The sequence below is a fragment of the Astyanax mexicanus genome, chromosome 4 (genome assembly GCF_023375975.1).
Source record: "Astyanax mexicanus isolate ESR-SI-001 chromosome 4, AstMex3_surface, whole genome shotgun sequence".
NCBI lineage: Eukaryota > Metazoa > Chordata > Actinopteri > Characiformes > Acestrorhamphidae > Astyanax > Astyanax mexicanus.
Genome location: NC_064411.1, coordinates 48,290,625 through 48,417,246, shown reverse-complemented (window position 1 = coordinate 48,417,246; position 126,622 = coordinate 48,290,625). Strand labels below are relative to the sequence as shown.

General features: G+C 36.2%; 4 protein-coding genes across 7 annotated transcripts; all 4 read left to right on the top strand.

Moving 5' to 3' along the window:
- Window positions 1–4,294: 4,294 nt before the first annotated feature.
- cplx4c (complexin 4c) lies at window positions 4,295–14,584 on the top strand. Its single transcript, XM_007239949.4, has 3 exons — window positions 4,295–4,657; window positions 10,105–10,192; window positions 13,836–14,584. The coding sequence occupies exons 1-3, from the start codon at window positions 4,491–4,493 to the stop codon at window positions 14,058–14,060; spliced, it is 480 nt and encodes a 159-aa protein (XP_007240011.2). The 5' UTR covers window positions 4,295–4,490; the 3' UTR covers window positions 14,061–14,584.
- An 11,435-nt stretch (window positions 14,585–26,019) lies between these two features.
- Window positions 26,020–45,377, top strand: rx2 (retinal homeobox gene 2). The gene is made up of 4 exons (XM_022678823.2): window positions 26,020–26,447; window positions 32,717–33,228; window positions 39,141–39,397; window positions 42,599–45,377. Exons 2-4 carry the CDS (start codon window positions 32,937–32,939, stop codon window positions 43,040–43,042), a joined length of 993 nt encoding a protein of 330 aa, XP_022534544.1. The 5' UTR covers window positions 26,020–26,447; window positions 32,717–32,936; the 3' UTR covers window positions 43,043–45,377.
- Window positions 45,378–56,151: 10,774 nt separating this feature from the next.
- Window positions 56,152–63,689, top strand: calr3b (calreticulin 3b). Its single transcript, XM_022678822.2, has 9 exons — window positions 56,152–56,332; window positions 58,000–58,101; window positions 59,003–59,206; window positions 59,305–59,399; window positions 60,308–60,517; window positions 60,885–60,998; window positions 61,200–61,343; window positions 61,811–61,903; window positions 62,124–63,689. Exons 1-9 carry the CDS (start codon window positions 56,236–56,238, stop codon window positions 62,334–62,336), a joined length of 1,272 nt encoding a protein of 423 aa, XP_022534543.2. The 5' UTR covers window positions 56,152–56,235; the 3' UTR covers window positions 62,337–63,689.
- Window positions 63,690–67,662: 3,973 nt separating this feature from the next.
- Window positions 67,663–121,691, top strand: eps15l1b (epidermal growth factor receptor pathway substrate 15-like 1b). 4 transcript variants are annotated; one of them, XR_007438893.1, is made up of 25 exons: window positions 67,663–67,720; window positions 69,719–69,760; window positions 69,882–69,971; window positions 70,503–70,550; window positions 70,705–70,806; window positions 71,191–71,253; window positions 72,333–72,458; window positions 72,963–73,022; window positions 73,184–73,459; window positions 76,992–77,155; window positions 78,079–78,244; window positions 78,455–78,520; window positions 80,099–80,170; window positions 80,403–80,488; window positions 82,313–82,385; window positions 82,516–82,677; window positions 83,621–83,818; window positions 84,883–85,035; window positions 85,957–86,068; window positions 87,426–87,505; window positions 91,897–91,960; window positions 96,995–97,077; window positions 98,247–98,343; window positions 107,202–111,533; window positions 113,926–114,002. XR_007438893.1 is itself a non-coding variant. In XM_022678820.2 (25 exons), the coding sequence occupies exons 1-25, from the start codon at window positions 67,694–67,696 to the stop codon at window positions 114,070–114,072; spliced, it is 2,574 nt and encodes an 857-aa protein (XP_022534541.2). In that variant the 5' UTR covers window positions 67,663–67,693; the 3' UTR covers window positions 114,073–121,691. The 4 variants fall into 4 exon arrangements, 3 of the variants coding, with proteins under 3 accessions (XP_022534541.2, XP_022534538.2, XP_022534542.2); XM_022678820.2 differs by having other exon boundaries at window positions 111,517–111,533; window positions 113,926–121,691; XM_022678817.2 differs by having other exon boundaries at window positions 107,202–107,356; window positions 113,926–121,691.
- The last annotated feature ends 4,931 nt before the right edge of the window (window positions 121,692–126,622 follow it).

Sequence of the window (126,622 nt, the reverse complement as noted above, 5' to 3'; positions counted from 1 at the left end):
TGCAAGAAAAAAAGTATGTGAACCCTTTGGGATTCCTTGGATTTCTGCATGAATCAGTCATTAAATGTGTTCTGATCTTCATCCAAGTCACAACAATAGACAAACACAGTCTGTGTTTGTCTAAGACTAATAAGACACAAAAAAATGTATATGTTTGCATGGTTTCATTGAACACAACATGTTAACATTCACAGTAAGGGGGGAAAACGTATGTGAACCCCTAGGCCGATGACTTTTCTAAGAGATATTTGGAGCCAGGAGTCAGCCAATCTTGAGTCCAATCAATGTGATGAGATTGGATGTGTTGGTTAAAGCTGCCCTGCTCTATAAAAAACACACACCAGCTTTGAGTTTGCTGTTCTTACGAAGCATTGCTTGATGTGAACCATGCCTCGCACAAAAGATCAAGCTCTCAGAAGACCTACGTTCAAGAATTGTTCACTTGCATGAAGCTGGAAAGTGTAACAAAAGTATCTCTAAAAGCTTTGATGTTCATGTGACCATGGGAAGACAGTTCCACTCTCATATCCCATGGTTGTGCTGCCTGCAGAAAGCTCTTCTTGGTCTTCATAGAGGATGATGGATTTTTCTCATGTCTAATAAACTGTATGAAAGGTCTGGTCTCACGTGGGTCTTATGCAATAGAATGAATTATTAATACAGTACATGAACATTACGTATTTATCATAAAATGCATTCTACAATGCTTTAACCATGACCTGTACACTACATAACCAAAGGTACCACTCACCCATCCAAACCACTGAACTGTATTCCTGAGTGGTACCATTGGTAATGTCGTGTACAGCCCATGGTTAAAGCATTGTAGAATGCACTTTATGATAAAGTACATTTTTTGCTTGCATTTCAGTTTAAAAAGTGCAGGATTGTGCAGCTGATACAGGCCCAGATAACATGAATATGTGGGGCTGATACTGGTAGCCCAACTGGGAAGCAGAATGTTATGTCCATGGCTTTCATGTCAGGGTCAGTGATAAAACTATTGGTGGTTAAACACCGGCCCTATCTGGGTTGTACACTGGACAATCCTGCACTTAAACTGAAATGCAAGCGAAGAACATACTATCAGATGACCAGAGTGCGGTCAGACATGTAGCTCTCTACAGTGTGTTTATATGGAGGACAGCCCTGAGGGTACACTCTGGATGAAGTTGGCTGACCGGTGCATAAGTGCTCTCAGTATGGACTCCATTAGTGGGCAGATTGGGCAGTCGAGCAGAACCTAATGTCATCAGTCAGAGCTTCTAAAAATACATTTCACCAGTCACTTCCTTTTTTCCTGCCCTGGAATTCTTTTAGGTCACGCTCTTTAATAGTCTCCTTTAATTTAATGTGTAGAGACATGGGATTATGCATCAAATTCCTTATAATACTATCAATACTATAGATTTTTGTCTTAGTCCTGTATCTATAGATCAGTCAGGGTGTCAGGCAGCTCCCTAAATAGTCTTAAATTAATTGAGCTAAACACACATTTGGGATTCATTTATGCATATTGCATTTACAGTTTCCAAACTAAAAAAAAACAGTTTTGCACTGAACCCTATCTCCTGTGTACAAACAGTAGCATTTTTTGTGTAGTTTGCGCAAAACTGTAAATTTATGTTTGTATACAAAAATATAGATATATAAATATATAAAAGGAAGAAATATAAATATAGGAAATATTTTTCAGAAAATACAGGATCACAATCTTGTTGTAAAATCTGTACTGGTGCTGTGTGCTTTTTTCATCTGCTATTGTAAAAATGGTTTTCACAATAACATAATGTCTTTATTAAAATATACCCTGGAAAAATACCCTGTCAGTCCTTTTAACATCTCTCTACTTTGCCTACAGTAAAAAAGGTCCTAGAACTTTCTGTGAACACTTGTATGATTAGGTATTTAATTCTGAGGTGTCAAGTAACTAGGTATAAATACATTACATTATTACTTAATTACATTATTATTTAAGTAGATATGTTTGTTATCTATGCTTTACTCAAGTAATTATTTTTTATCCTTACATTTTCAGACATTACATTTTAAAAATAGCCTCGTTACTCCTATTTCATTTCAGCTTGTTTTTATTCTGACTTCTCACTGTAAAAAAACAAAAACACTAAACACAAATCTAGATATCTCTCTCCATCCAGATAGAGTGAATCAGATTGTGGTTGAATGGGAAGTATAAACATCGTTAATAGCATTTTTCCCCTTTCATTTCCATTTCTTTTATACTTTAAGTGGTTTTGAAAGCAGTTTTTTTAACACGTTTACTTGAACAAAGGCTTGAGTTGATTCTTCAACTCCTACAGAAGACACTCTCCTCAATTCCTGAATATGATAAACTATTTTAATACAAAAATGTGGAACTGAAAACAGCTGTAGTTAACAGTCCCACTCTCTACAGAGTGTGAGTTCTGTGTGGTGCTTAGCTTCAGTCACCACTAGATGACAGTAGAGATCAGCCTGTTTCTTTTCTAGCAGCTGTACAAGAAGACGTAATAAGGTCACATGAGGGATGGATCCCATATGCTACCCAGCCAACATGCTCATGTAGGGATGAGACAGGTGGACTGTGGGCTGGGTGGGTTTCAGGTGGGCACAGGCTCTGAGTCTGAGTGGGTTTGTACGTGTGGGGCTTTTTAAATGGGCTCCATCGTTACAGCCACCATTAACCTCACATGGGTCACATCAGATACAACCCAGATGGAGCCCATGTTAAACCCCTGACCCACATTTATATACGGGGCCAATATGAAACCCATGGACAAAAACTACCTATTTTATATTCACATTAGAACAAAGTGAGACAGTTTACCATGTAATAAAACACACAGCACATTTCTGGAGTTAAAATTCTGGAGTTAAATTGTATGAGTTTATTCTCCAACTCAAACTACAAGTTGAGTTGAGGGGAACTCTTTGGAGGTGTCGTATTTCAGAGTTTATTTCAAGGTGTTGAGGACCGTGACTGAACTCTCTATTGGGCGTGTCCCCCAATCCCAGCTTACCATCAGTGTGAAGTCTTGCCCACCAGGGTTCCTTCCATGAGGTATTTCATGAAATTTTATATTATGGTAGTTTGCCTAGCTGATGTGTTGTTGGCTATAAGAGCAAGTTACCTTCTTCTGCACTGTAAAAAAAGTTGCCATGTGATGAAAAAACACACTGACATAAACTTGTTGAGTACGAAATTGTTATTGTAATCAGTAATGATGCTTCTTGTTGTTATTTTTACTCCTAAATGTTCCAGGGTTTTAAAATATTACAATGTTTTTTAATATTATTTGTGTAATAACACAATTAATTTGCATTATTTGTTAACACTGTAAAGACGTTTATGGTAAAATTAATTCCAGCTGTATTTTACTCTAGATGAGATAAAATTATTTAAACTCCCACAACAGTTCAGATTTAACTCCTGAACAGAGTTAAAAGGCCAAAAACTCCCAGATAAAGTGTATTCCATGGTCACACATATCGTCGCTGTCCAATGAAAAACATATATCTCCGAAACAGCAACTTTACAGGAGAGAGAAAAAAAACCTTGTAAACTTTTATTGGTAGTCAATGTAAAAAGAGTTTATTTCTGGTCATTTTAAAGAGTTTTTATTGGTCCATTTAACAAGAAATGTTGGCACAGTGTAAGGGATCAGTCTGTTCAGATTATGTAGTAAAATAAAAATCGACAAAAATGGAGATAAGATATACGGTACCACTTTAAAATAAGACTACCTTTATAAAGGGTTCATAAATGGTTTACAATTAGTTTATTAATGGTTAGTTCATGGGTCGCAAATGCCTTATAAATCATATGTAGTAAATAGTATACCCATAGCCAACCAAATAGTAAACCCATAGCCATCTATATATGTTGCCCTATCTATGTATGTGTTATAACTGATTATTAATGTTAAATTATTTTTTAAGGCATTTACAACCTAATTAATAACCATTAATTAGCTAATTGTAAACCATTTATGAACCCTTTATTAAGGTAGTCTTATTTTAAAGTGGTACCAGATATAAACTTAAAATGTGCTGATATTAACACTCAGGGAGTTCTAAAAAACAGAATTTGTTGTGCACTTGCTTATTAGAACTTTATGAAAGCAGCTGTATTCTGGATACTGTAGCATTTCTTGTTGTTGTATTCGTTGTTTGTATTGTAGTATTACAGAAGCTGGGATAATATCTGTAGGGACCTTGTCTCAAGGTGAGATGTCCCAGCTGTCAGTTTGTAATAAGCTAAGCCCCTTAGCCAATACTGACACCCGGCTTCTCTCACACCTTAACGTCCACACTTCCAGTGGTGCAAATGCTTAACCAGAAGAAAGTGCTCGCCATTTTCTCCATCTGTTTCCAAGAACTAGGCTAGATACATTTCTTTCAGAGCTCTAAAGTTACTTTTACGCCGTTTTCAGGCCGTAATCGAACATCTCATAACTTCTAGTTGTACTCGAATCTCGAAGCTCTGAATCATGGCGTTCTTAATGCAGCAGGTGATGGGGGATAAGTTGAAGAACATGATGGGTGGAGGAGGGGAGGACTCGGAGGCGTCCGGAGGGGACGGAAAGGAGACCGCTGAGTCTAAAGGAATGAGCCGAGAGGAGTTCGAGGAGTACCAGAGACAGCTTGTGGAGGAGAAGTGAGTAGAGCTGGATGCAGATCCAAATCAAGCTGGGCCAAATCATGCTTTAATATGAATAGTGAAATTGTGAATATGAAATTTCTGACCTCCCTCCATTATTTGATTTGATTACTATTCTTTGGAAAATTGTAAAATTATAACATCACATCATATTATGATGATCACATGATTTTATTCAATTCAGTAGTTGAATATAAACATAAGTATAGTAAAGGTATATTAGCTTTCCAACAATTTTAGTTATAACAATAGTTATAATAGACATTTCTAAAAAAAAAAAACACAGATGAATCCCTCTACCTTTCATATGTATTAAATTTTACACCCTTAGTGAACACCCTTAGTATGAGTGGCTTCATATTTGCATTGACCGCAAAGAGATGTGATTATACAATCTGGGCTGCAAATAAACCTACTACAAATAAGATTCCAAAAAGCTAAAGTACTCAATAAATGTATGGACAAAATAATTGAAACAGAAATAATTGGGCCTCAGATGGTGTTAAAAACCTCTTTCACCATTCTTGAGCAATTTCTAGATGGAAATTATTTAATTTTTTTTAAAGAAAAAGAATGTGAATATGTGAAATTGTCTTTATCATTGAAAATAAAACAAAACAAGCCTTTAAATAACACGTTTTATAAATTAAACAGGTATTCTTAACATTTCGGTTGGTAAAATGTCCCTGGAAGTTGGATGTCGGTGCTGGGATTGAAATCACACCAGAGAGTTTAGATTACTGTACACTAGTTCAAAACATTACCAAACCAGTTCACTAAAGACTGTGAGGTTTACATCAAATGCTTCCATCATTTATCAATTTATCATAGTGAATCCAAACAAAATATGCTGCACTTTTTAGGTACCAGGTTAGCATTTTTAGATTTGTTAGCATTGTTGGCATTGTCCCAGGTTAGCATTGTTAGATTTGTTAAGATTGTCCCAGGTAAGCATTGTTTGATGTGTTTGCACTGTTAGATTTGTTAGGATTGTCGCAGGTTAACAATGCTTGATTTGTTAGCATTGTTTGTTTGTTAGCATTATCCCAGATTAGCGTTGTCCCAGGTTTGCATTGTTTGATTTGTTAGCATTGTCCCAGGTTAGCATTGTTTGATTTGTTAGCATTGTTTAATTTGCTAGCATTGTCCCAGGTTAGCATTGTTTAAATTGTTAAGATTGTCCCAGGTTAACAATGTTTGATTTGTTAGCATTGTCCCAGGATGGCATTGTTTGATTTGTTAGCATTGCCGCATTAGAAGTTAATAGCATACAGTAATGTTTAGTTCACTGTAATGTTTATGGGCCAAGGATAGGCCTGATAGGCTGTGTGTTCTGTGTGAAGTTGTCAATCATAAATATCTGCAGGTGTGGCTTGTTTGATTGATTTGTTACCATTGTTTAATTTGCTAGCATTGTCCCAAGTTAGCATTGTTTAGATTGTTAAGATTGTCCCAAGTTAACAATGTTTGATTTGTTAGCATTGTTTGATTTGTTAGCATTATCCCAGATTAGCATTGTCCTAAGTTAGCATTGTTTGGTTTGTAAGCATTGTCCCAAGTTAACAATGTTTGATTTGTTAGCATTATCCCAGATTAGCATTGTCCCAGGTTTGCATTGTATGGTTTGTTAGCATTGTCCCAGGTAAGCATTGTTTGATTTGTTAGCATTGTTAGATTTGTTAGCATTGTTAGATTTGTTAGCATTGTCCCAGGTTAGCATTGTTTGATTTGTTAGCATTGCCACATTAGAAGCTAATAGCATACAGCCATGTTTGGCTCACTGTAATGTTGATAGACCAAAGATAGGTCTGCAGGCTGTGTGTTCTGTGTGAAGTTATTAGTCATAAATGTCTGCAGGTGTGGCTAACTCAATTTTAGTATTATAAATTTGAAGCCAGAGAAAATAAAACTAATTAAATCTGAGACAAAAGCCAAAAGGGATCGACTTCACTGGATTTGCTATATCTTCAAATTTCATTTCAGATTGTTTAATGGGTTAATGGATTAGTTAAATAAAGTGTTTTAAATCAGATTAATTTGGATTATTTTAAACATAGATAGATATTTATCTTTTTAAACTGCAAGAGGTTAGTTAAAACCAGTCTAATGTCCATCAGCATCCCCTTGTGAAGTAATGCATACCGAAGACTTCCAATTTAAATGATATTTCCATATTTTGTAATTAAATAAGTAAAATTAATTAAATAGATGGTCAAATTAAGCAAAAAAAAAAAAATACTAAATTACTTAAACATTACACATCACCACAGGCACACACTTTGGCTTTACATATTACATATGAGGCCTAAAATATTAAACATGCAGTGATTGCACAGCTACGGAACAGTAATGTTCTTAAAAAAACATATGACCACGTATCCATCGAACAACTACAATTTATTGCTATTGTATTTTTATTTATGTCTATATTCCATCTGTCTCTAACATTTGGAAAGATACTATAACAATATGTGCAAAAGGATTGACCGTATTAATCTAATTAACTGTAAGGTCAATCAGATTACTCCACATAATTTGCAATCAACCGTCTTCTCACACAATCCGATTAATTAATAAGTCGAGCAAAAGTTCATGTTTTGTCCACACTCCCCGTTATACCGCTGCCTTCCTCTAGAGACGCCCACAGGAGAAGAGTAATGACATCAAAGCAACAAGTGACAAACCAATTAGCATCAGCAGTTTAAGGCCGAGTGTGAGGTCAGCGCTGTGGAAAGTCCTGCCGCAGAGACGGCGCATATAGAATTCACCATGACGTCTCGGAAAACGGGGATTCCACACGCCGGCCTGCCATTTCTTTACAGTATCTGCTCCTCTTATCTGTTTATATAACACCTGAGAGCATTAGGCCATGAACTGGGTCAGCGAGGAGGTAAGAGCCCTAATCGGGTCAAATGCCAAGCTATCCAGACTGGTCCTTCTCCAGTAAAACCCACACTGACGTTGGCCCACTTTGATCCATAAGCTTGCAATTAATGCAATTATAGAATTTCTGTTAGAAATGTTTAAGAACCTCCTTTTTTCAATCTATAGATGGCAGACATATTGGTTTCTTTAAGGCTCTGGAGGTTTAGACTGGGTTTATCTGGCCGAGGTCTTGTCTTGTTCGAGACAGCTGCCGTTGCGGAGTGTCATTAAAATAGCCTGGCAGTGACCGAAGCTGGTGAGAATTAACGCCCTGTCCTCCTCTGACTCCTGATCCGCCTGCCCGTTATTCTAACCCTAAACCCCTCTATCCTTCTTACACACCGACCTGCTGTCATCAGGAGTGACCTGAGGAGAATCTGTGACGCCAGGTAGTGAGGAGTGACGCGAGCCGAGTTAAAAATACAGACAGGTTTATTAGCAGGATGGCTAACAGACACTGCTAACAGAATAGCCAGGCAAACAGTGATCTCACAGATGACAGAAAACGTAGTCAAAAATACAGTCCGAGTTCGTAACCGAGAAGCAGTTACAGAAACCGACAGAAACCGATAATCCGAAAACAGGGTCGTAACGAGAAGGCTAAAACAATATACAGGAAAACGCTTAGTATGTAACATAAGTTAGCAATACCTCGCGGTGTTTGTTTACAAACTGCTGCCTTAAATACCGGAGCCAGATAGAGATGAACCGGAACTAACTCAGAACACGGGAGAATCAGAGCGTCGGAGTGTAATGCGATTGGGTGAAGACGAACGGGTGCTGTTGACGTCATAATCAGAGGGATTCTGGGAAATGGAGTCCGACAGTGTAGAAGGAGACTGAGGCGGCGTGACAGAATCTGAATTATTGCTTGTTATTGTGGGACAAATGTAGTAGAATCCATCTCTTAACTCCTGAAACTCATCTACTCTCTTATTCACTATTATTATCAATTTCAGAAACCCTACAACTGAACCCTGATGGACTCCACAAAATGTACTAATCTTTACAGTTACCAAATAAATAATGCATAATGCATTATAATGCCTAATAACTGAATAAAATAATAAACAAATAGGTTCAAAGTGTTAAACATGTAATTTCGCTAAACAGGGGTGTCCAAACTTTTTTTGTGTGGGGCCAGAAGGAGAAATATATGTGCAGTCACGGGCCACAGACTCTGTAATAAAACAAATAATGAAATATACCACTTATAATAATACATTTTCTTGATAACTATCATTTACACAGCATTTTCCAATTTTACTTAACTGAGTTACTATCTTTATCTATCTTTGACCGTGTTGTGTAAGAAAAAAAAAAAATCAAATTCATGTTTCATTTCATGATATCTCTTAATATTATTTTACTCCTTCATTACCACAACTGATTCCTGACAAATGAAACATACACAATTCCCTCTAAACTTAGTATAACATGTTCTGCGTTTGCAGTCCATTTTCCATTTCTTTGGAGTTGCTATGTATTGTAGGCATAATGAAAGAGAAATGAGACTTAAATGAGCGTTTTAGATTGGGTTTATGTGATAGAGACACCTAGCATTCACATTTTGAATCTCACATTAGAAAAACTGCTTAATAGCGGCCCAACTTTTTATTTCATTTTATTTCTAAAATACCTCGCGGGCCATTCCAAGAAAGAAATGGGAAGCAAATGGACAACAGGCTGTAGTTGTGACTCCCCTGATTTACAACATGTTCTTTTCGCATTTCAAATTCTCAAACCAAATAGGGTGTGGAAATTATATATGTTCATACTTCTCATCCAATCACAATCCGATTCACTCTCTGGATAGAGAGATTTGTCTGGATAGTTTTTTTTTTTATGATGAGAAGCCGGACTAAAAACAATGAGTAAGGAGGCTATTTTAAAATGCAAGGAGATAATTGTGTGAAAATGTATGGAGTATAAGTAAAAACTCATTTCTTATTTTTATCCCACTTTTCCCCCCAATTTAGCAAGGACTCCTTCTAACACTATTGATGCCCCAACAACAGGAGGGTGATGACTAACACATGCCTCCTTTGACACATGTGAAGTCAGACTCCACCTCTTTTTTAACTGCTGCTGATGTAGCATTGCTGAGTAGCATCACAGTGCACTCGATACATCAGCTCACAGACGCCTTGTGCTGATCGACATCACCTGGGGAGTGATGAGAGGAGAAAGCAACATCTACCCACCCAGAGAGTGCATGGCCTATTGTGCTCTCTCAGACTTCATCTGTTGATGGCAAGCTGCATGGCTGGGATTCAAACTAGTGATCTCCTGATGATAGTGCCATTGCCTTAGTCCGCTATAATTTTTGATGGAACATTATTCGGAGCTGCTCTTTCACACCTGTAGCTACAGTTGGAGATTATCATATCAGATTGATTATTAGTACAGGAAAGGTTTAGCAGGGTTTAATAAAGAGACAGTATTTGTATTCATTCATTTAAACACATTTACAATTGTAATTCCATTCATACATTGTTTTTTGTGTGTTCCACCAACAGGATTCAGAGGGATAAAGATTTTGTAACAAAGAAGGCAGAAAGAGCCAACCTGAGAGGACTGCTGAGAGACAAATACAGACTTCCACAGGTAGACCAACAGACCTGATTACACCACTTACATTCCAGGAGGATATATATCACTGTAACACTGTTTATATACACATATTTTACCTGTTCCTACACTGCATCATGTACCATTCATACTATATCACATCTGGAAAAAATAAGAGACCACTTTAGTTTCTGAATCAGTTTCTCTGATTTTGTTATTTATAGGTTTATATGTTTGAGTAAAATGAACATTGTTGTTTTATTCTATAAACTACAGACAACATTTCTCACACATTCCAAATAAAAATATTTAGAGCATTTATTTGCAGAAAATGAGAAATGGCTGAAATAACAAAAAAAGATGCAGAGCTTTTAGACTTCAAATAATGCAAAGAAAACAAGTTCATATTCATAATGTTTGAAGAGTTTAGAAATCAATGTTTGATGGAATAACCTTGATTTTTAATCACAGTTTTCATACATCTTGGCATAATGTTCTCCTCCACCAGTCATACACACTGCTTTTAGATAACTTTATGTCTGCACTCCTGGTGCAAAAATTCAAGCAGTTCAGTTTGGTTTGATGGCTTGTGATCATCTATCTTCCTCTTGATTATATTCCAGAGGTTTTTAAAATTGGTAAAATCAACTCCTCCTTTATAAGTGGTCTTAAATTTTTCCAGAGCTGTGTATTCTTTTTAAAACAGAATGTCTGGTAGGTCCCAAGGACTCTTTTCTGACTTTAATGGTTTATGTTGGTTACCCAAGCAACCTAATCAGAGCTAGAAAACTAAAACAAACCACAACAGAATTTTTGCTATTATCAGATTAATTTACTCTAAATAGAGCCTGCACCACAATGCATGTTTTAACAGTACTCTTTAGCTTCTAAATGCAATCACACAATCTCACAAAAAACACATTCTAACCAAAAACTCACCAAAAACTTACAGACTGTCACTTTAAGTGTGGAGAACCATGCACGGTATTGTTGCCAAAGGAACAGAATCACTGGTGTTTATTAAGTTGTCTTAGAAAAGCCAATTTACTGTTCTTCATAATCTTCTTCTTCTCTTTTAAAACTGAAAACGTTTCTCATCCCTATACAGCAGGTGATTTTTAGCTTGGACAGACCGATATGTAAAATATTGCTTCTTTCTTTGCCTGAAAGCCTCATCTTTTCTGTAGCTATTGGTCATGTACAGTCTTTTCTTCTTCTCTGCAATCTGGATTGTGTTGGTACTTGTTGGTCATTTACCATCTATTCATCTATCTGTAATCTAGATTATATATCTGTTGGTCACATACCATCTCTTCTTCTCTCTGTAATTTAGATTATGTTGGAACCTGTTGGTCATGTACCATCACTTTATTCTGTAATATGGATTATGTTGGTACCTGTTGGTCATGAACCATTTCTTCTATGTAGGCCTTGTACCATCTTTTATTTGTGTAATCTAGATTATGTTGGTATCTCTTGATCATTTACCATCACTTCTGCTCTCTGTAATCTAGATTATGTTGGTACCTGTTGGTCATATACCATCTCTATATTCTGTAATCTGGATTATGTTGGTACTTCTTGGTCATGTACCATCTCTTCTTTGTGTGATCTAGATTATGTTGGTATCTCTTGATCATTTACCATCACTTCTACTCTCTGTATTCTGGATTATGTTGGTACCTGTTTGTCATGTACCATCTCTCCATCTCTCTGTAATCTATATTATGTTGGTACCTCTTGGTCATGTACCATCACTTCTCTCTGTAATATAGATTATGTTGGTACCTCTTGGTCATGTACCATTACTTCTTCTTTCTTTAATCTAGATTATGTTGGTATCTTTTAATTAATTACCATCACTTCTTCTCTCTGCAATCTGAATTAAATTGCTACCTCTTGGTCATGTACCATCTTTTCTTCTCTCGGCAATCTAGATTATGTTGGTACCTCTTGGTCATGTACCATTACTTTTTTTTCTGTAATCTGGATTATGTTGGTACCTGTTGGTCATGTACCATCACTTCTTTTCTCTGTAATCTGGATTATGTTGGTACCTGTTGGTCATGTACCATCTCTTCATCTCTGTGTAATCTGGATTATGTTGGTACCTGTTGGACTGGTTGTTGTTTTTGACGTAAATGTGTTTATTTAATGTAGTCACTGTTTGTTCCAGAGATTGGTGTCAGAGTGTAGATTAGGACATGGGTCTACTGTTGTTTGCACCTCACCGAGAGATTAGCTGTGTTTCTGTTGAGAAAAGACACATACTGATGGGCGTCCTTTAGGTTAAGACACACCTGATACAGCATCAATAATCCTTTAGTTATGTCCCCTAAATTAGCAAATTTAAGCATTACCGCTGTACCAGCATTCTCTTAAAATGTTAATCCACCAGGTGTTCTCCAGTGAAGTGAAGGTGTGAAAAGTATTGACATTTATTACTCTGTAGGTAGAAGTATAGATAATAGGGTTTAAAATACTTCTGTAGAAGTTAAAGTATCAATTTAAGCTTTTTACTCAAGAAAAAGTTTAAAAGTACTGGTTAAAGTAAATGAAACTATAAAAGTAAAGATAATATAAGGACAATAAAAATGCCAATAAGGACAAAAGCTTAGGCCACAGGAGTCTCTCAAGTCCGGACTACATTGCCCAGAATGCACCACACACTAACCTCCATGAGGCTTATCACCTGAATATTGACAACACCTGCTATAGGCCTTATTTGAGGAACTCACTCCAGTTCACTCATTGCTGAGTTTTGACAGATTTTTCCTCATACAACATGTTTAAGCTCTCCCGCTTTTTTTGACCCTATTGGTATTTACCAACCCTAATTCTTGCCTGCCCTCTGATACTTCCTTGCCGTGTGTGACCTCTGGACTGTATTTCTTTTCTGGTATGTTATCTCCTTATTGCTAGTGTTGACCGGTGTTGACCTCACTTTATCTGTCTACCCCTTTGTCATAAAACAGGGGTAATAAAACAGGGGTCGTCAATTAAGTTTGGCTATGCGCCAGATATTTTCCAAACCATTAAATGGGATGGGATGTTGTACTACAGACTATTAGCTCTCCAGCCCAGATGGTTGTTGAACCCAATTGCAGAACAGTTCATTTCAAAGCATGTAAACCCAAGAAGAAAGTAAAATATATATAATTAAATAAACACACCGCTCTTCAAGCAGGATCAAATCATGTCATTAGTGTATAACATACTACCGCTGCTCTGGCTAGTGAATTGGGACACGGCCGGGACAAAAAAACGCCCTTTAAAGGAGATAGGGAGCCCAAAAGCGGACGAAAAAAAGAGAATGGGCAGGGGAGGCATGTAAACAAAAGCTCACCAGAGAAGCATTTTATTTATTAGTTTTTTTCATTATAGTTCAAACAACCTCACGGGCCAGATGTTTTATGCTTTTTGCCGACCCCCTGTAGAAAAAAAAAAAGTAAAATAAAGTATATTTGGGGTTGCTTCTGCGCATGTCTGAGATCTGCTTCCCCATGACAACTTTAGTAAACTATAGATAACCAACATTTCTACTTAAGTAAAGGAATTCATTATTTGCACTTCATTATCCGTCACCCTTTTACACTAGCAACAGCATGAATCCACAATGAATAAACTACAACATGTGACAATACAATACTCTTCCTTGTTTCTTTCTTCATGTGGACAGAGTGCGCAGGACGATGCCATGGTCCAGATGGCAGGAGACGACATAGACATACCAGAAGAGCTGGCCAAGATGGTGGATGAGGATGAAGAGCAGGAGGAGATCAACGACTCGTTCATGGGTAAACTCCAGAACATGGATGTGGACTTTGATGCGATCAAAACCAAAGCTCAGACCACCATGACGGAGGTGAAGCAGGCAGCGGAGGAGAAGTGTGTGCTGATGTGAGAGAGAACTGTGAATAAATCGACAATAATTCAGTGTAGAATCAGCTGCTATTTAACTATTAGATAAATTAGATTAAAATACAGTAGACAGGTTTTTATTAGGTAGATAGCTGCATTTTAATGCAGAAGCAGTGGTTTGTGGAAAGCTTTGCAGAACCATTACTTAGTCCTTTTTTAAATTGCTTCTCACTTTAAAAAAGTTTATGTTCCATGACTTTTGGCATGTCAGGGTATAAGAAAAGTAGAAAAATTCCCTTCGTTTTTGCAAACCAGTATTTAGTGTGGTTTAGTGAAGTTTAATATGCAAAGTACCAGTCAAAAGTTTGGAAACACTTTTTCTCCTCCAATGTGTTTTTCTTTCTTTTTATGTTTTTTTTACAGTGTAAATTTAATATTAAAGACTATATCAAAGCTATACAGAAACACATGTGGAATTGTTCTGTAAAAATACTGTTAAGCAAACCAGAATATGTTTAATACTTTAGATTCTTTCATGTCTTTAATATTAATCTACAATGTAGACAATAAAGAAATAAAGAAAAACATAAAATGAGAAAAACACACACGCACAATAAATAAACTATGAAGTAACTATATATAAAACAATACACAAGTATTCAAAAACTAAAATACAACCAGATTCTAGTTAATGGATATGAACATGAATGAAATCTTGATCTGGCTGATATTTTTTAAGTGCTGTTTTAAAAGCCTCTTAGAAATAGAGAATAAAAAATGCTGCTTGTCTTGCTTTTATCTTCATTTTTATTTTATATTTTTCTTAATATGTTATTGTAACTGTTGCATTTTCTAAATGAATAATATTATCTCTCCTTCTGTGCTGACTCTATATGTTTTTGTATTGCTGATGTTCTGCTATGGATGCACTATATGTTACAGAATCTTGGTTTATTATAAAGTTTTAAGAAGTATAGAGAAATGCTTTGTTAATTGTCCACTGAATAATGCAGGGCTGTGTGAGCGCCTCTAGTCGATTAAATCTGTAACGTTCTGCCACATGAGCTCTGTGTATTTTGCATGCCACTGAAACTCGACCACTTTTAATCACCTGTAATCTTTCTAAGCCTACTTCTACCTTCTACCTGCTCTATGTGTTCATTTCTGTTAAACACTTTCTTCAAGATTTGTTTAAAAATCTTTCACTGTGATTTAAAAAGTTTAAATCAGATTTATTTATATAGCACTTTTTACAACTGGTGTTGTCACAAAGCAGCTTTACAGAAATGTGATCACAGGACAAAAGAATCAGGCAAAACATTCAACATAAACATACACAATACAGAACCCCCAGCGATTAAAATATTTTTTGATTTTTAAAACTGTCATCATGAACTGTTTCACCATATATTTTACATTTATTTTTTTCTAATTGTTTTTTTTTCCTCATAATTTCTGAAACTCTCACTGTGGTTTTTAAATTATTTCATCAAGATTTCTGGAATTGTTTTATCATAATTGTTACATTTTCTTCATAATTGCTGAATCTATGTCTAATCCAATTTTTTTGATTTGTAATAAAAAAAACTGTTCATCAAGATTTCTCAAATTGTTTTATCATGATTTTTGAAATGTGCTTCTGTCTTGAATGAATAAATACAATTTTCTACAATTTACTAATCAAAATTATTATATATAATTGAATTAATAACTCAATGCATAATTTGATAAATTAATTTGATAAATTTACAATTAATTATATTAATTGTAAATTTACACATTATTATTTAGTGTTAGATGATTTTGTGTGGGGCTGGCTTTAATCTGGAGGTGAAGTAAGTGTGTGGGTGTGTGTGTGTAGGGGTGGGGGGTGAGGCGGCGTAGGAGGGCTTTGATTGACAGAGTAAGCAGCAGATTACACCTTAAACTAAAGTATGTCAGTGTTTCTCTCGGATTTGACGTCATCAACCAACCTAAAATTACCACATGCAGCAGTGAGGAGCGCTTAAGATCATCATCCTGGAGCTCAGAGCAAGGTGAACCAACAACAAACCAACAGTCAACTATAAATAAATAGTATTATAATTTATTATATGTTTCTACAAGAATATGATCTGTAAACTGCCTCATTTTTTGCTATTACATTGTTACATTGTTGTGTCTCAGTAGTACACTAGTATTCAGACTGCATTCACTGTCTGTTATTTCATCCTCTTAAATTGCATTGGTAATCTATACAGGAAGCTTGTTTATTATAATATAAGCATACAATAAGGTAAGGAGGCTTTCCAAGAACAGTGGGAAGAGAGTATATACTCCTAATGAAGGTACTTCACCTGATCCGTGAGCAATGCTATTAAATATAGCCAAATAAAAGGATAAATATTAAAGATTGGCTTCATAAAGAACAATCCCATTTCACCCAGCCATCAAAATTGGCTGAATTCCTCCCCAAAAGAATAATAAATAAATAAACAAGATGAAGATGAAGATGAAGCTAAATATCCCATTCCACCTTAAATGGTGCAACAGCAGTTTCTGAGCCTGCAGAATTTAAGGTGGAAAATAAAGTTTAAACAAGAGGCAAGTTAGTAGCTAACTTCAGCTCCCTTGCACCAAAAATTAAGCTGGATAATTATTAATTTAGGGCAAGTTGCTGAACTTTACCGCTCCTTTTCTATTTCACTTCTTTAATTTTTTTATTAAAGTGGCAGTCTGCATTAATTTGCTTCTAAACTGAGAGCAGAAGCAGATTTCTGAGTGGAGAAGGGATAAAATATTGTGTTTAATGGTACCAGTGTGCTGAAACGACCATCCCTGCTAAGCCTAATATATTCATTCTAAAAACTGTGGTGTCGGGTCACTTTTTATGGGAGTTCTTCTTCTGGCCACTTTACGCCACTACTTATGTCACACGTACAGCCTCTGAAAGGGGATTCGGCTCAGTTTTACTGAACGCGAGCGGCTGGTGGAGCATTGGAGACTTCAGAAGAGGAAACTCAGAGATCAGTAGCTCATTCACTCATAGTAAAACCAAAGTGTGTAGTTGAAGTGAAGTTTCTGAGCTCTCTCTCTCTCTCTGAATGAACATAACCTGGAATCGGATTAATCCGCTCTGAAAGGAGACCGCATCACACCCGCCCAGTTTAAAATGATTCTTCCGCATGCTCGATGCAATCACCCATTCTCACCAGAGAGTTACCTAAATCCCCCAAATCCCAAAACTTACATCAGCTTTAAATATCAGTTTTTTTGAAGGGTTGTCCTATTTTTTGTGGGAAGACTTTAGCCACTTCGTTTTTTAGTGTTTATTACACTGTTTTATATAAATTTGTTCTTAAAAACAATGGAACAAAATTGCAACATCAAGTTTGATTCATCTTTCAAAACCAAAACAGAATTTAACATGAATTAAAACTGAAATAAATGAAGAAATGGATGTGTTTAAGATTGCATTTTAATGCTGTAGAAAACATTTAATTTATGGTATTTAGGGAGAGATATGTGACTTAATGTGGCCTTATATTAAATGTTTTATTGAATTTGTTTCTCTGAAATCCACTCAGGATATTCAAGCTGCTTCATGAACCAAAATTACCACTCAAAATTACTTTTTATATATCCAATGTTTCTACTGTTTTTTCAACTGTTAGAAACAACAGACTGTTTTCATTACTGAGGCTCCAGGCCTGTTAAATGGTATCTTCAGTTATACAGAAGCAAACTTGACTTGCTCTCTCTCTCTCTCTTTTTCTTTCTCTCTCTTTCTACTTCTTATTGCTCGCCCCATCCCCCCTTCCTGCTCCGGTAAGCTGACACAGCTCCTTTATGCGTTAGCTGCTTTGTCACTAATAGGATCAGATGGGCTTAAATTGTCATCTGATAAAACTAAGAGGCTTGATAACTGCGCTGCACCCTCTTAACCAATTTACACTCAATTAGGATAATGAGGAAACAAGCAAAGAAGGACAGCCTTAATATATTAATGTGATAAAATGATTATTATCCTCTCCTGTGCTGATGTCTAAACAGCAGCCCAGGAAAAATCACTCCCACAGCTGAACTGAGGCCATCCCAGACCCGAGACTGATACAGGTAATATTACCTGCTTTATTTATACTATTACTGAACAGAACCAGGTTCTGCATGGGAGTTCTTAATATACATCTACATATAATATCAGCATTAACTTAATATATAAGGTAACCTTTCACAATAAAAGTCTCAAATAGCAGTACTTACATAATTGTTACATAAAAGTTTAATTAAAATTTCAACTAAATATTAACTGACACTATTATAAGACATTATTAAGCATTATTCAATTTTAATGCTTAAGAATGTTATAATAATAATCATTAATAATAATTAATTGAGACATTAGTTAATAAATTTAATGATTAATAATGTCTTAACTAATGTCTGTAATAATTATTTTATACAATTTCTCATAAGTGTAAATTAACTGTAATGTAATTAGTATAAAGTGTCATAAAAATTACTATTATAGACTGAAACACTAAATTATACTGTATTGTCAATCTCCATAATGCTGGATATAAACACGTTTCACATATTAGATTATAGTAATAAAGCAACAACAATAGGAGGCACACATCAATGGGGGGCAAGGTTTAATTTATTAATATGAATAAAGCATCAACATTAGACAGGTAATGTTATTACATATAAAATTAATTACATACTGTATAATCACGGTCACACAAGAACCATATACCTCCAAAAAAGTAACTTAACAGATGAAAAAAAAATTCTTAACTGTCAATAGATATCAATGTAAAAATATTTGATTTAGTTAAATTAACTCAGTTTAAGTCCCTTTTTTGTTTATGTCAACATGAAAATTGAATCGATCTAAAGGAAAGCTTACAAATTTACATTATGTCAAAAAGTGAAAAATAATTGCAATGTATAACTGTAATGTATTGACCTACTGTTTAATAACATTATAACTACACAGGTCTTAGTAAAAACGTTAATTTAACACATAAAACATTTCCAAACTGGATGTAATCTCGGCCTTTGCCTTTTTTTCACAGACACTACATTAATATCAAGCCAAAACATTTTTCACACTAATTGGATTTAGCCGTTTTTTTTTAAACCTGCAAGATATTTGTTTGGGCTTTGCTTGGGCTTGCAATCAGCAAACACTGAGCAAGCTCTCGGATAGAGGTTTTTTTTTAGCAGTTCACACATAATGACCAAGTCAGCTACCAAGTCAGTGCAGCGTGAATGCGGAATTGCCTAAAATCTGTTTGTTTGTTTTTTTTCAGCAGGTTCCAAAAACATTCTCTTGAAAATCAGGTTAGAAGTTCATAGTGTAAGATAAGATAATCCTATATTAGCCCACAATGAGGACATTCACAGTTTTACAACTGCAAAGAAAAAGCAAAGCAAAGCACAAAAGTAGAAAAAAGCAACAAACTAAGTTTAGAAATATAAACGTCATTAAAATATTGCACATTGATGTGTGTTTAAATCAAAATATTTTGCATCCTGTAAGTGTATGGTGTGTGTGTACACTGTATATGATTCTACCGGGATTTGTGCTTGCTGTATTAGGGCAGATTTGGTTGTACAGCATAACTGCAGCAGGAAGAAAGAGCGCTTTAGATGAAGAAGATGGTCAGTGAAGAAGCTCTCTAGAGCTGCTAGAGTCTTACGCATGGGTTGAGAATGTAAACCTGCCATTAGACTTTCAAGTGAGTTGATGTTTATGTATACTTGAATAAAAAATACAGGCAGAGGAAACATGTCATTTATTTTAAAATTATTTACTTTTTTACTTGTGTTCTAATTTCAATCAATCAAACCAAAAGTTCAGAAATACAATCTACACACACTCTTCCATCACACAAACTGTACGGAGCTGCTAGGAAGCCTTCCTGACACTGGATGACACAATGCTATCTATACTGGATATAAGGCCTCTATGTCACATGCTGAAAGCGGAGTGTTATTGGATTAGAGCAGGTGTGGGTTTGGCACGTGGGCTTTTCTGGCCCTTTCCCTCTCCAAACATCTCGATATAATGTGGTTCCTTGCTAACTGAGGTTAACTTATTACCTCATTGTGCGAGTTAGCCCTTAATGAAGACGGCCTGTAGTATCACTTTACTAAGACAATTACAAATCAGGCCTACCTGTCTCAATTTTACACCGCAGCCTAAAGTGCACTTACCCAATCAGCTGCAGGCCTGAGAGAAAACAGGCTGGGTTTAATGTTGAAAATGTAAAGAGGAGGGCGATCACATTCAGATATGAGGTAGACATAGTGAAATTACAGTATGTAATCTTTGATTTTACCAAATTAAAAACCTCTGAAATATAATCAAGAGGAAGGTGGATGATCACAAACCATCCAACCAAGCTGAACTGCTTGAATTTTTTGCACCAGGAGTAAAGGCATAAAGTTATCCAAAAGCAGTGTGTAAGACTGGTGGAGGAGAACATGCCAAGATGCATGAAAACAGGGTTATTCCACCAAATATGGATTTCTGAACTCTTTTTTTTTTACTTTTTGTTATTTCAGCCATTTCTCATTTTTTGCAAATAAATGCTCTAAATGACAATATTTTATTTGCAATTTGGGAGAAATGGTCTGTAGTTACAATAAAACAACAGTATAGTAAAAGAGTAAAGTAAAATAAAACAACAATGTTAATTTTTACCTAAACATATACTTATAAATAGAAAAATCAGAGAAACTAATTAAGAAACTGAAGTGGTCTCTTAATTTTTTCCAGAGCTCTATATATATAATTACACAATTACACTTTACACTCTATAGTAAAACAACAGCTATAGTACTAAGACTATAAACAGGGCACTTGGAGTAGCTGGTGTGAGGAGTCCAGCCTTATGGAGCTTTCACTCAGCCAGATGGTCTTCTAGCTTTATGCGCTAATGCTTCTCTAAGAGAGCACTATCCAAGTCACTCATTGCTCTCCATCAACAAATCTTAGTCTTCTCTATCCATCTGCAAGCCTTTAATTGACTTGTTGCTCTGGGCTTTCGTGGAAGAACAGTTTCAGAATTGCGAATCAGGAAGATTCTCTTTTGGCAGCTTTAACACAATGATCAAACATGACCCTGATATTTGTATATTTATTTTAGTGCTGGGCGGTATGACCAAAAATGTATATCAATTCTGACGGTTTCACGGTATATCACGGTATATTTATTTTATATTTTTTATTTCTTTGCATTTTTTTTCTATTTTTTTGCAAGACTGGGGTTTTATATAGGTTTTTGAGTTACTGTACTGTTAGGAGTACATATAATATAAAACACTAAGGCTTCAAATTAAGGCTTTGATTACTGTTGGGTTTACTTTGTTCAACAAAATGACAGAATATATGAAGAAATCAGACTTTATTAGCAGAAAAACAGCTGAAGAATGTAAACAATAGACTCCAGAAAGAGATATACGCCAACGATGGAACAAAGTTCCATAAACGCTAGAAATTTGAGGCAGGAAATGGTCCAGAGTATTTAGACAGATTTCCGGTGCTCCTGAAATGGTCTTGGATTTGCTTTAAGCATACTCAGAGTCCTATTCTATTGGCCATACTTTATAACAGGGGCTGGACAAGCTGTGTGTGTGCTTTTGCACATCTGTATCAGCCAATAGGAGCAGCTTAAAGTGGTTTATGGCTAATAAAGTGGTACACAATTTCAAAGTCAATGGTAAATTGCTTTAGTGCTTACACATTGAGTTTATGGTGTTTATTACAGAACACTATTAGGAACCTCTACAACTTTACACCAAATATTGAACATATCAGTCTATCATATCTTCCTTCCAAAGAGCAATGCAATCCAACACTTCCTTCTAAATGTAATAATTTGTCAACTATTTATTTTTCAATGTATATTGTGTATAATGCATATTTAAAAAATATTATAATTAGCTTATAACACATTAAAAGTATCTAAAGATTCAATGCTTGTCCACATACTGCTGCTGTTTCGAGAGCTTATGGTGTTTATTACAGAACATCATTAGGAACCTCTACAACTTTACAGCAAATATTGATCATATCAGTCTGTCTTTTATCTTCCTTCCAAATAGCAGTGCAATTCAACACTTCCTTCTAGATACAAGAATTTGTCCAACTATTTATTTGTCAATGTATATCGTGTATAAAGAACATGTATATGATATTTTATCATTATTATAATTAGCTTATAACACATTAAAAGTATCTACGAATTCAATGCTCCAAGAGCTTATGGTGTTTATTACAGAACACCATTAGGAACCTCTACAACCTTACACCAAATGTTGACCATATCAGTCTATCATATCCTTCCTTTCCAAATAGCAGTGCAATCCAACAACTCTTTTTAGATACAAGAATTTGTCCAACTATTTCTTTTTCAATGTATATGGTGTTTAATGCATAATTAATCATTATAATAATTCACTTATAACACCTTAAAAGTATCTATGAATTTAATGCTCCAAGAGCTTATGGTGTTTATTACAGAACACCATTAGAAACCTCTACAACTTTACACCAAATATTGACCATATTAGTCCATCATATCTTCCTTCCAAATAGCAGCACAATCCAACAACTTCCTTCTAGATACAATAATTTGTCCAACTATTTATCTGTCAATGTATATTGCGTTAAATACATAATTAATCATTATATTAATTTACTTATAACAAGTAGAAAGTATCTACGGATTCAATGCTCGCCCACATACTGCTGCTGTTTCAAGAGCCATTAGGAACCCCTACAACTTTACACCAAATACTGTCCATATCAGTCTATCATATCTTCTTCCAAATAGCAGTGCAATCCAACACTTCCTTCTAGATACAAGAATTTGTCCAACAATTTATTTGTCAATATATATTGTGTATAATGCATATTTAAAAAATATTATAATTAGCTTATAACACATTAACAGTATCTATAGATTTAATGCTCGTCCACATACTGTTTCAAGAGCTTATGGTGTTTATTACAGAACACCATTAGGAACCTCTACAACTTTACACCAAATATTGACCATATCAGTCTATCATATCCTTCCTTTCCAAACAGCAGCAAAATCCAACACTTCCTTCTAGATACAAGAATTTGTCCAACTATTTCTTTTTCAATGTATATTATGTTAAATACATAATTATTTATTTTAATAAGTCACTTATAACAAGTTAAAAGTATCTACGGATTCAGGGCAGGTTAAAAAAGGGAATAATTCCCCAAATGGACGTTTGTGGAGCTTCTTAAACTCGGTGTCTCTTTAGTTTTCATTAAGGTCAGTGGGGAATCTGTAAGATACTGTAGTCTTGTTAATTCCAGGGTTGATCTGTGTGACAGTTAGCCTCCCCAAGCTTTACTCAGGCCAGCTGGCAAGGAGAAAAGCGCGCTGGCTTAGGGGTCCATACCTCCAACACAAAGCAGCGAGCACATCTGAACCGACTCACGGATCAATACGTCTGCTGGTATATCTGATCAATAGAGTGACTGATGCTCAGTAAAGCCATTATGCCAAAGCATGACAAAATTGTCAAATTTCCCACCACCACGCTAACATAAAAATATTTTATCATTAATCTATTATTAACAATAAGCTTACAGATATCTGTACTGTAAAGTATAAGTCTATTAAGGTTTTTCATTATGTGGCTTTTTTAGAAAGTTGGTTGGACTTTTTAAATGTTCTGGTAATGTTTAGTCATTTATTCTCACAACTGAATATAGGATTTTCACATTTGGTAGTCAAACATTAATATATAAATAATATAAGTTCATAATGTAATTATTTTTTCATTTATTAACAGATTAAATGATGTTTTTTTTTGCAATATAAAGTCCAGCTTGCATTTTTTAATTATGTTAAACAGTGATAATGTTTATTTGTAGAACCAACTACAAATGTGGTGACGCTTCACTGTATCTTTCCTCAATCCACTTTTCCAAATTTACAAAAAATGTTTCTTTAAAAAACATTCAACTCTGAAGTTTTTTAAGCAAGAACCTTGATCAAATTTAACCTTTGCCTTTGTTATAAGGTGTTTAGAGTTAATAATTGTGGCCTTTTTATGAATAATCATATACTGACCATCTTCCCTTTTGAAAGAAACCAGTTATCCTTTTTTTACATAAAAAAAATTAACATATGCTGTGTTTATACTTGTACTGTATTTCTTTGTTCATATATAAACACTGCAAATAAAATAAATTAAAATAAAATAAAATAACTGATTTCTCTTAAAAGGGAGACATGCTCATGTTAAATAAAACTATATACTCTATGTCAAATCTTAACATTTATTTATATAAGATTTATTCCTTTATCAATACTAAACTGATCTGTCATAATATTTGTGAATCTGGTGAAAAGAACTGATTTCTCCAAAAAGCAAGAAACTGTAATAAAACGGTATAATCTATGGAAAATCTAAACACTTATTTATATAAGATTTGTTCCTTTATTAATACTAAACTGAGCTGATCTGTCACAATATTTGTGAAACCAACCAAACTAGGAACTGATTTCTCCAAAAAGCAAGTTCTGTATGAACTGTATAATCTAAAAACTTAATTTATATAATTTATAAGATTTGACTCTTTATCAATGCTAAACTGATCTGATCTGTCACAATATTTGTGAATACATTGAGAAGAACTGATTTCTCCAAAAAGGAAGTTCTGTATAAACTGTATAATCTATGGGAACTTATTTATAAAGTTTATAAGATTTGTTATTTTATCAGTAAATATACTTTAAAATGCTTTAAAATTGCTTTTGAAACTGAGCTGATCTGTCACAATATTTGTGATTACAGTGAGAATGTCAGGTCTTTTGTCTGTCTGCTTCTTATGTCTGTGTTATTCTCAGGTCTGTGTTTCATTCCCAGTGTTTTTCCACTCACCTGTGTTCATTTGTAGCTCCGCCCCTTCGTCCAAGGTCCGTGTTCCATTTCCCCGGTGTCGATCCTTGTACGTTTATCGTCTGTCAGTGCTCCATGTTTTCCCAAGTTTCCTCAGTCCTGTTTTCGGTAAATCCCTGTGTATTTTGTATTTGTTTTCGTTAATAAATCCCTTTTTGTTTGCATTTGCGTCCGCCTCCGCGTCCTCCCCGCACCTGACAGAGAAGAGCTGATTTCTCCAAAAAGAAAGTTCTGTATAAACTGTATAATCTATGGTAAATCTTAAAACTTATTTATATAATGTATAAGTTTTGTTCGTTTATCAATACTAAACTGAGCTGATCTGTCACAATATTTGTGAATACAGTGAGAAGAACTGATTTCTCCAAAAAGTGAGAAACGCTAGTAAAACTGTATAATCTATGGCAAATCTTAACACTTATTTCTATAAGATTTGTTCGTTTATCAATACTAAACTGACCTGATCTGTCACAATATTTGTGAATCCGGTAAAAAGAACTGATTTCTCAAAAAAATTGTATAATCTATGGAAAATCATAACATTTATGTATATGTTTTGTTTTTTATCAACAAGAAACTGAAGTGATCTATTACAATATTTGTGAATCAAGTGAAAGAACTGATTTCTCCAAAAAGCGAGAAACGCTAGTAAAACTGTATAATCTATGAAACATCTTAACATTTATTTATATAAGATTTGTTCTTTTATGAATACTAAACTGATCTGATCTGTCACAATATTTGTGAATCGGGTGAAAAGCCTCATAACAGATATCCATCTGCTGTAGTGTGGCGGCTCGGCCTATCCGTCACTGAAATAAAACAAAGAAAACTTTTATCAGAGAGGAGGAGTGAATGTACGTTTATGTTGCTCACTTTCTATGGAGGCCTGTTATGGAACAGTGCACAGCGTTTGGTGGTTCTGACAGGAGAAAAAAAACACATCTTAATACATGTGTGTTTTCTTTGTTGTAGGGGGGATTAGGGGACACTTTCAGTGGGACGCCATTATCATTTAAACAAAAGATTTCTGAAAGAAAGTTTTGTCAGGGCTTCATTAGCGCCGGCCTCCCTCTGAGGCTGGACCACGGCCGCCGTTTAGAGCAATTACTCCAGCAGAGAACTACTGTCAATCATTCTTAAAGGGGAAGGATTCCAATTAATAAACCTCTTAAGTCTTTTCCCTTTACCTCCATTCTCTGGTGCGCTCGGTCGGCGCGGGCCGCGACTGCTGGGACGGCTCGGCCGTAAAGATCAGGACCTGTCAGGCCGTGGCGTTTGAGATGGGAAGGTTCTGTGTGATTTGGAGTGTTTTTTTTTGTTCGCCATTGTGACCAGAGTCGGTTAACGCTCGTTAACAGTTGCTAACGGCCGAGGAGGTGCCACCCCTGCAAAAAAACCCTCGTGCTCGCTCTCTTCAGCGTCATTAGTGCAGAGACGGAAGCTGGAGCAGGACGCTGAGATGAGGATGGTCTGAGGAGTGCAAAAGGTAGAAGAATTACTTTTTTCATTTAAAAGTTTAACAGTTTTAATTCAACAAAATTTGGAATCACTTTTGAAAATTTTACTTAAAAGTAGCTAAAAAAAAGTAGTTATTTACTGACCTTAAGTAAGAGAGATATATTTTGAGACATTACTCTTTAATTGCTTACGAAATTGTGAATTATAAAACAAAAATTAAGAAATTTAATGCATTTATAACTTGTACACTGCATCACAAATCCAACAAAAGAGCAATTCTCAACGCTAAATCAACTTAATTATATATTTTAACTTAACTTTAACTAAAAAAACACCTGTTGATCAGCCTGACAACTAGTTTTCAACAGTTGCAAACCAGTGTGATTATCAAATGTACAGTGTTTCTGTTGTACAGACTTACAGAATATACTTTAAAATGCTTTAAAATATATAAGATGTAGAGGATTGTGCAAAAACCTTTTGAGTTTTACGTTTTATGGTCATAATTAATTCAAACATAAAATCTTACTTACTTACTTCATAAAATTCTTTACTTACAAAACATTAAAAACAAAAACTAGGACATTTATGAAGAGAATTACTTCTATTTTGCCCTACAGAGCAAACACAAGGGAATAAATTTGAATTGATGAGTTAATCTAAATCATATATTTTAACAATCACACTGTTGATCAGTTTGAGTTAGAGATCAACTTTGCCACAGGTTCAATCCATTAGAATGAAGAAAATTGTCTGTAAAAACTTTGTCTTTCATTACCATAGACACAGCATTACTCTACACTTTCTTACACCTCCAGCATATTGTGTTACATGCCCAAGGTGTACTTTACAGTAGCTTACAAAATATATACTGCAATAAATTAAAAATATATGGCAAAAAAATATTATCAAAGTTGTGCAGCAAAAACTGTGTATCTTATATTACTATAAGTAAAAGAAACAAAATTAAGTTACTTTTTTACAAGATTAAATTAAACAGTTACAAACCAGTGCAAAGGTGAAATTTCCATCCTTTTCTATTGTGTAAATCAGCCTATGGAGTAACTTTACAGTAGCTTACAATACATACTTTGGAGTACTTTGAAACTATATAGAATATATATGGGAAATGTCGATGTTGTGCAAAAACTTTGTACAGGTATCTTTGATTACCACAAACAATTAAAAATTGTAAAAATATATTAAATAAATTGTATTCGGCACTACAGAGCAAACGCATGGGTTTCATTAGATGTAAATCTGTTCAATGTTGAATTTCCAGCATTTTTTATTCAGTTTTTTCATTACAGAATTTTTTCAGCAGTTTACAAACTTTGTATTTTCATTTTTTAACTTTAATTTGAACTTTTTGATATAACATGAATTTCAATGCTATTATATTCAATGCAGTTATATACAGTATATACTGTCGCTACTGGACAAAAAAAAAGTTTTAAAAGTACACACTGTGTCAGAATTTTATGAGATAGATAGATAGATAGATAGATAGATAGATAGATAGATAGATAGATAGATAGATAGATAGATAGATAGATAGATAGATAGATAGATAGATAGATAGATAGATAGATAGATAGATAGATAGATACTTTATTGATCCCGAAGGAAATTTAGCAGGGATGATGAAGGGACCTACATAAGTGCTCCAAGCATACTTGGAATTAAATATTTTTACATTGATTTCCAGTGAAATTTAGGTATTTAAGTCTTTTTTCTTATTCTGTAAAGTTGACATTCTGGAGATTTTAATGTTTTTGTTTGATTATGATGATGTGAAAAAATAACTATAATTCAAATAATGCTGCGTTATTATGTAATACAGTAACAACAATACATTTACAAACCCTATATCAATATTCTGACTTACGTAGTAAGATCTAATGTTACTAAAGTTAAACATATGTATAATTTTAACATATTGTACCGGTTTGGAACCCATGTTAATTTGTTAATTTACCATGAATGTACAGAACTGTTTAGGTAACCTAAAAGTTGTATAATGTAAAATGTATACATATAAAAGAAACAAAAGGTCACAGTTCAGCTGAACATCACAGATTCTCCCCGTTCCCCTGGATGAGAATGAAGCACGTGAACGAGCTGCTGCGGACATAAAAAGAAGAATCTGTGCCCTACTTCTCTTTCATAGAAGCTGATGAAGCATGTGTTGTTCAGAGCTCGCTATTTTCACATAACTAGAGTCAGTAGAAGCAAGCTCCAAGTTCTGATTAACTCCATTGTTCATGAATGTAGTAAAAAGTTTAGTAATAGTTTATAATCTTTACTTTTATCATTTTTTTAAGAAATGCTAAATTTAAAGTCTTTTAATGTATCGAGTAGAAGCGAGTTCCAAATTCTGATTCTCCATTGTTCATAAATGTAGTAAAACGTTTAGTAATGGTTTATATATAGTTTGTAACAGTTTATCTTTTCAGTGATCATTTCTTTTAGATAACACTATATTTTAAAGTATTTAAGGTATTTTACAGTAAATGCAATATTAAAAATTGTCTCAAAGGACTTTTTGATCAATTAATGCTTTCTAAAGTTAAAAATGTCTGTTTGTTTTATGTAAGCAGCAATAAACGTTTTATAAACCACTAATTCTTATAAATCACATCAGCTATAATGATACTGCTCACACCTGAGATTTAGAATAGACTCTAGTTGGAGTAAATAGTCTTGCTATAAAGATTACCATGTACAAAAAAAGAAGAAAAAGAAAAAGAAACAGCTGTGTTTGCGTAAATGTGTGATCACTTAGGGGTTAATATAGATTATTATAGGTATTATAAGTTACTGTATGATTTTGACTCTGATTCTAAGAGTCATACATGTAAAAAAACATCAGTATTAATAAAGTGCCCCAATAATACCCAGTAAGCAGGCCGGCCGGCATGTGCCCACCCCCCCACCCCACTTTCTCCCAACTCAACCCAAACTTTTGTCAGTTGAAATTTTGGAATAAGATATATTTATTTACCAAAACCAAAGAGACAAAGAGTATTTAAGAATCACCAAATAGCTTGTCCTTAAATCAATTGCAATTTATTTTGTCAGATTACATTTGGGTATCTTGATGGTTCGCAGCATGGAAATGGCTTGCTGATAATGATAAATTACTAAGAGTATGCTTACAGCCAAATATGCATACAATTTCATTTAATTTCATTTTCATTTCATTTCAATTTCTTTATTGCCATATCAGTACTAACTGAGATAAATGTCTTACAGTGCAGCTTAAAACACATACAATTACACACATTCACAAAAAGGACAGAGATACTGTTTTGAAAAATAAAGTGTAATGGGATGGAGTGCTACAGACTAGTAGCTCTCCAGCCCAGAGGGATGTTGAACCCAATTGCAGAACAGTTAAATTCAAAGCACGTAAACCCAAAAAAAAAAGGAAAAAATAAATGAATAAACACACTGCTCCTCGCGCTGTCTCGAACACATGTCATCAGGGTCGCAGTCCAATACACTACCGCTGCCCTGGCTAGTGAATTGGGACACGGCCAGGAAAAAAACGCCCTTATAAGGAGATAGGTAGCACAAGAATGAGTGGAAAAACGAGAACAGGCGGAAACTAAAGTCACGTCGAGCGACAGAGAGAGACAGGGGAGGAATGTAAACAAACCAGGGAAGCAATTAATTTAGCAATTTAGCAGTTGGGTGCATGCTGTTATGAAACCTTGATGTTCTACATAAAATGCTCTGAAACCGTTCACCTAAAGGGAGCAGTTTTGTTGAACAAGTCTTGAGCTGGGTTTGAGGGATCTGTATAAATCTTAGATACCATTTTTTCCATTCTTTTAAGGTATATACAGTAGAGGCAACAGATGGAAGTTCTCAGCCAATGATTTTGAAGCAATATGCACTACTTTCTCTAGCCGATCCCTCCCATAGGAGTTATGTTATTGTACCACACACATATAGAAAAAGTCAGTACACTTTCCACCACAGCTCTAATTAAAAGGTTCACACCTATTCATGCCCATGAATCAGGTAAATAACTTATAAATCAATACTGCATATGGATGTGACTCAAATCAGATTTTTTTTTATAAAAGATCAAATTTGACAGTTTTGAAACAAATCACATATTTGTCACATTAAGGCAAAAACATCAGAATTAAGTAACTTTAGTCTAGGTAATGTAAACGTGTTGTCATAGTTATGAAATAATTCAGTTTTGAAGGAGGAACATACCTGAAGCACCTATCGCTTCCAATCTAACTTTGATAATGGATAAAACACCTTTTATGCATTCACATTTAATGGAGCCACTGTTTGCTGTCTGATTTTGGATTTGTGCATAGATGTAAAAGTTTAAATGCAGAGCTAAGTAGCCCTTTTTTCATTTGGTCAAATTACAATGTAAAAAACAAATGCGTAGTTTCAATTTTAGATTTTCTCAAATCACCAAATAATGACTTTAGACTTGATAAAACACAGTGGATCAACACCAGCAGATGACATGTCTCTCCAAATCATCACTGATTGTGGAAACTTCACACTAGACCTCAAGACACAGACTCACACTAGACAGAAACTTCACACTAGATAAAAAATTGACTGATGATCAGTGATGGTTTGGATAAAGAGACATGTCATCTGCTGGTGTTGATCCACTGTGTTTCATTATCAAGTCTAAAGTCAGTGCAGTTTTGTTTCCCCACAAAATCTTACAGCACTTCATGCTTCCCTCTGCTGCTGACAACTTTTATGGAGATGAAGATTTCATTTTTCAGCAGGACTTGGCACACTGCCCACACTGCCAAAACTACTAATTGTTTTTTTATAATATTTAAATTTTCTAAAACACTGATTTCTGGGTTTTCATTGGCTGTAAGCCAAAATCATCAACAATAAAATAAATAAACACTCAAAAAAGATCATTCTGTGTTTAATACATCTACATAATATATGAGTTTCACATTCTGAACTGAATTACTGAAATAAAGTAACTTTTCAATGATATTCTAATTTTTTGAGATGCATTAGTAAGCTGTTAAAATGTGGTTTGATTGGAATCTCTGGAGTAGAGAAATCTTGTACCGTGTTGCATTTTAACTGGGTTTACAGATTTTCCAAGTAGAAGATGTTGTTAACAAGATGCTCAACAGACATTTAACTAACATTTACCTGCATGTTCATTAAATGCAACCCACTTCCGCCTCACAGCAAGACGGCCTGGGTTCGATTCCCGGCTGGGGCGTCCCGGGTCTTTCTGTGTGGAGTTTGCACGTTCTCCCCGTGTCTGCGTGGGTTTCCTCCGGGTACTCCGGTTTCCTCCCACAGTCCAAAGACGGCACGTTCAGGCTAATTGGAACTTGATTGAAATTGCCCCTTAGGTGTGAGTGTGTGAGTGAATGTGTCTGTGTGTCTGTCTGTGTCTGTCTGCCTTGCGATGGCTTAGATCGTAGAACCTTGTGATTGGACAGTACCTTTCCTGCCACGAAATAGCCGACGAGCTGATGTGGCGTTAAACTCGACTACCCAACCCAACCCAACCCATTAAATGCAACCGATCTCTAGGGTGAAAGTAAATGATTCTTTATTGAATGTAACTCTAAACTAGAGTCTATCCTAAAATTTTAAGGCTAGGTTTAGAATTAGATTTTAATTTTAGATTAAGGTTTGGGTTAGGGTTGAGTTTTAGGGTTGATTCATGGATGAGGGTTATGGGTGGGGTTTGGTTCTATAGAGAATCATAGGGTTAAGTTGCAGTTAATATACTGTACATTCAGTTTATTGTTAGTTGAATGCTCCATGAGGATCTATAAGGCACCTATATAGGGCCATCCAAATAAAGTCATACCGAAGAACCTCACCAGCTACGAGTTCAGAATCCAATATGGCTGCCTATGAATCAGTATAATCAGTAGTATTATACAGTTATCACTTTTCTACCACCAAACAATCTATCTCTGTCTCATTAAATCAGTTGTACAAACAACTTGCTGTTTTTAAACACAAAATATAATTTATAATGTGTTTGTTTTATTAACTCAACTAGTATCACTAACAATGTTGTTAATGAAACATTAATGACCTGTTACATAAAATCTTGAACAAAGATTGGTTAGATTCGCCTTAAACATTGTAAAACAGTTGACTTTAAGCAAACTAGAAGTTTTTAACTGTGTTTAAATAATGTAAAATGATATTATACTGCAAATTCAGCTCAGATGTGATGTCCTACTTAGCTTAGAAGGTAGACTCATGTTCTAAATTATTTTTTTTCTTAATTTCTCTCTTTTTTCCTAACAGCTGAAGAACTGAAGAAGCCAACTTTGTGTTCTGCACACAGAAGATCAGCGCTTCCTTTTTTCTACTTATCCTAATTTTTCACTTTACACATTACATTTGTCAGTATCTGAACCCTCCTCTATTAACTGCTCTGGACTTTGGGCTGTAAATTCCTTTCCCCTCTTTGGACATTCGGTTGATTTTGCTGCTCTGAGGAGACGCGCCCGACAAGTGGGTTCGAATGCATTTGTCTCTGGATACCATCAACATGGCGGACGATGGCTGCCTCTCGACCGACAACTACCACGACCTGGGGAAAGGAGTCGGCTCGGGCGTCGGGGGCCGGGTCCACAGCATCGACGTCATCCTCGGATTCAGCAAAGACCAGGACCACCTGCTGAACCCGGTGGGAGCTGTGGGGAGCCATAAAGTGGACGGAGATGATCTGGGGGAACAGGGGAAGCATGTGACCTCTGACCCCTACGCCCATCTGCCCAGCCTGTCTGACAACTCCCAGCAGCCGACCTTTCACGGTGAGAAATCATTTATTTATCATATACAGCTTAAAAAAAATGTTTTTTTTGTTTTGTTTTTTTTTTACCAAATTGAAACCCTCTGGAATATAATCAAGAGGAAGATGGATGATCACAAGCCATCAAACACCAGGAGTGGCATAAAGTTATCCAAAAGCAGTGTGTAAGACTGGTGTAGGAGAAGATGACAAGATGCATGAAGACTGTGATTAAAAACCAGAGTTGTTCCACCAAATATTGATTTACAACTTCATGAATATGAACTTGTGTTTCTGCAAATAAATGCTCTAAATGACAATATTTTTATTTGGAATTTGGGAGAAATGTTGTCCGTAGTTTATAGAATAAAATGACAATGTTCATTTTATTTAAACCTATACCTATAAACAGCAAAATCAGAGAAACTGAAACTGAAGTGGTCTCTTAATTTATTTCAGAGCTGTATATTATAATTTGGTTATTCATATTTTTTAAGTACATCTCTTCTGATTGGCTGCCCTCAGTCAAAAAGACCTCAGTTTGAGTGGGCGGAGCTAAAATGTTGCAGGTCAAACAGGTGGTTGTACTTTTGTTGTACATTAAAAAATATGGAGAGCTGATTGGCTGGACTGCAGCAGCACAGTGTGCCTCTGATAGCGGTGAGAAGCAGATGGTTGGATGTCAGCAGTGGGGCAGTATTATTGATTGACTGAGCCTATAGCACAGTTAAACCTGTGACGGGGCTGCAGAGGCAGAAATTACCACAATAAAAGCATTAGTGTTTAAAATTCAGGAAATGTTTATAAAAAATTTAAGCAGGACTGGTATGTTTCATTACTTCATAGGAACACATCTATTACAGATATTAATGAGGTATTGGAGTTCAATTTCATTATTATGGGTTTAGATTACACTTTGACTCAGTAATTGGCATTATTTGATAGTTTAATTTACTTTTATTGTGAAATGATGTAGAAAAATCCACCAAGTAAATCAAGATTTCATTCTAAAAGCTTTTTATAGTAACAAATTAACACTAGAAAATACCTTCATGGGCAATCTGACTACCTAATCACAAAATGTTAAAATAAATAAATGATCACAGTAGTCTATCTGAGTAGGTAGTATTTTAAAGGCACCTGCACACTATGTTACATAATGCTTAGTGGGAGTGTGTACACACTGTAATGCTCTGACGTTAATACAGCTAGCTAACAGACGTACTTAAAGGCTGACTCTGACAGATTTAAACACTAGCTGATGTCTAATTTAGATATGGGCTAATCCACGAAGAGGACAAACATCGCCCATTTTACAGCTAATCTCAGTATTTGCCTGTGTCAGTAAGTTACAGTGTGGACCTTTATTAACTGGAACACATGGATATTTTGTTCCTCAACAAATAAACTGTGTTCATTAATTTTCTATTGCATTTTAATAGTTGCTTTTATTGGAGTAACTGTGTCTACTGTCCAAGGAAGACTTTGTTTTAGATTTTAGCAAGAACGTTGGCTATGTCAGAATGTTGGATGATGTGCCAATAGATTTATGTGTATACTTATGTGGACAAAAGTACTGGGACACCCACAGACACTTTCATAGCTTTCCACTCTAAACCCATAATCATTAGTGTGTAGTCGGTTCCTCTTTGCTGCTACAACAGCAAGTGTGGGCAGTTATGGATCAGTAGAGTGTTAGTTGGACACTTTTCTGCAGTAAGCTCATCAGTACTGACTCTCTAACATGGTCAGACACCTTGTGACTGAATTGCTGAACCACTTTATAATATAACACTTTATTTTAAGGAACACAAATTAGACGCCTATTAATTTTTTATTATTTACTTAATAAAGCCTTATTTAGACATTTGTAAATGACTTATTCACTACTTATTAGGCTTTATTCTGTGTAAGTGTTATTGGTGCCTAATTAGGGATCTGTGATTGATTAAATATTTATTCAGTTCTTTTTAGTGTCTAAATAGTGATAAACAGAACCTCACTTTAGAATATGATACACATCTTGGTCTATTAGTGATTTATTAACCCCTTATTAACTCAATAAATTCCAGCACGGCCAATTATACACTAATAACATGTAGAATTAGCTAATAGTTAATGCTTAATTATCTGCTTAACAGGATGCTAACATAACTGTTTATTGTGCACAATAATAATTAATACAGCCATTATTAATCGATTCCGCATAATAGACCCCTAATTAAGCACCAATAACACTTGCACAGAATAAAGGTGTTTAGTTTTGCGTACCATTTCGTACGCATGGGAAATGAGACTGGGTTGATAAAATTACAAATGTCTAATTAAGGCTTTATTAAACAAATAATAATACATTAATAAGCACCTAATTTGTGTTGGATTTTTTTTGTAGCTGAATGACTGAAACATCCCCCGATGTGCGGTGTCCAGTTGTAATGCACGGTTCAGACTTGAACCAGATAGTGAGGTTTGGGCAAGTGAAACACAAAGCACATGGAGCAGATAGGACACTGGGACTCATTTTAGCAGTATTCCACTTGCTAATTTATTAGTTCATACACAAACTAATGCAGCACCAAAGCACATTCATGGCGTTACTTAAGGAAATAAAATAAATAAAATAAAGGAGCTAAGTCCAGTGGTCTCCATGCTACAGCACAACTTGCAAGCTGGTTCTCTACACTTTCAATGTAGCTACACATGTGCCTCGCACACTTAGGGTAAGAGGCTCTTAAAGAGACAGTGTACACAATACTGAATACTGGCCATTACATATTTAAATGGTCATTCCCTCATTGTGAGCATGTGTGCAATACCAAACACTTTTTAAAAGATTTTTATACTCAGCAAATAAAGTTCTAATTCAGAAATCCTTTCATCCAAGCTGCAGCAATGCTTCATCACTATACAGTAAATTACTTACCTGCCAAACCTGGACTTATATGATGATAGTATTGGTGATATGCAGGGAAAATGTGTAAAAAAAAAAAGGGTCATAAGCTGCTCTTTAAACGTGTAGCCAATTATCAAACATGTTTTAATTTTCTGTAAAACTTCCCCTAATTCCAAATTTAGAGACTAACAGAGACTCACACCTGCCACTGCTGGATCTGCAGCGCTGCGATCAACAGCGAGACATTAAACACTGGGCCACACTTACACTGAAGCAGTGATCTGATGATAATCTATCTTAACTTAATTAGATTCATTTGCGATCGGCTCCCACCACAACATGTGGCTCGCTTTGCTCCTTATCTGTTTCTCTGAAATGAATATCTCTGCTTTTGCCAGGCAGCCCCACTTCCTTCATGGACACAAAGAGGCTCAGGGAGGTTTTAAAGCGTTTGGATTAGCAGCCCAGGCCACATGAGGCCTTGCAGGTTTAACAGGTGACATCTGTTTGCCTGTTCAGGGATTACTGAGAGGAACTGCACAGAGCGGGAGATGTGCTGGAACTCAACACGCTTTATTATAGCTTTACTCTTAATTAGAAACTCTTAATTAGGGTATTGCTGAACCTAATATTTTACCTGAATACGTTTTGTTTAGATAGCTATAAATACTTAAGACTGATTAGACTTACTGTTGTTATTATTATAAAAATAATCCTATACTGTGCTTCCTTTGTTTTTTGTATTATTATTATTTAAACAATTAAAACAATTCTTACCTCAGACTCTTCTGTCTGATTGTGTGATACAGATTTTGCTTGGACACAGTTACTAAAGAGACCATGGCAACCACCTGTTACGATAGCAACCACCTAGGAACAATCTAGCAACCATTAAGAAACCTCATGGTAACTACTTTAAATTCCACACTTATCATTTTGCCAAACAAAAACTCCAGTCCAGCAAACACACAGCAACCCTAGTAACAACACCATAGCAACCACCTAGGATCCCATGGATGTCAGTGGAAACCACATTGTAATGAATTAGCTATCTCTGGACCTACCAAAGGTGCTATCTGAAGTCTGCCTTGCCCGAATAGTAGCTTGCCCCATTAGCTGTTCCATGTAGCTAATGTTTGATAGCAGGTAATGTTAATGTAAAGTTAATGTAAGTATGTAAATGTAAGTAATGTAACTAGCTGTACACATTTTATAATTAATTTTTCATAATAATAATTTAATTTCACTCATATGTTTTATATTATTAACTTTAACAACACTGTGGATGACTCCATAAGGACCAGCCAGGTATGGGGACCATCAAAGCCCCAATATTATTGTAGCCTGTATGTTTGTTTAAAAAAAAAACAGGGTTACAATTCTGCAATGTTCAGAAAAGACAGGCCAGGGGGCGCAGAGTGGTCCAGCGCTCTAAAGTGCTGCCACTATGAGCGTGAGGTTGCAGGTTCGAACCCCCGCTCATGTAGCTTTGCCATCAAGCTGCCGGCACTCAGGGGGAGCACAATTGGCCCTGATCCCTCCGGGTGGGTAGATGGCGCTCTCTCCTCACATCACTCCTAGGGTGATGTCCGCAGCACAGGGCGTCTGTGAGCTGATGTATCAGAACCGAGTCGCTGTGCTTTCCTCCAAGTGCGCTGTGATGCTGCTCAGCAATGCTGCATCAGCAGCAGCTCGAAAAGAAGGGGCGGCTGGCTTCACATGTATCGAGGAAGCATAACTTAGTCTTCATCCTTCTGGTGTGTTGGGGCATTACTAGTGATAGGGGGAGTCCTAATGAGTGGGCTGGGCAATTGGCCGTGTAAATTGGGGAGAAAATAGGAAAAAATTAGAAATAAAATTATAAAAAAAAGACAGGCCAGTAAAATGTGACTGTTTCATTTGTATATGTGAAGATATACTGAATTATACTTACTACAAAGTCAAGCGAGATGGCAAAAAATTAATGAGCTTTTTTTCTAACTAGGCTAACTGCACAGTGAGACTCTGAAAAGGCAGCCTCCTTTAATGAACACTTTAAACACACTGATTTCTATGTGATAGTTTTGTTTGAGTGACTTAACAAATTGAACAAATTTACCTCAAAAATAAGACGTCGAAAGTGCTATAAACTGTAATCCTAAAGTGCTATAAACAGTATGTTACTACTATTTTATGATTGTTGATTATGAACTCAGGGTTGACGAGGGGAAGTAGGAAATTTGTGGAGGCACTTATGGGGCTGTAACAGTAAATAAATGTTTTTGCATTAGCATACATTAAATTTAACGTACAGCGGTTGTTCTTTACATTGTATTAAAATTTCAACCAGTTTGGACAAACTGATTTTGGAGATTTTGAGATTTTAAGATTTAAGATTTCTGCCCATCAGCGATAATACATTGGCTGGCCCCAAAAAGTCTCCACTTGGATTTAAGTAAGTAAATGATGTGGATTTGATTCTGCAGTTGGTCAGGTCTAGATTCAGCAACAGCATGTGCTGAAAGAATGAGGTCAGCTGACTATCTGAATATACTGAATATAGACCAGGTTATTCCATCAATGGATTTTTTCTTCCCTGATGAACACGGAAATATTCCAAGATGACAATGTCAGGATTGATGGGTCTGGAATTGTGAAAGAGTTCAGGGAGCATGAGATCATCATTTTCACACATGGGTTGAGAGAGTTCACCACAGAGTCCAGACCTTAACCTCATTGAGAATCTTTGGGATGTGCTGGAGAAGAGCTGCTTTGTGCAGCGGTCAGACTCTACCATCATCACTGCTACTGCAAGATCTTGGTCTAAACAATGCCACAGAGAATACATGCCACAATCAAGGATAAAGGTGGTCCAACGAAATATTAGAGTGTGTGACCTTTTTCTTTGTGCCAACCCAGGCAGTGTATCTTTATCTCTTTTCAAAAGAAATCTAGTTTCTGAGATTTTTTTTTGTCTACTGTCTCAGTGCCTTTTATGATAAATTATCCAGGCAAGAAAATTAAATGCTTCTGAGTTCTCATCTTTGTACTCTTCTTTCTAGACACAGGACTCTTCTCCAGTGATAAGTGTGATGGAGACCTCAGTGATCTTCACCGTGGAGGTGTGGAGAGTGATAGCAGGTCTCCAGAACCCCCTGAGGAGGACCAGCCCAAGAAGAAACATCGGCGCAACCGAACCACCTTCACCACCTACCAGCTGCATGAGCTGGAGCGAGCCTTCGAGAAATCCCACTACCCTGACGTTTACAGCCGAGAGGAACTGGCCATGAAAGTTAATCTGCCTGAAGTCCGTGTGCAGGTAGGCTGGGGAAAAAGCAGGTGGAGTTAATGTCATTAGTTCGTTGGGTAAAGGCGTTGTTAATTTTATTATATTGTTGAAATAGGGATTCCCTGTATGGGGTTTAAGCTGAATAGACCCAATAGCAGCAGGTAATGGTGTTAAACTGTGGCGGTAATGTTTTAATGGGGCGGCTATTGGCTAGTGTAAACAGTGAGGCCTTGTTCTAGAAGCTTTGTTTAATTGACAGTTTAAGGGCCATTTGAGGCCTCTAATCTACAGGCTTTGGAGCTTTCCTGTCAATCTTACTAGGAACGCAAAGTCAGGACCCCTCCTTTAATCCTCAGCAAATACTTTTTAAAAATACAGGTGTTAAAAAAAGAAACAAATCTTTTGGAAACAGGTTAAATATTTATGTTTAAAGGACAATTTATTATTAAAAATATTAGTAGTAATATAGCTGATGATTTACTTTGATATGCAGTATAATTTAAACTGTGTTCCTTTCACAAAACAAACATTTACTCACACTATAAGAACAAACTTTCGTGGATACCCTTTTTAATGAATGCATTCAGCTAACTTAAACTGCATCCATTGCTGACACGTGCAAATGCTCAGCTTGTCCATTCCATGTTAAGAAGTATTAAATATACATTTTCCATACAGTGTGTATCTGTTAATTTAGCTTATAGCAGTTTAGCACCTTCTATTCATGTTTAAATAATAAGTCTCTTAAGGAGTCTATTTGCTTAGGTTGCTTTTTAAATTTTGAAGCTTTTAGAGATAAAAATTGCATTTTATAAATATATTAAAGGAATGGAAACTAAGCGTTTGATTCTAAGGGATAAAGATACAGGTTTGGAATGAATTATATATAACAAATTAAAAATTATGATATAATATGAGATAATATAGTAATAAAACTATAATATAGTGACTGTGCCATTTAATACAGTATATACTCCCACTAAACCAGTGCTTTTCAAAATAAAAGTTGGTAGTGTTGGTCAAATGCCATAGTTTGCCATAGATAGGAATGAGTTAGCCACAATACTAACAGCTAGGCTCAGAAGGCTGGAGCCTCAGTACTAACAGACTCAGCAGGCAAGCTCTGCGGGGCTTAGAGGGTTAGCCACAATGCTAACAGACTCAGCAGACAAGCTCTGCACGGCTTGGAGGGTTAGCCACAATGCTAACAGACTCAGCAGACAAGCTCTGCAGGGCTTGGAGGGTTAGCCACAATGCTAACAGACTCAGCAGACAAGCTCTGCGGGGCTTAGAGGGTTAGCCACAATGCTAACAGACTCAGCAGACAGGCTCTGTGAGGGTTTGGAGGGTCAGCCACAATGCTAACAGCCAAGCTGCACAGGGTTTGAGCTGCAATGCTAACAGACGCAGCAGCCAGGCTCAGCTTGAGTTCAGTTTAATTAGTTTTTAACCCTTTTGGAAACTGACTGTTTTCCGCTTTAAAAAGGCAAGAGCTGTACAGGACTAGGATAGTAATGCAGGGTTTCCCCCAGGATTTCCTTGAAGGTGCGGTGGCAGGACCCCCCGGTTGGGAACCGATAATTTATATTTTAATACCCTTTTCCAAAGAAAATTAAGACCAACTCGCAAGATCATATACGTTAAAATAAAAAACTATTAATTGTTTACGTTTAATCTAGCTGCTTGAAAACTTCAAATGTGAATGCACAAGACACAATACGAGACACAAACATTACAATTTTCTCACTGTACAGTATACACAATTAAACTTTATACAAAACCAAATTCAATTTAATATATTTAATATATATGTATTATTTATTCGCTCTTATCTGTATTAGGTATTTTAAATGTGAGAATGAGTAAATAAAATAAAAAATATTATTGAATTTAATTAAAAATTGTGCTTATTAAAACAGACAAATAATATCTTTAATCTTTAATTTAATTACAATAAAATGTTTACTGGACCGTGAAAACAAATGCATCACAGAGCTGTTCTAGGGTGCCTCTATTCTAGGGCCCTACATCCTTGCTTTATGACAGCTCCAGAAACAGAAACATAGCGTGATTTTCACTCCACCAGGTGAGTGAGCCTGAGTGGACACCTGCGTAAGTTGAAGCTGTTTAATCACTGTTTAATTCATCTCTCTCTCTCGCGCGCGCATTATGTTTCAGTCTCTCTCTCTCTCTCTCTCTCTCTCTCGCATTATGTTTCAGTCTCTCTCTCTCGCTATTTACAGGCGCGCTCTCGCTCTCTCTCTCTCTCTCGCGTTATGTTTCAGTCTCTCTCTCTCGCTGTGTCCTATACTCACACTCTCTCTCTCGCGCGCGCGTTATGTTGGCACTGCATGACTAACTACCGATTTCCACCCCCGAAGTTCAACACATGGCTGACGGAATTATTCCCCCCTAAATTTAGCTCCGGCAAATTTAAGACATTTTGGTTGAAATTTTAAGACAAAATAAGACTTTTCAAGGCCTTATTTGACAAAAATGAAATTTAATACCATTTAAGACTTTTTAAGGACCCGCGGCCACCCTGCTACATGTGCAGGACTGGAACACAGCTGTGCGTTTAGGAATTACGGCTAGAGAAGCCCTCACCTGTAGCCTCCCGAAATAGATGCAACATGCGAAACCAGCCGTGTTGTGTAGGCTACGTCTACAACATATTACCGATATAACCCTTGAACAATGTTCAACAACTTGTTCACAAATATAAAAAAACATCATTTCAGCGCCACATACCTCGGATTCAGTTGTCCAGTTTGACAGCCGGTGTCCTGTCGAGATGATCAAATTCCAGTGTCAGAAACGAGAGAGGGTGGGGCAACGCTGATCAAGCGCGGGAAAAACGCCGGGCTCCGAATTTTCACGAAGGGTGGCGGGGAAGAACGAAGGCGTGGCGGACCGCCGCACTGAAATGAACGTGGCGGAAACCCTGGTAATGAGAGCTGAGATAAATTTACCTTAGTATGTGTTTGTTTACCAAATAACAGTTTGCTTAATAAATTCTCTACTGTAGCATTTTTTGGCCTCGTTTTCGCCTTTGTTAAATGTAGCACCATCAAAATGTGAGGAGGAATCGCACAGAATGTTATAACTGTGATTTCATGACATACAGTATGATAAAATTCTGAATCAGTGACCACCAAAAAAATGTGTATAGCAGAAACACTGTTAAGTTCTGTATTTCTAAAATATAGATATTTTTGGATCTTCTCCTAGGTGTGGTTCCAGAACCGACGTGCCAAATGGCGGCGCCAGGAGAAGATGGACACCAGCAGCATGAAACTCCATGACTCTCCAATGCTGTCCTTCAACCGACCTCCGATGCCCTCCAACATGGGGCCGATGAGCAACTCCCTGCCCCTAGACCCCTGGTTGTCATCCCCCCTTTCTAGCGCCACTCCCATGCACAGCATCCCAGGCTTCATGGGTCCGGGCCAAAGCCTGCAGCCCGCCTACCCCAGCCACCCAGGGTTCCTCAACTCATCTCCGGGCATGGTCCAGGGCATGCAGCCCATGCCTCCTCCACCGTACCAGTGCCCGCCGGCGTTCAACGATAAGTATCCGCTAGACGACGTGGACCGCAGTACCAGCATCGCGGCTCTGAGAATGAAGGCCAAGGAACACATCCAGTCCATGGACAAAACCTGGCAACCCATGTGATGCACGGACTGGGATTGTATGGACATGTATGGACACGATGTGATGAGTGTGAAATCTTATAGGATCCGTGCAAGGACAACACGTGTAATCAGCACTGGATGTGGGAGCTCTTCGGAGGTGCTCTACTTGACTTCTGTTATCAGAAGCTCCTCAGCAAGGACTGAGGTTTCATTTGTCATTTTTAGAGTAGAAATATTTTGGAGATAAGATGAGATAGTGAATGAATTTGTATGCAATTTTATACTGGCTTTGTCTGGACTCAGCAAAAAAAAAAAAATACTAAGGACCTCAACGGCTTCAGAAAACAGTCATAACTTTGGATTCCCATCAGAACAATCTTTAAAAAGGGTTCTTTAAAAATTGATTATACTGGTTCTACTGTCATCTCCCCCATGTTTTTTACTGTCTAGAACCATTTTCACTAAGTGTGTAGGCATTTCATGCTATGTGCATTTACACTCACATGCCAAAAGTCATGGCATAGGAGCTAGTATCATGTCCCATGACTTTTGTCACACCCTATGGAAGCTAAAGAAAGCAGCACTGACCTGTTGGATATGTGTGTGGACACTCCTGCATTGAATGTGGATGAAGTGATTTCTGCCAGAGTTGCTTGCCTGTTTGCTTGGACAATTCTAACCAGACACCGCCGGCCACGATCATTATACGGTTATAAGGGAACTAGTATTGTGACCCATGAAATTTGCCACATCCTAGGGAAGATAAAAAACAGTATTCTGATCTGTGGGGTATGAGTGTGTATTATATCCTGCATCCTGCACTGAATGTGCATAGACAATTCTAGCCAGACACCACCGGTCACGATCATTCCCATCCACTGCACTGTTAACTGTGCGTGGTAATGCCATGTTAATAACATATTCCTTGACACTGTGGACCTGTGTTCAATTTGAAGGACGCAACTGATGTATCCTTCCTTGCCCATGATTGCCTACACTTCACTGTGTATAAACTACATGAAGCAAAAAAAGAAAAACGATAGTTAAGCAAAAATGGTAGAAAAAAGCTTACAAAGCTTTAAAAGTTAATTTTACAATGTAACACCATGCATCATTCATGCATGGCACTACCACAAGTCCGTGTGATATGGTTCCATAGGTGTGACCAATAGGCTACTGAGATGGTGTCTTTATAGGACGCCCATACTGAAAACCTTTTCTACCTCAACTGCAGCTAAAGGTTCAGGTGCACTGGGGCGCAAAGGAAATCTCAACCCTCTTTCATAGCCGTGTACCTTTACATTTGATTCACGTATGATCTGGGGCTAAGATTCATTTAAAAATATCTGAATTTTATTTTTCTGGGCTGTATTGTTGCAAAGATACTAACAGAAACACTGATATGGCCAACGAGTCTGTGGACCCCGGAGGACTAGTTCAACTTTAATTGACCAGTAATATGGTAAACTCAAATTTGATGTAAATTTACACTTTTAAACATTTTTAAATTTACTTAAGTTTCAAACATACTGATTACTCTTTTAAACATTTTAACAAAATTAACAAAATACATAGTGGAGAATGAACACCATTAACTTTTAAAATTAACGGGTTTGTGAGGTCACTTTTCACAAAATGTGAATCTGGCAGCTGTTCTTCATATTTTCATAAAAAATATTGACCAATAGGAATGTTTCAGTATGACTAGGAATAGAATCCTTAAGCAATATATACTCCTATCAATCTTTCACCACATTAAAAATATACAGCTCTGGAGATCAGTTTCTGAATCAGTTTCTCTGATTTGACTGTTAATAGGTATATGTTTAAGTAAAATGAACATTGTTGTTTTATTTTATGAACTACGGACAACATTTCTCTAAAATTCCAAATAAAAATATTGTCATTTAGAGCATTTATTTGCAGAAAATGAGAAATGGCTGAAATAACAAAAAAGATGCAGAGCTTTCAGACTTCAAATAATGCAAAGAAAACAAGTTCATATTCATAAAGTTTTAAGAGTTCAGAAATCAATATTTGGTGGAATAACCCTGGTTTTTAATCATAGTTTTCATGCATCTTGGCATGTTCTCCTCCACCAGTCTTACACACTGCTTTTGGATAACTTTATGCCTTTACTTCTGGTGCAAAAATTCAAGCAGTTCAGCTTGATCATCCATCTTCCTCTTAATTATATTCCTTAGGTTTTCAATTCGGTAAAGTCAAAGAAACTCATCATTTTTATTGGTCTTTTTCCAGAGCTGTAGATATGAGCTTCACTGATTGGCTGCCCTGTGTAGCTTCAGAGCTGCAACTTATGACTTCAGAGCAAATGGGTGGAGCTAATGTGGTGAAAGCCCCATAAGTTTATGTATTGTATATATATATATTTTACAAAAGCATACAGTTTAACTAAAAAAAGTCATATATGTCTCACAGAAAAAATATGGGATGTGAAGAATTCAAAGTTCCTACGGTTCCTCTTTTCACTATACTTACTATAAACAGTACTGTATATGCAGTATATACAGTATATACAGGTTTTGTTTTTAGCTGTGATCCGTATCAGTATTCAGCTGTGTTGAACCTGTTGAGGAGCGTGAGGTCATTAAGGGATTGTGTAGCTGTCACTGCGAGTGTGAGTGGAGATGCGGACAGAGAGTGACTTGGCGTGACACCCTCCTCTCTTCATTCATCGCTCCACAGTATTGATCGGCTTTCTTTGTCTAAAACTCTCAAACTAATATACATCACTGCTGTGTACTGACCAGGAGAGACTGGGTGACAACATCTGGCAGACAACAAACCACTTTTCTTCTATAGTTTCCTATAGTGAACATGAGGTGATGTCCTGTCATTTATATTAATAACTGCAGATTTCCTGCTGAAAATCTCTATAAATGCACACTGTAAAGAGGAGTCCTGAAATCATTTAAGAAGCAACGAAGCAAAAGAAGCCAAAGATTATAGTTTTCTGTTAACTGGAAACATCTGTAAAAATGTGAAATTGTAGACACTAGCTCTTTTGATCTGTGTTTGATTCTATTTTTGATTATATATCATATTTTGTTTGGTTTTTTTGGTTGCTGTTTTTTGTTAACTATAACTACATGGGTCATTTTGTCATATTTTGTCTTGTTTAGACATATTTTCAGATAAATGTTGTGAATATTTTGCACTAACAATCGCAATAAAGATAGTTTGTTCAAGTTTATGACTGTATATAACATTAAGCACATTTACATCTAAACCAAAATATTATTTAACGATTAACTATATATCTTAAAAATAAAAATAATAAATAAAAATAAATAAATAAATAAAAAAAAACACTCAAAACATAAAAAAAAAGTTTTTTTCAAATTGTTATTTTTTTCCACCATTGGCACCATTGAACATTGTTTGTTCTTTTGTACCAAAATTACCTGATGTAGAGATCAATAGAGATGCACCACATTTACTTGGAATAAAATCTTTTTACTGAAAGTTTTGGAGATATAAGCTTTTTGTGTCCCTGTCCAATAAAAAAAAAATGTATCTCCAAAATTGTGAATTTACAGAAGAAGCTAATAATGTTCTTCACAATAAACTTAGAGCATTTTTATTGGTCTGTCCTTTCAGGATTGTTAACACAGTGTACAGTCCACCTACAGGCTTCAAACTATGAAGAAATCTAAAAAAGTAGATACATGTTTTCATTGGACAGCAAATACACACAACCTATACATATTAATAGTCTATGATGGACAAACGTCAAATATGTTTTTGAACAAATAATGTATATAATGTATAGAACAAAAAAAAATCAACACACAAACAGCCTAATTGTTTAAAGGCTTTGTCTATTAATGCTGACTATCTGAAGCCCCTGCCCCCTCAGCACATCATTAGTACCCCAGTGTATAGTGGCCCTGAGCGGGGTGAGTGTGTAGTGACCTGTCCTTGCCTCCCGCCGCTTTGCTGGTGCTGGCTGGTTGATGGCGCAGCGCCAGGCCGTTAGGGAGATGAGCCTCCACTCCATCAGCCCTCCCCAGGGGAGACAGGAGAGGGAGAGGGGGCAGGGGGGGCATTTCTTCCTGCAGAAAAGTCCAGCTTGAGGTTCCCTCTCACTGCATACTGCCTTTAATGGCTTATGGCTCTTTGAGAAGTAAAAAAAAAAAGCACACATTAAGCAAATCATGCTACCATAATTTTTGTATGTTTATTCAACTTTTAAGCTGACATGTTAGATTTTCTTTTTTAATTATGAAAAAAACATATCATAAGGGACACAAATGGTAATGAATTCAACTCCCCTGTAAGCTTGATTATGCTTTCTGTACTAACTCATCAGAAAATTATCAGAATGTGTCATCAGACATTAACCCCTTAACAGGCCAGGATTTTTTCAATTGTCTGCCTGACATTACACCCGCAAATCTTGAGGATTTCTATTCAATAATTGTACTTGTAATAGAAATATAGAAAAATAGTCACATAAATCGAATTAGAATAGAATTCACATGAAGATTGATAGAAAATAGTTAAGGATTTCTTGGATTTCTCACTCTCACTGTAGAACTCTTGCCAAAAGTCATGGGACAGCAGCATGAAAGTTGATAGTGAAGTATTATCTCATGGTATGGCCTGGGAACGTTCATCTGAAGGCATGCGATCTTTTAACATTCCTCGATACACAGTGTTGTGTGTGTACCAAGAATGTGTACCAGGAATACATCATAGAAGACATTACCACCCACAGGGGACAGCGCAGTCCAAATATGTTTAGCTTAGACAACTTATGCAATAATATTGCTTAAAAACGTGTGATTAATTGAGAAACATATTTATATAGGGAGCATTTATACCTTTATATATAAGGTGCATTGGGTATGGCTATACACTAAGGAAATAAAAAAATGTCAAATTTATTTCAAATACTGTAAGAAAAACAAATTCAATTTTGCGCAGAGGGCATCACTGCACACCTAATATTCATTAAAGACATCATTCATTCATTAGAAACATCATTATCATGTCCTATTCTTTCGTTTTTGTTTTTTACAGAATCCGAATCCGGCAGGCATTTTCTTAGATATAACATAGATTTTGTGATTTTTAGCGTTAACATTTCTTGATTAATTTAACAATAAATCTATTAAATATGAACTCATTTGAAATGGACTTCCATTAAAAGTTATTTAAGTTTTATTCTCCTCCAATAATATTTCCATTTTTGAGCTAAAAGGTTTTTGCTTCCACTGTCCGTCGCTGGAAAAGAGCTTTATTTATTTTTCTCACTCGGGTGGAGGGCTGATAATAATGAATTGATTGTGTGAGGCCGTAGTTAACTCGCTGATTAGGAGGACATGTTTTATGGTGGATATAATACGGGAAGCCAGCGGAAGTAATTGGGTTTGATTTCAACAGCTTCCTCACATGACATCATCAGCGCTCAGTCTGCGCAGACCTCTCTTTGTTACGGGCTTGTTCTGTAGGAGAGACTGTAATGTGATTAAACTGAAGGACAGTATCAAATTATTTTTATACCTTTATTTATTTATTTTTTATTCATTTATTTATTATTTGCCCAATACAGAAATCTGGTCAGAGGGGGCTCAAGGTTGGTGTTTTCTATTAAGGAATAAGAGAGGCCTTACGTATTAATTAGACAAAATACTTAGACAGGCCTAAGTATATATAGCTATATTTCTAATATAATGGCCAAGGGAGTGAAATAAAATATTTAAAATTGAAATGCAGTTGAATTAAAGTAAAAAGTATCCATACATTAAAAAACTTCAGCAACGATACAAAAAAAACTATTTAAGAACAGTATTTACATTTTCTTGTTCACCACTGTTTAGCTTAGACATCTTATATAATAATACTTTAACTCTGTATCGCTTAAAACAGCACAGTAGTTTGTTTAAGCTTAAAATAAAATAATATATTAATAGTACTTATATAACAAATATTTACACTGGGAGCATTTATACGAGGTGCATGTGGCATTGTCTATACATTTAATGAATGTCAAGTTTTCTATTTTTCTGATATAATGGCCAGTGTAAAATAATTTAGGTTATAAATGTCAAAACCCGGCCAACAATAAACAAAATCTTATATTAGCTGATTTGCTGATTTCCGTAGTAATTTAATGCTAAGCTAACAGCAAAGTTCTATATGTAACATAAACATTGAAGCACATGCAAAAAAAAAAAAAAAAATTGTATTTCCAAACTGGAAGTTTTTTAGTGGAAGTCAATATAAAAACATTTCATTTAAAATAATTTTGAAGCACTTCTATTAGTACAGTCATCATGAAATTTTACACAATGTAGCCTTAGCTTAGCTTAGCACAATGTAGCTTTAGCTAAGGTTAGCTAAAGACCTTTTTAGCTAAGGTTAACTAAAGAACAACCAGATTCAGAGAAAATCACTAAGTAAAACGCTGCAAAAATTAGACATGTATTTTTTAGCCTATATTTCAATATATTTTAAACTGTATGTTTGTGTGTTTAACAGTGAAATGATAAGTAAAGAAGTGTTATATTGGAAAGCTTTATATTGTTTTACCTGTGTAACCTTCGATTATTAGACATCAGCGATGATTCTGGGTGACTGTCCTTCTCCACGCAAAATCCCAACCAATGAGAGAACTCGCCTGGCTTTTTCTACCTAGTTACAGCCAATATAAAAATCCTGATTGGACAAGCTTTTTACTTATTTATTTATCATTTTAATTTAAAAGCATATTTATACTTTTATGCTACAATTTTATTAGTACGTTTTTAAAAAAGTATCTGGAAATGTTTTAGTATGTTTAAATGTTTGATACTGTTAAAATGTATTTATGGCATATTTTATTAATTCCTGCTATTATTATTTAGACTTTTTATTTACTTATATTTTATTGTTTATACTTTTGTAAATGTTTCCTTAAAATAAACTTGACTTTGACAGTATGAAATAAAAATTAACAAAAAATGTAATACAAGTATTTTTAGTTCTGAGAAACTTTTTCTTTGGATCTTATGTCCATGCATGTACATGTCTCTTGCTAAAAAAAATAAAAAGTCATCTGTTATTTTATGAAATCTTTTTATAATGTATTTATTAATTCATATATTTCTTTTTCTGACTTACTGTTTTATTTTTTTGTTTTATAAGCGCTTTACATTCGCTTCATACTTTTGAATTGAATGTAAGCGGGGTTGTGGCGACATCTACAGGTCAAAAACTGAACAGAACAACTCCAGTCATTTCCTCAATAAGAAATCAGAATGGCCTACAGGGTTGAGTTTACAGTGTGAATATTGTATTTTCCATATTTCTCTGTAAAATATGCGGTGTGTCTTAAAGTAGCTGAGGCAGTAAGTCTTTTGTTGTGAAAATGAGCTACTTTTTACTATTAGATTCAAACAGAGGAGCACACAAAGCCTCATTTCAGATGTTAGACTATCTTTTATTTCTCACCTATATTTGTTTTCCTTCAGTCCTAGAATTAGGATTTTCCCCTAGGTTTGTATGGAAGCCATTTCCTTCCACCCAACATCCACCCTGTTTTTCTGTCATTATTAAGTAAATTGCTATTTCATTATTTTGAGATACTAAGTCATTATTTTGAGATATCATTTTAAGATTTTAGACATAATTTTGTGATGCTTTCTAAGTTTTTTTTAGATACTAAGTCAATATTTTAAGATCCTATCTCATTATTTTGAGATGCTAAGTCAATATTTTGAGATCCTTTCTATTATTTTGAGATTCTATCTATTATTTTGAGATTCTATCTATTATTTTGAGATCCTATCTATTATTTTGAGATCCTATCTATTATTTTGAGATCCTATCTATTATTTTGAGATTCTATCTATTATTTTGAGATTCTATCTATTATTTTGAGATTCTATCTATTATTTTGAGATCCTATCTATTTTTTTGAGATCCTATCTATTATTTTGATCTCATTATTAAGTCAGCAAAAAACATATTCAAATAACTTAGTATCTCAAAATAATTAGATAGTATCTCAGAATAATGACTTATTATAATCAAATAACTAGAAAGTATCTCAAAATACTAAAACAATTAAAATTTACTTAATAATGAGAAAACAATTGCTGACTACTTTGGGTTTTCACACACAAGTACATTCAATTCTACCAAAATGCGTCACAACAAACCATGTGAACATGTCCTCTTCTTTTATTGGTCAGAGCTGTCTGCGGTGGATAAGTAATATATAAAGTACATACAGGAAGAAGATTTCTGCACAGTTAAACATGAACCCAAGCAGAAATGGCATTTAGCTATCTATAGCTAGCTATATTAATTATCTGAGTTAGATTCCAGGTTATATTACACCTGTAGAACGATTAAATCTATAGAGTTGATCTGATAATTGGCTTTTTCACCACAAACAAGGCCAATTATTCTTTTCACACCTGCCCAAACGGATCACACCAAGGGTGAAAACGAACCGGAGTCAGATTTAACAGGACTACAAAGTGCAGGTGTGAAAACGCCTTAGCCTATTTACCAGGGCCGCCGCTCTGCATACGCAGACAACGCAGCCAGCGTTAGGCCTCAACCATTTTGCAGTTGCAGGGAGCCAAATTGACTGAGAATGAAATGTGTTGAAATTATGACATTATTAAATTTAAAACCCAATGTGAATTATTTATGATACGCTCATCTTTTTTGTCTTTAAACATTGCATGGGGCACCTACTCTACTACTTAAAAGCGGCACGTTATTATTTTTGTGCATAATATAATGCCCCCACCCCTATTGCCTGAAATGGCACGGCTCGGTTTGCTCTGTTGGTTGTTGCCAGATGTGACATTTTCCAGTCAAATAAATAATCAAAAAATGCATGGAGGCGCTAAATCTTGCGCATGTTTAACCATTTTTAAAGTGTATGTGGCCATTCTATACAAAAACTTGTCCAGTGCAATATTTGTGTAAGTTAAAAACTTAAAATAAAATAAACAAATAGGATGAAAAATCGTAACTTATCTGGCAACCTTAGTCCTAACTAAAGTAGCAACGCTACTTGAGTTTGGCAGGAGACAAGTTCACCGCGCGAAGTTGCTACTAAATGGTAATTCAACTATGACCAGTTGACCCTATGACCCTGACCAGTTATGCTTAGGGCCTCCAAAACCTTAGCAGCGGCCCTGCTATTTACACTTGTGTACTAATTTTCTTATGCATATTTAGAAAATATACATTATTACCCTCAAAATCACATCTGGAAAAGCAATAACATCTCTTTTTATAAGTACAGTCTAAGAGACTTTTTTTGTTTTATCTTAATAATGTTTTGTGTTTTATGTTACCTAAATAAAATAATACTAATTTTATGTATATTTAAAAAAATGTTTTACATTTTTTACATTTTAAAACCTGTTTAGCCGTTTATCAATTCACACTGATCCCTACTGATTTAGTTTTGCAACTAAAAACACCCTCAGTAGAACATTTTTATTCCAAAATCAAAATATGATGCAGGTATAATTGGTCAACAGCACTTAATGCCTAGCTGTATATTTTCCTGGTAAAATTGTGCTTAAAATAAAAGAAACAGCATTGTGTAGATGGTTCTTTAGAGAAAACTGGTTCAATATAGCACCAAACAGGTCAAATACATGAAGTAAAGTGTTCTTCAGTGATCAGGAGAGATTTTCTAACAGAGATTTTGAGGTTTGATGTGAAGGCAGCCTCTAGACAGGTGATCTGACTGCTGATGTTGATTGGCTGTAAACAAGTAGGTGTGAAGTGTCCTCTGTCACAAATGGTGGATAACACCTTTAGAATTACAATAGAACAGACTTCCTGAACGTAGAGGGCCTGAGAACAATGGTTCTGTAACGGTTACTTATCTTTAACACAGTCCATTATCACAATCCATTACTTTATTAGCTGAAGAAAAAGGAACATAAGTAAAGAACCGTCTATTGAAAAGTTCTTAAGGAGACCACAAGTGGTTTCTAGGATCCTGTTACGATCTCATTGATAACATTCCTCAGTTCTGAAACCTCTCAAATGGCCCTTTGTCTCTTCCTCGTGTTCTCTGTGGACTCTCTGTGTGGTTCTGTGGACTCTGATGGAATAACATTAGCAGAAAATCCTTTAAAACCTGTATGTTGTGAGGTGGAGCCTCTATGGGTACCATCAATGAGCCTTAGGTGCCCATGACCATGCACAACAGAAACCATCTATTCTATTGAATCTATTAGTACTGTATGACCCAGTCATTGTATAACATTGGATAACATTAATAGATAACATCATGTACATACAGATGCATCAGGTAATGTTGGTTATCTGTACTTTACTGGAGTAATTATTTTTTAGTAAACTTTTTAGTTCTACTTCTCACATTTTCACACAGTTACCTGATTTTTTTTACTCATTACAATTTAAAAACAGCCTCATTACTCCTATTTCATTCTAGCTTGTTTTCATTACGGCTTCTCATTGTTCAATAAAGCCCCAGTCCAGATAAATCTCTCCATCCAGATAGAGTGAACCTGATTGTGATTGGATGTAGAGAAGTATAAACATATACCATTCTGACTCCCTATTGGTTTATACTGTGATCCATCACACCTGCACACAGACGTATGTAGAGATGATTCATGCAGAGACTCAAGAGAACTCCAGACAAACTCGAGTCTTTAATATATTTACATTCTACAAAAATACATTCATTTACAATGGGCATATTTGCAGTTGAAACAGGAAGCCTAGCAAATCCCATTTTTATATTAATATTTTAATATAACGTGACACAATAAAAAACTGCATATAGTAATATTGCAATATTTTTAATGTCTATTTTGTATTTTCTGCTATTTACTGAATTTACTTTTAATTGTTTGTTTGCAGATTACATGCAGACACATTATTTTTGTACTTATTTAGCACTATTATTATTTTATGCAAAATCAGGGTTTTGGGGACTGTTTTTTCTGAATATTTAAATCTTATTTGACTAATAATAAACTAAATATTATATTAAATAAAACATATTTATATTGTTTTTGCTGCAGTTGTATATTCTTGAAATTAATTTTAACTAAATCAATGTTTTCTCATATTGCCAAGAATATCGTTATGCAAAAACACCCTAAAATGTTGTTATATTGTTTTAGGACCATATTGCCCACCTCTACTGCCCACACCCTACTGTTTATTGCTGTAAAACAAATGATGGATTTTACAGTCTGGGAAGTTAACATGTGCAAGAGATCACATGGTGCATTCAAATAAGAGAAACTGTAAACTCATGGCTATGAATCAGCGTCTCGCCTCATTTCCGTCTCACTTCCTCCATATTTAATGCATTGTTTTATTTTGTTGTGCTGCAAATATTCACTATGCTCTACTAATATTAAAGCATTTATAGTTCCTTTAAACTCTTTTTTATGGTTTTGATGTCATTTTCACTTCTATGGCAGTTGACATGTGAGTCAACATAATTATACATGTTGGTACATGTAAGTAATGTATTTCTATACTAAAAAAAAACAATTTTACTGGAGTTACAGGCTGATAGTAGTTATATCACTATTAAAATTCATTAAATATTTAGGGTTGTGTAGTAATAGAATACATGTAACTGTAATTTGTCATTTGGGACAGAGCCTTTGTTTTCAAATATTGAGCATAGCTCATAATAAGTACAAATTCATATGGCAAGCTGTTTCCAAATAAATTATCACCAGAATAATGTAGTTCTTAGTAGTAGAAACTTTTATTTTTTATATCAGCTCTACTGCAACCAGATCTACTGCATAAAGCCATTATGACTAGTCATGTTACCAGGAAAACACATCCTTAATGTAATTTCATGACTAATTATATGCTACCATTGATTTACCATGATAGAACTTCACTTTCTCTTTTCTACAATTACAGTTTGTGAGAAGGTGTTTTCTTAGTTTTTTACATGGTAAATTTAATATTGAAGATATCCAGTCCAGTTCCACCCAAAAGAGCAATGATTATGTAAGATAATACAACACAATAATAATGATAATAATAATAATAATAATAAAATAAGAATTAAATATAAAATCAAGAATACAATATATAACCAATATAAATAGACATAATATACAAAATATAAATAGGTTATAATTTGCAGCAACATGACATCCAGTGTGCAAGCGCATAAGGATTTTTTTCTGTAGCAGCATAGATGAGTGGAATGAATAACAGCATGAATTAACAGTAATGTTAAAGTGTCTCAGTGAGGGTAAAGTTAAAAAAAAAACGTGTTGTTTTAAATAAGTGATTTTCCTTGTCAAATCAAATCAAATATATATGTATACTGATGTTGTCACTTGTCACAAAGCAGCTTTAAAGAAATGTGATTACAGGACTGAGAATTAGGTAAAACATTAATCATAATAAATACAGAACTCCCTCAGAGCTGGAGGAGGAAGAGCAAACATTGGGAAGACCTAGGCTCATATATAAGGGGGGACCATCATTCCAATGGCCAGACAGATTTTAAATGAATGTTAAAAAGTCATTATTCATCCAGACAAGTCTAATATATTCAGGTGTATAGCAACACAAGCAATGAAAGCAGTTAGATGCTTTTGCACATGCTTTTGCGATTAATTTACTTTATTGTTTTAACATTATTGTCTTTTTTTTCTGTCTATGTTTCTGTCTATTAGATTGTTTGTTGCTTTTATGTTGTTCCTCAAGTGGTTATTGTAAATAAGAACTTGTTCTTAAAGACTAGCCTTGTGAAATAAAGGTGAAATAAATAGATTTGGATGCACTTACTAAATTTTGATGCTTGCTGGGCAGCTGAAAAAGTGCTTTTGTAATTAAATTATTAGATATTAAAATCTTTATTTGTGTAATTTTAGGCTAAAATGGTTTGCCATTGCATTGTTTAGTACTACAGGGCATTGGATTGACAGGGCATTGGATTGACTGACTCATCCTCATAAGAACAAATAAATTGTAAAAATTGAAACTGGACGGACCATTGAGAGGCGTGATGTGTGGGGGCGGGCCCACATGCACTTCGTGGGCTCCCGTGATTGGCCGCTTCCTCGGCTCGTGGGCCAATCAGAGACAGCCATCTGTTCACCCATGCTTCTCTGAAAGTAGCGATAAGCCCCGTGGAGCTGCTGAGGAGGACAGACCGCAGGGGGACACAGGCAGCAGGCAGCAGACAGGGAGGCAGACCGGCGGCTCAGAGTTATTAAACAGCTAAAAATGCTAAAGTTTGCATTGTTGGCGGCGCTTGCCGTGTCTCTGTCGACGTTTTATGTCGACGCTACTGTTTACTTTAAAGAGCAGTTCCTGGACGGAGGTAAGCTGAATTACATGCCTCACATTTCTTCAGCCAGATTAGCAGAGTGGCTGCTAGTTAGCTAATTGCTGTGTTTAACTAAATTAGGAGGTTAACAGAACAGCTTAAACACGATAAAACGCTTTAATTATCATGGTTTTGCAGTGTTTTACTTGTTTTCCCGTAATTTGAGAATAAATAGGTGTCAAATACAGTGTTTCAGACCGTCCAAGATAAGGACAGGTCATGAGTATGTTAGCTAAACTGGCTAGCTAGCTGCTAAATTAACTTAGTTAACTAACTTAGCTAGTTATGGCACTATTAAAATGTTTATTTATTAGTAATATTTAGAAATAAGTTGACATATCTCTCTTTATTTGTGTTATTTGGTCTGTAGCTGCATTAATTTAGTTATTACTTATTTTCTGTGCAATAAAGCTGAAGTTGGCATCAGGTTTGTCATCTAATATTTGAAATTTTCCATTCCACCTTAAATGGTGCATTAGTTTCTGATTTAAACGTTTCCTCACTTTAAGGTGTAAATGATAATTCGAATAAGAAAGTCAACTTTGTGGCTTAAGCAATGCTTTAAGATGACTAGCTGCTTTCCACCTTAAATGGTGCATTAGTTTCAGTTGTAACAGCTGCGCAGTTTAAGGTGGAAAGCACCAAACGAATAAGAAAGTGAAAACTAGAGTAGGGTTAACTAGTTAATCAACTTCAACTTTGTTGCATAAGCAATGATATAGCTTTAAATTCCAATGAGAAAGTGACTAAACAACTCTTAGACAAAATATGTTCGATAAATTAATACCTATATACCATGCATTATAATGTTGCTTACAAAAATATATATATATAATATAATATAAAACTTATTCTTCAATAAATGGACATATATTGTTTTTTTGTGTTAGTCCACGTGTATATATAATAGTGAACAGTATTTTAGCCAGTCATGCAATGACTTTTTAAAATAGTATGTATGCTTTCTGCCATTCTATTATCATTATGTCAGTGGCATTTAAAGGGTCTTAAAATGACAATAATATCGTTAATCACAATCATTTTTGCATGACAGGTCTTTGTATAAATAAACTAAAGCTCAGTAGGGAAACGAGAAGCCGTCCTCAAATCGAAAGCAAAAGGTAGCTATAATGTACATAATTACCTGTGGTGTTTATGCAGCTACTCAGTCAGTGCTCAGTATTTGCCTGAGGAGACTTGCTTTTTTAAGCAGGAAGTTTCTTGTAATGCCACCATAGACAGAACATGACAGTATAAATGGTCATCCATTTCCTCTAAATTGAATGTGGAATGCCATTTAGCCTGTTTGAGTTTCCTGTAAGTGTATCCATAGAGTTTTGGAGATCTTCATGAATCATGAATTTAATAACAATTTTTTGTTTAGTTATTAAAGTGTTTTTTTGTGATAAAGTTTTATGTCAGTTTTTGTCAGTCATTTCAGCAGTTACCAAAAATATAATAATACAGAACAGATTATTTAGAAAGAACAGACAAAATAAGAAAACCCTCCCCCTCCCTCCCACTCCCACTGGTTGACCCTCCCCCTAAGGTTTTTTTGTGTGCTGTTGTAATATTCTATTTGTCTATTACAGTGACCCCTTAATTAATTATTACCTGGCTTGAGTTTGACCACTTTCTGTTTCTCTTCTGTTCTCTTTCAGATGAGTGGAAGAGCCGGTGGGTGAACTCTGAGCACAAGTCTGACTATGGACAGTTTAAACTTACGTCTGGAAACTTCTACGGGGATGTGGAGAAAGATAAAGGTAAGCTGTTTGTGTCGCTTATGCTACCGTGTTATTTCACTATGATTGACTACACTGGCTACACTCCAGTAACATTAGATTTGATCGGGTTTACCTCAGTCTTTGCAGTCTTACCGCAATCAATATTCAATATAAGGATATAGATGTATTAGAATAATAAAAAAACACTGCAAGATCCAGACAATGTTAATGTATTCAATGGTAGGAGGAGCTTAAAACAGACTAGAGCGACTTTAAAAGTGGCTGCACAAAAAATGTCCAGTTACATTTTTTAAAATCTTAAAATAAGTTAAATTCTACATTTTTATATCTAACAAGTGTTGTTTTTTTTTACTCCAGTATTGGAGTGAACTATTAATATCCCAACGTGTTAGATCACTGACGAAATCTGTTCACTTCCTTTTAAATCGTACATAGATCACAAAAAAAAACTGTTGCAATGTCAGTTTTTTTTTACGTTATTGTGTAGATCCTACTTCCTGGCTTTAACGTTTGCTGCATGCCCCCACAAATCAACCACAAAGCTGTTATAGTTCCTTATAAGTGCCTCATACCTTCAAGATAAGACCTACGAAGGAGGGTTTCCTAATCCAGTTGCAGTGTTTCTTTAAATCAAGTGAGCAAACATGCTGATGTGGCTAAGAATGATAGGAAGCTACACTGTGGCTAACTGTAGGTGACTGAGCTTCTGTTGACAACTCAACAAAGATCCCAGAGGGCCACAGCACGGCACGGTGTAGTGTTTTTTTTTCATGCCCCACCACACACAATTAAAAATCAGCTAATGGTTAGCTCCTGCTGAACTGTGTAGTGAGTACTGTAGCTCTTTAATAGGCACTCTGGTTGACTTATGCTTGCTTTTTATTCACTCTTGTTATTAATATGTTATTGATTCATTCAGGTCTGCAAACCAGCCAGGATGCACGGTTTTATGCAGCATCCGCCCGCTTTGAGCCCTTCAGCAACGAGGGCAAATCCTTGGTGGTCCAGTTCTCTGTTAAACACGAGCAGAAGATCGACTGCGGAGGTGGCTACGTCAAAATCTTCCCTTCTGACCTCGACCAGACCAACATGCATGGAGACTCGCAGTACTACATCATGTTCGGTGAGTCTTCAACAGGCATGACACATTTTGTGACTCGGGGGAGAAATACAGGCTGTTTGTGTTGACACTTCTTTTTTTTTTTTTTTCTTCATTAACAGGGCCTGATATCTGTGGCTACAGCACCAAGAAAGTTCACGTCATCTTCAACTACAAGGGCAAGAACCACCTTATCAAGAAGGAGATCAAGTGTAAAGTAAGTGTTAGGTTGTATTTTGCTCAGTATGTTCCAGCGTTATTACACCTCAAGGCCTGTCATGTAGTAAAAATAGTATAATATAATTGTAAACTACTTATTTAAATAAATGGATCTGGGTAATAGTTGTTGTAGACCTGGTGGAACTCCTCACCATTTAAGCATTTATGTGGGCCCACACTTCAGTTCCTGGCTCTCACAACTGCATGGCGTGCGTAGTAGGTTCACATTAGTTACTGAATTGTATGACCTTAAGGACAATAATTGATTAAAGAAATAAAGTATTAATTGCATTGATTTTACTGCTTAAGTTCTAAAAAGTGAATGCTTTAGGCAACAGTTTGGGCAACTTTACCCAATTTCATAAATATATTATTACCTCTAGTGCAATTAGCCAGCTAAAACTAATTTATATGTTCTTATGGTCAGTTTCTAAGACAGGGTTTAAGCCTATTTCTAGTCAATATTTTTCTTCTTGTGGAAAATGCTGTTTAGTCCTAGACTAAGCTTAATTTCTGTTCAGCAATTAAATTATTTTTTATTTATCCCAACAGACAAATCAGCTTTTTGCCATTTTTGGACAAATAATTTTTGGTCTTCCCTAATAATGTTACTAGTAATCCATGTATCACTCGTTCATTTGATATTCAATTGAGAATCAAAATCGTAAAATAAAAAAAAATATCATTATTTTGTTTTTGAATATAAAAATTAACAAATTATAAATGGATTACTAGTATATTCCTTGTACTAAAGTGGTTCAAACAAAACTACATGTATTTGTATTTATTTAATATTTATTTATTTAGCTAAAGCTACACTAGAACAAAAGCTCTTAAATTAAAGTGCCTAAAGTGCATAATACTCTTCTAGCCATTAACTGTGGTTTCTCCACTCTTTCCTTCCAGGATGATGAGCTGACTCACCTGTACACACTAATCCTGAATCCAGATCAGACCTATGAGGTGAAGATTGATAATGAGAAGGTGGAGTCTGGCTCTCTGGAGGAAGACTGGGACTTCTTGCCTGCAAAGAAGATCAAAGACCCAGAGGCCAAGAAACCCGAGGACTGGGACGATCGTGCCAAAATCGACGATGAGACTGATACCAAACCTGAGGTGAATTTAGCACAGTGTTAGCTGTACTCGTCATTTAGTTGTTCAGATCAGTGTATCTTAAAACTGGTTTTGCCCTGCCCTTTTTTGCTCTGTACCCTTTTTAGTGTTTTCCTATCTTCCAACACACCAGATACACTAATGAGCTTTTTAACCGCTCATTATTGAGTTAAAGCTGGTGTTTAACACAGAGAAGATACAAGAATGTGCAGGGAAATGGGCTTGTGAGACCAGAGTTGGGTGGGAAATGGTTTACTGTTTTAGATGGTTTCTACACAATGGGACACTTAATCACATGTTTGAATGCTTTTTAAATCACTCTTCCTCATATATAACTGGCCTTTTATCGCTTTCTTTTCTTTTAACTCAGGACTGGGACAAGCCTGAGAACATTCCAGATCCAGATGCCAAGAAACCTGAAGACTGGGACGAGGACATGGATGGAGAATGGGAGCCACCCATGATCCCTAACCCAGAGTACAAGGTACAGATTCCAATTGCTTAAGTTAAGTTTTGTTCCACACTGTATGTGAATAGCTGTCGGTCACTGATGGTTAGATAGAGCCAGAGGAGGATGTTTCGGGCAGATTGGAATTTAAGGCACTTTCACTTCTACATCAAAAGCTTTGCTTTATTAAATGTATAGTTCCTGTCTGTATATTTACAATTCTTCATATTCTTGCAGGGAGAGTGGAAACCCAAGCAGATTGATAACCCCAACTACAAAGGAGCCTGGGTGCACCCTGAGATCGACAACCCTGAATACAGCCCAGACGCTGAGATTTACAAGTTTGAAAAGATTGGAGTCCTTGGGTTGGATCTCTGGCAGGTGTGTGTTTAGGATTTGACTGGGATGTGATGGTTGCTCAACTAATATTTTTTTACATAAAGCTAAAACATATTTTTGTCTTTTAATAATATATTTGTTCAAATGATCCTACAGTGTATATAATTGATATAGTTATCTTAGCAAGCCTTTTAATCAAGAAATTGTGATTTAAAACTATCTTGATTTTGAGAAATAATTTTTCTGGAATGTCTGATATTGTGCTTTTCATAGCACCCAGTAACAATGATTTAATTGGTCGCTGGTGCAGCTTTAATGTTCATTATGTCTGTCAAAGTTTCTGGACACCCCTATTCTAATAAATGTAATCAGCTACTTTATGTTGCACTGATGGCTGAGATGGTTGTGCAAATTCACATACGGCTCGTCTAGTCCCTGTGGAAAAGTACTACCAATCGATTTGGCCAGTGCTAATCAAGTATAACAATTTTTTTTTTTTATGTTTTCAGGTCAAGGCTGGCACCATTTTCGACAACTTCCTGATCACAGATGACGTACAGACAGCAGATGAATTTGCAAAAGAAACCTGGGGAGTTACTAAGGTAATGTTGTGAATGATATTATGAATATATTTTAATTTAATGCTATTTTTATCACAGGAAAAAAAATTGCAATCTTTTTTCCCCCGTACATTGTGCTCTATTCTAGTTGTACACAATTTCTGCTGCTCATGCACTAAAGCACACTACCTTCAGGGCCTTTTTTCAGGTTCTACTCTTCAACAGTGGCATGTTTTAACTTTATCCAACTCTCTCTCTACAGGGCCCAGAAAAGAAAATGAAGGAAGAGCAGGACGAGAAGAAGCGAAAGGAAGAAGAGGAAAAGAATAAGGAACAGGATACTGCACCAGGGGAAGAGGAGGGAGATGAGGAGGATGGCGACGACGACGATGATGATGATGAGGAAGAGGAGGAGACGGAAGAGCCTCCAGCTGATGACGAGGACAGCGACGCTGCACCTAAAGATGAACTTTAAACTGTGTAAAGTGGTACAGCATTCTGCAGTATCACAGCAACTGCAGGGCATCCATCGGTTTATCAGTGATGCTGTTAGGAATGTGACTCTCTTCCAGTCGGTCACTTTAGTTTTTTTGTTGTTTTTTTTGTTGTTTTTTTTAATGGGGACAGAAGGGAGACTAGTGGTGGGATATTTTTTAGGATTTCTCAGTTAGCTGGCTAACTTAAGCCCAGAGTGATTTATCGTCCAATAGAAATTCTAGGAGTAATTTTACTCCTTTTGTCTTTTTGACTTTTGGCTTGGGTTATCCAGTAAACAGACACAATCCTGTTTTGTGAAGTACATTCGAAAAAAAAACATCAGGTCTCAAACTTTAAAAAAATTTAAAGAATTGGGGCTGTTTTGGGAGGTGTGGATGGGAAATGGGAATAGAGTTAAATTACCTGGGATGGATGTTTATTATATTTTGTCCAATTACCTCATCAAAAAGCTACCGGTTACAAACTAACAAATCCCACCTACTTTGTCCAGAGGATCAGGTTCACTATATGATAAAAAAAATCTATATTTTTCCATGGTGTGAGAAGTCCTCACACAGAAGAATTCTTGAATTTACTCTATTGTAAATAAGTTGGTTACTGGTTACTGGTTAAAAGCCCACACATGATGCCCCTGGTTTCAAAAAAGCTGTTTTAGAAAGTAGGAGTATGCCGACCAATATAAGAGATTGAATATTTGCAGGAGATTGTATCGATTAAAGGACTGTACTGTACTGTAGTCAGTAGATAATTCACAACTGAAATGTTTCCCCCCCTTTGGCACTGATTTATTTTTTTCTTTGTTTGCTTTAAACAACAAGTTTTATTTGTTCAGTCTATTGCAAAAAGAGATTCAGTTGTTCCAGCCCTATTTATTCAGCCAGACTGTCCTCTGTCTGTTCAGCTGGTGTACATTTTTTTTTATTATTAATTTGTCCACACAATAATGCCTTTTTCTGTTCAGATGTTTTGTTACAACTATGGCAACTGTTTTTTGTCTTTTTTTTTTTTTTTTTTTTAACCGCCTGATAACTTGTGACAGACCCACAAACCCAGTCTCTATACACTGTGAAAATAATGACCAACAGGGCCAGAATTTAATTCCTGATTTGTGTTCAGTAAATTTAAATAGATCAGGTTTAGTTTCCAAAAAGTGTCTCGACATAAACTGCATTAAAATTAGGTAGAGCGGATAGAGCAGATTTTTCAGTTCTGCCTCTGAACACAGAGATGCTGTTAATGCTGCGGTACTTTTTGCAAGCTTGTCTCAGTCCTTACTTGTTTTGTCACTATAATTGATGCCAAAGTTTTAATAAATAAATTTATTAATGAATTTTGAGTCTGTTTCTGTCACATATAAATTGTATGAAAATTGTGATGCTGATGTAAATGTATGCCTTGGGTCATAATTACTTTAAGTAAGTCTATAGGAATAGGTCTGTTACCAAGCATTCTTGTGTTTTTTTTGTTTGCAGAATCTAAGCTTAGATGTCAAAATTTGTAAAATTGTCCAAATGTTTGTAGACACCCCTTCTAATTAATGCATTTAGCGTCTAAATGTGTTCTTTTTTTTATAGATAGGCCTTTACCACCAAAAAACTCTAGTTCTGAAACTAATTCCATTCGGGCTAATAAGAACCTTTGTGCTTTTCAGTAAACCAGCAAATATTTGCATCAGTTTCAGTGGAACTGTGGAGGATACCTCCACAGTAACTAAAAAAATGACTGCAAGCTGCTAGAGATAGCCTGCAAGGAGCTAAACTGCTAAAATGTCCACTTGTCCAGGACATTTCTTTAATCTTGGAAATTGTGAATTTTGCTAAAACCCAAAGAAATTGTACATGTTTATTTTGAATTATCAACAATAAACAGATTTTAGGCAGTAGATTCACTAGCATTACAGCTACTGATGACTTAGATACACCCAGAACAAGTTTTAAAGCTTTAAAAATTTTGTCTGCAGTGCTGAAACATATGGGAGACAAGCTGGATTCCAGCAACACATGCGTAAAACTGTAGATTTTTAAAAAGCTGTCTGCAGTACTGAAACATCTGGATTCCAGCAGGTTGGCATGCATGGATCTAGTTAGACCTGTTATACCTGGTCTACAGCCTTCCCTTAAGTGTTCTTTAGCCCCCAGATAAACTTCATGTTTTTAATGTAATAAAATACAAAATAAAAATGTACATAAATGCATGCTTCTAAATAACTTCGTCATATGATCATGTGCTTTATGAACCCTTAAAGTAAGGGCATTGGATAAATGTTAATTCATTGGTTGTATTACGTATTTGAAAGTTGATTTTGAAGAAAAAAATAAAAAAACTTTATTTAACATTGCCTAATAGCCATTGGTTTATTTTGAATGCTTGGGGCCCTAAATCTTTACTCCCAATGGTTTTAAGTGAAAGGTGCTGCCCAAAAATATATATTTTTTACATTAATAATTATTATTTAAATGTCTCTAACACAGTACAGGCTATACGAATAGAATACAAACAATATATACATATTTAGTGTAACAATTAATGCCTAACATATACAGCTCTTAAAAAATTAGGAGACCACTTAAAAATGATGAGTTTCTTTGATTTTACCAAATTTAAAACTTCTGAACTACAATCAAGAGGAAGATGGATGATCACAAGCCATCAAATCAAGTTGAACTGCTTGATTTTTTGCACCAGGAGTGGCATACAGTTATTCAAAAGCAGTGTGTAAGACTGGTGGAGGAGAACATGCCAAGATGCATGAAAACTGTGATTAAAACCAGGGTTATTCCACCAAATATTGATTTCTAAACTCTTAAAACTTTATGAATATGAACTTGTTAAATGACAATATTTTTATTTGGAATTTGGAAGATATTTAGTCCGTAGTTTATAGAATAAAACAACAATGTTCATTTTACTCAAACATATACCTATAAATAGCAAAATCAGAGAAACTCATTCAGAAACTATAGATATATATAAAACGATAACGTTGAATCATTGTTGAACCTCTGATTTTTCTTTCCCTATAGGTGGAATCAGCTGCCAATCATCGTCAAGCCCTCGACCGGCCACCAATCAGGCGTTGAGATGTGGCAAAAGGGGGGCGGGGTCTCTGGTTTAAAGCTGTGGGAAGACGCGGTTGGTTGATTTAATGCTGGAGTGAGTGAGTGGGTTTGATTCATGGCTCTGATTTATTTAATATTAGTTCGTTTTCTCTTCTATTTGCAGTGTTTTAGTGTTGGTGTAGGTTTATGCCTGTTCAAAATCAGTGTGCTAAATTAGTTTTGTAGTTTATATAAGTGTAGATTATTGTGTAGCCCTCTGTATTACAGTAATTGGTCCAGGCACACTAGATTATTATGTTATATTTAGTTTAGTTGACTGTTCGCTGGTTATTTTACTTTCTCTGATTGACGAGGCTGAAGTTGGTTTGATATTCGCAGCTCCAGATTGTAGATTATATTCAGCTGGTTTATTACCACTGTACAATGACTGCAAACCTCTAGAGGGAGCCACGTGTTCAAAATGAATGGGGAGTAAATTGAGCTTTTCTTATCTTTTTTCTTATTTTTTAATGTTTTGTAATTGAGTAATTGAGGCCTGTTGTCAGTAAAAAAAAATACCATGAACCACCCAATGAAATCACTGGAAAACACAGCAGCTCCGACATTAGGGCATAGCATTTATGTGGTTTACAAAATATATTTTTATAAGGATTGTTTATTGTACTGTTTATTTTATGAAATATAAAATAAAATGCATTAAAGACCTTAAAAAGCCAACATTTTAGTTACTTTGGTTTACATTAAAGATTATATAAAAATATTAGCCCTGTTTTGTGTCCTTTACAGGAAAAAAACAGCATTTTTATATTTTCCTCATAACTCAACCATAATCCAGGTCTGAAAGGGTTAAAAATGGTAAATATCCTCTTAACCAAGATATATCTTTAACTCTGTAAAGTAAAATGATTTATTTTGCTAAAAAAGTTTTGTATCAATTTTCAAAGATTTAAATACTTTCCAGAATCAGCCAATCACTCACAGCGTACTCTCAACAGGAAATGACCGTCCACCTGGAGGACTGAATCAGGAACTGAGGAGTTGACACAGCACAGAGTGCCACTCCATATCTAGGCACACAGTTATACACACATTCACACACACAGGACATTTTTGTTATCCAATTTTTATGGGCAATTTGGATTATCCAACTTACCTGATCTCCATGTTTTAGACTGTGGGAAGAAAACTGGAGTCCCTGGAGGAAACCCACAGAAACACTGGGAGAACAAGGAAATTCCACTCAGACCGGGACTTGAACCCAGAACCTCAGCCCCCCTCACAAACTATATAGTTGGTAAATAACCAACAGCTGTTATGAGCTCTTCAATTCAAGTTCTGACCATGAGATGGAGACATTTTGTAATGAATTGTATCAACTGAACTGAAATATGTACAGGGGCATTCAGAAACAATGATACACACTTAGTAATAAAAGAAACTATATCCAGAATTTCTGTGGAGATATATTGTATCATACTTTAGCCAGTGTGTCTAGATGATAAAATACCTTTGAGAACCTCAACACTTCTTATCCAAACTAATGAATGTCCATAAGGGAAGCACAAGACTAGATGTTCATTCATAATGCAGCAGCATTAAGGGCCTCACCTATATACATATAAGTGCTAGCTTTATGGCTTATGGTCCTGGATTAAAGGGTTAAACTTCAGGACACAGTTTTTTTTTTATTTTTTTTTTCATTTGTTTAACTTATAAGAAAACTAAGGATTTTTGCTTTTTATATAAATAAAATAATTAAATATTTAATATTTGTACATTTATTCATTTTAATAACATTTGTGAAGTCCACATATTGGAAAAAATACATTAAATGTGCAAACATTGGCACATGTATTTTTATTAATTTCTTTTTTCATTTGTTCAATAAAAAAACAAACGTAATTTTGGTCTTTATATAAATAAAAGCATTAAATATTAAATATTTGAACATTGATTAATTTTAATTACATTTGTGAAGTCCACATATTGGAAAATATACATGAAATGTGGAAATATTGGCACGTTTTTATATTTATTTAATAATTCTTATTTATTCATTTTTTATTTGTTTAATTTATAAGAAAACGAAGGAATTTTACTCTTTGTATAAATAAAAGCACAGAATATATCAAAAGTAATTCTGTTTATAAAGTAACTTGTATAATTGTTTTGTTAATAAGATAAAATAAAGTAAAACAAAATAAAATCTGACACCTTCGATGCGCGTTCACGAGCGACGAGTCGCCATGCGTGCGCGCGCTCAGAAGTAGGAAATATGGCGGCGCTCATGTCACTGACTCAGGTAATGTTTTAAAAGTTTGTCCTCTGGTTTATTTCAGTCCTAAAACTCCGCACGGATCTGTTCTCGCGGTGTGAGGGCTGGTTTAGGGGTGGGGGCTCGGTTGTGGGCTCACTGTGAGGAGGTTTATATAGAGAGATAAGTGGCTAAGCTAATGTTGGTGTTTTGAGACTGAGCGCTGGGCTGCAACCCAGCCTCCTCAGACACAAACAGCGCTTAAACTACACGCTGGAGTCTGGTATTTTAGTCTCAGCGCTGTTAATAACAGTTTTATCCGCTGTTTCTGCGCTAAAAAGTCTGGTTTTGTAGTTTTAAAGTGATGTTAAGTCGCTATTAGCTTCATCATTTCAGCCACTCTGATCCCCAGGGCTCTGCTGACAGATGTGTGTTAGGTTAGGTAACCTACAACACAGACTGTCTCTATACTAGTGTCCACAGAGAGCTGTAAAACGAGCTTAAATTACACGTATCTAGGTAAAAGGATTGTGAATTGTTTTAAATAAATTGTTTTAAAATGTTCTCTTTCTACAGCATCTAACTTACCCTTCATCTAATATGATCTTTATCTTATACTGATGCTTTAAAAGTATATATATATATATATATATATATATATATATATATATATATATATATATATATATATATATATATATATATATATATATATATATTTCCTACATTGTAGATGATTACTGAAGTAATCCTGACTATGAAGGAACACATAAGGAATCATGTAGTAACTTAAAAGTGTTAAACAAACCAAAATACTCTGTAAAGCATCTTGGGAGCTGTTAACTTGCTGTTTTTGAGGCTGGTAACTCTAATAAACTCTTAATCTTCCTTTCCTGATGAGTGCCAGTTTCATCACAATGTTTTTTGATTGTCTTTGCATCTACACCTGAGGATAGTTCAAAATTATTTTTTTTAAGGTTTTTGTATTTTTTTTTTACTTTCATTTCTTAAATTATTTTATTTTTCCATTTACTTAGTTGAGTAGTTCTTGTCATAATCTGGATTAGAACATTACTCAAATAGAGCTATTCACTGTATACCTGTAACTCTATCTCTTCACAACTTTACAACTGATGCTCTCAAACACATTAAGAGGCAAGAAATTCAAGTAATAAACTCTTGACGAGTTCAGCACAGCTGTTAACTGAAAAGCAACCTCATAAAGCTGACTGAGACAATACAACCAAGATGTGCAAAACTGTCTCTGTCTAAGCAAGAGGTGCTACTTTGAAGAATCGAACATATAAAACAAAACAAAAAAAATTGTTTAACACTTTTTATGTTACAAATAATTCCATGTTTTTCTTCATAGTTTGGATGTATTTAGTATAATATCTTCAATGCAGAAAATAATTTAAAAAGATGTGTCCAAACTTATATATAGTGAAAAATCATGTATTTTATTTGAACAATGCAATGTATATTGCAAAACAACAAAGCTATTGCAATATTTTCTTCCCCAATATATTGCTGCTCAAACTAAAGCCCTGTGATGAAGTGGGACCCTGTTCAGGGGGTTTTCCTGCCCAGTGATTTCAGGTAGACTCTGGATCCCCACAATGTATGCATGGATAGTGTCTATTAGTTAAGGCAGGGATGGGCAGTGGGGGTCAGAGTCCAGCAGAGTTTGTTGATTTTCCTCCCATAATAGAGCTACTAAAACTGGCAATTAACAGGTAAATTAAACCAGATGTGTCTTTGCAGGAATTTAGCCCCCCAGGAAGTGCTTATCACTGGCTTAAAGACTAAAAAAGCATGTACTTAAAGCATGTACTACAACTTACTTCAGCCAGTTCTTCAAACAGTTCTAATTACTCTCATTGTAATCTTCTGAAATTGTTCAGTGTTTCTTTAAACACAGACAGTATCTGTGTGATTTGTCAAAAAAAAAAAAAAACGTATACTTTGTGTATCAGACCTGAAGGATCATCACTAGATGTTTTCCTTCTTCATTTTGTTAATCGTCTTCATTTTATGCTTTCACAGATATCAAGTGGCAACCCTGTGTATGAAAGTTTTTACAGACAGGTAAAATCACTTGTCTTGTTCCCATTTATCATTTTCTTTATTACAGTCAAGGTCATATACTGGTCTTATTGGTCTTAATGTTTGCCATGGTATCAATCTCCTCTTTGCTTGGTTAATTCAGGTGGATCCTGCAAACACAGGAAGGGTCGGAGCAGCTGAAGCAGCTCAGTTTCTGAAGAAGTCGGGTCTGTCGGACAGTACTCTGGGAAAAGTAAGCTCTGCCTCAGTACTAATGTTAATGTTTCTATGAATTGCGTATTAAATGCATGATGCTGTGAAATAATGAGTGTTGGTACAGTGCTGTCCTCAGTTTTGCACTGCTTTTCTGATGTATGAGTGGTGTAACAAGATTGCTATTGTTTATGTATTGATTAGGGGTGGGGAAATGTTCGATTGATTCAGACCTGCCAACTTGTACGCATGTAATAATAATGGTTTCACGCTTTTGACCATCTTGTATGATTTTATGTTTTAAAGTACAAGTCCTAGTCAGGACCCTAGTGGCTTCATTCTGGACCAACTGCAGCCTAGCCATTTCCCTCTGACTAAGACATGTAAATAGTGCATTACAATAATCAAGGTGTTGATAATAAAATAAGAATGGATAATTTTCTCTGTGTCCTAAAATGAATTTAGCTCTTTAGCTCTTTCTTAGATCTCTTAAATTTCTTGAATACATTCAGTAAGGCATCCATTACTGTTTTATCAGTTCATACAGAATAATGTTCCTGTGTCTCCTCAGATATGGGACTTATCAGACCCAGAAAGAAAGGGCTTCCTGGACAAGCGGGTAAGCTGGACACTATTAGATGATTTTTGATGATTTTTTCCTATTAGATGATTTTTGGTGCAAATACACTTAATATACAGTGCGTTTATTGTGCTGGTGTCTCTTTGCTGGGCTACTTTAAACTCTACTCTCCTCTTCTCCCTCTGCTTTATAGGGTTTCTTCATCGCCCTCAGGCTGGTGGCCTCAGCACAGAGTGGTAATGATGTCAGCCAGCACAGTTTGAGCCAGACTGTGTCAATACCTGCACCTAAATTTGTAAGTATCGTTCAAAGAGACAGTTCGTCCTAAGTCTACTGTAATCATGCATGCTTATCTCCTAGGACTATAAGCGTGTCAAGAGACTGATGCATAGATTTGCAGGGAAACCTGGCATTGCTTAACGTTCATACGTATAAAGTATGTCAGCAGTGATGTTTAAAGCATTAGAAACATTAACTCCCCTCCAAAAATATTGGAACACTGAGGAAAATTCATGTATTTGTGTTGTTAAATGAAAACATTGGAGTTTAAAATGAAAAGAAATTAGATGTATTTACGTATAAATCTGATACTCAGATCTAATTATTATGTTTTAGGCATTATTTTGTTATTAAAATTAGTAATATTTGTGATTTACTGGGATCTGCCGCTGTTTTACAGAGAGACACATCCAGTCCATCTCTAATATCGACAGCTTCTAGTGACTCTGGTTGGACAATAAAGGTGAGAATGTAACACCAGGCCAATACTCTGGTTTTGACTCCTTATTTTGTATCTTGCAGAAGTGTCTTCTGAAGTCTAACCTGAATTAGACTAATAATTTTTATTGAATGTACTGTACTCATACTGAACCATGACTCTTGTGTAGTGTTACACCTATAGCTTACAGTATTTTGACCAGATTTATTCATATTTGTTAGAAGCTGTAAATCCCCTGATTAGAGCTACAAAATGGTGAACAAAATTTACTTTCCACTACTTTTTGCATGATATATTGGCATTTAAAAAAAGGATTCAACAAGTTTTGTTGTTAGTAATAGACTCTATTATTTATTCATATTTACTCAAAGCAGATTATGTCTGCCCAGTATGTCATTATTTGATGGAAAAAAATGAGAGCAGTAGAGTTTTTCCATTTGCCTCAAGAGAGAAAAAAGTTGAGTAGCTTTTTTTATATAAATATGTTTATTGAGAATATACAATCTTCAATAAAAGTTGACAATTGGTAAACATTATCACAGTACATTAAGTTTTTGTTATTATTTTGAAATAAAAAAGGAAATAAAAAGAAAACCCACCCACCCCCAGCCCTGTCTATGTATACAATCTATACAGTTAAATTAAAGTTGACATTACATTTGACATAAATATAAAAGATGCAAATAAACCCTCACACTGAATGCAGGATTTTTTTCAGGAGTACAGTATGACAACAGTTCGTTAATCCAATATTATTGGCTTCTGTAGATTTCCAGTTTTTAGATGTACATTTTTTTGCCAAAAGTTGTAATAGTTAATAAACATTTCACAAGACATATAACGTCCTGCATTGTGAAACTATATATTGTGCAGCTCTAACCTGATCAAAATACCCACAGAAACTCATCTTCAGGTTGTAAAATTTGGTTAAAATGCTCCCAGCTCTCAGTAAAGTACTTGTTTTTTCTGAAGCATTTGTCAAACAGTATTTGTTTTTGTTGTGCATTTTTATTTGTAATCTGTGCCTCTTTCTCTTACATAAAACAGTGAAATTACAAGTTGAATTGCACCTCTTTTTCTTCCTCGTTTATCTCTACAACTAGTATGATGACAGAGCGAAATATGATGGCATATTTGAGAGCCTCCTGCCAGTCAGTGGCCTTCTTTCAGGAGATAAAGTGAAACCAGTCCTCATTAATTCTAACCTGCCCCTAGATCTCCTTGGGAGGGTAAGCTCTACACTGTTTATTACCATTTCCCATTATATCTTTATTAAAAATGAATGGTTATAGTATCAGATTTTCTTTTTTATAAGCTACAACTTTTTTGTTTAATGTTATTCTCACTGAACTTTTATATTCTATTGTTGCTGCTAATTTACAAACCAAATTTAATGTAATTAAATGTAATTTAGGTTATATTATTGGTTATCATTGTGTGTTTTGGAGGTGACAGCAGTGCATAAATCGAGTAGCCGCTCCCATCTCAGTCATTTATGCGATATTTCTTATCCTGTGCAGATGTATTTTTACTACAGGATGTCAAATTAAAATCTATTAAAAGTAAAAGTAAAATTTATCACTTCACCTCCCTGAATAGGGCCTAGGATTACTGAATAAGAACTAAAGGATAGAAGGTTAGGAAGTGAAATGCATAAAAAATGTGACCTGACTGGGTTTTTCTTAGGACTGAATTTAAAAGATATAACGATGCCTTATGTTTTTTTCTGTTAGATTTGGGATCTTAGTGACATTGATCGAGATGGCCACTTGGATAAAGAAGAATTTGCGGTGGTGAGTTGAACAGCTTTTTTATCCATGGTTCACCCGGTTTCAGTAGAGATGCACAAAAAAATCAACATTTGTGGCCGAAAATGAACAAAAAAAATATTTTTACAAATGTTTTTTCCCATATTTTAATAAAATCACTTTATTCTTTTGTTTGCTTTCCTCAGGCCATGCATCTGGTTTATCGAGCCAGAGAGAAAGAACCCATTCCCTCCATGCTTCCCTCCTCCCTCATCCCTCCATCTAAACGTAAGAAGATAGGAGGTGCTCTGCCTGGCTCTGTGCCTGTGCTGCCCTCCAGCCCCTTCCTCATGAAGGAAAGTCTTCGCTCCACTGTGCCCCTCTCCTCCAAGAGTCCTCTGACCACGGCCTCCGGTCTCTCACCATCCAACTCCTTCAAGAGCTCTAGCCCCAGTCCCAGCCCTAGCCCAGCACCACTGCAGGTACACTTTTGAGTATTTGAGTATTTTTATTTGCACAAAAAACAGTGCGGGTAAAGGCAAAAACCTAACATGGGCTTAAATAAAGCCTCTACCTTAAAAACATATATTTAAAAAAGTATTTTATGATGAACATAACATAAGAATATCACATTCCAACTATATAACACAAAAAAACTAAAATAGTGATCACAAAACATTAATTATATGATCTTTTAAACATCGTTTAAAATGTTTTCTTACATTACATAACATTTTTTTGCCAAATGGTTAAAATTCCACAGTTTTGTTCCCCTATATCTATATATATATATATATATATATATATATATATATATATATATATATATATATTGAAAATTGACCTCTACAAAAGAGAAATTTAGGAATAACGAAAATCTAAAGACTGGCATGTTTAATATTTATGAATCTCTGCATTTGTAATGAAGTAATTTTTGAATTGCTCTGTGATATTTTCATAATTAGAATACATTTTATAAATAAATCTACATATTTGAAATATATTAATATTGTAAATCGAGAGAATTTGAAGTTTTTGAAATAGAGGAGCAGATGGCGTGTATAAATTTGATCGTGTTGCAATACGAACAAATAGTTTCTGAAGAACCAGAATTTTATTAAGACTAGTAGAATATGAATATGTACTCCTATATATAAAAACTATATAACAATATGAACGATATGGATGAATAAGACTAAAGTAAAGAGTAAGAAGACATTTTGTGTTAACCAGATAACTAACCCTCCTTATTATACCTATTGAATTATTTATTTTCTACTAACCCAGTCTATTTGCTCTTTCCAACTCAAATTTCCATCAATATTCTGCTTTGTGGTAGCATTCTTTGTGAAAAGTGCTATATAACTGCATTTTAAATGAATTAATTACAACAGTAAACATGCAATATGTACACTGCAGGTTGATGATTACCTACAATAAATTCCAGGACTACATTGTAGGGGTGGGCGATATGGCTCTAAAATAATATCACGATATTTCATGGTATTTTCACGATAACGATACTTTTGGCGGTATGACCAAAACACTGAATTAGAAAAAAATATTTAGAATTTTATTATTGCATGCAATATGATATGGCTGAGATATTAAAAAAAAAAAGAAGAATTTGATCAGATTTGTAACAGAAGTCAATGATCCAGAATGTTTATTATAATAATAATGCACTCCATATATCTCCATATATCCAGGATTAAAGTAAAAAAAATATATATATATATATACTGGACATATATAATCTCTAGTAGATATATCATGGTAAATGAGAACACTGTGATTTTTTTTTTTTTTTTTTTGCTAAAAACGGCAAAAAAGTAGTATCCTGATGTGATAATTAGAAGTGAGTGATATGACACAATATTTCAGGGTCTAATATTGTTTACGATATTCAACATTTTTGGCGATATTGTCATGTACGATACGAAATGGCACACCCTTACTGCATGGTATAGACTAAAAAAATGCTATGTATTGTGGTTAAAATGCCTTTTTAAAAGTTAAAAAGTATTACATTTACTTTTTATGAACTTTATTATCTTTAAGTAACATGTTTTGGGTTAAATCACCTGGAGCTTTATACATGGGGCATCTGAGGTGTTTCTGAACTTCAGACTGTGAAGTATTAAAGGAGACATCCGGTGTGAAATGGACTTGACATTTGCAATGTTTGCAATGCCCAGTACATTGACAACCTTACTGTGTGCAGGCCAGAAACAGAAGCACATCAGTTTTAAAGCGTTTAATAATAAATAGCATTTGTTTGGCTGTACTTTAAACTTCGCCACTCAGGAAAGACAAACTTTCCCACCCAGTCAGATAACCGTGGCGGTGCCAAATACCAGCGGTTGAGTCATGATGAAGGCTTTTCCTGATGTGGCCAGACTCCTGTTGGAGTGAATAAGCTTTTGTGACTTTCTTGGTGACGTCACCAGCTCTGATTTTCCAGTTTGTGTGTTGACTTAGGCCAGGCTGATGTCACAGAGGGACACGGTGTTAAAACATTCGAATTTGCATAAAAAAAAACTTAACCAGTCACAATTATCTTTGTGTTTTTTCTGTGAGATTTTTGCCCAGATTTAGATTTCTATGGCCATTTTAAAGAATGAAGGTGGAGCCTCAGATTATGTCAGAAAGTGAAAAATGACAGAATTGGTGATAAATATGTATGTATATAAACATTAAGTGACAGTTTTCCAGACAGGGATTAAGCCTAGTCTAGACTATCCAACATTTTGAATGGAGATTGTCCATTGAAAGAAAACATTTTATCCATCTTTATTAGGCTTAATATGGGGAAAGTGGCCCTATATGACCAAATGTTTGTTAACATTCCTTTTTATGAATGCAATCAGTCTTGACTGTTATATGAGCTTAATACACATTAACAGCCCACAAATACAGCAACAAATATCAAAAGTACCATTTACAATAGACCACAAAAATCAATACTTAATTTTCCTACAAGTACAACCATTTAACAAAGATCACTTGTTTGTATGTCTACAGTACACCAGGGCGGCCTAATATTGTGAATTAGTTTCACATTGAAGGACGGCCTTTAAAGACATTGTGACACAATATCTGTCTCATTTACAGTTGCAGTTCTATGATAGTTAGCTAACTATTGAACTTAGCCAGCATGAGCTCCGTTTTACAACTAACCAATGCGTAGCCCCTTCATCACAGCGCTGAGAAGGGGTTAGACAGCCATGGCCCCGGCCCCGGCCCCGGAGTGAAAATCATGAATCTGATTGGTTAGATTGTCCCACGACTTTGCTAACAGACTCATTACTACACCCTTCAAAAAATCAGTAGAAGGGGTATGCAGACCCACAGGGGCAGAAGCCATTTTAAAAAGCTTTGATTGGTTAAAACTGCTGTCAGTCAGATATGCGTCCTATAGCAACTGAAAAACACAGACTAATGCTTTGAATTTTCTGTTGCTGTTTTTTTTATTTTGGTTAATTTATGAAATACATGCTAATAGTTACAATAACTATAAAATATATTGCCTAATTAAATATTATGTTATGATTTATATGCACCTATTGTCACCCCTTCTCTAAAGGGTTAGAAGGGCCTTACTGCAAACTGCTGTATATAGCCCAAGCCCCTAACTCACAAGGCTAAGCCTCCGTATTGATAGAATATATTTCTGAATGACTGAAAGTTCAGTTTCAGACCTCCATGCTCTTCTCTCTGCATTTCTGCCCAAACCAGTTTCTCCACATTCCACTCTTTGCCTTCCACCCCATTCCTTTTGTATTTACACTGACATTGTTGCTTTCTCTGTATTACAACACCTGAAGGCTCTGCCTTTTTCTGCCTTTTCTGTTATTCTGGAATTTGTTTATTAGCAATATATGATGATTATTGCTTTGAATAAATAAGATAAATTTGTGTTTCAGCTCCTGTTTGTTGAGAATAACCTGAATATTTACACTGATTCAGACTGTATGTGTATGTTTGTGTGTTTTGTGTATGTTTATATTGCAGCTTGCTGTCTCGACGAGCTGGGTGGTGCCTCAGGAGGACAGGGAGCAATACGAGGAAATCTTTGAGCTGGCTGACTCTGATTTTGATGGCATGGTGGGAGGAGGGGAGGTTAAGGACATTTTCATAAACTCAGGACTGCCACAGAGTGTGCTGGCTCACATCTGGTGAGAAACTGACAAATAAATTACATTTAATTCCCCGTTCAGCTCCTATAATTGGTGGCACAACACTCCACTACAAGCCAATTAAACAAATGGGCATTAAATAGCCATTGACATTTGAGAAAATGTAGCTAGTTAACACAGATGGATTTCCTTTCCAAAATGGCCCATTCAGTACAATAGGGACATGTAAACATCTATTGTGTTTTACATATATCTGTTCAAACTCCTGGTCACATTATAACAAGTGCAATTATACAGCTAGAGACCACTTAAAAATGTATCTCTCAGCTGGCATCATGTTCTCCTCCACCAGTCTTACACACTGCTTTTGGATAACTTTATGCCTTTACTCCTGGTGCAAAAATTCAAGCAGTTCAGCTTGGTTTGATGGCTTGTGATCATCCATCTTCCTCTTGATTATATTCCTTATATTTTCAATTTGGTAAAATCAAAGAAACTCATCTTTTTTTTCTAACAGAGCTGTATATTGTTTAGAGAGAACTCAAAGTACAAATTTTACTTTCTGAAGAGCCAACAGGGGGAGCCAAGAGGCAAGAAATACTAATTTTCCATACTGCTGTTTTAAGTACTGATTTACCAAAGCAGACCCTTGAAGATTCAGTACATTGATGTAAAAATACCTTTTTTGGTATTAATGTTGTTTGTCAGTATTGTAATACATTTTTGTTCAGAAAAGAAGGAGTAGAAATGCAATATTTACAGGTGCCTAAAAATGTGCAAATTTTTTTGTATATAAAATATAGTAGATTGAGATGCTTTAGCCCCATTTTTTTATTAAAACATACATTTTAAAACTTTTATGTTATCCAAAAGAGCAATTTCTTAATAATTGTACCAGAAGTGCCTTGGTTGACAACTGCTTTGTTCATCATCTTTTTCTCTGTCTTTCTGCCTCTGTCTAGGTCTCTGGCAGACACTAAATCTGTAGGCAAGCTAACAAAGGAGCAGTTCTGTCTGGCTATGCATCTGATCCAGGAGAAGGTGAAAGGGACTGATCCTCCTCAGAGTCTGACCCCCGAAATGATTCCCCCCTCAGAGAGGGGCTCTGCTGCTTCTGCTGCCTCTAGTGTGAGTACATCAACACAAAAATCTGAAGCAGGTAAAGAGCAGGAGGCAGAATTCAGCATAACCAAACAGCGTGGAGAGTGTAGAGAGATGCAGCCCGCATATGAGATGATGATCGGATGTAGCAAATGTAACAAAACTATCCTGACTAGTATGAAAATAATAGTAAATAATTAATGTATTTTCTCTTGTCTTCCCTTTTGCTCTTTTTAGACAATTTCATCAGACTTCTCATCCTCAGTGGGATTTGATTTGGCTGGACTGTCCAGTGTTTCCAGAGTAAGTGCTTAAAAAAAAGTGATGTGCTGTAAATACTCCAGAGACTGCATTTAAATGTCTACATATAAAAACTGTTCAGAAAGGGTTAGGGTAGTTGGTTACTTAGGGGTGGGGATTTCTAGACCCCTTACAATTTGGATTTGATTATGATTTAGAGCTATGTAATGCATAGGACTGCAGCAATCGATTATTTTAGTAATCGAGTACTCTACTGAAAAATTGATTTAATTAATCGAGAAATCGGATAAAACATATTTGCTTGCCTAAAAAGCAATTAAAAATACACAAGAGAAAATATAATAATGAACGACCAATTGGTTTAATTTTTAAATTCACATCATACATTTACACATTGCAAACACAAATATAAATAAAAAAACATAAAATGTACATACATACCCCAAGTAATAATTTAAATAATTAATCATTAATAATTAGGTTAAGTTATTTCAACTTAGGATTTCTTGTAAGTATTAAATATAGGACATTAATCAGTAATAAAGGCATAAACATTGGCTTTATGTTGTGCATCTAAGCTACTTAACGCTAAGCGTGCTAAGACATACCGCTAAGCTCACTGTTTCACATTAAAAGTCTGTGCTCTGGATTTTAAAATAAATGAAACGATTCAGAAAATTACTCTATCAATTTTTTTTATCAAGTAACTCAAATTACTCAAGTAATCGTCTCACCTCTAGCAATGCAATTATAAAACGAGCATCTTGATTCATCTATTTCTTCAATAGAGGATTTTTTTTTCCTCATTGCATGACTACGTGGTACTTTTGAAGCAGATGTCTCAAGTACCCCAGAAGTCGCGTGAGTCTACCACATATCTATATATATATATATATATATATATATATATATATATATATATATATATATATAATATATAATATATATATATATTCATTTACTGGGGGGTTGTTTGGGATGTCTGTTAAAGTAAAGTATCTGCAATGATCCATAATGAATTTGGCTCTTTATTTAGTGGGCTCTAACTCTATTTCCATTTATTAAAAATATATACATTTCAGTTAATCAGCTCCGCGTATAGAAGCACTCTAGTTGGATTCGTCTCGCGCTCGGTAGGATGTAACTGCATATCTGAGCTGTACACGCCGATAGCGCCAGTGCACATTGGGTAGAAACACTGACGTGAAACAGACTTGCTCTTAATCGAACTAGGCTGCTTTTAGTTTGAGCCGGTGGGTTTGTTTCTTATCTTGCGACTCTGTTACGTGCCCGGGCTCTAGACTTTTGCACTTCCGAGTTACGCACTTTTACATCCCCTCATCAGTTCTAGATAACAGCTACAAAATCGATTTTTCTCATTTGTGAATCGATTCAGAATCACCCATCAAGATGCATCTAATTGAAAATTTTCCATCCCTACAGTAACTTAACTATTTAAACTGCATTATCAGTTCTAGAATTTCCCCTCAGGGATTAATAAAGTATCTATCTATTTATCTATCTATCTCTCTTATCATGGTTAGAGATGTGACCTTTTAAATTGTTTCTGATCCTTGTATTTTTCTTTTTCCTATTTTGTTCCCTTTTTACTCTTTTTAGACAACTCCATCAGAATTTTCATCCTCAGTGGGATTTGATTTAGCTGGACTGTCTGTGTCCAGCATGTCCAGAGTAAGTGACTTTTAACTGTGTTGTTCAACTGTGGTAAATACTGCCATCGTGTTTGCAGTGTTTACAGAAATACACTGCAAAATAGTTTTTAAACATATTGATTTATATAGCTTAAAGTCTATATGCTGTCTAATAATTGTTTAGAGTATGAATGAGTACATTTATAGACAACATTCATGTTTTTTTTATTATTATACTTACTTACAATATTCCTGCTGTTCTCATTCTCTAGGATATCAGTAGCAAAGTGACTCCAGTGGAGCTGACGGGAGTTAAAGAGCTGGACGACATCAGTCAGGAGATCTCTCTGTTGCAGAGGTAAAACATATGTTGTGCTATAATGAAAGATGTAATGAAGTGTTCTTTTTCATTTTTTTGCAGCACTAAACAAAGCTTTGTTCCAGATTTCTCCTGGACAGCCAACAGCCAGCATGTGATTTTGTTTAATTCAGTTTAGTCACTGTATTGCCACATATAACATCATTAGACACTGATTTTCCAAACTATACACAGTGCTGTACTTCTATATGGAGAGCTTTAGAAGTGGTTAAGTGAACACAGTGATGTACAACCACATATACACACAGTTTTTGTATGAATGTTAGTTGTATTGTTTTACTCAGTAAATATAACAGTTATTGACCAGATAAGGAGCTTTTTGCATTTGTAATTTTCCCCAGTTTTTTATTTATTTATTTATCTTTTATATTATGTTAAATGGCCTACCTGTGTTCAATACAAGGAGGTGTGCAATGAGTAGGTCATAAAGAAATATATTTGGTTGTTTATATTGGTACTGTTTTTTTTTTTATATTCCTTTTGTAAACATACTAAAATAGTGTTTTTATTCGTTGTCTTGTGCAGTTAGACCACTTTTGTTAGACTAATCATGATGTGGCATGTGTTTGGGTTTTAAATTATTTAAATGATAGCACTTATTATCAAAATTCAAAATCTAAATTTAAGCTTGCTTAATCCACTGGGACTCCCAAGCCCCCAAAATAAGTTTCAGTTTTTTTTTTCCTCTCAGAAAATATAATCCATGCCAAAGCTTAAGAGTTTACGGCTTGTTTCAAAGGCTTTTATCATTCTTACATTATTAGGGATGAACCAAAATGAACCTTTTGCCCAAATGCAGATGGTTGGTTTCAATGGTTAATAGATACAGACATCAGTACAAATATTTACAATGTAAAAATATTTATTGAATACTATTGGACAGCAGACAAACCACTAAAGCACAATCTGAATGAACTATGACTCAATTCAATTGGTGATTTGAGTTCATAATCAAAAATATAATTGTTCTGTAATATTTTTTTTTTATTATTTATGAATGATACAACTATTTATATGGGGCGCCAAGTGATCCAGCGGTCTAAAGCTCTGCCACTATGATCGGGAGATTGGTTGGTTCGAATCCCATTCGAGTCATGCAGCTTGCCATCAGCCGTCGAAGCCCTGATAGAGCACAGTTGGCCTTGTTCTCTCTGGGTGGGTACAGTAGATGGCGCTCTTTCTCCTGATCACTCAAAAGGGTGATGTGGATCAGCACAAGGCGTCTGTGAGCTGATGTATCGGAACCGAGTCGCTGCCCTTTCTTCCAAGTGCGCTGTAATGCTACTTAACAATGCTGCATCAGTAGCAGTTCAAAAAGAGGAGCAGTCTGATTTCATATGTGTCAGAGGAGGCGTGTGCTAGTCTTCACCCTCCCGATGTTGTAGCATCACCAGTGATAGGGATGTACAACTGAGTAGCAGCTGAATGGGTAAGACAATCGGCCTAGCTAGAAAAAATAGGAGAAAACAAGGAAAAAATACTTATTTGGCCAAACACTGAAAGTTTTGTTTCATTTTTCTCAAATAATTTTGGTTGCCGAATATTTGGTGCATCTCTACACATCATTCTCTATCTCTCTGATGGCTTCAACTCACTTTTACTGAACCTAATGCTTTTAAAGCTAAGCTTTTATTAAATATCTGTGCATGTTTCATATGTCAGTGGCTGTATATTTGAGTTACTTATGCTTAATGATTGTCCGATGGTGGTGATGCAAACAAGGTACTTTACGTCTGCAATATCACTTTACACGTCTACAGTGCACTTGAACTTCTAAATCTGCATGTGTTCTTGTTTTGGCAGTGAGAAGCGCAGCATAGAGCAGGAGATCAGACAAAAGGAGGATGCTCTTCGGCAGAAGAACAGCGAAATCCATGTAGGTCGTGCTCTGAAACCTATGTCTTTGCTGCAGCTACTACTGCTTCATTACTAAGCGGTGTAAATCACTGTAAATCATCACTGCTGAGTGAGTTAGTGCTGTATTTTCTGTATTACGTTTACTGCAGAGCATGCAGGGCGAGCTGGAGCGTGAGAACAGCGGTCTGAACGAGCTGGACCTGCAGAAGCTGAGCGCCCAGGACAAACTGCAGGAGATGGGGCAGCAGAAGAGCAAGCTGGAGGGCATGGTGACCGAGGCCAAGAGCAAGTACAGCGAGGAGACCAGCAAGGTGAGAGAAAGAGAGAGAACTAAGAAGTGAACATTGATTAAAGGAAAGGTGTCACAAGTATCGTCATTCTTTACAATGATGCACTAGACCCACTGTCTCAGCTGCATATATGCCTATTGAAAATGAATGTATTTTAGAACAATGTACATATATTAAAAAAGCTTAGTTGGATGTTTTGAGTCTGGAGTTCTCTTGAGTCTCTGCACGGATCATCTTCCTACTAGGCTACATACGTCTGCTATGTTCTTGCTGGAGTCTGGGGGGGCGGGGTGTGTGCAGGTGTGATGGATCACAGTATAAACCAATAGGGTGTCGGAATGGTATATCTGGATGGAGAGATTTTTTTGGATAGGGGGTTTCATTGAAATTAAGCTGAAGTGAAATAGGACTAACAAGGCTATTTTTAAAATGTAAGGAGTAGAAAGTTCAGATAACTGTGTAAAGATGTAAGTAAAATAATTACTCCAGTAAAAATTAGATAACCCAAACTTTGTGTTTAAGATGAATCTGCATTTCCCTCTATAATATTTTAAGTTTTAAAGTTTTACATCCTTCTTTCTAAAGGCCTCAAAGAGCCTTATGGGTCAATATTTGGTTGAATAACACTGTTTTTTAATCACAGTTTTCATGCATCTTGGCATGTTCTCCTCCACCAGTCTTATACACTGCTTTTGGATAAGTTTATGCCTTTACTCCTGGTGCAAAAATTCAAGTGGTTCAGCCTGATTTGATGGATTGTGATCATCCATCTTCCTCTTAATTATATTCCAGAGGTTTTCAATTTGGTAAAAATGTAGAAAATCTTCTCTTTTTTTTCTCCCCAGAGCTGTATATTTGTGATGTAAGCGCTGGTCTTAGTACCTATAGCCCCAGGTATTGCTTTTCATTACTGCACACCTGTTCCTGATTTAACGTTGTGCTCTGTGTTTGTGTTTGTGCACAGATCTCCTCTCTGCAGGCGCAGATCCAGTCTCAGGAGATGGACCAGCAGGTGCAGGAGAAGGAGATGAACCGAACCAAAACAGACCTGTACTGTCTGGAGCAGGAGGAAAAACAGCTGGAGGAGAACATCAGAGCAGGCCAGGCCAAACTAGAGAGCATCCTCAAGCTGCTGAAGACCTCACAGAATGAGATGGATGATGTAAGAAGCAACACACACACAATTCTTGTAGTTTAAATCCTAAAATCAATTTGATCACAGATACGTGTTTTGCGGAATTTGATTTATACAACTTATGTCTTTGATGAAGAAGAAAGCTGTTGATAATTCTATGTAGAAAGACATTGCATAAATGAAAGTATTTAAGTTATATTGTTTTAAATGTACAATAAGTAGTTTTTCTTTAAAACACCTGCATAATGAATATTAATCACTGAATTTTACATGGTGCCATTTTCTAGAAAAAATATTTCAAATTCTACCTTTAAGTTACAGTAATTGACCTTATTAACACCAGATCTAGGAACCCTATCTTACATCCTGCTCAAGGTGCGTCACAATGCTCATTGGTATCTTGCACCCAACCAGCCCAGTTTTTTTTCAAAGCCTTTAAATAACATATGAATATATCTATGCTGATGGGCGTGGTGGTCTAGAAGTGAGGTGAGTTCAGGTACGTTGTTGGTGTATTGCTATCTTGGCAACAGAAAACACAGGTGCACCACTGATGGATTTGAACCCTGTCAACAGTCAGATGTTCATTGCTATCTTGGCAACACAGGCACACCACATGAGCTAAGCACACATACACCCCTGCACATTACACACAAACATGCACAAGGACATGCAGCAGTGCACAAACCCAACTTTTACATCAACAATAAACAGAATAATGAAAAAATATATAGCATAGCTATTCCCGTAAATGACAGGCGTGAGCAAGCAGTTCAGTTTCATCCACTGAGAAGCGCTGCGCTATTAAAATAGCAATCCACCAGTCTTAAACTCTGGCAAGCGACACGCTGATTGGTTTATTTCAAGTTACACCCAAAACACACCCATGATTAATCAAGAGAATGAGTACTTTCGAGCCGCACAAGACGTACTTTTCCCATCATTATGATAGCAAAGACACACCAATGCTCTAAATCAAGCTGCACAGTGCGTGGTTGACTGCTTATCTATAGACCGCTAAAATTGTATTATATTATATTATATATTAAATTATTAAACCATTGTCTTTGTTAATCTCTCTGTTCTCACAGACTCAGAGTGAGCTCTCGCAGATCCAGGACAGCCAGAAGGAGCTGAATAAATTCATCGACCGCGTCAACAAAGTTCTTAACAGCAACTCGAGCAACCTGGCTGAGATTGACCAGCTGCTTGCTGAAGAGAGCTCTACACCCAGTGCCACTGTGGTGAGAATAATCTGTTACCTAAACGTTTAGTGAGTATCTTAATGTTAATGTTTTAGGGATGAAGAGCAAAAAATACTGGTAAAATAGTGTCAAGTCTCTGTCATGCATTTACATATACAGCTCTGGAAAAAAATAAGAGACCACTTCAGTTTCTGGATCCGTTTCTCTGATTTTGCTATTTATAGGTATATATTTGAGTAAAAGGAACATTGTTGTTTTATTCTATAAACTACAGACAATATTTCTCCTAAATTCCTAATAAAAATCTTGTCATTTAGAGCATTTATTTGCAGAAAATGAGAAAAGGCTGAAATAAAAAAAAAAGAAAACAGAGCTTTCAGACCTCAAATAATGCAAAGAAATTAAAGTTTATATTCAAAACGTTTTAAGAGTTCAGAAACCAATGTTTGGTGGAATAACCCTGTTACACACTTACACACTGCTTTTTTTAAATGACTTTATGCATTTACTTCTGGTGCAAAAATTCAAGCAGTTCAGCTTGGTTTGATGGCTTGTTATCATCCGTCTTCTTCTTGATTATATTCCAGAGGTTTTCAATTTGGTAAAATCAAAGAAACTCATCATTTTTAAGTGAGCTGTATATATTGCATGGTTTATCACAGTTTATATCAGTCAGTCAGTAGCTTTAGAATTGCTCTGAAGCCTAAACGTAGCACACACTGGTTCAGTGTCAGACAGTCTGCTTTTCTCCTGAAAGCGCGCTCCCTCTGACGTTGCTGCCTTCATAAACTCTCCCCTCTCCTGCACAGGAAATGAGTGGATGAGGGCTGTGTTTGTGACGCAGCCGGCGAGGTTAATCGAGCTGCGTGCTATTCTCGTCTTTCTCATTACAATGATAATATTTTCCCCAGCTCTGAGTAGGAGGACAAACAGGGTCTCTGAATGGCGTTTCTGTTTCAGGAGGACTCCTTCAGGTCGAGGCTGGCGGTGTTTAATACGAACGCCACTCAGGCCCACAGCGCGGACCCCTTCCAGACCGAGGATCCCTTCAAAAGTGACCCGTTCAATAAAGGTGCCAGTAACCCACTGCACTGCCCGAGAGCTCTGCTCCAGCTGTGTTTACTCTGCTCCAGCGTTCACTGTGCTGCTCCTGTGCTTATTTCATTTTAGTCACTAAGCTCTTAGTTTGGGTTTCACAGGTATTTTAATGAACACTTTTTTTTTTATTATTTGTTTCTGAGCAAACTGTAAGAACATAAGTACTGAGACTAGGCCTGTCAGAATAACTGTGTACTGCAATTTTAAGACCATTTTACACCACTGAAATAATGATAATATAAAAGCTTAATAATTTAGTTACATCCTTTTACAGAGCAGTGAACATTTTATTTTTTAAGAATATTTAGACATTGGAATATCAAGAATAAATAAAAATATAAATAAAAAAGAATTAGACCTTAGAACAGGAATGTACTATTTAAAAAAGTAAAACCACAAATAAAGAATATTTAGAAATATATATATCCAGACTAAAAAACATATATATATATATATATATATAAAAAATATTTAGACAATGCAGTTGGAATATTGTATTTTTGTAAATATCGCAAAAAAAAAAAAAAAAAAAAAAAAAAAAAAAAATATATATATATATATATATATATATATATATATATATATATATATAGATATAGATATATAGATATATAAATAAAGAATATTTAGACCTTAGAATTATAATATACTATTTAAAAAATCCTGAATACCGGTAAGTAAAACCAAAAATAAAGAATATTTAGAAATAAATATCATGAATAAAAAAAACAAAAATAAAGAATATTTAGACATTAAAATTAGAATATACTATTTTTTATATATCCCAAATAAAAAAAAACAAAATAAAGAATATTTAGACATTAAAATTAGAATATACTATTTTAAAAAATCCTGAACAAATAAAAACACGAAGAATATTTGGACAATGGAATTTGGAATATACTTTTTTTTTCAATCCTGAATAAATAAAACACAAATAAAGAATATTTAGACATTAAAAATGAAATGCACTATTTTTTTAAATATCCCAAATAAATAAAAAAACAAAATTAAGAATATTTAGACATTGGAGTTGGAATATAATATTTTAATATAACACATGACATTATGGATTGAGGAATATGAAATGTCCACACAAATTCAGAAATGGAATGTCCCCCTATCAATCCAACACCCTCTTGTAGACCTTACTCAAACTCACTCATAAGATAACACAGCTTATACAGGTGTGGGTGTTTCCAGTCCATCCCCCTAGGTAACACAATTAAAATATTGCTATCCCATGGCTTTTGTTATGCCAGTGTATAAAGGCATTTTAATCAATTTTACTGTACATTATGTATTAAATATCATTATTTATGTGTTTTTAGCTGATCCGTTTGGTGGAGATCCCTTCAAACAGAGCGATCCTTTTAAAGACCCCTTCAGCAGCTCCGATCCCTTCTCTAAGGTGACTATTAAAATTTCTGTTGGCAGGTTTTAATGTGTTTTCATCTTCTATTAATGTCCAGTCATCGCTGTGGCACTTTCTCAGAAGAGATGATTCTTAAAACACATGAGGAAATACCTTAATCTCATTTCATATCTAAAGTCTGAGCTATTTCAGGGGTTTTGTTGTGCAGCTGTAAGCTGTTGTTATATACCTAACAGCGTTTTTGGTTTGTGATATTATACTGTACATAAAGCTTTTTTTTTAATTTAGCATCATTCTCTTTTTAAAGCAAGCTTAAAGCAAACCTCAAATAGTTTTTTTTCTTTTTAATCTCAGAGTAGGGATGAAAAAATTGTGAACCCTTTACAAGTACGTAAAGAAAACCAAAAAAAAAAAAAAGATAACTATTAGACCTGGACATTTAATTATTGAGGAACATGATCAAGTATTGCATTTATCTGATCAGCCAAAATATGTGAAACTTTAGGATTAGCAGAATTTATGAAGTTACAGTCAAGAACAAGAACATGGGTCTATTGACCAAAGTAAATTAGTAAATTAAAAAAGTAAGTGTGAGACTTAAGAGCTGAGCTAGAGCTTTTTCTTGCGTTCCGGTGTTCTGCCGAATTCAGCACTCCGCCAGGAAAAGCACGCCCTTTCAGGTAAAGTTAAAGCAATTATCTCCGCGAGGGGAGGGTGCTTTTCTTGTGGGGTTGCAGATTTCGGCACTACAATGGTGTCGATTTCAGCATCCCTGCCAGGAAAAGCACCCTACCCTCGGGAGAGGCTGAAGGCGACATGATTATTTTTCATTGTTTCTTACGAATCAGCGTAGCTTAGGTCAGTGTAATATTTAATAAATTAATTTTTGACCGTTTGAAGTTAAATGCAAAAATAGAAAATTGGATGTAAAAACTTTTTTTTGTAGTGCAGTGTACAAGAAATAAGTTTTCATCCATTTTCCAAGTTTCTTTTTTTTTTTTATCTCTGCCCCTCACAATCGTAACTTCAGGAAAAATAAAAAAAATGCATGTCATGTTGCAAATTGGATTATACAATCAGATTTGTGTTACAAGATACAAAAATGGACAAATCTGAAACGATTTGAGAGAACATTCATTCAACTTTTCATTTTTCTTGAAATTCTGTTTGCGAGATTCTGTGTCTGAAATGAAAAACTTGATAATTGAAAAATTGTATGAAAACCCTTTTTTTTTTTTTCGAAATTTAGCTTGAAACAGTTTGAAACTTAAGCTGCTAAACGTAACACTGACCATGGATGAAAACCTATTTTTTGTACAATGCACTGCAAAAAAAATTAAATGATGAATTTTTACGTCTAATTTTCTATATTTGCATTTAACCTTAAAAGGTCAGAGAATTTAATTAATAAACGTTACACTGACTAGCTTAAAACAGTATTTTGGGTATTTCCATATTCTAAGTAAAGTTAAAGCCAGAAAGTTGTGCGTGCATGCTCTCGAGAGAGGGTGCTTTTGCTGGCGGGGGTGCTGAATTCGGCACAAAACCAGCATTAAAGCCTTATCCCACCTGTGAAACTTGGTGGTGGTAGTATTATGGGCTTGGGCCTGTTTTTGTTGCATATGGGACAGGATGACTTGCCAGCATTGATTGACCTAATCATTTCTCATTTCTTCTCATCATACTATTAAATTATGCAAATTAACTGAATCTCAAAAGAACATAAGTTATGCAACAAGACAACGACCCTAAGTGGATAAATAAGTACGAATATTCTAAAATAATTATGTAGCTCACATTCACATTCAGTGTCTCTGCAGTCCTTGTGCATGCTGGCCATTGCAATGTAACTTACGTGACAAGATAAAGGAACTGGCGACTGTAATGCTTACAACAGCTTGGCTCTCTATTTGTGATAAGCACAGATAAAACACACTCTGCATCATTATCAGAAACAACAGTTCTTCCATAACACACAAGGAAACGGCTTAATCTATAAAGACATGACACGAAAGTGCTTGTGTAATGTGATTAGAATGTATGCGTGTTAAATGACTGATATTGCCAGATCTATGCTTTGCAATTTATTGTCACAATCACAAAATAATTAAAAAATAATAATTCTACACGAGAATGAAAATACCGGTAGTCAATGTTGAGATTTGTTACGATTGTATTTTATTTATATTAGCTGAGTGGGTAGGGTAATCAGCATAGCTAAATTAGGAAGAAAATATTTGGGTAGAAAAATAATATATAATTTTTTTTTTTAGCAATTTGGATTTAGTTTCCAAGATTACATTAGTTAACTGTTCTAAATACTGGGTTCATTTAATTTTTAGTTAGTAACCAAGCTCCATCTGTAAGGGGTTTTAATATGTGTGTGTGCTGGCTTAACCATTTCCATTGGAAGCCCAGAAGCCAAGTATTTCAAGTTACTATTTAATCAATCCTTTATTAAGTAAAGTAAGTCAGCTTATGGAACTGAACAAAAGGAAACCTACCTGTGATGTCTTACCTGTGGTGGTCTTCTAACTCTGGTGTAATGCTGGTCTTCTTCTAGGTGTGATCTTCTTCTAAAGCCCTATCAAGACAGGATTAGTTTCTCAGGGGGGTCCTGGGATAATTTTTTCCTATATAGGGGTCCTCTGTGATTTTATTCCTGTCTGGAAAGACCATGTATGTGTTTTTCTTAGAGACGTCCTCTGAGAAAATTACAGGCTGAATTATCTACTGTTTTTCACTGAACTCCGTGGTCCTACAGTAATTTTAGTCCCGTCCAGACTTACATCTGAGTTTAGTCTCCTCGCGTTTAATAAAATAGCTATGTGTCCATTGCCACGCACCGTAATTACACTTTGGGCGCGCATTTCCACAGAAATCCACGTAAACACAACAGCGAGTGGAAATGGAGGAGCTACTGAACGCGATGTCATGTGACCGAGAAACCCAAAAAAACTCACTGGTCCTTCTGTTTTTTCAATCGCTGTCCAGATGCAGGAGTTTTATTACTAGAGTAGGTTAGAAGTGTGAATTTTTTTTTTTTTTTTACAGGCGTCCCTCTGAAAAACTAATCCCGTCCAGATAGGGCTTAACAGTGATTAATTTTCTTTTAATGGTGATGGTCTTCTCCCAGTACATACAGTCTTCTTCTAACTGTGGTCTACATCTAATCATGGTCTTCTACTAACTTTGGTTTGTTGTTCTAACAGTTGTCTTCATTTTTTACAGTATGTTGCCCTCAATAACAATGATGTCATGATGCAATGCTTCATACTGTATTTCAGCAGACAATTCTCTATGATACTTCATAGTATCTGTATTCCTGGAGAGAATTAAATACTCCTAAATAATCAAATATCAGGAATTAAGGATTTATTGGTGTCAGTTTCACAGAATTTAACAACTTATATTCTTCACCGCAGGTTAAACGTATTCATTTGATTAGCACCACCACAATCCATCCCTGCTCTTCTTCTAACTCTATTTTTTCTAACTTTTATTTTTTTTAACTCTGGTCTTCTACTACAGGAGCATCAAAAAAAAATTATATCATTGAAAAGTGTTTATTTCTTTTATTGTTGATGATTATGCCATTTTTTATATTATACAAGACCCATCAGTACTTTTGGCAGTGTGGGCAGTGTGCCAAGTCCTGCTGAAAAATTAAATCCACATCTTCATAGAAGTTGTCAGTAGCAGAGGGAAGCATGAAGTGCTGTAAGATTTTGTGGGAAAACAAAACTGCACTGACTTTATACTTGATAATAAAACACAGTGGATCAACACCAGCAGATGACATGTCTCTCCAAACCATGCTTCATCCTTCTTTCTGCTGACAACTTTTATGTAGATGCAGATTTTATTTTCCAGCAGGACTTGGAACACTGCCCACACTGCTAAAAGTACCAATTGGTCTTATATAATATTTTAATTTTCTGAATCAGATACTGATTTTTGGGTTCTATTTGTCTGTAAGCCATAATCATCAACAATAAAAGAAATGAAAACTTAAAATAGAAAAATGAGTTTCACATTTTGAACTGGATTAGTAAAATAAAGTAACTTGTATCATATGATATTCAATGATATTACATTTTTTAGATACCCCTGTAACTGTGATATGCTCTTCTAATTGTTGTCTTTTGTTTTCTACAGACATATGAATGTCTTTACTAAATTTAAATTTTGATTTGACTGCAGTTCAGCTTGTAATCGTCTGCATTGTGTCCAGGTGTGAGATTGCTGGTGTCAAGAGGTCTCTTTCACTGAAATACTGAAATAATCTTTTTTGCATTTGAGGTCACCTACAGAAAAACAGACTCCTCTGGGGAACTACCTGACTTACTGTTGTATTCTCTGAAGCGTGACTTTAGATAACTCCTCACACAGTTTTTTTTTTCCTCTGTCTTTCTCATATGATGCAGACCAGCCCTTTTGGCAGACAGGGGAGTTTCGCATCAAGCAGTTCTCCAAGGTTTAAAGACTCAGGTACTGTACATATTGCTGGCCACTCAGCATCACTCACTGCAAGCTGTTTTTTAAAGCTAATCTCAAGAATGTTTTATATTTCTGCATACATTTGCATCTACCTAAAGTAGATAAAGAGAACCAAATGAAACAAATGAGACAAATACAAGACTTGGCCATTTAATCTTCACACTATTACAAACGTATGTTTGTGGAAGTGTATTGTGGCATAAACAAAGTAGATTAACAAATGGCAATGCTTAAATTGAGGTTTATAGTTGCATTCCAGCATTAAAACCCATATGTTAAACTTGGTGGTGGTAGCATTAGGATGTGGGCCTGTTTTGCTGCATTTGAGCCAGAATAACATCTGTCTGTGAACTGAATCTCAACAGAACATTGGTCATGCAGCAAGACAACGACCCTAAGCTGATAAAGAAGAATAAAGTTACTGTTTTGGGATGGTCAAGCCAAAGTACTTAGTAAAAGAAAAACAGAAAACCCACCGAGTGAGTGGTTTTCTTTTGTTTTGACTCATCAGCTTCTCTGTTCAGGAAAAAACATGTCCGTTATGGTTAGTGGTAATCTAGTGTATGGGGCTGGAGGGGTTTAAAGCAATGCTGCATTGCACGGATCATTCAAAGCGCTTGATCTTCGGGTCATTTTGGCCTTCAACAGATCAGGGCAGGTCTGTGGTGGTGGTTCTTGGAGGTGTCTGTAAGGGGAAGCTTTGGGGTTTTCTGAGTACTGAAATGAGAACATTTTTTAAAGAAGATCTTAGATAAAGCCATCAGAGTTTCATAACAGAAAAGTGACACAAGCTCACAAGCTCACACACTCCCTCTCTTAAGCACGAGAGATGCCATTCAAGATGACCAGTGGTTAACCAGGCCTCTGGCTGCTTTTTACATCATTATTTCTGAAACATAAATGGCCCACTATAGAAATGAGTTTGATATTGTTTTAGATTAATAAAGCTTCAAATACTCTGATTAATTATTTGTCAAAACTTGAAAAGCCTTTGATTGGCTTCCTAATACCCTGAGAATTTCTTACTTGGCTCCGCCTCAACATGCTTATTATTGACCCCCTAATGTGGTTTAGACAGGTACAGATTTACATGACTTTTTCATGACTTTTCCAAGCTTTCACAGCAAATGTTAATGACCATACGATCTTTAAAATATTAGTACAGACAGAAAAATAAAAATCCATGTCAAACTAGTATAGTATTAACTGAATAACATTTCTGCAAACATTTCTGCCTTATATGTGTCTGAATGCAGCCAGACAGCATTAAATTAGCATTTATCTGAACATTAAATAGTTTTTTTAAACCAAATCAATCAATAAACAGAATTCTTTTTACATTTTTCAAAATTCCATGACTTTTCTAAAACTTTCTGGGTATTTTTATTTTTTTTTCAAAAAGTATCCAGGCCTGGAAATTGCTATTTTCCTGGTTTCTCATGATCGAACAAACCCTGTGCTTTAGGATAAGAAGTTTGGAGTATGGTCAGTGAAATCTGGCCATAAATAAAGTACAAAATAAAAGCCACTTTAATATCGTCGGCTGTAACAGATGTGTTAATCTTTCCAGCCGGTGCCGCAGTCCGCAGTACAGAGCGTATCCGTCATCATGGAATCTTACCGTTAAATCTCCTCATGGTACAGAGAGACGTAATACGCGTAAGGAGTTTCCATGAAAAGAACACTTCTTTCTTTCTAAGGTTCACACAAGTGTGTGTTTCATCATTTTTCAGTTTAAACGGAGGTGGTCTGCAGCTCTGACCCGCAGGACTTCACTCTTTCCTGCGGCCGCCGGCTATTTATAGAGCTTTTACCTGCAGCAGAACTCCAGCTCTGCCTAAAATAGCTCCACTAACACAGACCTGGCTTTGTGGCCAAACAGAGAGGAAAAGCTCACAGCAGTGCTGCTCTCCAGGAACACTCGCACGTCTTCACCTGCACTCATCCACCTCTCTCACGCTCTCTCTCTCTCTCTCTTACTCTCTCTCTCTCTCTCTCTCTCTCTCTCTCTCTCTCTCCCTCTCATTCACTTTACTTTCTGTCTCTCTTTCTCTCACTTTACTTTCTTGCTCTCTCTCTTTCTCTCTCATTCACTTTACTTTCTGTCTCTCTCTCTCTCTCTCTCTCTCTCACTTTCGGTCTCTCTCTCTTACTCACTTTTCTGCTCTCTCTCTCTCTTTCACTTTACTTTCTGTCTCTCTCTCTCTCACTTTACTTTCTTGCTCTCTCTCTCTTTCTCTCTCTCTCATTTACTTTACTTTCTGTCTCTCTCTCACGTTACTCTCTCTCTCTCTTACTCACTTGTCTGCTCTCTCTTGCTTTCTCTCATTTACTTTACTTTCTGTCTCTCTCTCTCTCTCTCTCTCACACACTTTACTCTCTCTCTCCGTCTTACTCACTTTTCTGCTCTCTCTCTCATTCACTTTACTTTCTGTCCCTCTCTCTCTCTCACACACACTTTACTCTCTCTCTCCATCTTACTCACTTTTCTGCTCTCTCTCTCATTCACTTTACTTTCTGTCTCCCTCTCACATTATTCTCTCTCTCTCTCTCTCTCTCTTTCTTACTCACTTGTCTGCTCTCTCTCTCTCTCTCATTCCCTTTACTTTCTGTCTCTCTCTCTCTCTCTCTCTCTCTCACACTTTACTCTCTCTCTGTCTTACTCACTTTTCTGCTCTCTCTCTCATTCACTTTACTTTCTGTCTCTCTCTCTCTCTCTCTCTCTCTCACACTTTACTCTCTCTCTCTCGTCGTACTCACTTTTCTGCTCTCTCTCTCATTCACTTTACTTTCTGTCTCTCTCTCTCTCTCTCTCTCTCACACTTTACTCTCTCTCTCTCGTCGTACTCACTTTTCTGCTCTCTCTCTCATTCACTTTACTTTGTCTCCCTCTCACGTTATTCTCTCTCTCTCTCTTACTCACTTGTCTGCTCTCTCTTGCTCTCTCTCTCTCTCATTCACTTTACTTTCTGTCTCTCTCTCTCTCTCTAACTTTACTTTCTTGCTCTCTCTCTCTCTCTCTCTCTCTCTCTGTTTTTAGTCCAGTTTAATGGTGCTTTATTGGCATGAATGTAATTACATATATTAATGCCAAATTAATTAATAATAACTAATAATAACTAAACATATATTTGTCTATCCCACTCTCTCTCTCTGTCCCATGCTTTCTCTACTTTTTTCTCTCTTTTTTCCTCTTGCTCTCTGTTTTTTCTTCTTTTTATCTTTCTTTTTTCGCTCTCTCCCTATCCCTTTTGCTCTCTAAACCTCTTACTGTGTTTCTCACTGTATCTTGTGCCTTTGTCTCTTTTTTGCTTTCCTGATTTGTTTCTTTCTCTCTCATCACCTTTTCACCTATCAGCTTTTTCTCTTATGTTTTTCTTTCTCTCACACTGTCTCTGTCTTTTCTTTTTTACTTGTGCTCTCTTTTTTTCTTTTTTTTTTCCCTTCTTTTCTTCTCCGCTCTTACTCTGTATCTTTTTCATTCTTCCTCTCTTTTTCTTATTTTTTTCTTACTCTCGCTCTTTTTTCACGCTATCTCTCTCATCCTCTTGCCATCTCCTCTGTTTTTTCGTATTTGCTCTGCCTCTTTAATCCTGTTAAATACCCTCTCAATATTTTTCTCTCGTGTTCTCTTGCTTTCTGTTGGTCTCTTTTATGCTTCCTCTCATTTAATTTGTCTGTTCTTCGATCATACACTTTCTCTCTTGCTCCTTGTCTCTCACTTGTTCACTTGTTTCTTTTTTTTGTGCCTTATTTTGCCACCCCCTCCCCTCCTCTCTCTCTCGCACGCGATCCAGCTCTTGAACAGGTACATTCTCTCTCTGTTCCCTCTCTGAGGAAGTCGGCTCAATTTATGAGAAACGCACAATCCCACACACACTTCAAATAGCCTGTTTTATATGAACACTGGCGTGTGTGTTCTGTGTTATTACTGCTCTTGCACATGGAGCATGCATGAAATAAACACACCACACAAATGCACACACAGAGGCTCCTCATATGTTCTAATATGGCTTTGCTTTTGAATGTCATTAACACAGGCGGCACATTGTGTCAGGTTTGCGAGTTTGTGTGTGAAGTCATAACCTGCCGTACCGCAGTGTGAGATAACGGCTTTTTGCAGCGCGCCATTGAGAACTGCCACACACTCCACTTAACTCTGTAATTAGTTCATTAGCAGCACACGTCATAAGCACGGGACGGAGAACTGAAAGCGGACTTTTCAGGAGCGGAAAGTCATGAAAAAAACGAAACACTGTGGCCACAGTCGAGCTCCTAAAATAGCCCTGCAGCTGCCGTACGTGGAGCTGAGCTGCTGCTGCTGCAGTTGTGGATGTTTCCATAACGGAGAAAATGAGATCAAACCATAGACTGTATATAGCTGGACAGAGCATAGTCTCTCAAAAGTGAAGCCACCACAGGTCGGGCGCCCCCTGCTGTTCGGCTGCAGAAAGCTGTGTAACCCCACCCATCCCCATAGGTTTCAATGGCAAAACAGACTACTTTCAATCAGGTTTTTTTTCCAATATACTGTAATTCTACCTCCTTTATTTAAATACAACAGCTAGTGTAACCTCTGCTTATATTGTCAAATTTTTATATCCCCACAGAATTCGTTTTTTAAAACGTTATTCAGCTCTATTCAAAAAAGGTGTGGTTATTGTAAAAGAGCTGGTTATGGGCGGGACCAATAACAGACCGTCAGCTCCGCTCTGCCCCGCTCTGCAGCCTGTGACCTCGAGGCAGCCCTCAGGGGCGGGGTTATTTAAATGAGTTGGCTGCTCTCCACAGTCTTTCTCCATCCTCTGGTCTTTACTGCCCAGACTCGTGTTTCAGGATCGCCAACATGGGGGAAGATTTTGGCTTCATTTTCATTGAATGAATGGGAACGGCGACACGGCGTCCATCTTTTTTTACAGTCTCTGGTTCAAACACACACATGCCTCCCTACCTGTGTAAGAATTAGTAAAATACTATGCTCTCTCACTTGCTCCTTTTCTCTCTCTCTCTCTCTATTCTACATAGATCCCTTCGCTACAACGGACCCTTTTGGCGGCGACTCTTTTGGCGGGAGCGGTGGGTTTGCAAACTTTGGAAATATGTCAAAGGTAGGAGGGAGGTCACTGCTGAAACGGCCCATTCATTCATCTGACCACAGAAAAACACGGCTACATTCTGAACCGCCAGTAATCGTCTGCTTACTGCGTTATTCCGTGGTGTTTACGGACTGCTGACGAAACAAAACACGGAAATATATACACAACGGTATACACTCACATGCCAAAAATCATTGGATAGAGTAAATGTAAAAAAATATAAATAATTTCAGCATTAACACACATTATCTCAGGGGGATAATGATAATGATCTGGGATCACCCACACCTGTATAAGGACCAATCACATTTCTCTTTTCTTGCCCTACCCCTTGTTTTCCGGTGTAACCCTTCTAATTTGAACAGAATGCAGATATAGCTATAGTAGGGAGTGCTAAAATTTAGCAACCTAGCTGTAGCTGCTGTTTAACTAGTTTACTACTACTATTTAAAGCATTGTATGCCTTCAGAAAGGGGGACATGTGGTGCTGCAATGAGTTATCATTGTCCATTCATTAATACCTCAGTGATTGGGAGCTGAAATTAGCTTTTATTAGCTTTTATTTTATTTAATTGCTCCCTTCCACCTTAAATGCTGCAACCTTTGCCATCTGTTGTACCATTTAAGGTGGAATGGTTAACTAGTTAACTGTAGGGCATCGGATGTCCTCAGAAAGGGGGACATGTGGTGCCAGAATTATTTATCATTGTCCGTTCATTAATTCCTCTCTAATGGGGGGATGAAATTAGTTTATAATAACTTTTATTTTATTCTTTTTTTCCGTTCTACCTTAAATGCTGCTGCCTTTTCCATCTCTTGTACCATTTAAGGTGGAATGGTTAACTAGGTAAATTTTAGGCATCGTGTGTCCTCAGAAAAGGGGGGCATGTGGTGCCACAATTAATTTGCCATCTGTTGTACAATTTAAGGTGGAATGGGAAAGGGAACTAACTAAGATGAACTACTGGCCTTTTTTATGCTCGTTATGAAGAAAGTGGTCATAAAACATTAAAACTACACATTGAACTATGGTAATATAACGGTAATCAAAATGTAAAGGAGGAAAATACTCAGGGTGAAACTTCACATTGTTTATTTAGTGTGTATTTAGTGTATTTATTGTGTATTGCCATTTGATGTAGCATTGTGACCACACTCTGTATAACTGTATTGTTTTAAAGGAGCCCAGCCCTGGACGTCCTATAGGCAGAAAACCCACGTACCCGCTGCCACCTCCTAAAAAGCCTGTAGTCTTGAGACCGGCTCCTCCACCTTATGGTGAGTATCATGCATTTTATATATAAAGCTCTGAAAAAAAATAAGAGACCACTTCAGTTTCTGGATCCGTTTCTCTGATTTTGCTATTTATAGGTTTATGTTTGAGTAAAATGAACATTGTTGTTTTTTTCTATAAACTACAGACAACATTTCTCCCAAATTACAAATAAAAAAATTGTCATTTAGAGCATTTATTTGCAGAAAATGAGAAAATGCTGAAATAAATAAAAGAAAAGATGCAGAGCTTTCAGACCTCAAATAATGCAAAGAAAACAAGTTCATATATTTATAAAGTCTTAAGAGTTCAGAAATCAATATTTGGTGCAATAACCCTGTTTTTTAATCACAGTGTTCATGCATCTCGACATGTTCTCCTCCACCAGTCTTACACACTGCTTTTGGATAACTTTATGCCTTTACTCCTGGTGAAAAAATTCAAGCAGTTCAGTTTGGTTTGATGGCTTGTGATCATCCATCTTCCTCTTGATTATAATCCAGAGGTTTTCAATTTGGTAAAATCAAAGAAAATTATCATTTTTAAGTGGTCTCTTATGTTTTTTCCTATATATATATATATATATATATATATATATATATATATATATATATATATATATATATATATATATATATATACAATCTGCATTTTTTTGCTGTTGTTTTTCACTGTGTGATGTTTTAAACACCATATCCATTTACCATCCACTCTAATAGACTCAGATATCATCAAAATGGTCATCCTCTAGTCCATCATCAGTGATTACAGACACTGATGCCTGGATATTTCTGATTGGTGAACTTTTCTCAGTCCAGCAGTGACACTGAGGTGTTTAAAACCTCCAGCAGCACTGCTGTGTCTGATCCACACTATAAACACACCACCACTGTGTCAGTGTTAATCACTGTAGTGCTGAGAATCAGTGACCCACCTCCCAAATAATAATAGCTGATCTGTGGTGGTCTGTCCTGTGGGTTCATGACCATTGAAGACCAGGGTGAAAGGATGAGGACAATAATAATAAAGTAAGCAGAGAAACAGAGACAGAACTACAGTCTGTAATTATACTTAAACTACAAAATAATGATGCACTAGAATAAAACATGGAAACGTTGGAAAAGTCAGTGCATCTCTAATACAACGTGTCTCTGTATGGTCAGTGGAGCTCATAAAATGTCCAATAAGTGTAGAAACAAGGAGGTGGTGGTATCGCACTGCCACTATGATCAAGAGAACACTTTTTCTAATCCAGGTCATGTAGGTTGCCATCAGCTGCCAAAGCCCTGAGAGAGCACAGTTGAGAGCCTTGATATCTCCGGGTGGGTAAATGGCGTTCTTTTATCCCCTTATCCCTCCAAAGGGTGATGTCGATCAGCACAAGGCTGCGTCTGTGAGCTGATGTATTGGAACCGCACAATTGCCTCGTTAAACTGGGAGAAAAATAGGAGAAAATTAGAAATCAAATTATAAAAAAAGTCCAGAGTAGTTTCACACAGAAGCAAATAATTGAAGATTACAAAATTCAAGATCATGTTAGCAATCTCAATGCTTGAATCATCACACTCACTTCAAACGTTGAGGAGCTGTTAAGTCATCTCAAATAGATTTATTTATTGGTTTCTGACAAGTTGTGATGGTTATCTACAAAAACGAACAGAAGTACGGAAAAACTTGAGCTATCTCTGATGCTGTTTTTTTTAGCTGTGCAGTCTACTTTAGTTCTATATAAATTGCAATCTGTCATGTTTTGTCAGAAACCACACCCTTGAAGTCACACATGGAAAAATCAGACCCTTTTAAACACACTCTCCTTGACCCACATCTGCGATCAGAGATTCCCCTAAACCCGGGCGAGCGAGCACAGCATCACGACAGGCTCTGATACACTCCACCAGCTAATGCTCAGCTCAATCTGATCGCTGAAAGTAAAAGCACTTCCCCTTTTGGAGGTATCTAGCATCTGCAGTTCGGTACGCTCAGTGGAACGTCTGCGCTGGCTCTGATAAGCGTATGCTGTTGGTAGACCAACTGTGTGGCTCTCAGTCTTTAACAGCTTAATGGAAAGTGGGCTGACTGTGGGAAGCAGGGTAGCATGTGTGCTACTAAGGGTGAGGCTGGGCAGTGTATGTATTAATTCAGCTGGACCATTGATGATCGTCTTTCAGCTCGATTGCCAATACCAATAGAGGCCTGACCCAGGTGCTACATAAACCTTTACAGGCAAACCTGGTAATGCATTGTCATACAGGGCTTCTGTAATGCTCCTGCACAGCCTCAGAAGATAAAACTTTCTTTACTTTTTTTTAGAATCAATCACATTAAAGACACTGTGGAACTCCAGCTCAGCTTCAGAATCCCTGTAGCTGTGTAAGCTGTGTTAGTCCTCCAACTGTTGTCAGTTGTCTGGTGGTTGTTAAATGTGTTCTGAATTTTTTTGTGTGGTTTGAGATGTAAGCTCTGTTAACTCTGCTGTGTTGATGTGCTAAAATCTACTCACTCTATAGGCTGAAACTCTTGAAAGGGGTATCCAGTTAGTGGGGTTAAAAAAAAACAACAACTTTACTTTGCTTTCTCCACGAGTCGTGTTAGTTTTACCATTCTATAAATCCATAAGAAATGGGAATGGAAAGTAAGGTTACTACCTGTGTGCAATTAAAAAAGTACATGAAATGGTTTGGTTTCTTGAAGGATTGACGCTCAATACGACACACATCACAGTAATAAAGCAACAGCTTGACTACTTTTGTTTCACCATCTCAGACAAAAAATGCAGTCTAGTGTGAGTTTGAGTCAGTAAAATATCACATTGAGTACAATTGAAGATTAAGATATGACTTTTTAAACATATTACCCAGTCCTAGCTGAGGGTGATATTCTTCATGTTTGTTTTGGAGTAGGAAATTAGCAAATTACAGATTTTAGACTTAATAAGGCTCAGTGTACGTTGCAGTACATGGCGTTCTTTAAAAAAAAAAGGAGCAGAGAGATCTGGGAACATCTTCATTGAACATGTTGGTTCACATAGGTTCAAGTTGGATAGAGAGAATCTCTGATTCAGTTAAATTTAGTCTTTTATTGGATTTAAGTCTGACTGCTTTCTGCTTTAGTTTTCTTGTAGTACTATCTATCTATCTTTACGTTTCACAATCTGTTCGCCATTTAGTTTTAACAAGAAGCCCATGCAACATAATGCTTCCACCACCATGTTTCACAGACTCCTTTCATTTTATCCACTTTAAAACTGCACAAAGCAAATTGTATGAACTAATCATGCTCAAAATGTTTTAAAAATTAACTATATTTTGGAGAAAGACTCTAAAAAATGCTTTTTTTCAGTAGTAAAAGTACTAAAGTGGTTCTTTTGACTAAGAACAGTTGTTTATCTTGCACTTTTTAATGTAATTAAGAAGAAACTGCCCTAGTGTCACACTGATAAGCTGATCAGTTATAATCGGTGCTGACGCTACAGAGCTGATGCGCAGTTGAATCATTTTTTTACGCGAGAGGAGGAAGGGCAGGACGCTAGAAATTGAAGCGCTCTTGTTCTTAGTCAGCAGTGAGGCTTCGGTGCCCCACCCGAGGTTTTGCACTGGCATCCCTCTGATTTGCAACCCACTGAGCCACAGGAACCGTGTGAGCTGCGAGCGAAGCCGAGCAGTTGTGTGCAAGCGGTTTCTTTAATGTGTTTGTGGTCCTGCACAGCAGCTCTACGAGTCTGACCTGCTGACCTTCAGCCTCGCTGATCCTGATATGAGTAAATTCTGTTCCAGCAGTGATAGAGCTTTAAGAGAGCTTTAAGTTCTTCTCGAAGAAGATCCAGCTGTTTCTATCTGAACCGAGCTCTAGGCTGCATTTCCCCTTTTATTATGAGCGGGACGGTCCCTTTAGACCCGTGTTTAGATAACTGATCATACCGCAAACACAAAGAGGGTATTTACATGTGCTAAATGTAATATAGAATCGTGTGTGTGTGTACAGCAATAGATACAGATTTGGACACACCTCACTGAACTGGCTCTGATCTCAAGCCACGATTTCTTGATGTTCTCATAAGAAATAGTTGCATTTAGAAGTAAGAGGTTAGACTGGGGGAAGATAAAAGTAACCAGGAACAATAAATGCTTTCAAATTTAGACTAATATGAGCAACTCTTGGTCATATTTACAGAGCTACACATACAGAAGTAGTGTGTCAAGTATGTGTAATGTAATATACTGGACATATAATATGTAATATGTAATATGTATATATATAATATGTAATATGTATAAAATGTAATGTAATGTAATGTAATATGCTAGCAAGCATGGATTTTGCATTATGGGTGAATTACTGATCTTAACACATTTTTAATCAGGACCAGCTCTGGCAAAGCGGCTGGCAATGGCATAGTATCTGCGTCTTCTAGATAAACTCTTGATATGGAAGCAGTGTGTGGACCAGCCTTGTCCTGTTGAAATAGTGCAACTGAGTGTGGGTTCAGAAAAGTTAGGACCACTGGTCTTAGGACCTCATTAACGTAACATTGTGAAAATGAAATGTTGCGCTATTCCAATAAGACATTGCTCATTCACAATCATTTCTACAGCTATATCTGCTGGGGTTGTGGGAGAATATTGAAGCTGCGTGAGATGGGCCTTTTAAGAACCTCTACAACTGTATCTAGCATGTTTTGCTACATATGCCTTACACACTACTTGTGTTGCTCAGTAAATATGACCATGGGTTGCTGTTTTCAGTCTTATTTTTTCTAACATTTATCGATTTATAGTTCATTGCAGTCTTTTTGAAAATAATAAGTGTATTTATTTACTGTTATTTAGTGATACCATGTACTATATCTTTAGCCCTATCCAGACGGGATTAGTTTCTGAGAGGGTCCAGGGGTAATTTTCTCTTTTATAGGGGGTCCTCTGTGATTTTATTCCCATCAGGAACGACCATGTACGTGTTACAGACTGAATTATATACTGTTTTTTTACAGAAACTAATAGCTATTTTATTAAATGCGGCGTTTAGTCACCTCGCGTTTAATAAAATAGCTATTTGTGCACTGCCACGCACCGTAATTACACTTTGGGTGCATTTCCACTGAGATCCACGTAAACACAACAGCGAGTGGAAATGGAGGAGCTACTGAATGTGACCGAGAAAGCCAAAAATGTCACTGGTCCTCCTGTTTTTTTTTTTTTTTTTTTATTGCAGTCCGCATGCAGGAGTTTTATCACTAAGTAGAAGTGTAAAGAAATCTTCACAGACATCCCTCTGAGAAACTGTATCCTAGATAGAAGCTAATGGGGGCTCTGTGTGTTTTAAACTGCTGAGGCATTTTGACAGTATTTCTTTATATAAGCATAATGAGGTGTTTAAAGAACACTGACCCCACTGTACTTTTTATTATAGAAAGTATTAGGTTGTCAATTTGTTTGAAAATATAGCTCTAAAAATCGTGTAGCGTAAAAATGTCTTAATTAATAATAATATACAGCTCTGAAAAAATAAAATAGACTACTTCAGTTTCTTAATCAGTTTCTCTGATTTTGCTGTTTATAGATATATGTTTGAATGAAATTAACATTTTATTATAAAAATACGGTCAACATTTCTCCCAAATTCCAAATAAAATTTAGAGCATTGATTGGCATAAAATGAGAAATAACAAAAAAAAAAAAGATGCAGATCTTTCAGACCTCAAATAATGCAAAGTTCATATTTCATAAGAGAAATCAATATTTGGTGGAATAACCCTGGTTTTTAATCACATTTTCATGCATCTTGGCATGTTCTCCTCCACCAGTCTTACACACTGCTTTTAGATAACTTTATGCCTTTAATCCTGGTGCAAAAATTCAAGCAGTTCAGTTTGGTTTGATGCCTTGTGATCGTCCACCTTCCTCTTGATTATATTCCAAAAAAAAAGAAAAATTCAGAGCCGTATCTATATAGAGAGTATGTTTTACCATATTGTCTAGCTCTAACATTGGCTTTTCTACTGTTCTTATCGATATCTGAATTATTCTCATATTTACCAAAGTTGAGAAATATATTATAATATCAATTTTGGCCATATCGTCCAGCTCTAAGCATACCTGTCCCTGTCATGTAAGATGTGTACCTACTGTCCTTTTAGTGGTTTGACCTTTCGTGAGTGTGTGTGTTTACAGTGCTCGGGGCAGTGTGTGTGTGTGTGTGTGTGGGGCACAGGCCGTGTTTGCATGGATGTTTGTGGTTGTTTTGTTGTTGTCAGTATAGACATGGGTGGGGTCGCAGCGATGCAGTGCTGTTATCACAGAGTCAGAGGAAATGAGGAGATGGAGCAGGAACGAGCGACTGAAAGAGAGCTTAAGAGAGAGAAAGAGTGGGTGAGAGAGAGAGTGGGTGAGAGAGAGAGAGTGGGACTGAGAGTGTGAGAGTTTGACCGGCGTACACACTTCACACCCTTTCGAGCACAGCAGAGCGTGAGGTTCCCACGGCTGGCTAAAAGTGTCCTCGGTGCCAGCGTGCACTCTCTCCCTCTCTCTCTCTCTCTCTTTTTCTCTCTCTGTGTTCTTTCTGTTTCCTCTCTTACTCTCTGTAAATAACGCCCCTCGTTCTCGTGTGCTGCCTCGGCCGTGAGAAAACAGAGGTCACCCCCCGAACACACTCCGCCGCTCTGGTCCTGACCTTTTGCACTCAGTGTGCACGTATCTGTAGTCTGTAGGTGAACTTCGATACTGATGCTGCACCTTTTCTTCACATCAATTAAGAGCAAGGGAGGCACTGAAGTAAGCATCTTGGTCGAAACCGAAACCAAACAGTATGAAACGTATGTCCGAAGGCTGAACTCTATTAACTAACACTATTAAATAAACCAAAAAAATGCTAGAAAAACAATTACAAAACTAAAATTTTAAAATAGTATTATTTTGGACATGATTTTACATCAGCAGGGTTATTTTAGTCATGAATTTACTTCAGTAGTGCTACTCTATTAATTAATTTATTTCAGCAGTGCATTTCTTATCAGGAATGTACCTCAGCAGTGCTATCCCTTCATGACCATTTACCTCAACAATGCAATTTTAATCATGAATTTACCTCAGCAGAGATTCTATTCATAAATTTACTTAAGCAGTTCTGTTTTGGTCATGGATTTGCTTTAGCAGTGCTATTTTATCCATGATTTTACACCAGCAGGGTTATTTTAGTCATGTATTTACCTCAACAACGCCATTTTACTCATGGATTTACCTCAGCAGTGCTATTCTGTTCTTGAACTTACATCAGCAGTGCTATTCTAATTTTGAATTTACTTTAGCACTGTTATTTTGTCATGGATTTACTTCAGCAGTGTTGTTTTAATGTTGAATTTACTTTTGCTATTTTATGCATGAGTCACGTGAGGGAAATTTACACAGAGAAGGGCAGCCAGCTTTTAAGTTAACAAACAAACAAATGCTACCATCCTAGTCCTGTACAGCTCATATTTGTTAGCTGGTAAACAGGTAGTTTTGTGAGCATAGTTGGAGGGAAGTTTGTGAATAGGTGGTGAACAGTTATCAAGCGTGAGAAGTCTTTCGATCTGTGTGTGTTTTGTTGGTATAACTTATATGCACTTTTTTCACTTAATCGACCGAATATCAAATGTTTAATTTTTTTTGCGGTTGCCAAATATTCTGTGCATTCCATGATTCATGATTAAGAACGTCTTGTGTGAGGGGAAATGGGGCTTGTTAGATAAAGTTCTTATGAAGGTTTCAGTTGTGATTGATTGTAAACCCAACAGATTTTCTTCATCAGCATCCACCACAAACCCTCCGACCCAACGCCCTTTTGTTGTGTTTGTCAACAGTTGTGTTGGTGGCTTTATGGGCGTTGTATTGAGTATTGAAAGTTTGCTTGCATTTGCAGAAATGAAACCGATGCTCTGGTTTTGGTACACCGCAAGTCAGGCTTTTAATAAACTGTAAAAGCTTATCGGTTCTGCGACTTTCTCAGAAGTCAAGTCCTCACACGAGAGCAGAATAACAATAATTCATCTGATTTATTCTCAGATATTTGGGGTTAGGTCTGAGATTTTTATTATTCAGTGAGGTAATGAAATAGTATTGAGAATTTCTGGGGTATTTTTCTGAATTATTGAGGAGGAAAATGTCTAAATGTACTAAATGTCTAAATATAAATAATATACAACTTACACAGTCATATTAGTACTGTGCAGTAGTAGTGGTGTGGTAGTGGTAGTAGTAGTAGTATAGAATATAAAAATAAAATGTAAGGTTTTTTTTACACTTTTTTTGCACTATTATTTTTTCAAAAAAAAATATTTCAGCTTAAAACTATCACACATATTAACATTTCTTGTCTTTTTTTAACATATTTAATCATATGGATATTGTTTTTCATTTGAACTGAGAAATGAGTGAGATATAGTGAGAAATGAGCAAAATATATTTACTGTAAAAAAAAAAAAAAATCCATTCTTTTATAGATGTATGCACACTGGAACAGAAAGGTGTGGTGTTTTTCATCATTACATTAAATAAAAAAAAACAAATAAATTTGATGTCACTAAAAACTAAGAACAACATCTTCTCCAAACATGCTATAAACACCTGCATTTGATGTGCTGCTCTTTTGTCAAATCTTAATATTAATTACGCAGTAATAAAAGTGAAAGTGACTTGAATTTGCCTCACATTGCAATTGCATTTATTTGTGTATGTTTTATTATACTATGACCTCCATATACCATATACCTCTCAATATTGTTCAAATAAAAATCAAGTCAGAATATTAACATCTTATTTGGGTCTGCTCTCCTCTTGTGTGTTTCCTCTGTAATGGTGATGGTAACGCTGTTCTTTCTGAACTGTTTTAGGCTCGAGTTCAGCAGGAGCTCCTGCAGGGCTTCCTTCTCGTAGCCAGGCTCTCGGTGCTCCTCACGTTCGAAAGCCGCACGACGTATCTCTCTCCTCGTCCCTGTCCAATAGATCTGCTGTAAACGCCCCCTCTGCGTTTGCAGACTTTAGAGCTGTAAGTCGAGTTCTGTGGAACTGTGCTCGTGTCCGTCCGGCTTAGCTAGCGCTGCGTGATGCGTCTGTGTATGTTGTGTTTATTGTGTTGTAGCGTGTTGTAGCTTTTGCGGCGCGTCGTGAGTCCGTAGCTGCAGCCACGTCGCTGTCTGTTGCATGCATTTATTTCATTGTAGCTGTAGTTAAAGCATGATGTCTCTGTGCTCTGCCTGTTCTAACCCTCCGTTCTTCCTCTGTCCAGAGTCTAACACACCTAGTCCTGTTCCCAACCCTGCACCCAGCACTCCAGTGTGATTCCCTGGCTTTGCTTTTCTCCTGAACTCTTTCCTGTGTTTGTTAAAGATTTAAACTTCTTTCCAGTAGAGTAAGAGTAGTAGGAACCAATGTACATATTTAGGTCTTTTGAACTGTCTGATTAGAGGATACTGATGTTTTTAATTGCAGTTTTTATGTACATGCTGTCAGATCCCATTTCAGAAACCTCTGGAAAAAACTAAGAGAGCACTGATTTTGCTATTTATAGGTATATGTTTGAGTAAAATGAACAATGTTGTTTTATAATATAAACTACAGACAACGTTTCTCCCAATTTCCAAATAAAAATATTGTCATTTAGCACATTTATTTGCAGAAAATGAGAAACGATGCAGAGCTTTCAGACCTCAAATAATGCAACCAAAACAAGTTCATATTCATAAAGTTTTAAGAGTTCAGAAATCAATATTTGGTGGAATAATCCTGGTTTTTAACCAGGTTTCCATGCATCTAGGCATTTTCTCCTCCACCAGTCTTACACATTGCTTTTGGATAACTTTATGCCTTTACTCCTGGTGCAAAAATTCAAGCAATTCAATTTGGTTTGATAGTTGTGTTCAGGCAGGTAGGCATGCTGGTCTCAAAATGAGTTCAGGCAGGTAAATTTCTGGCATATTGCCACCTTGGCAATGGAAAACACAGGTGCGCCACTGACTGATTTAAACCTAGACTTCAGTCAACTCTCAGATGTTCATTGCTTTCTTTGCAACGCAGGTGCAGGTCTTATTATGTTACCAATATTCCAGAAGGTTGCAAATAACCTCAAAACAGTACCTGATGTTTTTTTTTACTATGATTCACAGAATAACCACAAAATAACCTCATTAATGTCCAGATCCAGCCAGAGGGTCTGAACTCTTTCATACATATCTCCCAACAATAAGAGTGTTTTACTGTAAAAACCTCAAATCACATTAGAGCAGATGCTGGCCAACAGCAATCAGAGTTATTTAAAGAAATAGTAGAGATATTATGAGCCAGCTTGAATAACAAAGCTTTGTTTTAGATTTTAACCATGGGAGTTACCATGTAGTACCCATGTTCTATTTACAGCAACAGTGCCCTCTGCTCTGTGAGATCTTAAAGACCTCTGGCTGACACTGAGGTCAGGAAGAGTGGGAGGTTTAACCTGTGTGTCTTCCTGTTTTCTACCACCTAATACCGATTGAAGTCTCACATCTGAAAGTATCACCATCTTTTATACATTGTAACAGATGTTCTCATTATTTACTTCTTTTTACTTTTGGGGGGGGTGGTAGTAGTAGTAGCAGGAGGAGGAGGAGGAGAAGTAGTAGTAGCAGCATTATTATTAACAGCAGCAGCAGTGGTAATAAAAGTAACAGAAGCTTCTGCAGTAGTAGTAGCAGCAGCAAAAGTAATTTTATTATTTGCTGTAGTATTAGTAGTAGCTGCCACAGTATCAGTTGTAGTAGTTGTAGTGGCAGTAGCAGCATCATTAGTACTAGGATTAGTAGTAGTAAAGCAGCAGTAGTAGTAAAGCAGTAGCAGAAGCATCAGTAGTATTGATAGCTTTAGTGATAGTAGTACTGGCTACAACAGTAGTAGTAGTATTAGCTGTAGCAGCCATGGTTAAACAAAAACAGCTGCTGCATTAGTTGTAGTAATAGTAGTAGTACGGTTAGTAGTACTAGCAGTAGGAATAGTGCCCTAGTAGTATCATTAGTAGCAATACTGAATGCAGTAGTAGTAGTAGTAGTGGTAGTAGTAGTAGTAGTAGCAGCCATGGTTAAACAAAAACAGCTGCTGCATTAGTTATTAGTATTAGTAGTAGAAGGGGTAGTCGTTTTAGCAGAAGTAAAAGTAACGTTATAGTACCATCAGTTTCATTAGTAGTAATACAGGATAGAATGCAGCAGCGTTGGTAGTAGAAGTAGTAGTAGAAGAATCAAGTAGAAGAATCAAATCGATAGTAGTAGTAGTAGTAGTAGTAGTGGTAGTAGAAGCAGAAGTTGTAGAAAAAACATCCGTAGTAGTAGCATGGGTGCTAAAAAGTCTTAAAATATCTTAAATTAACTGTAAATTTGCTGTGGGTATTACATTTTTAGACTGTGCGTTTAATGCAGGTGGGAAAACACATACTAACATTAGTGGTGAGTTTCCGGGAAGAGAACTAAGGTTAGTGTAGGGCTAGCTAACATTAGCCGTGAGCTAGCTAACGTTACTGGGGAGAGAACTATGGTTAGCATAGGGCTAGCTAACATTAGCGACAAGTTTGCTAACTTTCTAATGTTAGCGGCAAGTTAGCTACATTATCAGGGAGAAAACTAGGGTTAGCGGAGAGCTAGCTAACATTAGCATCGAGCTAGCTAACATGTTCTGCATCAAAATGTAAAAAAATGAACAAATGAGAAACATTAAGTTTTGACTAACAGTACATTAAATTATTTTCTAATAAAGAAATTAAGACTACGTTTTTAGTAAATTATATTTATTTAGGTGTTAAAAAGGTCTTAAAAAGCATTACATTTTACTTTTTAAAATGGAGCATGAACCTTAAGTATTAGTAGTAATACTAGTAGTAGTAGTAGTAGTAGTAGTAGTAGTAGTAGTAGTAACAGTCATAGTAAAACAGAAATAGCTACTGAGTTAGTTGTAGTAATAGTAACCTAGTAGTATCATTAGTAGCAATACTGTATGCAGCAGCAGCTGTAGTAGAAGTAGTAACAGTCATAGTAAAACAGCTGCTGCATTAGTTTTAGTAATAGTAGTAGTAGTAGTAGTAGTAGTAGTACTAGCAGTAGTAACAGTAACATAGTAATATAATTTATAGCATTACTGAATGCAGTAGTAGTAGTAGTAGTAGTAGTAGTAGCAGTCATAGGAAAACAAAAACAGCTGCTGCATTAGTTGTAGTAATAATAGTAGTAGCAGTAGAAGCAGTAATAGTAACATAGTAGTACCATCAGTATCATTCGTAGCAATACTGAATGCAGCAGCATTAGTAGTATTAGCTGTAGCAGTCATATTAAAACAGAACAAGCTGCAGCATTAGTTGTAGTAATAGTACTAAGAGTAGTAGGGCTAGTAGTACTAGCAGTAGTATTAGGAACTTAGTATTACCATCAGTATGATTAGTAGCAATACTAAATGTGGCAGCATTAGTAGTAGTAGTAGTAGTAGTAGCAGTATTAGTGGCAGTAGTAATTTCTATAGTAGTAACAGTAATTCTGTAGCAACATCAGAATTCTTAGTAATAATATTAGTTGTAGCAGCATTATTGGTAGTATTGGTAGCTGCACCCTTACTGGAAGTTAATGCAGCAGCACGAGTAGTATTATTAGTTGTAAAAGAAGTTGCTGCAGCATTTGTTATGGATGTAGTATGAGCAACATTAGTATTAATCATTACTCAATCAATCACACTTTTATTTGGTTACAAAATCAGTAGAAGGTTACAATTAATGTTCTAATAAAATTACAGCTCAATATCGGCCTATACCAATGAACCTTAGCCTTACCCTATTCACTATTCAGTATACACTATGGAGACCCAGTTCACAGGGCATCTTATTCAACTCTTTATATTCATTTTTACTTTTTACAAACCTAATGGCCATGTTTTTTGTTTTTAAATGAAATTGATGTGTTTTGTGTTCCATAATCTCAGTAGTAAAAGTGACCCCTTATATCAACACATATCATCAACCCATTTAGCATCTTTAGCTCATAGCTCCAGCCTGCGCATGCCATTGTGTTAATGTGTGCAGCCCCTGCATGTGTTTGCACATCCTTAGTGTCCTTGTGTGAGGCATGCCTCCTGCTTTTTTCTGTTGTGTGTTTAGTGTTGTTTACCTTAGAACTGTGTTATAATGTGTCTCTCTCCCAGGCCCTGAACGCTCGAAGGTAAGGCTGCACGAGGGTTTGGTGACCACAACTCTCTGCATGTGTGTGTTTGTTTGTGTGTGTGAGAGTGGAGTGTGTGTGTGGAGTGTTAACCACAGCGAACACCTACTCCACCCAAAAGACGCTGATTCTCTCAGATGCCAATCTTTTCGCTTCGTACAGCCACAAATCACAAATATGAGCACTGGAGCAAGGCGGCTTTTCCCTTCACAAATTTAGGACCACTGCCCCTGACCACAGCGCCCAAACCTGACGATGACCAGTAGATATTACAGTAGGGCGGGACACTATTGGAAAAAAAAAATTACATTTCAAATGTTATTTTTCTACAATATATATCGCGATATTAAACAATGCAGGGCCCATGACGTCAACAGCCCCGCCCCCACCCGCGCACCGTCTCGCCTCTGGACCGATCAAAAGCTAGAGAGTCAGCGCCAAGTACTCAAAACCCGAGGAAAACCGCAAAACAACAGTAATTGGCCCTTTAATCAGGCATTTAAATGGCTTTTTAAAGGTAAATAAGAGCGTTTTTCTGGAATTAAAAGCGTGAATTCAGCTGTAACTGGAAATATCTGCACTGCAAAACTGTGCTGGACTAAGGTGCGCAGCTTTCGAAATGTGCACTTCCAAGCACGTGCCCAGCCATGTGAATAAAGTCCACACAGTTACCTTGTGTTTTTACTCCTACCTCCCACCCCTCGCGCTTCTCAGGCAGCAGCAGCCTGTCACTCACACAGACACAGAGACAGCGCTGTGTATCTACTGCACTTCTTGTGTCAAGAATCAAAACATTGCAACATGACGTGTTCACGTGACGTGTTGCCTTAAGTGACATCGCACGTCCTGCGTTGTGAGTATTGTTCTTGCGTACATCGCAATGACGATGCTTAAACGATATATCGTGCAGCCCTAATATTGTGAATAAACGTAAATGAGGATATTTAAGCTGGACATGTCAAAAAACATGGGACTTAAAATAGTAAATAAGTATTTAAATTGATGATGAAGTGACATGGAACACCTATACGTGTATAAGTTCTGAGGTGATATCTTGTGAGTGAGTTTGCCAGCGTCCATTTCTGAAGGTTGTGCGGGATTTTAACATTTCTAAGCCCACAATGTCACACATGTACTGGGAATACATCGTAGCAGGCTAATATTATTACCACCCACAGTGGACAGTGCAGTGGGCAGTAATGATCGTGACCGGTGGTGAGTGGCTAGAATTGCCCATATGGACGGACAAGCAACTCTATTACACAGTACTAAGCGAGAATTCTAGTCCTGTGTCCCATGACTTTTGGCATGTCTGTGGTATGACGGGGCTATGAATGGTTTATTCCAATGGATTAGGTATTAGAAAGTGTAAATATGCCTCATATGTAGTGTAGAATAGTGTAAATGGGTCAGACCACCTCTAAAGACCTGGTCTGTGGTTTGGTGCTGTGAGTTTGGGGTACAGGTCCATTACATTCCTGAATGTCCATAGACTTCATCACTGATTGCTGATTGTTTGCCGACCAATCAAAATAGCATGATGTCACACATCACGCCATCCCATCACCCTTATTCGAAATAATATTTTTAATTTCATCACTTCATAATTGCATAGTTTGGTGAAATATTATTTATTGCTTACCCCAGCTGATCAATCAAGACAGGTTAAGTATTTTCTATTTAACCCTTTTTTTATTGTTAATAACCCCACAAATATTTGCCCATTTAATAATATATATATATATATATATATATATATATATATATATAACTTTATGCCACTCCTGGTGCAAAAATTAAATAACATCTTCCTCTTGATTATATTCCAGAGGTTTTCAATTTGGTCATCATTTTATGTGATCTCTAATTTCTTTTAGAGCTGTATATTAGTTGCATATTTTTTTAAATGATGATAAAATTGTTTATTATATAATTTTGGGACAATAAATCCAAAAAAGCTTAAAAAATGTCTAGGCTGATCAGCTACATCTGTGGTAGGCGGTGAATGTTGTTGATTTAGTTTTTTACCAAACTATTTCTTAAGTAAATGTATCTTAAAAATGTGAACTTTAATCCTAATGCTGCACCAGATTTGTGTGTTGGGGTTGTAGCACAGTAGATATCATGATCCTCACATTGCTGTAATGAATCACGCTGTTGAATGATCGGCTTGATTCGGCTTAATTCACGAGTGTGAACTGAGAAAATTGATTCTACAAATTGCATTAATTTTTGATCACCTGAAACCCAAAATCTGCACATCCAGAATCTTCATGATCTTAGACAGTTAAGCACGGGTGCTCTCAGTGTGTGTTTGTCTCTTTAATGTGTCTACTGTTCAGACTGTCTGTCTGTCTTATTCTCTCTTTTTATCGCCGTCTCTCTCTCCTAGCTCGGAAGTGAGGTAGAGCAGCTGGAGTGGGCCAAACGAGAAAGCAAGAGGGAGGAGGAGGAGCGTCGGAGGAGGCTCCGCCTCCAGGAGCAGCAGGACCTGGAGCTGGCTCTCGCTCTCAGCAGGGCTGACATGTCTAGAACGTGAGACGGGTCTTCAAAAGCTGCCTTCTTCACTTCCCGACTGCCCGACACTGCAAGAAGAAAACCAAAACCAACATGTATGTAGATACAGTACCCGTCAAAAGTTTGGACCCTATTTTTATTAGTGGATTAATATTGAAGACACTGAACTATGATTAAACTTATATTTTCAGAAATTCCCTCTGGGATTAATAAAGTATCTATCTATCTATCAATTTATCTACAGTTTAGAATTATGTACTAAACAAAAAAGTATTTGGCCTCAACTATCTAAAAACAGATGGTTTGGGTTGATTTGGGATCCAAATCCGGTCTTTTACATAAAATGTGAACACAGTATGTCATTTGTGTCGTAGTGTGAACAGCAAAAAATGCACTGAATTATTAAAACCACTTCTTATACAAAATTGTGATTTTGAAACCCAATACATATCTAATGTGCAATAATTCTACTCTTTCTGAATGGCCAGATTGGAATTCATGCGGCACTCAGTGAGTAGATGGCAAAATGACCATGATTTAATGATTAATAATAATAATTAATCATATTAGAAGGCTTGTGTCACAGTCATGCTGTGCTTCTAATAAATTATTTTAATCTGAACGTAGCTACAGATCATGGCTGCAGCTTCAAAGTGAAAAAAATAAACTAAAAACCTGTCTGTGTCCAAATAATGTGTCCTTTTTACAGCTCAAGTGAATTTTCAGTGATAAATCCAGGATGAAACTGAAACTTCATGTGAAGCAAATGTCAAAAATGGGTCACATTAAAAAGATTGCCAAAAATAAGCATCAGATTTGTTCCGAAAATCTGATTTGGGCCTTAGAATTCAAAGTATAATACACATTCTAATTTGTTAAAGACATTTTTGTTGCTGCCTAATTCCATATGTGCTCTTTCATAGTTTTTAGTCTTCAATATTAATCTACAATATAGAAAATAATACAAAACAAAGACTTAAATTATTGAATGGGAAGGGATGTGTCCAAACTTTTGACTGGTACTTAGTGTATGCCTCCAGAGATCAACATGGGTCTACTGAATGGACCCACTGCTATTCTTAGTGTTCAACATTCCCAAGAGCTCAGAGTCTCCTACTTTACCTAGTCTGCTGCTAAACAAACACATGACCCTGTCCTACACAAACACAGACCCAGTCAAGCCATTCAGACAACCTTGATATATTTGTAAGAGTAGGACCACACAGCATGGATGTAATTCTAATTTATTTATTGCGGTTATATTGCTATATATATATATTGCACTTTCTATATAACTTAGGCAGAAGTATATAGTTGGCCTTTTTAATTGATTGCCTTTTGAAAAAAATGTTTGCATTGATTCATCAGAACAATCACAGAAATTTCATCTACAGCTAAATCAGAGAGGATAAGTCAGGTCAGATTGTGACAGCACAAACTTAAACATCTAGTGAACAAGCATTTAGTGACTAAAGCCCTTTTCAGATGTGATTTGTTTTACACTGGGAGGTGGGGAAAAAATATTGATTAAAAAGATTTTTTAATTATTATTTTGTAGATTATTTTTTTTTAAATGTCCTGCTCTCACCCAAATAAGTAAAGATTATGGCGCTGTTTTTCTTCTACGAATGTGCTCTAAAAATACCTTCAGGTCATATTAATCTTATGTAAATCGGCATTTAAAGGTAAATATTCCATCAAATAGTGTGGAAAAGGAGTTTTTACAGCTTTGCTCAAGTATGGAGGCGCTTTAGGAGGCGATTAGCTTCATTTTGCATTTTTTACATTTAGAGTTGAAGACAGTACATAAATGGAGTAGTTACTCCCATCTCATTCACTTCTATAGAAATTTCTCCTCCTGTACTAATCAGTCATAAATTCTATTGACGTTCTTTAGTAAAATTACATAACCCACCCCCTTAGATGAAACTAATCCCATTTTAATTGATTTTAGCTCAGTTAGAATGCAGCATGTCCTTCATTTATATGTCCTGCTCTCTCCCACATTAGTAAAGATTACGCCGCTGTTTTTCGTCTTTAAAATTAGCTTTAACAATACCTTCAGATCAAATTAATCCCATGTAAATCGACATGTAAAGATAAATATTCCATCAAATAGTGTAGAAAACGAGTTGTCACAGCTTTTCTCAAGTATGGAGGCGCTTTAGGAGGCGTTTAGCTTCATTTTGCATGGCACAAATATCACAGGCGTATTAATATTTTATCACATTGTTTTGGAGTTGAAGACCGTACATAAATCGAGTAGTTACTCCCATCTCATTCACTTCTATAGAAATTTCTCATCCTGTACTAACCAGTCAAAAAGATACTGGTGTTCTTTAGTAAAATTGCATTACCATGCATCCCCAGATAAAACTAATCCCATTTTCAATGATTTTAGCTCAGTTCGAATTCGGCAAGTCCTTAATTTCCTAAATTTCCTTCGGATAAATAAAGTATCTATCTGTCTATTTATATGTCCTGCTCTCTCCCACATAAGTAAAGATTACGCCGCTGTTTTTCATCTTTAAAATTTACTTTAACAATACCTTTATCTCATATTAATCTTGTGTAAATCGACAATTAAAGATAATTATTTCATCAACTAGTGTGGAAAATTAGTTTTGTCTCTTAGGTGTTCTAGGAGACATTTAGCTATATTTTGCATGGCACAGATATCACAGGCTTATGTCATTGTGTAGCATAGCCTATAGCCTTCATATATGTAACAAACATTTAGCTGCTAATTTTGTTCAACTTAAATTTCATTATTACTTAAGCCTGTCGTGATGACACATTTATTTGGAACATAATACAGTCTCAGAAAAAATATCATTGCCATTATATGATCATTTTATGCCACATATAAAGGGTAATATTATAGAATAATAATGCAATTACATACTTTTAAAGAGCTATAAACGTAAGAATGTTTAGATATGCTGCACAAATAACACAAACTACAAAAACAATACAGACTCACGCATATACGCAAATGAGATCTTTTTTCTAAGTGAACACAATTACGTTTCTAACCTCATACTTTATTGATAAGTCGATAATATAATTATTACTGTAGGTGGGTAATAAGATGATCACGTTTTGTGCTTAAAATACATTTTATCACGTTGTTTTGCAGTTGAAAACGAGTAAATCGAGTAGTTACTCCCACCTCGTACAAATGTGTTGTCCTGTACGAATCGGACGTAAATTGGAATTTTTTTTTTTTTTTTTAGTAAAATTACATTACCCCGCCTCCTCAGGTAAAACTAATCCTGTTTGAACAGGGCTTTAGTGAACTTTAGTGAATATTTGCAGCAGGCCTAGTATGGAAAAAGCCATAGTTAACATCCAAGTGCCTTCACAGAATGATCTGCAGTGTGCCTTCATTTAAATTCCAGATAATAGGAACCTATACTTGCCTTTATATTGTAAACACTGTGCTGCAAGGAGGCAGGTTCAGAGCTTCATCTGTAGCAGGCTCCACCCACAAAGAAGGAGAGAGAAAGAGAGATAGAGAGAGAGAGAGAAAGAGAGAGAGATATTGCAGGAATAGCAAACCACACGTGCATCAGCTTCTGTAGCAGATACTTATCTAATGTGTTTTACAAAGGTTTTGCACAGCTTTTGTGATACCTCTGCTAAATATAGCTTTCCACTCCAAGACCCAAGTGCTATACACTGAATATCTCCGCTTGTGTGGCCTTTTTCTATACTCCATTCTCTTCACGCTCCTCAAAAACTGTATAAAACCCTGAGTTCAGTGAGGATAGTGTGTTTATAGAAGATAAATGAAGGTCTATAAATGCACTAAAACCAAATATCTTTGTCCCGTTGTTCCATAATATAACTTACAATGCTCATTGCATTAGTTTGAGGAGAATTTGATTTGATTTGATTGAAGGATCCCGCTTCATATTACACAGAGATCATTCAACTTAGTGTTTCCACATAAAACAGCATGGCTAATACTCAGTTCCAGCCAAGTGTTCCGCCTTAATTGTTCAGCTCCAACCAAAGAATGTGGTAAACACTCCTACTGTAAGTTAACAAGAGACGAAAAGTACTGTAAGCCCATGTAGACTGTGTGTATGTATATATAGTGTCATTTTGTGGTTTCCTATTAGCATCCAGTTGTCAGATTCACAAAAGACAGCTAAAGAAAAACATACGGGGGCTCCGAGTGGTCCAGCGGGCTAAGCACCGCCACTGTGATCAGGAGATCGTCAGTTCGAATCCTGTTCATGTAGTTTGCCACCAGCTACCGGAGCCCTGAGAGAGCACAATTGCACCTTTCTCTCTCTCTCTGGGTGGGTAGATGGCGCTCTCTCCCCACATCACTAATCCAAAGGGTGATGTCGATCAGCACAAGGCTGCATCTATGGCTATGTAAATTGGGGAGAAAATGGGATAAAAATTTAAAATAAAATAAAAAAAAGGGAAAAACATAAGAAGGATAAACTTTCAGGATAAAACTTAATGTTCGTAAATGCAGTTATCAACAAAATATATAGTAGCTGTGACTGAAATGGATTCCTCCTACTCCCTCGTTAGTATTGTGCTATATAGGGTGAGACTAAACATAAGCACACAAGTGATTGGCTGAATTGTGTTTAAAGTTTAAAGTCATTTTCGTGTACTCACGCATGCTGCGTTCCAAAGTTAAGTCTGCATAGGCATTCTAGATAGGCTGCTATGTTATTTGTAGGCTGTTTCAAAGTGAAGGATCATTCATATAAATCCAAGAAATACAGCTGATATTTGGTGCGATTTGAGGGACGCGACTGATGTATCCTTCCAATTACGCACAATTCACAGTGCACATCCAAAGTGAGGGAAGCAAGGTTCATTTTAAAATTTTGAAAATGTTTTATATATTATTTCTGTGAAGAAACTGAAAAAACTGTCCTACTTTTACTGTCACCTAGACTTTGGAACACAGCTTTCAAGCTATCAAGACTCGTAATTGTCACTGGCATATAAGAGTAGACATAAAGTCTCCAGTTCATATTTTGTGGAACTCATGTAGTAAGTTTTACTGTGTTCTATAAATGTATGTGTTCATTGTGAAAATTTATATTGTGCTCAAAATCACATTTGAATTTCATTTTATGAACATGATATGAGTTTTCACATTAACAAGCTGTGATAACATTGTGAATAACATCAAGCTCAAACTGCATTACCCTTGACGAGCAACAGAGGGAGCTGTTGATGCTGCAAAATGGGATTGTGTGACATACTGAGGCTGGATGTAGAGCGAGGCAGAGTAAAGCAGAGAGAGTGAGAGATCCACAGTGAATTCACACAGCAAATTACTACTTCCAACATTGTGATTACACATCTTAAGTTTTTGCCCATATCATAAACTCCTGAAAAAAAGGATCCATTTCAGTCACAGCCATTGATTACATCCTCACGGGTTTGTCTGTTAGATACCAAATACCGGTAACCATAGTGCTCCCAACCCCGATGCTAAACCCAAATGCTCATTTTTAAACCTCAGTAACCTCTTATATTCAATAACTTTTTGTTTTAACGAACGCAATAGCAGCTTATTTGCATGCAGCATTTTCTTTTTTTAATCACTGCCTAATCCTAAGCTGTACATATGAAGAAGTTACAGCGCAACATAAATGCATGTTATTATTATTTAGAGCAAAATAAATAAATCTTTATGATATAAAAATGTATAGGGAGCCCATGCACTCGCATGTTTGTGTTTTCCCAGCTCAGGTGGACCCGACTCCGAAGTGAAGGACTTTATTAGGACTTATAATGCAAGGAATTAAAGTAAGTGTGCTACAGTGTGCAGGGAGACTGTTAATATGCAGTAACATATATATATACAGATCAGCCATTTGTAGTCCTTTATCTGTTTCTCTGCTTTCTCTGTTAACTTCTTTTCACCCTTTAGTTATTCAGTGTTCGGGACCCCACAGGACCACTGAAGAAACGCTATAGTTTGGATGGTGGGTCATTGATTCTCAGCACTGCAGTGACTGCACTAGATTATGCGCTGGGTGTTAATAGTGTGTGTTGTGCTGGTTTTATGAGTGGATGAGACACAGCAGTGCTGCTGGAGTTTTTAAACACCTTAGATTCAATGTCTTAATGTCACTGCTGAACTGGGAATAGTCCTTTGAGTGGCATCCACTAGTGCCATCAAAATTTTACATTGAAATGCTCTGCGATTTATATTGCGATATTAAACAATGCAGGGCCCATGATGTCACCAGCCCCGCCCCCAACCAGGCGCTGTCTCGCGTCCAGACCAATCAAGAGCTGATTTAGCGCCAAGCACTCAAAACCTGAGGAAAACAGCAAAACAACAGTAATAAACCCTTTAATCAGGCATTTTAATGGCTTTTTAAAAGGTTAATAGAGATTTATTCTGGGATTAAAAGTGTGAATTCAGCTGTAACTGGAAATATCATCGCTGCAAAACTGTGCTGGACTGAGGTGCACAGCTTTTGACACGTGCGTTTACAAGCCAACCTCGCGCTTCTCAGGCAGCAGCAGCCTGTCCCTCACACAGACACAGAGACAGTGCTGTGTGTCTACTGTACTTCTTATGTCAAGAATCAAAACATTGCAACATGATGTGTTTAGTTTAATTGCCTTTTTAAGTGACATCACACGTCTCGATCACAATGCTTAAACCATATATCGTACAGCCATAGAACAGTGTTTAAAAACTCCAGCAGCACTGCTGTACCTGATCCACTCACTGTATCAACACAACACACACTACTAACACCTCATACACCACCACCATGTCAGTGTAGTCACTTCAGAGCTGAGAATCAGTGACCCACCACCCAAAGAATAATAGCTGCTCTGTGGTGGTCTATCATGGGTGGTCCTGACCATAAAAGAACAGCTTGAAAGGGAAGCAGATACAGAACTACAGTCTTTAATTATAGAACTACAAAGTGCTTCTATATAGAAACAAGAATATGGTGTTAATATTATGGCTGATTGGTGCATCATATCCTAATAAACCAATAACTGTGCTTTAGCTTAGTGTAAATGTATGATTTGTAAATGAATGATGGTAAATGAAGGCTTCTGTGGTAAGTTAGCATGATCTGATTTGTAGCATATTCAGGTTGCTAGCTTGGATAAAAATGGTTTCCTTTAAAAATCCCAGTGCTTCTACTGTAATCTCTCAGAGTAGTGTTAAGAGTTGAAGTTTGGAGAATAATTGAACAATACCCAAGTTAATATTTGTACGCATTCCCAAATACAATACATTTATGTGATTGTTTTTGCTTTTTTTTTGGAACCTGAGCTTTTCGCTAACGGTAAAACACTGTGTTAAATGAAATGAACTGCAAAATGATTGAACTTGAAAAAGTACAGATGGTTGATTTTATGTTTTTGTTTTATTTGGTTTTAGGATGTACTTTTGTGGCCTTATACTGTATATGTTGTTACATTTTTATGTTTTACTTTATTTATTGCACTCCTTATGTACAACACTACTTCCTGCTACTCGCAGAATATATCTATATTGCAGACAAATGCTTATTTATACTTTTGTGAAGGTGTAGAATTTCCCATATTTCCGCATTACAAATAATGGATTGGTGAATTGTATTTGCTTAGCTCTGACATTAAACTTCTTTATAAATTAAATGAATTAATGAGATTTTTTTTCAATTTGTATCGTATTCCTGATCTCTGCAAATTGTCATGTTAATGAAACTAGCTTGAGATGACTTTTGCTATGTGACATGCTGCATCATTGTTATATTGTTATTGATCCTATCTGTTTATTGGATCTAGCTAAAAAAAGATGGTATAAACTGGGGACATGAAGGGATGCACATAGTCAGCAATTCAAATACTTAAAGAAGCTATGGCATTTAAAAAATTGATCATTGGTGTTGATAGGCACAACATTTTTGTTCCATAGTTTAAAGCTGCTTGTGGACCCTACCATCAGTGTGCCTCCGCAAAAATTAAGATTCATCAGACTATGCTGTATTTCTTGAGTCTTAAACCATTCAGTTGTCGTAAGACTGTTCCCTCTGCAGCCTCAGCTTTCTGTTAAACAAACCCAGAATGGGTGCTGAGCGAGCTAAGCGCTGCCACTATGACCAGGAGATCGCTGGTTTGAATCCCATCAGCTGCTGGAACCTGAGAGAGCACAACTGGCCTTGCTCTCTCTGGGTGATTAGATGGCGCTCTCTCCCCTCATCACTCCTAGGGTGATGTCGATCAGCACCAGGCGTCTGTGAGCTGATGTATCGGAACCCAGTCGCTGCACTTTCCTCTGAGAGCACCGTGATGCTACTTAGAAATGCTGCATCAACAGCAGTTCGAAAAGAGGTGAAATTGGAATTAAATATGAGAAATTGGAATTAAATCTTAAAAAAAAAAACTAAAGAAAACACCTGGCTTTAGGATGAGTTGTTGGGGATTGGATCACATTTCTATTTTACTTTTCTTTCTAAAAAGACAGACATAAAAACACCCAAAAAGACGGATTGTGATCGGAAATTCAAATTCAAAGGTGGTTAGAGAAAAATCTTGTCTGTGTTTCATACAAGTGTAAATGAAATGTGTTGTCTGTGAATGGATTTCATCAGGTAAGTGGAAATATGTCTGCTGAAAAAAAAAAAAAACGTTAAAGTTAATCTGGCGCATTTTTCTTGGATTTTTTTTTTTTTTATATACTGTAGTGGACTACAAAAAAAGTATACCAAGGTAGTGTAGAACCCACCCAGTTACACTAGTTTATTCACATGCTGTTTTTTAGGAAGTAAAACAGATGTGATGTGGAGGTTGGTGTGCTTTTATATCAAAAAGGCGTTGGGGATGCATTCTATTGACAAGTGTAAACAAAATCCGGTCAAAATAGATCCGGATATAATCTAAATGCAAGTAGCAGGATAATGCCAGGTGTAAATTTCACATGCAGTTGTTCATTTCGTGTCTCTTGGGCTGCTGTGACTCGCTCTGCTTTAGTCAGCATGATGCAGCACTAACTGTTCACGGGTCGTAGGTGTTTAATTTTCCTCTATTTAAAATTTTATTTTTTAGTTGGCGAGAGAGAAAGCCCTTGCCTTGGTAAGCACTTCACCGTCAGCAGTGCACAGAACTGAGATTTGATATATGATGTATATTATTACTGCATTACTAATTAGGAGCCATTCTTCTTTATATTTACTGTAGCTACAGTGTAATCAACCCTGTGAACCTGTACACAGTTCACAGTTCATATAAGGTCACAGGTAGTTTTCCATAGGTCCTGACTGTGTTTGAATTAAGGTGTGTGTGTGCATTTTTGCGGTATACCTTTTTAAAGCACCACCCACCCCCATCTGAGATTTTTATTTTTTTTTCAGAGAGCTACACTTTGTAAAGAAGATGGTTATTATGTGATCACTTCACAGTGAGTCACAGACCTGCTTCTCTTTTGTTTCTCCCGATTTAGCTTAGCGAAAGACTTGGCCCACCTGTAGGTTGTGCAGCATGACAGCACTTGAGCATATTCAGAGAATGCTAATAATGCTAATTGCTCTGCTCTTTGGCATGATTCGGCATGACTGAGCTGACGCTTCACTAGCAAAGCACGTGTCATTGCTTCCTACTGAGAACAGCATTAGTTAGCACAGGGTCTAGCACAGGTTTAGACAGGGCTTGTTCTTGTAAAACTGCACAGATTACTAAAATAAAATATTGATCTTTAACTAATGGTGTTTTCACATCTATAGTTGGTTTCTATGGTCTGTATCAGCTCTATATCATCAACCGGACCGAGACCTGCTAGAGGAGATGTTCTTGGTCTGTGTGTTTTGATCCGCACCCGAGTGTGATTACTGTTTCACACCTGTTCAATCAAACCATACTAAGTGTACAAACCATACAGTGTCCGTTTTAAAAGGATCACATAGCGCTGGTCGCAAACCACTTGCTTTTGTTCCAATCATTATGACTTAATTTCAAGGTGGCGGCGCTCTGAGTAATATCTAAATGTACTGTGTGTATAAATAATGTTTTTAGTAAACTACCTGTTCACTTTTAAGGTTCTGAGAATTCTACCAATGAAGTGTGGAGCTAACACAGGTGCGCCACTGACCGATTTAAACCCTGACAACAGTCAGCTGACCAGTCCTATCTTAGCCATGCAGGAGTGCCGTGTGTAAGGCATGCGGTCAGCATGTGTACATTCCTACTCCTTACACACACAAATTAACACGCAAATCCAACTTTTACATAAAATAAAGAATAGAATAAAATTGCTGTTCCCTTCCTCGAGCTGCTGGTGTTCCTTCACAGTGTAAACAGGCAGGTCAGTATCCTCTGCTGAGACGTGCCAAAGTCAGAGCTCACCTGCCTCTTAAAGGAAATGACAACTGTCACAGCTGATTGGTTTATTTCATGTTATGCCCAAAACACACCCATGATTAATTTTTACGCCCTTACAAAATGCCTTAAATCAAGTCACCGGTGTATTATAGATTGCTAAAATAGGGTCCTTGGTATGAACTTTGGATGAAGCCTCACAAGGAATGATTCACCCTGATGTTAATATGCTGCCTATGTATCTCCAGACAAAGAGCGTTTGTGTTGTTAGTATATTTCCTTATCTTTGTATTAAATATGTAATGTTTATTAGTTCAATTTTCTGCTCATTTAGGGCTAAAATCAAAAATTGAAAATTGGGTGTAAAACCGAAATATTTCTTTTTTTTTCCATGATGTGTGCCCCTCATAATCAGAATTTCTCAAATATTATACTAAAAGTAAAAAATTAAATATAAATTTTTTACACTAGCCTGATGCACGTTAAATTTTACCATAATTTATTGACACACTCAAACCATTGTATTGTTCACTTCTGTAGCAGTATTTAGCACGTTGAGGACACGTCTGCAGTGCAGGCTAGAAAAAGTAAGTGAACCTCTGTGTTAAGGTGTATTGTAGAGCAAATTTTTCGTATGCGCTGTCAGCGTATCTCCAGCTTTATCTGAAACATGCCCATCTACTCGCTACACATGAACACAACTTCACCATAACCTGCAGAGACAGGAACAGGTGTCCCAGCCTCCTGCACAACTTCCCGTATCCAGTTATTAATGTTATTTTTCTCAATCAGTCGGTAAGCTGAGCTCGGAGCGAGAGAGTAATAAATGAATACATCTTGGAAAGATTGTGATCTGAGTGTGAAAATAATTTAGCAGCTGCATGAGTTTGTGGTTTGGTATGTCAATTACACCCATTTGAAATAACAGGAAATTCCTTGAGTGCGTTTTCTCTTTTTTATTTACTGAAGCTTGGTGAAGGGTTTCAGAATTAAAGATTCTTATAGTAACAGGACAGATGAGAGGCAGGCCACGGCTCGGGTGACGCTGAAATACAGGCTGCGATTCTTCTCTCGCCTCGTTTTTTTGCTGTTATTCTCGTGGTTGAATGACTCCCCTCTCCTCTAAATGGCCACACGTGTTGCTAATTTGACGGCCCTCTCGCCAGACGAGCTCGGCTACATTCTTGTCTCGTTTTCTGATTTAGCTCGAGTGTCAAGTGGGTTAATACCGGCCTGTCTTTTGGGATTATTGAAGAACTTAATATTTTCATTCTGAACTCATTTATAACGGTTGTTTTGGGAAATCCAGCCATTTTTCTTGAAGTTTACTGAAGGGTTAAAAGGTACAATAAATATATTTTTTAATACCTTTATAATGAATGCTAACCAAAATGAATAATGGTGCATCTAAAAAAATATAATATCATTGAATAGTTGCTTTATTTTAGTAATTTACACAGAGTGATCTATTTTAAGCGTTTATTGCTTTTATTGTTGATGAGTCCAAACCCAAAAATCAGCATCTCAGAAATTTAGAAAATTATATAAGACTAATTGGTACTTGTGGCAGTGTGGGAAGTGTGCCAAGTCCTGCTGGAAAATGAAATCAGCTTCTCCATAAAAGTTATCAGCAGAGGGAAGCATGAAGTGCTGTAAGATTTTGTGGGAAAACAAAACTGCACTGAGTTTAGACTTGATAATAAAACACAGTGGATCAACACCAGCAGATGACATGTCTCTCCAAACCATCACTGATCATCAGTACGTTTTACATTTCAGTTGGAAATCAAGGGAGCAGAGTCTGGAGGAAGAGTGGAGAGACACACAGTCCAAAGTAATTTGAGGTCTAGTAGTAATCATTAATAATAAAATAAATAAAAGCTTAAAATAGATCACTCTGTGTGATACATCTATATAATATATGAGATTCACATTTTAAACTGAATTACTGAAATAAAAGTAACTTTTCAATGATATTCTATTTTTTAACGGAACAGTGACATGTTTTGAGGATATAAGGCAGTTTGTGAGCAGTAAATCACCTTTCTTTCATAACAAGCCATAGGATCTGCAGCACATCTGTAAAATTAAACATACTTATAATAAAATATTACATATTGTACCTTTTAAAGAAGGCTGAGTGCTGAGTTTCTGAGCTTCTGTGGCTGTTTTTTGAGCTGTTTTAAATGTCTCTCAGAGGTGTCTGAGAACAGGAAATCTGTGTTTACTCCGGAATCATTCAGACAGAGATTGAT

Bases quoted from the DNA above. Each gene is read 5' to 3' on its own strand.
- cplx4c (XM_007239949.4), top strand. From the start codon at position 4,491: ATGGCGTTCTTAATGCAGCAGGTGATGGGGGATAAGTTGAAGAACATG. The intron at 4,658-10,104 runs GTGAGTAGAGCT...TTCCACCAACAG, and splicing joins AGACAGCTTGTGGAGGAGAA to GATTCAGAGGGATAAAGATT. The intron at 10,193-13,835 runs GTAGACCAACAG...TCATGTGGACAG, and splicing joins ACAAATACAGACTTCCACAG to AGTGCGCAGGACGATGCCAT.
- calr3b (XM_022678822.2), top strand. From the start codon at position 56,236: ATGCTAAAGTTTGCATTGTTGGCGGCGCTTGCCGTGTCTCTGTCGACG. The intron at 59,207-59,304 runs GTGAGTCTTCAA...CTTCATTAACAG, and splicing joins GCAGTACTACATCATGTTCG to GGCCTGATATCTGTGGCTAC. The intron at 60,518-60,884 runs GTGAATTTAGCA...CTTTTAACTCAG, and splicing joins AGACTGATACCAAACCTGAG to GACTGGGACAAGCCTGAGAA.
- eps15l1b (XM_022678817.2), top strand. From the start codon at position 67,694: ATGGCGGCGCTCATGTCACTGACTCAG. The intron at 78,521-80,098 runs GTAAGTGCTTAA...TACTCTTTTTAG, and splicing joins GACTGTCCAGTGTTTCCAGA to ACAACTCCATCAGAATTTTC. The intron at 86,069-87,425 runs GTGCCAGTAACC...ATGTGTTTTTAG, and splicing joins AAGTGACCCGTTCAATAAAG to CTGATCCGTTTGGTGGAGAT.
- rx2 (XM_022678823.2), top strand. From the start codon at position 32,937: ATGCATTTGTCTCTGGATACCATCAACATGGCGGACGATGGCTGCCTC. The intron at 33,229-39,140 runs GTGAGAAATCAT...TCTTCTTTCTAG, and splicing joins CCAGCAGCCGACCTTTCACG to ACACAGGACTCTTCTCCAGT. The intron at 39,398-42,598 runs GTAGGCTGGGGA...ATCTTCTCCTAG, and splicing joins TGCCTGAAGTCCGTGTGCAG to GTGTGGTTCCAGAACCGACG.